This window comes from Aricia agestis, chromosome 11 (assembly GCF_905147365.1).
Source record: "Aricia agestis chromosome 11, ilAriAges1.1, whole genome shotgun sequence".
NCBI lineage: Eukaryota > Metazoa > Arthropoda > Insecta > Lepidoptera > Lycaenidae > Aricia > Aricia agestis.
The window spans coordinates 7,899,968-8,044,146 of NC_056416.1; the positions used below are offsets into that span (position 1 = coordinate 7,899,968).

The 144,179-nt window shown below is 37.9% G+C and overlaps 1 protein-coding gene across 5 annotated transcripts; it reads right to left on the reverse strand.

Annotated features, from left to right (window-relative positions):
- Nucleotides 1-6,406: 6,406 nt before the first annotated feature.
- Nucleotides 6,407-114,109, reverse strand: LOC121731590 (ecdysone-inducible protein E75). Of its 5 annotated transcripts, none has more exons than XM_042121082.1 (5): nt 113,789-114,109; nt 17,544-17,632; nt 12,050-12,194; nt 8,336-8,571; nt 6,407-8,229 (listed from the first exon to the last, which is right to left on the reverse strand). In XM_042121082.1, exons 1-5 carry the CDS (start codon nt 114,036-114,038, stop codon nt 6,739-6,741), a joined length of 2,211 nt encoding a protein of 736 aa, XP_041977016.1. In that variant the 5' UTR covers nt 114,039-114,109; the 3' UTR covers nt 6,407-6,738. The 5 variants fall into 5 exon arrangements, with proteins under 5 accessions (XP_041977016.1, XP_041977018.1, XP_041977019.1 ...); XM_042121084.1 differs by lacking the exon at nt 113,789-114,109 and adding an exon at nt 53,630-53,755; XM_042121085.1 differs by lacking the exon at nt 113,789-114,109 and adding an exon at nt 46,026-46,106.
- Nucleotides 114,110-144,179: the final 30,070 nt, after the last annotated feature.

A 144,179-nucleotide genomic window follows, 5' to 3' on the forward strand; every position in this document is an offset into this window, starting at 1 on the left:
ATGAATCTACTCAAAAAAAAAATGCTTGATAGTAGTAAAAAAAATGTTCTAGGGAACCCGGACTATAACGTATATTCGAATTTCGCCTACCGTGCCCTTTTTAAAATTTCACCCTGCATGAAATGTACCTATTTTATGTATAGACTACATATAAAATACCTTTCATTCTCGATGCGCAAAATTGGTGACATTTACTATTAAATAATAAATTGATGAAATAATGTTGGACTTTTCCGCGGTAGGTGCTAGCTAAATGTGAAAGGTTACAAGGGTCGGTAGTTGCGTCAATCGTACAATATTCTTGAAAGTGTGTGGGCAGTGGGAGCGCTTCCGTTATCCGCCATGCTACGAGTATACACGAGAGATAATTAATAATAATAATAATAATAATAAACATTTATTTAACATGTAAACACATTACACCACATTACAAAACAGAACATAGCAAAACAATCAGACGGACATTATAATACACATTTTTAATATCTATCTGGGTACAAAACACAATGCAGTGTAATGCGAATGCTGCCGAAAAGGACTCAGGTGATGATCGCGGTATATTACCTTTTTCTATATTAATTTTTCTTTGTTTATACTGTTCGCCTAGGATCCCTTCATAGAAGGACCTTCACCGAGCTGCTTAATGGATGAAAAGTATTTTATATTCAACTAGCGACCCGCCCCGGCGTCGCACGGATATAAAATATATAGACACTGAAAAAAATGATTAAAATCGATAGCCTGTCATGATCCTTCACGTGGTCTACTTCTTATCTGTGCCAAATAACATGAAAATTGCTCCAGTAGTTCGCGAGATAAGGCCTTTCAAATAATTTCCCCCGTTTTTTTTTTTTTACATTCTCCTATTAGTCTTAGCGTGATAAAATATAGCCTAAAGCCTTCCTCAATAAATAGCATATCCAACAATGAAAGAAGTTTTCAAATCGGACCAGTAGTTCCTGAGATTAGCAAATCAAGACTTCAAGTGAGCCCTTTCTAATAATTTTCCCCGTTTTTTCCACATTTTCCTCTATTTCTTTGCTCCTATTAGTCTTAGCGTGATAAAATATAGCCTATAGCCTTCCTCGATAAATGGGCTATCTAACACTGAAAGAAAAAATCCGTTGCGTAGTTTTAAAGATTAAAGGGAACAAAGGGATATCAGGGAAAATGATTACGATTGTCAACAAATTTATTGCAAGTGGGTTGTCTAAAAAAATTCAGTCTAGAATAAAAAAAGAAAATTTTTTTGAACATTTCGCTGGTTTGGTTTCGATTGGTATAGACAAATTCTATACCAATCGAAAGTATGGAGCCCGTAAAATATGAAAACGTTAGGTTGTCTATTTTTTTCCTGTCACAACTTTTGGGTAGGCAGGTTAATCGATACTTATAGTACCGGTCTGGTTAATGCTTAATGCATATTCTATGGGCTTTATACTTTCGATTAATATGGAATTTGTCTATTAACCAAACCAGAAAAATGTAAAAATAAAAAAATAAAATATTTTTTATTCTGGACTGAAATTTCTTAGGCAATAAATTTATTGTCATACGTAATTAAATATAAAATACTTTTCATCCATTAACCAGCTCGGTGAAGGTCCTTCTATGACGGGATCCTAGGCCATGTTATTTTCTTATTTCAATATCAACGTTCACAGTTACTAGGAGTTAATTATTATTTAATATTTATTATATATTTTCTTATTATTTCATACGTAATATTACTTTCATCGATTTTGCCTAAAGTTAAATGTATAATAATATTTTCTTTTATAAATACGAAGAATAATAGAGATAACGTTATAACGTAAACGTGATTTTACGAGATGTTCAATATAAGTTACGAGTGATGACTTATACTAAATATTATAAATAACCCTGTTGATTCATTTAAATTAGCCCAAAAGTGTTTGAAAAAATCCCTGTAAAAAAAAACTCGGAAACCAGATACGAGCCTAGCAAAATATGCCTACGTAGCTGCTACGCCTGCGTAGCGCTACGCTCGTAGCCCGCTACGACTCTGCACGTTTGCGTAGACCCAAAAAATATTTTTTATTAATTTTATAGCATTAGAACATGAAAGCTGCTGAAACGAAAGTATTTAAAAGTATGTAATAAAGTTTCTTCGTAATTTTTGATTGCATTTTTAAATAATTTTCGCAAAAACTTTGATCGATTCAATAGCACTTGCATTAATTTATTTTATGCTTAAGCTCATAAATAACGTGTTACATAGTTGAATACTGGGTACATAAACTAATTATTTCAGGCTAAGAACTAAGGCAGACCCGGCACCTCAGTCTTTTCTAACGAAGGATAATGGAAACGAAAGAAGTTTTAAGTGTCAGGAAATTCTTTCGACGCCTGCACAGCTGTTCCTTTTTATTTTGCGCTTGAACCCCGAAGAACCGGGAACAATTCCAATAACCTTTGATCTTCAACCAACTGCGTAATATTTTGACCCTACGTGACATTTGCGGCGGTGGAGCGGGATGACCTTTCGAAGGATATGCGGAGGCTGGTGGGACGGGTGCAGCATAACAGGCGGGGGCGGGGATGGGGGGTGTGCAGGCAGGGGGGGTGTGGGGGCGGGCAATGCACCGGGCGAGGAGTCAAGTGCAGGGCCGCGGCGCAGTGCGCCGGTGCGCCGCTACCGGTCAATAGCCGCTAATGTCAGATGTACACAGCCAACATTACATTTTAAACTATACACAAATAGTTATACCTCATTACAAATATAAACAAAATATTTCCAGAAGATTGTGATGCAACTCTCATGCAATGAAGTTCCTTGTTTGAATCAGTCCTTTCCTACTAAAGTGCAAAAATGTTACTCTCATAAAATGTAACACCAACGATATTGACATTCCATGAGGAAACCATTTTGTAGTTTAATAGATCCAACTAGATCCAACTAATGCTTGCTTATTAACTTGACACTACTCAATCTCGTCCTGTTCCTTACAGTACGCGACGAACTTAAAAAGAGTTGATTGAATGTTTGAGATATACCTATATAATGCCATGCTTCGGCACGAATGGGCCGGCACGACCGGATAAATACCACGTTCTCACAGAAAACCGGCGTGAAACAGTGCTTGCGCTGTGTTTCGCCGAGTGAGTGAGTTTACCGGAGGCCCAATCCCCTACCCTATTCCCTTCCCTACCCTCCCCTATTCCCTTCCCTTCCCATCCCTATCCTCCCCTATTACCCTATTCCCTTGGACACTCGCAGCATCTTCTGATGCTGCGAGTGTCCATGGGCGACGGAAGTTGCTTTCCATCAGGTGACCCGTTTGCTCGTTTGCCCCCATATTTCATTAAAAAAAAAAAAAAATATGTAATTTTCAGCCGCGCACTGTAAAACTCTGAAATGAACTGTCACCAGTAGTATTTCCGAACCAATACGACCTGCAAACCTTCCATATATCCCATATTTTTTGTGATTTACCTCTACAAAAATGCCCAACTATTAGACAGAGTCACAATTAGTTTCTCAGTGACGAGATCACATTCTACTATTTAAAAGGAATTCTAGGCTAATTGTTTTTTAAAATCCAAGGCTGCGAAATATATTTTTATTTGACTTCCACATTCTATGCTAAAATAGCTGTGAGTCGTCGCTAACCGTGTAACCTTCATTAATTCTGAATAGATTTGTATTGGCACACGGAAGGGCGATTGATTTAAAAGTATAAAGACGGACGTATTAAAATAAAAATGGCAAACTTTTGTAAACCGGTAGGTACGCGAAAATGTACGGTAGGTTGAAGAAAAACAAGATACTTTAGTCTATATAATAGGAAGTTCCGTGATTTTTTATTATTTCGTAGCAGTACCCGTATAATATTATGTCTTATCGAGCCAAAAAATCCTTGCAAAATTACTTAAGACTTATTTTTTTTATAAAAAGATAATTATAGGTTTTTTTGCCATTTTTTGCCATTTTTACTTTGTTTCCGTAAATTAAGTATCATTTTATGGCAATAACAACCTTTATTTTACATATTTTAGATATCGGTAGTACTATGTCTGACGAGCGAGTATTCGCAATGCGCAATTAAAAATACCTAAAATAAACAGGAAAAACCTTTTACAGGTCATGCTCACGCCGCTGTTGCGCGAGTTACATGGTACGTCACATATCAGCTAATTGACTATTATGTAATGACCATAAGGATCGACTTATATGCATCCGCGTGAATGAGCGGCTTGGCCGCTAAACCTCGAAATCACAAGCAAGTGTAAATAGCGGCGTGCACGCGGCCAAACCGCTCGTTCGCGCGATACAAATCGAGCCTTAGAGCCTGTTTCACCACTTCCTGATAAAATGCTGGATAGGCTACCCACAATTTATTTGACAGTTTCTCCCTACTTTATCTGTCAAGTTAAGTGGTGGATAATCTATCCGGCACTTATCAGGAAGTGGTGAACAGCCCCTAAGGATTCTATTATCTTCTTTGATTGTATAAAGAGTTTAAGGCCGTGATCAAACATAGACAGACGCTTTTTTACAGCTAACATATAATATGACTGCTGACACGTGTTAGCCATAGGCCGGGTACCATCGAAATTCTCGTACATACGTAATACCAAAATCATTTTCTCATACGAAAATATGTAACATGTTTGATTTAATTTTAGCTTAAAATAGTAATTACCTAGGTTCCTGCGTAAAAAAAAATATATATAAATAAATATTAAAACTACTAAATATTTAAACACTAAATATAGTAAAACACTAAAAATATATAAATAAATAGTAAATTTACTATAAAATATTTAAAGTTTAAAAATTATTTTTTAGTATTTAAATATTTTTTAATAAATTTACTATTTATTTATATATATTTTTGTGTTTTACTATATTTTTTAGTGTTTAAATATTTTGTAGTAAATTTTTACGCAGGAACCTAGGTAATTACTATTTTAAGCTGAAAAATAACTCAAACATGTTAAATATTTTCGTATGAGAAAATAATTTAGGTATTACGTATGTATGAGAATTTCGATGGCACCCGGCCCCTTAAGTACTAGGTATGTTGCATATTATTCTTGCGTTAAAGAAATCGGATGATCTGAAAGCGGTATAATAGAATGATGAGTCAGATTGTTTTATTCCTCCTCCGGCTTCCCACACCGGTTCGTTTGGCTGAAAGCAGTCCAGCCACGGATGACCGATACGCCTGGCAAGAGATCGGGTGCCACCGTGCCCGACTTTTCGAATGTCCATAAGACTCATGAAATTGATAAGACTTATGAGGTTTTTATTGTCTATTAAGAGCTTGAGATCGTATTACCAAATTCAGTTCCCAAGAAACACACGCTAAGATTCATGCCAATGTAGAAATACCCCGAACTAGTATCCATGAACCTCTGTGTGATAGTTTATTGTCTTGTATTCATAAGTCTGATTACTCAACATTTTTGTTGCTCTAAAAGGCCTCTAGAAATTGCCAAATTCGTTCCAAAAACGGATTTAATAACATTGTTTTGATGAATTTAGTGCAGAATGGCCTAGACTCTACAGAACTTAGTATACTGTTTGATATAGAAAAGTGGCAAAAATGCATATATGGTATGCACCATACAATTTTTTTTCCCCTAGTATAATTAAATACTAGTGCTAGTTATTCGTACAGTATATTATAATTGGCATATTAATATTGTTTGATCTACTTCTAATCAAAATAATAATACTTGTACGAGTATATCAGCTTTTTAATGTACTTTTTGTTTGCTTTCTTGTTTTTCTCGTTTCACAAAATTTTATTGGTATTTTTTAAAATATTCATATTTTGTATTTGTAGGCTATGCCAATATGCTATAGAGAGCATAAAAAGGTACTTTTACTTTTGATTAATACTTACACTTTGCATATACTTACGTCCATTGGAAACAGCAACGGAGCAGCTCGCCGAAGGTGTATCGATAATTAATTAAGCGATTTATATTTTATGTGACCAATATGGCCGTCAATGTCTTCCTCATAGGCAAGGAAGTGGCATCTATGCGGAAGGCGGAAATTTTGTAGGGTCAAGTTAGAGTGGTGACCGTCACCGCCGCGGCTGGACAATGACCTCCCTATATTACCTATCGTTTATCATTTACTTGTGCAACAACGAGGCTTTTTATGTACTGTCAGGTTACTGCTGTTTTAGATACGTTTTTGATTACTATTTGCAGTATTTTAGGTAGATATGCCAGGCAGTGTCTTTTTTTGTTTTTAAATTAATTAATATAATTTAATATTCAATATTTTTCTTATAAACCTTTGAGTGTTACTAGCCAAAAAGATAAGCGTCATTAACCTTGTAAGATTTCGTCATGTAATTTGACTGAGCTGCATTTATAGAGTATTTTAAAAGTATTTTTAGGGTGTTCAAATCAAAAATGTTATAATTTTACAACTTTGTTTTATTTTAATTCGACAACCTGTCATTATATTAACAAACAAATGACTGAGCACACTCACATACGTACTTACAATACACACAAAAACACACCGCGACCGGCGCTGCATTGCATTATAAATTATACTTATATAGTCTTAAATTATGTTTCAGTCTATTGCGCTCTCCTCGTCCGGCACCGGCCACGCACGCACACGTCTTAAAAGAATTATCACATATAATATATTAACCGATTTGCGAACGATAATTAACTACAATAGTTTATTCAATTTAAAGTATGTCGGGGCTGGGCGGAGACGGGCGGCTCCGCGGGCCGGCCTCACGCCTCCAGCATGCGCGGCATATAGGCGCGCGGGGCGGGCGGCGGCGGCGAGGGCGACTTCTTGGACAGGTTGAGCGGCGCGTCCGCCACGTCCACCTGCAGCTCCAGCACGGGCTCCGGCGCCGGCGACGCGCCGCGGTACTCCCCGCGCCGCATGTACTGCTGGATCATGTCCGTGCGCTTGAGCTGCTCCGGCGTCATGCGAGGACCCTCCATCAGGCTCTTGGCCAGCACCGAGTGCGTCGACGACAGCGAGGCGCGCGCCGGCCGCGGCGAGTGCGCGAGGTGTGCGGGATGCGCGGGGTGCGCGGGGCTGGCGGGGTGCGGGTGCGGCTGCGGCGACGGCGTCAGCGGCACCGCGCGCGCCTCCGCCTCGCCCGTGTCGCGCCGCATCGCGCGGAACTTCTTGTGCGGCTTGTACGCCTCGTCCATGAGCGACGACGTGTCGTACAGCGGCGGCGCCTCCAGCACCCGCTTTAGCACGGGCATGTCGTCCGCGGGCGCCGGCGGCCGCCGCTCCTCCGTATGCTCCTCCAGCGACGAGCGCGGGCTCGAGCAGCCGGAGCCGGGGCCGACTATCCTCTCGTGCTTCTCGTTGCCGGACTCGATGCCGGAGTCGGTGGGCGAGTCCAGTTTGCGGTACCGGGGCGGCGGCCGCACCGGGGTGACGGTCAGGCCGTTGTGGGCGAGGTGCGCGACACCGAGGGCCTCCTCGTCCACCGAGCCCCGGGAGTCGAGTCGTCTTCTGCCGGCGAGGGTGGCCGCGAGCAGGGGGGTGCCGCAGTCGCCGACGGCCTCGCCGGACTCGCTGCTGGACACGGACCCGATGGGACTCCGCGCCGACTCGTCGGCTCCCGAGTCCGCCCACGGGCATCCCTCCTCGTCCCCCCACATCTGCTGCCGAAGCAGCTCTTTGTGCTCTGTTCGGAACACGACTAGCTTCTCCGTGTGGAGCGTGCTCAGCGTCCGGAGATCGGGCAGGGTGTCTATCAGCTCCCGGAGGAAGCCGGGCCGGTCCGGTCTGTTCTGCGAAATGACCGTCTGCAGGCAGGCCTTCAGCCGCGCGTGCATCCTCTCCACCAGCTCGACGTTGCGGAGGCCGGGACGGTCCGGCGTGATGAGGACTATGGCGCAGAATAGACCGATCTCCGCGTCTGTCAAATTCATGGAGTTCATACGCTCGGCGAACTTGAAAGTCGAGTCCACCAGGAATCTCGCGTTGGCCCCGCTCTGGATGGAGTCCCTCTTCATTAGCTGGCCGTTCAGGCAGATTATACTATTGAGGGGGGCGTCGAACATGCAGATGAGGCGCACGAACAGGGCGTCGAATAGACCGCTCTTTAGCAACGTGAACTTGTCGTCCTGAGTGAGCAACTGGAAGCCGGGGATGAGACCGGCGAAGTCTATGACGCCGCGGATGACGTGCGCGAAGCGCTGGGAGAACTCCTTCTCCGATTGCAGCTCCGGCGCCGGGTTCAGCGGACACGCCTACGACAAAAAAAGAAAGTTGTAAAAAACGTCGATTTCGGTCGAGCGGCGATTTCTCGACGATAAATAAATTTCAAATTGCGGATTCATCGAAAGCGATTCTTACCAAAGTAGGTTGAGAGTAGGTGGGACAGTCACGGGCGCGGGCGCGCATGGCGGCCACGCGGTCGCGGGTGAACTCGCAGGTGTCAAGGTGCGCGCGCACCACCCGCGCCAGCAGCCGCGGGGCATCATCGAGCTCCGCTGCGGCCGCCTGCTCCTGCGCGCGCGACGACGACGACTGCTGCATCGCCGCCAGGATGCGCGCCTTCTCGCGCTTCGGGACGCGCCCGAATCTCACAGCTACAACAAAAGGAGAACCACCGTAAGTAAATTTCGATCAGAACGACATTAAAATAGAATAATTGTTGAGCGAGGTCGCGCACGCACGCGTCGCAGCTGTCGCCGGGCGCCCGCTCGTGCGAGAGCGAGCCATGTGCGAGCGCAGCTGACTGCAGGGGGTGAGAGTTCATCGGCCGGCCGCCGGCGACCCTCGTCTGGCTCGTTTAAAAATATCGGATCCGAACCGACGTCCCATCGAGTGAACTAGTTCTAGAGACGAGTGACAATGCGGGAACCGCGAGGTCGCGCTCGAAAAGTGTTACGACTTTCTCGCGCTAGATGTGTTTCGTTTCGAAAGGTAGTATAGACCGCGCACGAAAGCGTCGCTTATGGCCTCCGTGCGCGCGCGCGGTGAAAGTGTTTGAGCGCGGCGCACGATTGAAAACGAAAGCTGAGAGCGCCCTCTCGCCATTTCTCCCGACTTTCCCTAACTAAAGTAGGGCACACCAGATGGCCTGACCTATTGTTCGTAACGAAAGCCAAATAAATCTTCATCGACGACGGAAACTGTTACTAATGAAAGATTATTCGTAGAAAAATATCAATGCAATGTAGAGTATCTCTACCTCCCCATAATATGCCTAGGACGTATAATATTAACTTGTATGTTGTTGTATGTACCTATTTTTTGTGACATACATTTATTTTATGTTTCTATAAAAATACTAAACTGAAACCTACTAATATGTCTTAATATTAATTCATAATATCAAATTAATTGATAACACGGTAGTAAGTAGACAGTCTTAAGTCAAAGTTATTCGAGAAGCAAAGTTCTTCTTTTACTTTCAGTAAATACGAGTATAAACGAATTGGCAAAATGTAAAGTATTATTGTAACAAGTTGAAAATAAAAAAAAATAAAAAAACTTTCAAGTAATTGATAAACACTGAATAAAGTTATTAATAAAGAGTGTTTATTTTGATAATAATATTTTTATTATATTAATCGATGACCGCTTATCAATCTTCTTGAAGTTGTAAATGAAAAAAAAGTGCATCCGTAATTAAAATATAAATAATTATAACCATAAAAATAATACGTACGAGCATTGTGGTATTTGACAACTCCATTGAGAATTCCTTTTAAAATCGGTAAATCTTCACCCATATCTGAGACCATAATATTTTCACTAATTACAACTAGGGTATTCACAGCCTAGGGCCACTGATAACTAAGTTTTGGTAACTAAAATATTTAATGACTATTCTATAGTGTCACATAGCACGTAGTGTTTGCACCGAAGCACTGAAATCCGAAATCACACTTGAAATCCAATGTTTTGTTTTTATTCGCACGGACACGTTTGACGTTAGCATGGAGAGTCGCTAGCGAGAGTCGAGTTCTCGGGGCGAAGTGAGGCGCGACGCTCTGACATAGCGATATGTAGAGGGCTGACGACCGATGCGCGGGCCGGACTCCCTCGCACTGCGCGGCGGCGCGCGCCGTGCCAACCTTGAACTTGAGGAGGGGGGCGCGCGGTGCGGCGCGCGGGGGGAGGGGGGGAGGGCACCGTCAATAAACTCCGCGCAGGCCCCTGTCCCCGCGGCCGCGGTGTCACTCCGCGCTAACTGTTACCATTCTAAATCGCTCCTGAGGTTGTTCTTAGCGCACCGGGGCCATTTCTAGAGGTTTCGGGAGGGCCGAAGAGGGACAGGAGGCGAAACTTTTCTAATTAACCTCTAATTAAGAACAGTTTTGCGTTTGTGTGTGTTGTTGATAATATACATGGTAAAGACATTTCAAATTGTTGTAAAGTTAAATTTTGGTACTTAAACATTACTTAGTAGTTTGGGCGGCAAAATTGCTTTTGGGTGGATTTAAATTTTTATCTTTAAATAATGAAATATAATGACTTCCTTTTTTAAAGACTGTTGAAAACGTGATTGATTTACATATAATAAAAGTAACACCTAGATATTTAAATGAATTCATTTGCAATTCGCAAAACATTTCATTTGTTAGTAACTTTCCCTTCAACGTGTTTAAGTTATTATGTTTTACAGATAGATGGTTGTAACGAGCCAAATAAATGCAAATATTAAGAAAATTAATTTTGCCTTAAATATACATGTATAAATATATCAAGTTAGTGTGAATTGTTTACGAAGTATAGGTTTCGAAACGAGAGTTAGCTCTATTTTTTTGGAAAATATGATTTATTATGTTTCTAATTAAATTATGTTTTAATTATTTAGTCATCTATAATCATAAAATGGCATATTTAGGCCAAATTATCAAAAAACTAAAGTTATTTAAACGTACATTTTGAATATTTAATTCCATTAGAAGTAGATACATACTCAATATATATTATGTTTTGCAGACCACTTGTATGTTTTTCCACTTTGTTATATTTTTGATAATAATGTTATAATTACAATTATAATTATAAAACATTTAATTTAAAACAAATTGTCTTAATAGGATTATTCAATGAACTCAAGTTGTAGAGTTCAGTGTCCAAAGCGCCATCTACTGGCGAGTAGCCGAACTAGCGCGCGACTCATTCATAGGTAAGACTTCAACGAGAACCTTTTGCGAACTCTAATCAAGCTAGCATAATATATTTTATTTTTATTTATATGAAATAAATTTTAAAATCATTCAATTTTGAAAAATATAGTATAAAAATTTATTTAGAATAAAATTGCATAATAGTCAAAGAGCCTACCATAAATACTTTTATGTCTACAAAATATTTATCAAATATTTTCGGATACTGCTATAATTAATTAATAATAAATGTATTAATTGTTAATGCTTCTCCTATTACAGAAGTTGCGAGAGGGCGTTGCACCGTACGAAAGTGAAAACATAAATTTCACTCTCACACTTACGAAATGCACCTTTCTCCGCTTTCACCGGCCGGAGTCGAAGTATGCATAAGCAAGGTAAAAATGTCGCAACGCGCGGAGCTGAGCGCTACGCGGCGGCCGTCGACCCGCTTAGCGTGCGCTCACCCGCGCTTGCATAACCGACCTCCCGCACCGCCCCCCCGCGCCCCGCGCACCCCGCACGCCGCCCCCGCACGCCCGCGCCGCTCGCGAAATAGGATCTGTCGATTGCGGCGCTCGCACTTCACGTGTCCCACTTGGCGCTCCGCGTGCCGCGCGCCAAGATGACAGAATATCTACGCGAGATTGCGTGAACGACCTTACGCTACTGATTGCGTATATGCAAATTGCAATTATATTTGCCTGCACGTAGCTCTATCTTTGTTTCGAGTAGTATTTAAATTATGAACATTTTCAGAGCTTTAACTGAAAACTACAATTTTATAGCACACATTTACGGTAATAAAATTAGAGAGAATAAATAATAAAATTTGAAAACAAATACAATTTGAAATATTAAACAAATTTTAAAATTTATTCTATTTTCTCAGATTTTTTTATTTATTCTCTTAATTTTTAGCAAAAAAAAAAATTTAACTCACCATCTCTGCTCATTCCGACGGCGATGCACTTTTTCAATCGGCAGTATTGGCACCGATTTCTATTAATCCTTAGGATGGAACACTGTTGGTTCTTGGTGCAGGGCCTGTACTGGATCTTCTGCTGGATGGACCGGCGGAAGAAGCCCTGGGGATCACAGCTGCAGTTAGAGTCGCGCTCGGGGTCGCTCTCGTCGCTGGAGCAGCCCGAGTCCGTGGACTCGCGCCGCGCCTCCAGCATGCTCACGAGCACCGAGTGCCGCTCGCGGAGCTCCGCACCGCACGACATGTCCAGCACCATTCACAGACCGCACGCTAGCACAACCGACACGAGACCCGCTCACTACGCTACTGCACGATATGGAGGTACGCTGCACCGACACGTGCGACAGCCGACGGCGGACTGTGCGGGCGCTGCGGCGCGGCGCAGTTACCCGCGCGACCTACTTGCCGGCCGCCGACCCAACCGAGAAAGTGAGAGTGCCCCGCGCCCCGCCGCCCGCGCCCCGCGCTCCTCCGCGCGCTCCTAACGGTCCGCGCCGCTCTAGAATGTGCCGCTGCCGCTGCCGCTGCACCGGTGCGCCGGATATAGGCCGGGCGCATCCCAGCGGCGTCGCGACGAGAGGGCGTTCACCCCGGGTCGACGGCCACTCGATTGCACAATAACGATGCACCCCTCCCCCGCGTATTCGCACAGCCCGGGAGCTAGGACGCGACCCGCGCGGGGCAACGACCGCCTCTACGCCGGTGACGTCGGCTATGCGTCACGGCCTACCTCAATGCGCGCGCGCTACTCTACTAGGGGTGCATCGATTTAATTATTATCGTTAGTACTACACGAGTAGGTGAAACATGTAAGTTTTGTTTTCAGGACTTCACCTATTACCTAAGTTTTGTAAGTCTGAGATACGGTTACGAAGTAGCAATATAACCGACTTTACCTTTTCTTAAGTATTATCAGGTAAGGTCGATTGATTGCCACAGAATTTAAAGCCTAATTACAACAATAAAGTTATGACTTTTCCATTACTGGTCTACTAATCTGCCCTATACTCGAAAAACAGTGTAATCGTACAATCCTCAAAGTGCATACAGTTACATACAAATACAGTTGTTATGTCATTATTGTACAATAATATTAATTTAATGATAATAATAGATCGAATGGTGCATAGTAAGGAAGGCGCGAGGCTCGAGACGCGGGGCGCGGGGCGCGGGGCGGGCGGCCCAGGTCGGTGGCCCAATTCGCGCTGCCATCGATCCATTGTGCGCTGTACGAGTGGCCCATAATTGGTCGCAGTTCGGGCAGTGACCGGCCGCGCGGTCGTCGACCCCGGTCCGCGAAAACAAAACCTTTTCAAAACGCTCGCACCGCACTATATAACGCTTATATGAATTCTCTCATTATGCGAAGGCGTCATATTGACACAAATACGACGCTTTACTAGCGATTCGTGTTCATTTTAGCTTTAAATGCAAACGTATCAAAATCGTAAATACACAAATATAGCTCCGGCGAGGTGAACGACCTCGAGTGACTGACCTTATTTCGTCGCTATAATGTGTTATACCTTTCTAAAAAATATCATTCGAGAATTCCAATGTTTTAGGATATTTTTGGATATTTTTCTTTTGTCGCCGTTTGTAATATTTTCGATTCATGGTGCGTTAGGGGAGATGGCGAAATATGTTTATGAGATAAAAATGATCATTTCGTAATTGCAATCTAGGCCGGGCCGGCTCTATCTGCGTTTGTAACGTAGCCAGTGTAGCCACCCGCGGTAACCGGATCATTTTTTGTAATCATTACATTGACATACTTTTCCATACATGTGTAACGCGTACATTGTATTTTAATATCCAAATGAACTCTTTAATTTTCTATGTTAGTAATATTAGTTTACACGTCATTAGAATAAAACCCAATTCACGCACGTGCGTGATTACCGCGACGTGTTTGTGTGTTTTCCTCGTAACTCGGTTATCCGGATATTTGTTACCTACAGTGTATTTATTTGTTACAATGGGTGTATTTATTTGGTACGACCGTATTCGCTAGTCCTTATTAGTGTTGTGCTCGGTGAATCTGTGACGGCTGACGGTGTTTCGTGACTTGAGTAACGGTCTGGGGCGATGACTGTTGACGCACGGCTTCCGAGGAAGTGGCCAGCTCTTGCACAGATGTTATAGATAACAAAGCCGCTGACTCACACTGACTCATAGAATTCATATCAGGAGCGTTCGCGAGTCGCGACCTACAAATCGGTCTTAGTCACTTTTATGGGTTTTCTGTTGGTACGCACGATTAAATATAGAAATGTATCCTCAAATAACTCGGTCCCTATTCCTGTCTATAGATGATTCACGTCCGAATTAGATTTTAATTTTTATTATACATAATTTTATCCGCTCTGTAGGACTGGCGATACCAAGTATAAATACGGTACTTAAGAAGATCGACTGATATATATTTTGTAAATATAATTTTTAGAGATATTTTTTTTGTACAATTCACTGAACCCTGGCATTTCTATATCTATACTTTTTATATATGTATTTAGCAACAATTTCGTAGCTTACATACTTACTCGAGACATTTGTTTCCCAATGTGAGATACATTGGGAAACAAATGTCTTGACGTATCAGCTGTAAATGCTACGTGTGGTAACATCTGCAGGAAACCATCAGACGTGGGATGTTCTCGATAAATAATGATCGCGGGATCAACGAACCTAAAGCTGGCAGTTCAAATTGAATGTGGGTTACGTTCATGTTGCGTACATACGTCGGCCGCAGCTACGGCTGGGAGAGGCTGCGCTAGCGGTCACCGACCTCGCGGTGCCGAAAATGAGCGACCCACTACCGGGAAATATGTCGGCCACCGCGAACAAAGAAACCGCTCTGCTACAGATCGTATCGTACCAAAGAGGTTTTATTTTGCAAAAAAGTACCGTTTCGGATTATTTTATATTTCCTTATATGTGGTGATGGATTTATGAATTTGAATGCTTAGCCTCAATTGTGTTCTAGAAAGTATTCAAACGCTGAACGGTATACATAATTTAGTAAATATATGAAAAATATATTTACTAAATTATATTATACATGAAAAGACTTTAATTAAAAAGTAATTAACTTGTAATATACAAGTAAGTATCTGTAGTCGACGATGATAAATGTGAAAAAGCAAAAAAATGCAATAAATTGGCAATCATTATTATTACATAACACTATCTAAGAAAATTTTCATTCTCAGAAATCGTAATCTGTCTAAAATAAATAATTGGGTAATAATTTATTTTATAGTTAATACTAGACGTTATGTATTAAATCGATTTTTTACTTAAATACAAAAAAAATATCTTCATGTAATACTTTTTACCCAAAAGTTAAGTTAGTAACTAGCAATAAATATTCGAACGTATTATTCAACGTTAATCAGGGCACGTGTACACGTGTAAGACCTCATTTACTGTTGGTATATTTAAGTTATAATAATTAGTTAACGTTTTTAAAGATTTGACAGTAAATCAAACTTAAATAAAATTAAATTAAGATCTAAATAAAAAATAATATTATAAAAAACTTGAAGCAATAAACAAGAGGTCGTTGACACCGCTGCGCATACAACCAACGTACACCCCGCGTTCGTAGTGGGCCGTAAAAACCATTCATTCAACATTTTTCGTCGACGCGGTGTAGAGACAAGTGCTAGCATTAGCGCAGCGCCACCTAGCGGCGAATAGCTGAACTACGTCATGAATTTCGTTTTCATGTCGCCAGTTGGCGCTGTTGTCGCGCTGTGATATAAGGTGGTTCGAGTCTAATGACGTCATGTAGAGCGTAGAGTTCGTAGTGACTTTCAAGTTTAGGTACTGAAACTTCGTTTTTTTTTAAATATGTACTTGTCGGAAACAAATATTTTTTTAAACTGTAGGAAAAAGACAAAAATGGAACAATTATACAAAATACTTTTCAGTGCCTTAATATTTTAGAATGTAAGAAATTCAGTAAAATATATTAAGTATTTAGCGTGCTATGTTTCGTTATGAGCGCAAAATGAGCCCACTTTACACATTACTTTTTACGAGATGACTACGTAACAATAATAACTTCAAACAACGATTTAAAGGCGGCGAAAAGAAAGCCCATTTCTCTCAGCTCTTACGTAAGTCTAACGTTCGTTTAGAAAGTTGTTTACATCTGGATATTATAGTCGCAATGTTACAAGATTGATATTGGGTATATTTTTATGTCGCACCATCGTTGGGCACTGGGGTCAAACCATTGGGACCATAAACCCGGATAAGGGAATTATGAAATTCTTCAAATAACTTTGCATTTTTAATTATGTAATTCGTAGAATGCTAAGGCTAAGCATTAAAAATGAGCTTAAGACATGTCACTATTCTGAAATACAAAGATGTATCAGACGGTTGAAGAATGCTTGATGAACTTAATGTGTGTAACTGCAAAGGAAACAACATGCGGGATGTAGTCTGAGAGCCTGAGACCGGCCCGCATGTGACGTCACAGACGGGGAGCCCTGCTCCAATATAGAACTTCGAGACAATTTCTTAAACTCATCGCCTTACAAATTCCACAACAATAAAAAAAAACTCGAGGACGACCCGTTCCCGTGTGAGTTTCGGACAGGTAGAATTGGGGCGCCAGGGTCAAACGCGACAGGTACACGGCACCCCTCGAAATTCGACACCGTTTTAAAATCGATACGTTGGCCCTTATGCCCTTATTATGCACACGCAATTCACGTTACGTCATTTGAGTGGACCTACTGATTTAGTGGAAACAAAATAGTCAGAATGATAAATCGAGGTGACGAATATTTGGACACGAGCACCAGGCCCAGGGCCGCGCTTTGTTATCGAGAGACTGTCTTCCGCGTGCTCGGCCTTGCTCCCCGTCTCCACTACACACTACTTCCAGTTTCTCTATAAATAAGAGGCCAAAACACGAGCATCGAGGTAACGGGTTGCTGTTACTTATCTTTGGTATGAAATTATCTAAATTAAACTCGTAAGTTATATCATACGCGTTGCTCTACTTTATTGGTTTGTACCCTATTCTGAAAAGTTAATCGAGTATGAAAAAATGATTGATATAGAGTATACGCTAATAAATATGTATTACCTAATCGGTGTTGTACAAGGTAGCGTTAAGTGTTAACGCGGAAATCGTCGGCTCTATATTTTATGTTCATCATTGGAGAAATGACCTTAACCTACTACGTTATTGATTTAATATGCATCGGGTATTCACGAAACAAACGATATTTGCGGTTTGTGCTGGACATGGCGCGTATTATGAGCATGCTGTTGCGACGAAAGTACAAAAAAAAACAATTAACATTACTTGACTGATGACTCTACAACTTTACAATTATTTAACACAAATTCCTCGTTAATAATATGTAGTTATATTTAAGATAATATCTTAGTATTTACTTTCAAGCTGTATAGTAATAGTGTTAATTACCTTGCAGCCTTCACAGGAATGGACGCCATAGTGGAACCCGCTGGCCTTATCACCGCAGACGCGGCACAGCACTGTCGTGCCATCGAACTCTGTAACAAAACAAACATATCTTTAAAACCCTTCTTACTGGTACCACATCTTTCTACTTAATAAGTAAATGCCTGAAAATCTAGTTTCATGTAAGTAGTTTCATGTTTCATGTAAAAATATGTTTCGGATCTTTTAGTCATTCTTAATTTTTTTTAAACAAACGAATTATGATATTATAATATCATCATTAGGTTGTTGGTATATTTTATGGTTAGGTGAAGTTGCTGTATTTTTAGTGCTTAAAAAGTTGCGCGAATTGACCAAATGCTAACTTTCGAAACGGGCGCACGGCAGTGCAAGCGCCAAGTCTCAATATTTCAGAGTTGTGTTTACAAACACTAAACATGTTATCGGAATGACTTTTACTATGTTACAATATACACGTGTTTACGTGATTGCTATAAATATCTAATCGACCTTCAGCAACCCCAAAATACGGATTGTAAAGTCTGCAATAATATTTTCATCTTTTGTTGTTTGTATTACAGTTTATATTTCTTATATAACTTGAAGTGTTATGATTAGTAAATGTGTGCATATTTCATTAGTTAGTATGATCAGTCGATAGTAAATCACAATGATGTAAGCGCTTCAGTTGCGTGCTGTTGATATTGAATAGTTATTTTAGAAAGCGTATGTCTCTACACTTAAATAAGTCATTGCCCTGTTAATTGTATTCCAACATTCACATTCAGCTGACACAATGGTCGGGTGTTACCTCGTGGATCAGACGATGTCTATCGAGCGATATAAGGGAAAATCGTATTTCACTCTGTAAGGAGTATCGAATTACATAAAACGCATAATTCGAGCGCGCGTCTATTAAACTCAAGTCGACCGCATTATTTGCAACAAACCTCAAATAAAGTTTTACTACTCGACCAGATACCTAAATACCAGATCAAAAAAACGGAGATGTGATAATGTGTGACCTTAACACTTTTTTACAGTAGGTCAGTGATTAGGTAGTCGTGTGCGTGACGGGATTAGACGGAAAGCGAGGCGAGGGCGGGGCGGGGCGGGGGCGGGAGCGGGGCGCGGGAACAGGTTCGGCCGAGCTCTCCCGTGTGCTCTCACTTTCCCTTTATTGATATTTGTGTATTTCAAGGAGCCCGGCATTTAGGAGGAACTTTCTATTTCTGATTTCTCGGGGTTAACGCACGAAACGATCGCTTTCTATGGCGTTACTTTCTATTTAGAGACCGCTCGGCAGATGGAGATTTAGGGAGACGAGGGTGAACTGGAGCATTAAGATTTAAAATAATCGTATAATTTCTCTCGTTGTGATGCAACAGGCGTTTTTTCTGATCGCGCGTGAGAGTCGCTCGTTACGTCAATTAAGAGCGCGAGGAAAGTGCGAGAAAGTACGTACACGTAACGCAATGGTGGCGTGCCGTGCTGCGCTTCGCAACTATGTCACAGCGACGTTTGTTTATAAATAATTACATGTTCATTATCAAACTATCACGTAGTGTCAGATACTTGAATGAGTTTATCGCATTTTCTAGCATTGGAATTTAAATCATTCTACTTTTGAAGCATACTAGACGTGACTAATATTATTATAAGAGTAGAACTAATATTCATTTCCGAATGATTTACCTGATATGTGTGGAGTACAGATTAAATGATTATTATATTATCACAGCTCCTGTATAGTGTACATAGTATATTGTAGTAGGTTAAAATTTAGTAGAGTACGTTGCGAGTTACGAGTAGTACTAGTGAGCAAGTTAAGAGGAAAGTAAAAGTGGTGTACAGACGGAAGTAGTCGTTTGTTGAACTCAACATAACGACTCCGATGCGCCTTTGTTACATCCACAGAAAATGTTATTAATGATTCGATAACCGTTTTTGACTGTTAACTCTTTTATCGAATTCAATAGAAATTGAAATAATAATCTATAAACGATAAGATCATTAGGAATTGAAAGCAAATATAAGGATCCCCGCAGTTTGTATCGAACCCCATCGATTTGCACGGGAACAAACGACTTACATTATTCGCCTGAGCACTGTATATATTTTGCACAAAGCTAAATTAATTGTTTTCTCCTGGCCCTCGCCGACGATTTCAACAATCGATCAATCATACATTCGTTCTACGAGTATTTTTAGGCTCTGTGAACACACATTAACCCCTTTAATAGGGTAAACAATATAAAGCAGTACGATTCATTTATCAAGATTTTGACCATTAATTTTTTTTAGTTTCACTCAATGTACCATTTTTAACAAGCGTTGAATTTATAGATTTAATATTTGATGCGTGAAAAACTTTAATTTGATTAATTGAATTAGAAAATAACTATTTATATAGTTTCTTAAAGATTTTATCATTTTCTACCTTACAAATTACTGTAGTATTTGTTATATATTATAATACTTATAATATTATTAGGCGTCAGAACTCAGAATATAATATTAAAAATACAATATTTGATGTTTCAACAAGCAAAACAAATTGTCGTGGTTTATTCCAAATCTCTCAACAACGGTGACTTGGCTGTGGTACAACCGTGCTACCAAATTAAATTGTAATTAATAATGATGGTATAATATAATATTATTATTATTAATGTTCAAATTATTAACAGAATAACATATCCTGATTAAAAATAATATGTTGGTGTACTAATAATTTGTCTACCTATATGGAGTTCTGGTTCTCGTTCCTTATGTGCCGAACCCATCATATTGTCTACCGACGGCGGCGCATCGTAACGCCCGTAACTGCTGTCCGGAGACATCACTGACAGTCATATAATACTCCTAAATAACAAAACAACAACAATCGTCTTGTTCACACTGCACAACACGTTAGCCACATCCGAGCCCCTGCTCTGGTACAGGTGTCCCGTGCACTTCTTCACTGTATACAGAATACGAGGGCATAGGCCGAGCCGCGGCCGGCACGTCGCGGAGGATGAAGGTCGCTGTCGCGCAAAACTGTCGCCACACGCGCCGCGTGCGCTTCGCTCGAGCTCGATCGACGAACTGAGCTCGAGCCGCGCGCACTCTTGATCGTGGTCGCGCGAGTCTCCCTATAAGAGTGAAAGTCTGCAAAATGATCGGCGCTCCACGCGATACGATCGCTTCGACGGTGCGTCTAAAGCGCCAGAGGAAACTAGCCTCTATCGACGTTCGCTGCCTTTTCGTTTATGTTTCGAAGCGAGCCTCGCCGCGCTTCGAACTCCGGTCCCCGAGGTCATTGCCGCGTCGTCGGCGGACCAATCGCGAGCGCGCATAGTCGTGCGCGGCCGGCCATTGGAGGGTTCCGGACCTCGCGCCCCGCGTCCCTCCTCGCGCGCCGAGTTCGAAGACCCGAACCTTGCGGGCGCACCGCGGCCAAGGTCGCGCGAGAGTGGCGCGGACGGGGAGCCGGCCGAGCGCTCGAGTGGGAAGCGGCGGCCGGTTGCGTCACACTACTAAAATATTTTTGGTGATGGAACGCGAGTGAACTTGAACACAGACTCGAGCTAATGGATGGCGAGCGCTCAGCGCTGTGTAGGTCGCCGCGTGACGGACTGACCCGCTGCCATTTCGGCCCGCTTGCCTCCTAGCCTAGCCCAAATACAGCCTGAACCCGCCCAGGAATGAGTTCAACGCGCACTCGAGCAATAATTATTTTATGTAATGTTTACTCATGTAGACGCCCGGGATGGCAGATAGCTTTAATGTAATATTGGATATTTCACGTCACACGAAGTATACCATAAGTTCATAACGGATGAACAATTCAACTAATGGTTTTCGGTTACCACTACACGGCAAGAGTCAAGACACAGACTTCAATAATATTATTTATAATATCTATAGATCACTGGTATATAAGCGCTTTGTGTTATGGTATGTTCAATGTTGATCAATGATAAGCTTTTTATTTATGAGAGACAATATGAAATATTGAGAGTCGTTTGTAATATAATATGTAATTATATTTTCCTATCGTATACTGGTCTCATATTATGAGTGTGGTAAAATGTAAGCAAATTCGACATTCTTTTAGAAAACAAATAAAAATAAATAGTTAACACAAAAACAAGTAAAAAGAGGCGAAATTTCTTAATAGGGAGCACTGTATTCCTTGTATCTACTTACCTACGTAATTTAATTTATACAACAACCCTACTTTACGATGTTTACTTTATTTTGAACTCTGCGCGGAGAAGTTAATGTCGAAATTAGCCTAAATGTAGAGTTATTTATTTGAGATAAAGACGCTTATGTGTGGGCTGTGGGTGAACGACCTGGAAATTTTGGCGCAGGCCGGTCAAGGCCACCGCCCGCCGCCCGCGCCCCGCGCCCCGCCCCGCCGCCGCCCGCCGTCGCCGCCCGCGCAGGCGCGCTACGACTGCTACGACATGGCTACGACACACGTAGCCGCCAACTCTACATTACCAGTTACCACTAACTTCGTAATTTAAAAAAAAAACATTTTTTCTCTCCATGGTTCGAATATGTATTTTTTCTTGTACTACAACCCTCAATCAAATCGCTGTGTAAACAAAGTTTTAACTTTTAAGGGTCTCTTGGCAGTTGGCGCTGGTACCCACTTTCTCTCGAAAGGTGCGTCCCTTTCGCTTTTTGTTTTTTATTCAATTGATAAACATTGTATCATATTGAATTGCTTCTATGCACAGTTTTTTTAAATGTACTTATCAAAAGAGGTAAATTATTATGTATTTCAACTTTATTAATTGATGATATTGGTGATAATAATTATTATTAAAACAATTTGAAGTATAACAAATTTAATGTATTTTTAAATATATTTATATACATATTTCTAAATCAATTAATTTAGTAAAATATTTGTAATACATATTTTATTTTAATACTAGCTGTTGCCCGCGACTTCGTCCGCGTTAGTATAGTAGATCACGTCCCAAGTATTATTTATTGTACAAAAATATTCAATGTGCAGCATTGACTTTCCTACGATTTTATTATATATAGATGTTCCGCGTGGCTTGGCTTGCGTAATTTAGGAATTTCACGCGACCGTACATTTTTCCGCTAAAAATTGCCTATGTCTCTTAACGTGGTCTATTCTGCATGTTTGCCAAATAACATAAAAATATAATTTCCCCGTTTTTTCCACATTTTCCTCTATTTCTTCGCTCCTATTAGTCGCAGAATAATAAAATATAGTCTATGGCCTTTCACGATAAATAGGCTATCTAATACTGAAAGAATTTTTCAAATCGGACCAGTAGTTCCTGAGGTAAGCGCGTTCAAAATAAGCCCTTTCATATAATTTCCCCCGTTTTTTCCACATTTTCCTCTATTTCTTAGCTCCTATTAGTCTTAGCGTGATAAAGTATAGCCTTTTATGTAATAATACTCTTTTAAGTATAGCCATTTATTCTGCATTGCCAACCGAGCTGTTTCACGGGCTGCTTCACTTTGCTCTCGTGATTGAGAAGCACGAAGTCGAGCCATACTATTGCGGCGCTGTTCACGTGCAATTTCTTGTTCTTCTTCAGTCCTTTCATTTGCAGTATTTTGTATTCTTCTTGCATTACGGCTTTGTCGGGAAAGATTCGATCGTCTTGGTCGCGGCATTATTAATTAAACTTCACTTCACTTCAATCCACTTGTTAATTATTTATTTAATAGAAATAGTTTTAATATTGATTTCTTACAAATATCAAATTGTCATCCATACGTCATTACATAGCTGTCATTTTACGTCAATTACATAGCTGTCATTTTCGTTTTGTTATTCCAAGTCTGATTCTTTTTTGTTATACCACGTTTTATAGTGACTGACGTTTCATGTCAAGTCACACAGGAACGCTGTCGAACGGGATAAAAAGTATCCTATGTCCGTCTCCTGGCTCTAAGCTACCTCCCTACCAATTTTCAGCCAAATCTGTTCTGCCGTTCTTGAGTTATAAGTGGTGTAACTAACACGACTTTCTTTTATATATATAGATCTTAGCTTGTGATAAACAAAGGACAATGTAATATTATCAAGCCATATGGGGTCAACAATTATATTGCGTGAAAGTGGATGTTATTTTTTTACTTCCTTCCTATACCCTCACTTTTTAATACCGGGCGCGAATATCGAATTACTGCGTAGATTGTTTACCGGCTGCAATGAAAAATGAACTTTATTCTTGACGTGCAAAGTAGAATTCGGCTCGTAATAATTGTGCAAAAAAGTATCCGTAGTCAGTCGGTAGCCACATGTATTATTGGCATTGTTCAAGTGACGTGGCTATTAGGATGGGACTTTTAACCATGTCGATATCGGATGTGTTTTTACGATACACAAAAAGTTTGCGCACCCTGTGAGTTACGGCTTCCGGATTTGAGGATTTAGGTTTTTTGTTTACTGCCATAAAAATTTACGATATTTTATTACATTAATGCAGCTTTGTTCCAGCTTTGATCCAGTCTGTTTTCGATTTAATTAGAGAATTATAATTTCATAATACATGTAATTGAAGAAAGGGATGATAATTTAAAAGAAAAAAAATAGAGATCAATCAAAGAACAAGACGGCATCAATTTTGTATTTTTGTATGAAATACTAGAATCAAGGTAACTCATAAAGTACTTGTTACAAAGTACGACGTGATTTATAACACAAAAACTCGTACACGAGCAAATAACATTCGAATTGTCCATACAAAAAGGACAATGGTCATAGGACGACCTTCCTCGCCAAGGACAGGCCACAATGGGAGCGTGCCCCCACAAACGGGTTACATTATCACCCGTGAGTAATCTCCTGTTTGTGTGCTATTATGCACGAGTTACCCTACTTCGAATATTATGTAATACTTTATAATATCGCGATGATGATCGAAGTATTTGCCGTTTTTCCATATGTCCAACTCTGTGTAGTATGCAAACTTAATAATTAATATAAAGAATATTGCGACCACGATCATAATAGGACAATCATTATTTTTAAAATAATATATCAATTCTGTGAGCAAACAAACATTATCAAGGATCCTAGTTACGCCAATTTATAGTATATACTCGTAATATAATGTTATAAAGACGTGCATAAACAAGTATGATATTGGACACTAGAAGACAATGATGAAAACTTCAGTAATTACCGTTTTTCTTACATGTTTGGTCATATAAATAGAAACACAAACATTGCCAAGTAACATGGTTTTACACTATATGTCTTTAGCTTCTATATACGTATTTATTACGTGCGTAATAAACAAATACGAAAGTGGAAATTCTCTGGAAGTCACGTGGAGGGTGCCGGTAGAACGCGCAAGCGCTGCCCCGGTCAAGGTCTCGCTGAGGCATGCGCGATGTACCATCACCATCCGAACTACCGCGTAATATCTCTCAACGATTCTATTGAAATGTCACGTAATAATCTACTAGTGTTAGGAAGTTAGCAGATTACCAATTTTAAAATGAACACGATGTGACATTGTTTTATAGTTTGTATCAAGTAGTCTTTTGTAAACTTTGTAAGTTTTCTATAGAATGACGTTAGTAAAAAGTTGATGCCAATTAATGATAATGTTAGTAAAGGAATCTTTAGAAGTCGCTGTAAGCAACTTCTTTCTAAAATCATATTATGTTGACTAAGGACCTGTTTTACCACTTTCTGATAAAGTGCCCAATAGGCTATTCACAACTTTTTTGACAAATTCTCCATACTTGATCTGACAAGTTAATTGTTGGATAGCCTATTCGTCACTTATCAGGAAGTGGTGAAACAGGCCCTTTTAGTGTAGCTAATTAAACCTACTGTTTACAATTTGAACCCATATATAAATGTGGCCAGTCCAGCCTTGACTCACGAATAGCACTAATTTAGGGGCCTGTAACTATAACACTCTATTTATAATGTATCTTTAGGGTCATGAACCTAAACATGAAACCGGTATTACGACGTTGGATAGTATTTCATATATTATTTACGTAGTTATAAAACTGCTTACAAAGCTGACTGGAGCGTTAGGAAATGCTGCTCTAGATTTATACTCTACCTATGGTATGTCTGCCGGTAATATGACGACAATGCTTTACATTGACGACGTTTGCTCGACAACGACGTTGATATAAAACTACACAGATGAGCTACTGAAGTTCTAATACCTGTTGCTACCCATACATACCATCGAGGAATTGATTTCCAGGCAGTTAACAGACCAACGTTGGTCGGATTATGTCAATTCAATGATTGTGATCTTTCGGCTGGATTTGACACAAAGCGACTAAACCAGGTAGGCAGATAGGGAATCTGCCTATGAATCAACTTCCTGTTAGTACATATATCATTTATTTTCGGCGTTACCTTACGGCACGCGGCAGCGTGTTCGCACAGTAAAAAAGTTTGAAAAATATGGCGACCAGTAGCGTTCAGTAGTCTGCGCCAAAAACCAATACGTGACATTGACAAGTGATACGTTGTCAGTTTTGAGGGACGCCGACGCGGCGACGCGCACCGAGCGGTGGCGAGTGGTGCCGAAGCGCGCGAGGTCAGCCGGAGTCAATTACCTCGTGGGCTTCTGCGCAGCGATGGTGACATCGTGGCGTTATATACCCACTCGCTAATTTAACCATTTGTCACAGTCGACGATAATACTCTACATTCTAAAAGTTTTACTTCCGAAATTGTCTTTTCTTTTAATATCCAAGGGGCAGTGACTAAAAATCTGCTGCGGCTGCTAATATTTTATTTTGGATCATTATCACTTATTTATTTTGGATCCTAATCAGAAATAGTGGAGCGAATACTCAAGGGCGGTTATGGTTAAACACGTCATATGTTTATAAACTCGGCAACTGCGTAGTTAAGGCAACAATTTCATAACACAGGTATTTAAGTACGGCGTGACGTGGCAGTGTGAATATCGCGAGCGGCGCGGAGGCCGGACGCGCTCAATCGCGGCGACCTCGTGATTCGGCACCACCAAGGCCAAGGTCGCAGCTCGCTACTCCGAGGGGCCCCTGGTCCAAACCCATCAATCAAAAACGCTCGCCGATTGAAAATGCCTTTTCGTAATCTCATTCTCTTTACCGGTCTGTACCTTTTTATGGATAGATAAGCTGTCAAGCTTTTGTTTTTCTTCGAATTTGCCCTCGAAACTGGCCTTTATGTAAATATGGGTCGGCAATATGTGGTTTAGTAAATTAGCGCGAGGAACCGATAGTCGGTGACTTCCTCATGTTTTCCACGTTGAGTGCAATCGGTTACTGTTACAAAATGAAAATAATGCTGAACTTTATCGTCACAGAGAGACAGTATGTGCGCAATATCACGTAACGCATTTCCTTTTTGCAATTTACCCAATCACAACTTTTTATCAAAAGCACTCGCTTTTACCTTAAGATGCAATGCCGAGTGCATTATTTTAACATCCTTATTGGACCCAGGATCGTGGCTAATGTCTGGCTAACCTGCCAACCTATAAATTTGAGTGGGCCAAAAGATTAATAATCGTATAATAATACATTTAAATTACGAATGTTTCGATTAATGTCGTTGTGATTAGACCTTAACACACGCGAACTTCCGCGTATAAACAGCGGATGTGTCAATGTCGAACTGTACCAAATTAACCGCAATGTCAGCAAAGCCAAGGCGAACCCACGAGGAAACAGCATTGAGCCAGACTCTATGTAAATTGTATATAAATGTCTAGAATAGACCTGCTATTGATATTTGATATCTCGCACTGAAACTTTTCCAAGGCAAAGCAAGGAACGTTCGATCTCCTCTCTCTTGCAATTTCAATTCGCACCTAATTCACCTTGATATTTACTCCGCAACGAGACTTCCTGCTCCTGATTGGATCGGTCACACGCGGAAAACTAAGAGATAAATAAAATAAAAGTAATGGCCTCCTAACCGATTTCGTTTAAAGCGACCGGTTTCATCGGAACCAGCTCTGATTTGTTACAATTGAGCGAAATGTAGAGTACTCTTCCTATTCACTTGAAACTTTGTTAGGCAGTAGGCTATTTTATTGGCTCGAGTACTTAATCTGTAAGTCGATCGATGATCACTTTAATAAAACAAATTAATACTACAACAATAAAAGCGTCGGGGCGAAGTAGACCATTTTTAGATCATCGGGAACATGAAAAAGTGGTTACCCAATTCTTTCAACCGATTCGCAGTAGAACGCGATCGGGCTAACTAGAGCATTGAAATTGGCCATTCTAGAATCCAGAGGCGAGTGAATTATACAAACAAAAGCATGCAACGCGGTGTAAGATGGGGCGAGCACGTAATAGCTTCGGCGTTAATGATGCACACGGTTGTATAATGCGGCGGTTTGGTGCAGCATTACTCACAGCTGCGAATCAGGGACGAGAATGAGGAAGTGTGTTCGTTTCCTACTGTTACATTTACTCGCCCTCATTATTTATTGGTGATAATAAATCGCTTTTATTATGTGTCGACAGATATGACACCCACTACGCGTTTCACCTCCGACGAAGATAATAGGGCATAAAAATTGACGAGGAAATCGGACGCGAAAAAACCCGATGTCCTCATTTTGACGTTTTCCTGGAACGAACGTAAAATATTCTACATCGTTCCGAATATTTGGCAAACGCCACGATTCATAATTTCTTATAAACAAAAACACACTTGAACTCGAACCAAATACATTTCGCTCGCGCATTTTGCGCCCAAATCGCGGGTTGTTTTTCTGGAATATTAATGGGGGAATTTTTAAATCGCATTCGTCCGCTTCGTTTTTTATGCTTCACTGGAAATGTAATGGGGCTTTGGCGGGCTGCGAGATATTGCGCAGCGTTCTCTCCTGAAAACGTGTTCGAAGAAAGTTCACGGCCGCGCGTTGACGCCACCACCTGCCGCCCCCGCGCCCCGCCCCGCGCCCGCCGCCCGCGCTTCCGCGAGCCTCCTTCCGCGCTCTCACCTCCCGGAGATATTAGCTCCCCCGTTAACCCGGGAGTCGGGACAAACGTCTTTGAACCTGGCTTATCTACTTTATTTGTTGAAAATTGAAATATTTCAATAAAAATTCAATCGACGACCTCTGTGGCTCAGTTGGTGGGCCGTTAGTAGCTCAAGCCGGGGGTCGCGGGTTCGAATCCCGCCAAAAAGTTTTTCAATGTTCCTGGGTCATGGATGTGTATTAAATATGTGTATGATATAATAAAAATCTCAAATATATGTATAGTACAAGGTATTAAATATATTTCCGTTGTCTGGTACCTGTAACACAAGTCCTTCAGGTACTTAGCACGGGGCCACATTGACGTGGTGTGAAGCGTCCATAGATATTATAATTAAATATTTAAATAATAACAGTTGACAAAAGATTTAATTGTCAAAAAACTCGTGTATTGCTATTGTAAAGAGCATATTTTGAAAATAGTTAATGTACATTGTAGAGTTTCACTCAACATTTGACAATACTAGCTATGAGTACTTTTAGGCGGGCTTTGCGATTTCTAAGACGGACGGAATTAGGTATTGTAAGAGGAGATGGGGCGCGAAAACGGCGAGCACAAGCACACCATGGCCTTGGGTCGTCCGTTCACCGCGCGTCGTCCCGCACTGCGCGTGTAGCCCGCGATAATTTCGGCGAGTGTACTGACCCCGTGTTTGCGACGCAAATGATCCTTGACTTTATTTAAATTCTATGTTTTTTCACAGTATATAACTCAGTACATAGCCGTGCTGCTTCGTTATGTATGCTGGTTCAACTTTGGCTTCAGGAAGGTAATTCAGTTAGCTACTTAAAAGGGTTTTAAAATAATGATTTTTTGTTTCAGGTGCGTACTTTGGTTTACTAAAGGTGTTTTAGGTATATGTATTTAGGTAGAAGATTCAGCGCAGTGTTATTTATTTTGAAATATATTTTAGCCTTAAAATACCTATTAGTAAATATGAAAGTTTAGTACTTTAGGAAATGGATGTGATTTGTGAACAATTCGCAAATGCGTCGCGTATTTGTAGGAGTTAATAGTATAATGTATTAAATTAATGTTCGAGAATTACAGATACTCTTGAATTAAACATTCTCCCTTGAGACGTTATTACAATCATGTAACAAAATGTAAAAATTAAGTTTTTTTTTTGCAAAATAAAAAGTGTGTGGGCGTTGGTAATATTGGGTTTGTATTTTGGCAATCGGTTATTACGAGTCGCGGTCGCTATTGTGTGCACACTTCCTTATTTTCCAGCTGCCGCGAAACTCAACTCCTGTATTATCGGCAAAAGTGAAACTTGACATGTGCCCACTTTTTATGGTTTTTTGGGAAAAGGCGGAAGCGTTTAAACGCACGATGCATGCATTTATCCCCACGTGCCATCCACTGCTGTTCTATGCGCGACACGTGGTTACTGGTTACGTACCGAACAATGCCGTCCTCCGCAGGAGTCATTGCGAGTATTTCAGCTGTCTCTCGGCCGATTTAATATTGATTAGGATTTCATATTTCGTCTAGGAATTGCGGGTCCGCAATAGCTTTCATTTCTCACATATTTTAAACACATACGTAACAGTTTATGTAACTTTTGAGTATTTTCTCTCGAGCGACGCCGGCGGTGGCTCGGTTCGGCGACCGCCGGCTCGAGCACTCAACTCGCCGGGTACATTTAACGGTGCCCAATCTTTATGGTGTATCACTTATGTATAACATAATAAATTATTATGTAAAAATTAGTTTCGTAACGCCAAGTAATGTATCCGTATTAAAACAATAACCGAGTCACGATGAATCGCGTCACCGTTTGCCGAAAGGTTCGGTAATGTTGCATTTCGTTTAATCATCCTGCCGGCCTTCTTTGGTCTGTTTTCGAGACTTGGGTTAAAAGGCTTACACGTAAACCTATTGTGATGCAGGCCATATATTGTATTCGCGTGGGTTAGGGGTAATTAACTAGGTATCGGTCGGCCTGACCCATATTATCGTCGGGAGCAGAGAGCACACAATTTCGTACCATCTGCTGCGCCAACAATAGACTAAAAGGAAACTTCTAACCCTTAGCGACTTCCTTTCAATTTCGCTTTTTAGACCATCTTTTTGTATGTTTCGCAAAAAAAGCAGGTAATGCGCAAAAAATGGAGATGCGAATTAATCGACCTACCCCTTCTTTTCATCTCAGATTTCGAGAACAGGTAAAGTCCAACTTTTTTACCCGAAACTTCACCTTTGTGCGCGTTCGCGATTCAACTCTTCTATGAGGACGGAAAAAATAAATTATTGTTTAAATAAAAATTTTTGGGACAAAAACCGGAGATGGAACTTTTTAGGCCGGGTGCATTTTTTTGATTCCCTTTGTCGGGACAGTCTGCGAGCTCAACCGATATTCCCAGATCGCGAGGTCTTTGTGTCGCAGCTAAACGACGCGGGACGAGGGTCGCGTCTTCGGAATAGTCAAATTATACGAGTGATAATGTTCGCGCACCAGCGGGGCGTCCGGCATATTGACAAACATCGCTGCTGCAATAGCAAAATATATTGCTAATACCATTAAACAGACATGATAGATTACTTTAAAAAATGTTCCTTTCTGATAGTGGTGTTTATAATAATTTAACAGTAATCTTTTTACTTCTGTAATTACGGGTATTGAACTCATTGTTAAGAGTACTAGAAAGTAGTTTTTGAAGTAAAATCATAGCCTTTTGTCGAAACAGAACAATTGGCGAAATTTAACGTTTCGAATAATTGCTATTTGGGGTCCATTTGGACCTCATTTGGTCAGGTTTTTTGACAGGACCACAATGTGCGGCAACAATGAGGCGTGTCGCGTGGTCCGGGAACACAGCGGGTAGTTTCGGACATCATTAGACCATTACTTGCATAATCGATTCGTATTTAGCGTACAATGTACCGTCGTCACCGGGCGGGGTGGTGTGAACCGCGGCCGAGGCATTACGTATGCATTAGAAGTGCGCTTTCCAGCATTAGTAAGCGATTGCACGACAATTGCGATGCGATGACGGCAGTTCGCGAGTGTGGCTATAGGGCGAGACCCGTTACCCGGGGTGACTGACTCCACCACTGCAGCCTGGTGCATTGTGCTCTAACGAGAACGCATTGCGTGCGATCATAACTCGCGCCAGCGCCGCTTTACCGTTTCCCTGAAAACCTCCGCCCGACAGCCCTAGCCTCGCCGATTTTTGCAAAGCTTCGGAGCCAATCACCGAAGTGACTAAATATGGTGTGACTCATGTACCGAAATTAGGAGGACGAGCGTCGAATTTCAATCGCTAGCTTATAATTCGACCGCAATTAGTATTCTAATACGTATTGTTACCATGTCGTGCGACGGTGGGCGCTTCTATATCGGAGGCTTACAGCCGGCTAATCGAAAAACAAATTTATTTGCCGCGCAGGAAATGTATAGGGTCAACGCTCCAAATGGTGTCGTTCACTGTTAAAAGTGGCTACTGAACCTGAACTCGCCGTCCTTGAAGCCGCCACAAATCGCCAATCACGCGTATTAATAAATTTAGAACCAAACCCGATTTGATAAATTGATTAGAAATGGAACGCTCGACTGGTAGTGATAGCAATTTTTGCTCCACTGACATCGTAGGTAGAGTCTGCAATATAAAGTGAAAAAAAGGTATCAATTTTAATAATAAATCTTATTTATTAATATTTTCTCGCCTAAATATATTATATTAAAGGACAATGGTCTACTTTGACCGTGGTATACTAAAATAATTATAGAATGTTTAGTTGCCAAACATAAAGCCACATACGACGAGTAAGCTAGAACCGTTATTCCTTCCTTATCCATGTTTATTTATCCTGAATTTGAGCGCTTACTCACCGCCGAGAACCGTGTGTCATGTATGACGTCACCGTGTTACAGTCATTATCTCATGCAGGTGGATGGCCGAATCGGTTAATACTTTATAGCAGGACGCCAAATTGCAGATAATATAAAGGTACGCTTCTTTTTGTTGCCGAAATAAAATTTTACAAAACACTGAAGCCGCGACGCGAGAGTGATAAAAAATGATATGCTCGCTCGCTCGCGCCCGGGCCAGTGACCGCTGTCGAATCTCAAGGTCTGCACACAGCGCGGTAAACAAGTGCCAACGTCAGCGCTGTTTTTATGTACTCAGATATTATATATTTTCACATGTTTCATGCGAATTTCAGTACTATGGCACCTCACAAGGACCGTAGTACTCAATAATGCATAATTATATCCTTGCTAATGCTAAGTACTCACATACGTTTTTGCATGATAGTTTTACTCGAAATCGAGCAAAAACCACTGTGTGGACCGCAAAACTCACAGCTCCATGTCACTTCCAACAATAGTGTGAAGGCTCGAATCGAGCTGGTTTTACAAATTTTTGACACAGTTACTCTTCCTTAGTTTTTATTACTCGTAGCTAATTTCCTTCGAAATGGAGTAAAACTATCGAGTAATACTGAATGTGTGGACGAAAGCCCGAGCCGTGGTTTTTACTCTACGTGATTGCTCGATCGAGCAAAACCGTATGTGAGTACTTACACAAATATTATATAATATGCGAAAATATATCTATCTGTATGTTATCTTTTCACGTTTAAATCGCTAAATCGATTCAGATGAAATTTCGTATAGAGATACTTTGAGAGATGAGAAAGAACATATGACCGTATTTGTTGTAGAAAAATGTACGTTTTTGCCACGATCGCCGAATTTCGACGCAACATTCTACAGTGGTACTATAAGTTCTAGAGATGAATAATGTAGCATGATGTTTATTTCTTTTAGTTTTTGTGGTACCTGAAATCATGCCACCACCACCTTATACGTCTCGCTATACAATATAAATACGTAATATTAGTTAGTCACTAGTCGACGACTTAATTGAGTAATTATTACAAGTATTGAGTGGATCATTGATACATTCAAAATATTTTGTCATTATATTCTACGAGTCGTCGTCAGTCAATTGCCTTTACTCATAATGGTAAAAGACAGAAAATTACGATGTAGGAGTAAGTACTTCAAAATAGTTAAAAAAGTGGTAAAATTACTTTACAAGAGACCTGTAACAGACCTTGAATAAATACAATCAAATAGTTCACTACACTATGTTAATAAGTAACGATAGACTAAACTAATACAATACATACCTAACTACTTAGTAATCAGTAGTCGAGCTAAAATTCTAGAACAAAAGCGCTAATACTTAGGTATGTAAACGTATACCTCTACGAAAAGTAGTCCTCCTTTATTTTAATATATCATAAACCTAGATAACAATTTAGACAAATAAATAACTTGTGATAGTTTCGAAGGACGTTGACCCCGCGTTAATGCGGTCAAACGAGCAACAAGCACATTTTTTAATAATGAAGTAAAGGCAAATTTCTTTGTAAGATATTCATGACTTTAATGTTTTGATTCTAAGAACTTAATAATTATAAAAAATTGCAAGAAACAATTACAGTTGAGCATTATAAGAAACTGTTGGGTAAAGATTTAAAAGAAGTGCCACATAGGTAATACTATACATAACATCTACGAACATAACATTATTATTTATTCTGAATTGTAGAAAATCGCAGTTTTCGTAGCGAGTTTGCTACGCTCGTGCTACGGCCTACGAGCGTAGCACTAGCTGCGTATGAAAGTCGACCCTATTGCTATTGACTTAAAATGCATTATTAATAACTAGATGATGCCCGCAACTCCGTTTCGCCAAAATTTACTTATCGCGCGGGAACCGTACATATTTCCGGGATAAAAACTATTCTATGTCCTTTCCCGGGACTTAAAGTATAATCGTGCCAAATTTCAGCAACATCGGTTCAGCGGTTTGAGCGTGAATAGGTAACAGACAGACAGACAGACATACTTTCGCATTTATAATATTAGTATGGAAGTATGGATTTTGCAGAGTTTAAACCTAGGATACAAATATTTTTGGTATCAATAAATACATTGTTTGAGAGCTCAATGTGTCACTTCTAACAATAGATAAAACGTTAGCAGCGTGATAGTAAATAGATAGGGGGAAGGGTCAGCGTGGATCACTCTAAAGTCTAAATTGACGTCCCCTACTACTTACCCTAAAACTGTTACGTAATTTGACTTCACTTAAAGATAATCATGATAATTTAAATCTGTCATTTATGGCACCTTCGTTAGAATAGTAGAGACAGATTTTTATTTGCAATTTTTTTAATTTTTATTTTGATCAGTGACTCAATACGTGATCGTCATATGTCGCACAAGTGTAATCGTCTATTTTAAATTTATTGTCGTGCCGTTTCCAATTAAATTTCTCTTTATCAAGTTCAACGACATTTAATCTGTTACCTTGAAATTATCGCGTCTGTAAGTATTGACGTTCACTTGTTTTTGATAATGGAACAAAGAAAGTTTTTGTAAGATTTGACATTTATCTTCCTATGATACTGCTGAGGATTATAGGTCCTTGACAGTTGACTTTCATCGGATTTCGAATATTAATAAGACTATAATGATGTTATCGCTCGTACCTGCGTACGTTTTCTGGCAAGTTCCATTCCTGACACACAAATATATTTCTGTTTCGCGTCCTTCATTTTTTATACACGCATTATGTGCCAAAAGAAGCAATCATACTGTATCTTTCCACGAGGCCCCGTGGACGCCCGCCAAAGTTGTAAGAGTTCGTTTCTTCCGCTTAAAAATTGTATGGGCTACGTTCTCATGAAAACAACTAAAAAAAACGTAGGCACCTATGTAACCTTAGCTCTATCTCTTCCTGGTTCAGAAGCGCCCGCACGCAATCGAGTGTCGTGCGAATTAACTCGATTTTCTATCGAGCGAGCAGCAAAGCACCGCCGCCGAGTCGATGCCCGCTTGAACTTTCCTCTCGGTAAACTTGATTATTGACATATGGCCGGCTAGTAGCGTAGAAAATCTTACGTAATCGACTTGACAAGTTTACGGCCCTAGCTCTCTTACGTGAAGCCCTTTCGAGCGTGATCGCACACCGCTCATAAAAGCCTAGCCGCTTTCATTATAGAAGCCGGCAAAAAGAAAAGTATTGAAGTTTAAAACAATGCAAAAAACTTGAATCCTATTCTATCTTTCATCGGCATTACGCGGCCGACCAGGCTCTATAAAAATATGAGGACCTCATTACGGCGTTGATAGAAAACGCGGTATCTACTCGGCGACGAACAAAAAAGGGGAATGCTTACGCGCATAGATACGTATAGATCGGGTTATACGCATGCGTAGCGCGTAATCGGGCAGGATTCGCACGGTGCGAGCGATGCATCGGGCTGCAGTGTGCGGGTTCAATGGTATTTGATGTAGTGCACCCGAGTTCTTTAACCCCATAGCCTACCTGCAGTTCCTGCGACCGAGGCGGCCGGCCGTTGTCCCTGCTCTATCGGCCACGTCACTTATTAGGTCGTTCTATGTAACGACAGCATCGTACTGATGCAACTGGTTTCTTATATAACATTCCTTTTATTTTTATTCTTTGTTTAAATTTTTACTCGAACGCAATATGTATGTTTGTTTTTTTGCGTGTATGTTTGTTGTTTTGTCAATTTTGCTTATTCAACTTTTAGTTTTCGACAATATCGGATTTATTGGTCCAAAAATTTGTACCAAAACAAACGTGGAATGAAAATCATTTGAAAAGTTTGGGCAAAATGATAGGTAACGTGTATTACAGCCGTCTAAAACTTTTTTTAAATTATCACGTATCTACGACAGCTGTCTGAGTGACAGCGTGAACTGATGACAGGTCAGTCGTGTTTATTAATTTCACATTCGGCCTTGTGCAGCCGAATTAGTTCTCTTCGGTGAGTTTGAAAGAAAATTGTCAGTCCCTGAATTAATTTCGCGAAATTTTTATGTTGACGCATGCGCCGATGATATAACCGGCGTACATTCTGGTCACGTTGGGCCTGACCACTCTGACGCATGTCAACTATAATCTAGGATTTAAAAATTCGCAGCAGGTGTGCGAGGGGGGAGAGAGGGGGCGGTACTGCGCGGGGGGAGGGCTGGACTGGTTTCCGTTGTTTCGCAATAACACGGGTTCAATGACGCCTCCGCAGTAGTAATTGTTGGTGTGTCACGGCATACCTCAGCCCCTTCACTCGGCCGTGTGTACGGGCCTTTATGATCCGCTAGCTTTTATGGTTACCGAGAACGCAAGATTTCGGTAGAGGATAATTGGAGCTTAAGATGATAATATTTTAAATATCGATCATGTAAATATTTTCTTAAAAGGTGTATTTCAATTTTTGTGAATTACCTGCCATGCGGACTTCATGCGATCGAAACATGCGGATTATTAAGAAAGTGCACAGAAGAATAACCGAGAAAGGAAAAAAGTAATCTAAAGCCCAGCAAGGTTTGAATGGACTAATACGCACCATGAATGTTTAATATTACTCTATATATATACGGATATTAAATATTTTTCGTACAAATGTTTGGATTGTTCCAGAACCGGCGATATGACTTGACCCACTAAAGTGATAGCGATGAAAGTAAATGAACTAGCTCCAATAAATAATTCATACCCGAAATAAATGATAATATTGTTTTGATATTGACCTCGATCGTAGTTGGAATATTTCCATTCGCTTATCATAATCTTTTCGTCACCTCATCTTTGGATCTGGTGACAAACAGGAAGGACAATATTTTCTGTACGTACTTGTGAAAAAAGTACTCATGTTGTTTTTTTTGTACTCTATTTAGAAAGTACCATTTAGTGCCTTTTTAAAAATGTAATTACATATTAATGTGGCAGGCCGACAAACCGTCACAGTCAGTTGGCCTATTGTCTACATATTCAAAGTACCTACACACATACCTTTTTTTAAATAGTTACGTATTCACCCAATTTGGTTTCGAATTTAAATATTTTACATATCACGCGCTCTATGCGTGATTGTTTTCTGGACCTGTGGCTCTAAAACTCACTGTAGAGACCTTAGGCCGGTATAAATAGTCAGTACTTAAGATGCGACGATTACGATGATTGGTCCAAATTTGAACAGCCAACCAATCACAGAGCCTTAACCGTATCTTGAGACCGAGATGCATCTTGAGTACTGACTATTTATACCGGCCTTAAAGTATTTTATGTCACCTTTGTATATTATAACAATTACAATATTGTTTAAAATTGGCCATGATTGAAACAGAATATACCGGCTAAGATACTACGAAGTGCCTAAATTACTACATAATATTATTATCTACCATCACCCTCTAAGGATAGAAAAAGAAAAAAGAGATAATAGTTGTGACATACATATATCAACATTTAATACACGTTCACTTAGAACTCCAGAAAAACTTATGGAACTAGAAATAGCAATAAAAGAAATTAAATGGCATATAATAGGAGTGTGTGAGATAAGACGACAAGGAGAAGGAATAGAAGATTATGGAAGTTATATATTATATTATAAAGGAGAAACACCAGGGCAATATGGGGTAGGTTTTTTAATAAAAAAGGAACTTACTGACAGAATAGAAGAAATAAGAGGTATATCGGAAAGATTAGCAATCCTCAATATTAAACTTCCTGTACACAATAGCTATGATGAAGGGTTCAGGTTTATTCACCAACTGAAGCAAACAAAAAAGAAGACAATGAAAAAATAGATACCTTTTATCAACAATTACAGAATACTGTGGACACCGCCCACAAAAATATTATATTAATAGGAGATTTTAATGGACAAGTTGGGAAAAGTAACAAAGATGAAGAGTATACAGTAGGAAAATACGGATTTGGCAGCAGAAGCAAAAACGGAGAAAGATTGGTGAAGTTTTGCATGGAAAATAAACTTACCATACTTAATAATTATTACCAAAAGAAAATTAACAAGAAGTGGACATGGACTTCACCAAGCGGATTATACAGGAATGAAATTGATTTTATTATAACAAACAAACCGAAATATTTAAAAAATTCTCTTACCTACACAATTTAAATTTTAACTCAGACCACAAGATGATTCGCGCAACTATAAAAGGAAAATATAATAGAAAGAGCCGAAGGTAACAAAAAAAATACTGTCCCCATATTGAACGTTACAAATGAAAATGAGATAAGACTGAAGCTGAAAGACTCTCTGGATAGTCAAGGAATAAACGAAAGGGTCTACCCAATTCAAGAGGCTTACAGCATATTTGTGGAAAACTATATCCCATGCACATTCAAACCATAAAGATACACTATCTACCGAAACACTCACTCTACTAAAAGAAAGGAAAATACTTTTACATAAACAGAAAAACAAAAATATTCGCAGAGAGATTGCAGAAATAAGCAAGAAAATCAATAAAAATATAAAAAACGATGGGAAAAAAAGAAGAACAAACACACTTAAATTATATATAGAAAAAACCAGAGGGCTGAAGAAAGCCTTTAAAAAATTAGAAACTAAAAAGAATTGGATGACAAGTATGAAGAACAAACATGGAACATATACAAATAGTAGACACCAAATGTTAAGCATTGCTACAGATTTTTATAAAGAACTGTACAAAAGCAAAACCGATACAGAAAACGAAAATTATAGTGATATTTATGATGTTGATGCTGCGGAACTGGAACCTGTACCACATATATTAAAAGAAGAAACAGAAAGAGCTATAATGTCTCAAAAGTTGAGAAAAGCTCCCGGCCCAGATGGAATACTAATGAGCTTCTTAGAATATCAATGCCAGTCATTACGTCCACACTGACTGAGCTGTTTAATGAAATAGTTGAAAGAGAAGTAATCCCAGAAGATTGGACGACGTCAACAATTATTCTTTTGCACAAAAAAGGAGACAAAGGAGACATTAATAACTACCGGCCAGTTAGTTTGATGTCCAATATATATAAAATATTTTCAAAAATACTTCTAAGTCGTCTTACGAATAGTCTGGACGAAAATCAGCCAAAGGAACAAGCGGGTTTCAGAAGCAACTTTTCGACTACTGATCACATACACGTCCTACGACAAATACTGCAAAAATACGGGGAATATAACAAAACCTACTGGCTGGGCTTTGTGGACTATAATAAAGCATTTGATTCTTTAGAACACCAATACATTTGGAAATCACTTCGGCAACAAGGAGTCCACATAAAATACATTCGTCTATTGAAAATCATTTATAATAGTCCTAAGGCACAAATAAAACTAGATAAAGCTGGAGAGGAGTTTTCAATTGAAAGAAGCGTCCACCAAGGGGATCCTATCTCACCGAAATTATTCTCAGCAGTGCTGGAGACAATCTTCAGAAGACTGGATTGGGATAATTACGGAATTAATGTGAACGGAGAGAAATTAAGTCACTTAAGATTCGCAGACGACCTTGTACTATTCTCAGAATGCCCTAAGACCTTGAAAAAGAAAGAAGTTGTATTAACAACAACTGTCAGACGAAAGCGCGAAGGATGGTCTAACCATGAACTTCGCCAAAACAAAGATAATGAGTAATTCTCCAACAAAAGACGATATCACAATTAATAATCAGCGAGTAGAATACGTAGATGAATATATTTATCTGGGCCAACTAGTATCACCAATAGACAATATGCAGAAGGAAATCGAAAGGCGAAAAACAAATACTTGGAAGAGATTTTGGTCGTTGAGCGAAATAATGAAAAAAAAGGAAGTGCCAATGTCAGACAAACGAAAAGTTTATAATGCTTGTATCCTACTGTGTCTAACATATGGATGTCAGTCTTGGGCCCTAACTGATCAACTGCAAAATAAAGTAAATATTTGCCAGAATGGAATAGAGAGAAGCGTACTGGGTATAAAAAGAAAAGACAGAGAGAAATTAAAGATTATTAAAGAAAAGACAAAGTTTAAAAAAGTACAATCGACATGTAGAGAATTAAAATGGCGTTGGACAGGACACATGCTAAGAGAGAAAAGAGAGAAATGGACAAGAATTGTGACGGAATGGTACCCTAGAGAAAGTACTGGAAGCAGGGGAAGACCGACTAAAAGGTGGGAAGACGACCTGAAAGAAGTAGCTGGACCAGGATGGCTACGCATAGCTAAAAACAGAGAGGAATGGAAAGCCTTAGAGGAGGCCTTTGTCGAAAGACAAGCTGTTGGGAGAAAGAAAAATATTAATTTATAATTTAAAGTATAGTAATAAGTGTATGTTAAAAAATAGTATATAAATGAACTTAGTAAGTATTATATTTTATGTAGTGTAGTTAGTAAACACAGCAATAAAGGCTATTTTTATTTTTTATTTTATTTATTTATTATAATTTTTATAAAATATTTTCGCTAACACTTACCAAACAATAAAACACGCAATTAAAATGCTACGTCGCTATCCAAAATACCGAATAGCCGCGATAAAATTCGCAAAAGTGGTTTTATGGCTAGCGAAATTCGCATAAGTTGTTTACCTCGTAATTAAAATAATTACTTTTCATTTTCATTGGCACATAATTTTTAAATATATTCGAATTACCAAATATTATAGAATGTTTTAGCGGAGCGACCGACTCCGCGTTCCATTTGATGTTAAAACAATTAAACCCCTGAAAATAGGAGGCATTTTGAGCGTTTTGATCTTTTATAACATCAAATGGAACCCCGCGTTCCATTTGTTTTAATAATATCGATGTTCGGTTCTTAATTCAAAATGAAAAATGTAATGAGATTCTTCATTCAAAAATAGAATATGTAATGTAATAGGATAGTTAGTTTCGCGGCGATGACCTCCGTCAGCGAGCGTCGACCCAGCGGCCAGCCTCGCGGCGGCCTCGCCGGGATAGCTATTGGCTATAGCTGTCAACGGCCATGCGACACTCCATACTGGTTACACGACTAGCTAAATCTAAGTCATCTTTTATTACATACAGGCATGATATATCTAGCAAATTATATCATCTTGTGATGTAAGCAAAGATGCAGCTAAATTCCTAGTTCGCTAGTTACTTTCTTGCATTCCCAGCAAAATTCCGAACATCATATTCGAAAGTAATCGAAACCGTATCCTTAGTACCGAATATTAATAATGTATTTCGGTGGCGGAGAGTGCGAAGTGTCGTAAGCAATTTCGTGGTCGTTGACTTCGAACGTTCGAGTACATCTCTCCGCAGTTACGTAACCGCGAGAAAGTTGACATGCTCACCCGCCTTAGAGAATTCTATTGGACTCGTTTACGAGTGGGTGATCTTCTAAATACCTCGGTTTTGTTATCTCATGCTAGTAACTGGGAATATGTCGGTTCTAGTCGTTATACATAAACTGAATTTATCCAGCTTAATTCTACACTAGCTGTTTGACCGAGCTTTGCTCAGCTAGTGTGATAAAACACGAATAAAATCACATTTTATCACTAGTGTGATAAAACACGAATAAAATTACATTTTCTAAAAATGATTCCAAGCTAGATCGATTTATCGCCCCTGAAACCCCCTATATATTAAATTTTGACATAAGGCGATTATGTCACTTCCATACAATTTGGTCGTCGATTCTATAACGAAGCGATAACGAAAAAATCTTGGCTAAATGGCCAGTAGTGTTTACAGCGGCGTAACATATTTCGACGACAAAAAGTAGTCAACAAATGTCATTGTCAGGCTTATCTTCGTTTTTATAATATAATTGTGGGTCAACGTACCGTGAGCTTATCTGAGCCCCACTATCGCGGGCTATGTAGTATGTATGTCACTGATAATGGCACCGAAACTGTCACGTTCGCCTTATTAGTCGCTGAGACGTTGGTTTTGGTTATTTAGGAAACTTTAACCGCGGGTCTACTCAGTAAATAGGTAGAGTTTGTTTTGAACTTACTAGTAAAATAGTTTGAACCATTTAACATAACATTTCAATGAGACTTATACTTTGAAAGAAACTGAAAAAGATTAAACGTGACAATTTTAAGAAACAATTAGCGAAACAAAGGTAACTAGTTAAAAATAAAGTAAACGTGTTATCTTAACCGTCGATCATAAGCCCGATAGGTCGTTAGGGAAGGGCATCGCCCTAGCACGGCCGACATGTGCTGCGTCAAATCACTCCACAGTCCACACCAGCACACACTGTTACACCACACGACTATTACCATACATATTGACTTAATAAGACCTTAACTCACTAAAGGGTCAGCGACACGCGCCTCTTACCTATTATTTGCAGTTTTTCGAGTCAAGGACGCGATTTACGTCAGTGATGGCTGATAAAGCAGTAGCACAGAATTATTACTCCTTTACTGTGAAAAATATGCATATTCAATTCACTCGGCATGCTCGTTCCTAAAATACATTTAAAGTTCGTTCACACCGACATAAAAAGGAAAAATAAAATTATACGTTCGCTTGCACTCTTTGTTGTTTACTCATAACAATCTTATTAACCCACATTAGAACGTAGTTAGAAAAATAATATTTCTTTGAATTTATTTCTTTCAGGTTTCATGTTCAATCCTACTTCTATGAATATTATAATATCAAGTTTTTAAAATGAGTTTCAACTTTTACATTTTGTGTTGTAACTTGTATGTTATTTTTGGTTTTTTTTTTTCATAAGATGTGTTCCATGAAAAATTTGTCCATGATTTAATAAAAAAATATTGGTTTAATTATTTCATTTCATGTGAGCTACTAAAATAATTATTATATATTATAAAAAATTCTAAGAGACAATATTTTACTGACGTATAACCTTCTACCTCGGGATGGTTGGCGCTCATTGGGGGAGGCCTACGTTCAGCAGTGGACGGCAATAGGCTGATGATGATGAACCTTCTACCTCATTGGAATCATCGATATAATGGAGGTAAAGACGGTATAGTCGCGACTTGCAAAGAATGAACGAACTTGCAAAGAATGAATGAACTCTACCTATGTCACTTCATTATCCGGAATGAGTAATAAAGTGAGTTTAATTCGCAGTAGTTTTAGTTGGAGAAGAGAGATTTTAAATCAACTTTCTAAAGACTTTTGAAGTCTATTCTAGTGAAGCTACTGCGAAATGTGAGTCTAGGAAGGCTGAGTTAGGTGGTACGAAAATGCTCATCAATTCAGGACGTGTCGCCCGATCCTATCGCCCGCGCCGCGGCCGCGCGGGGCCCGCACAGGATTGTTCTAGACCAGACCTGTACAGTTAACTAACGGCATTAACCGTTTCCGCGTTCACGCATTCGCCGCGCATTATTATTATTTACTCATATTTGTTTTGATAATCTCATATACCCGCCCGTTATTCCCGTCTCCAACTAAAATAGGATGGCGTGTGCGATATGCGGCGCGGTCGGGGCTGGCAAAGTTGGAGAGTTTCTTCATGACGTAGAAGGATGTCGAGGAAAAAATATGTCGCGGTTGGCAGCCCTAGGCAGGGCGATTTCCGCGGCACAGTTAGCCGATATAGGGGAGTCGCACGCACCGGGGCACGGGCAACGACCGGGGGAACTTGTGCCTACATCCGCGCCCGCCGCCCGCGCCGCCGCCGCCGCGCCGTGCACTAGCGCTGTGAACTCCAGCCACGAGCTCGCGGTATCAATAACCCGATCGTAATTAAGCTTAATTAGAGCATGCTCCCACTAGCTTCAAGAAATCCGAGTGATTAATTAGTTGGCTAGTTAAATTGAGATTTGCTTTTTGTATTAGTCCAACGCTCAGTGCACAAGATTTAAATAATGAAGAGAGTTTTTTAATTTGACTTTTTAAAACATCAAACTTTGCTGCTTAAACTCCTTTATAGTTTGTATGTATGTTTGATAATTTATGGTTTGTTTATATTAAAATAATAAAAAATAGGGGTTGAATTTACTAGCCCTGCGCTTTAAACGAAGTAAAATAATTCATAATTACAGTTATTCAAGTTAGTCATAAGCCACCGTAATTACTTTACAACAACTTGTAAGTTGTAAGCTACGAATAATAAAACTAGTTGTAAGTAACCACTTAATAATCTGACATAATAAAAAAAACGTGGTTTCATAAATTTCAAAGTGAATATCACTTCCAGCTAACAGCGACATAAACCGTCACAGTATCATGACCACGATACTCGAACGAAGATAACATTTCAATTTCCCTTTGCGGCGTGCCCTTTGACGGAAGACGGAGAAAGGGCCGTGGAAATTGTCTGCATTACGACATCGCGATGCACCGAACTGAAATTAGCTGGCGACGATGGAAATGGAAAATCGCGATGCGCTAGGCGGGCGAGCGCGGGGGTGCAGCGCGGCGCGGCGGTGCGGGGAGAGGGGGGCGGCGTGCACTGGCCTATATGCAGTGCGACGACACGCGGCCGGGAGCGATGCACTCTAAGTACATAGTACTAGACGCACACTCGCACACCTATTTTTTGCCGCCGACGTAGAGTCTTTACAATTTCTTTCAAAGGAGCCCTCGTGGAGATTGAAACCGTCCTGTGCAACACGTCGCCTTTATATTTAAGAAATTTACACTTGAAAGCTTAAGACTATGGACCTCACTTTAATGAGCCATCCTCCTGTGCCGTTTACCCGGTACGCGGTTTTTAGAGTTTATCCTAATGAAGACATAGCTGAACATGATATACTTAATTGTTAAGGAATGTGGATCGAGAGCTCGTGAGAGATTTAATAACAATCTAATCCTTTTTAGAATTGCATTATTTGGTCCCATTTTTGTGCCATCAGAATTTTTTTGATAGTTAGATCGATGTACTTAGATAATTTGCCCGGCTTATACGGTTAAGTCCATCGATAGACTATTATGGACAACTTTGACATAACCCTTCCAAGTAACGTAGATCTACAATTGATTTCTCTGGTACATGGTATTGGACGTAAGACGAAATTTCTAGAGGAACACTTCCTAACTATTTCTAAAATACACGACCTAAAACTGTCACAAGTAACTAATGAGTACCTAAGAAACGGTACGCTAAAAACAATACGTACGTAGAAGTTTGCAGTTCGCAGGAAGTATCGCATATCGGGCGGATCATATTCGTAACGATGAACTATATTATGCAGTTCATAGACTCGCGGAGGATATGCATGAAAGTGGAACGGATGTGCAATATGCAATATGCATGGCGGGGTGGCCGCAGGTTAGCACGGCCTTTTCCTTTCCAGCGCTGCCCAAACTCGAAAGTTGTTGCGTAACGCTTGTTAGTCTGAATTGTTGAAAGTTATGTGTGATGTATTTATACATTTTATGGTCGGATTGAAAAACATAATTGATGTAAGAAATAACGCTAGAGAAATTCGGAAATAACCATATACGTTAATAGCCACCGCACTTACTAAAAATATATTCAACGAGCTATTTTTAGTACGCAATCACAAGTTTTAAACTTAAACGACATCCATTCCCACAAACGAGATTCGTAACAAAATCAAATAAACATGCATATAAACTAGTTCTCTCTCTTATCTCATTTATGCAATGTCAAACAAAAACAACAACTGAAGTTACATAACTGAGTGTTTACAAATTTCCGACTTACCTGGTCGGTCAGGTGGTAGCATATCGTAAGCCTGCATGATGACGGTGAATGAATGAGGTTATAACCGGCGCGGGTTGCTGGCGAGGGCGGTTTGGCGCGAAACCGGCCGGCCGGCCCCGCGCGCCTGCGCCGTGCGCCGTGACGTCAGCAACCCCCTACACCTACAATACTCCTACACTAATTAATAATAATGAGTGCACTCCTGTGCCTCTATAAATCTTTATTGCGTTTCCCCGGAATAAGAAGGGTAACTATGTTAAGGGGTTGGAAAGGCCACTGACTCTACAATTTGTAGCGCTTTACACGTAACGTATTATTTCCGAATTGAAAGGGCTTAAAGATTTATATTTCAAATCTGTGGTACTAAAACGATTGTTATTTAAAATTATAGTGCACACGTAATAGAAAATAATACCTACACATGACAGCGCATGGTCTAAACAACACCTATAGCGAATTCAAAAACCGTCCACTCGAGTAACAAAAAATATAAAAATAGCTATTGTGATGATGAGTTATGAGTTATGATGGCATCGTCGTGATAGCAGCGGGTTCGAGCGAGTTCACGGTCACCCGCCCCACCGCCCTCACCGCGCCCCACTCCCCCACTCGCCCCATTCCCCCACTCGCCCCGTCGCCCCACCGCCCCACCGCCCGCTGCTCTATCACGTAATATTGTTAATATTGTTATAAATATTTGATACCATCAATTATTATGTATTGGGATTTTCTATTATCTGTTTTGATTAAATTTTCGCGTACAAAGGATGTCATTGAAATTGGAAATTGCTAGCCTAATTGAAACTGGTATATTGATAAATTGAGAAAATTATAGTTTTTATCGCTGCAAAATGTCAATTCAGCATGGTAGCAAAAAATATTATTATACACATCAAATCGAATCTCCACAGTCCACTTGATAACTCTATATTCTATTGTTATTTAAATAATAAATGTAAATATACTTTTTGACTTTAAATAATAATCGGTTCAGCTGTTTGAATTATAAATTAAACAATTTTTTACTTTAAATCGTCATGATATAAATAATATACAAAGAAAAATGAAAGACTCGAACGATTAGAACCCTGCTCTACAAAGTAACATTGAATAGACCAACTAGTGACATCTATGCTAGGACGGGGACCGCGTCTACTCGACGCTAGATGGCGCTTTAACTGATCTCGCGCTCCAATAAAAATATTCAACTTCTCAATACGAGAAATGATACTAAAATAAATAAAATTTTATTTATATATGAGATAAATATTATAATTATGAATTAATAATCATAATATTTATCTCTGAAAATGTTATTATGTAACAATAAAATATTTAATATCATTGCTTGAACAATGTTAATTCTCTTTGTTGGGAGAACAATAAAAGTTAATTTTAATTTTAATTTTACGACTGGTATTTCATTTATTTCGACTAATATTAGCATAAAATGTTTACGGAGGTCGTTGACTTGTAAGGGGTGAAGCGATAACCGTAATCTTTAAAAGGTGTCCTGAAAGGCTGTGGATGAACAATAAGGCACAGTTGACCCTCCGACCGGGGAGGGCAGGCGAGGGTCGGGGAGGGGAGGGGGGAGGTCTGAGGTCGTCGACCCGCTCCCTAACCTACTGACGATATTTGGAGCACCGCATCTGGGTCACGCTGACTCAAGCACACTCAATCATCAACCTCACTTCGCTGTAATCGTACAAATTACCTACACGTAAAAGCCATTTTATTTTAATTAATCGAATACGTGTCAATTTTTAATGGCAAACGTAACAAAGAAAAATTAACCTTTAGTTAATATAATAATATACGACGAAATCATTATATATAAAGGTATATCACTAATATAAAACAATTAATAAATCTATATAAATACAATTAATAAATTCGAAAAGTGTTCCGTCTGTTATCCCTTCACGCTTAAACGATTTTAGTCAGTATTTAATGCAGGTACCAATATCCCGGGAGAGGACTTTTATTACGAAAAAATGTACGGTTCCCCCTGCAATAACAAATTACTCAGCAATCTAGTATTTAAATACGTAAACAAAATAAAAAGATATGGCTAATTTTAGAACCGTGAATTTGAAAGCGGCTTTGTCACGCGTTGATGTCGTTTCATTGTTGCAACAATTAAAACTTTCTTTCATTTCTACAACTCTAGTACAAAAAAATTTGCTCAAAATATAATGTATTATAAGCGAGTGTATTCTTAACAGTTTCATTCGTTATTTATTATTATCTAGAGTCTAATTTTTTTGTCATTTTATAATCACATAATTTTTGTCTGAATGAAATTATTTGCGACACGAATTTTTAAACTAACGGGCGCAATATTTCTAACAAATCGGAGAAATAATTCGACTACAATAATTATGTATACACCATCGATAATAATGAGAACAAATTCGCGCGTTAGTAGAACGGATTACAAACATGGTTGCATAAAAAATGAGGCAATGGTGATTCTACTCAAAGACGCGCCACTCGGTTGCCTAGGTAACCGGGTTACGAGGAAAATATAGAAATAATAAAGTTACAATTCATCAGATAAGGTCAGTGGGCGAGTGCTAAGTGGATTGGTAACAGTTGGGCCACAAGTCACAACCCTCTTCTAGTAACCGACTTCCAAGAAGGAGGTTATACAACCAGTCCTTGGTTGCACGAGATGTGATATTGTTTTCAACATCTAAAGAACTATCTAAATGAGTTTATGAAATTGTTTATTGGAAGAGTAGTATTATATTATTAAATATTTTTAAAAAATCTGTTAGCATCTGCCTAATTAGTAAAGATAAAATTAATGTGTGATTAAAATTGTGTACTATTCACATAAAAAAATTGAATTATGAATGCAGTCTTGTTCTAAATGATCTAAAAAATAAGCCAATACGTAATTTTTTGTCGGACAGCGTCAAATTAGGGTTTTTCATTGTTGCAGTGCAATAATCATCTATCCTAAGACGTTAAAGTTTTACAAAGCCCTGTCCAATATGCTACGAAAATGACTTGACAACATACAGAATATTCATCTTTTTATTATTTACAAGATAAACGTGTGATATAAATCAGCTTTGTCATTATCAGGCTGATGATGATTGTGGAGGACTCGCGCTACATCCAGGCGCAAGTTATTCATGAAATGTTGAAGTGACGCTGTTGTGTTGCAACTATCAATGGGTTTTTTCCGCTTAGTGTGCCTGGCCGAGAGGTCCGCGCTCTGCACAGTATGACTCGGGTGACTATATGTTATTTTATTTGCGGGACATGTGCAAAAATAATATATTTTTATTATTTTAAATATTATTTCCTTTGTAGGTAGTAACTTATAGTACGTTAGTACGTTTTAAAACTAAGAATTGGACTAAGTTCGTAGAACGATACTAAACTTTTTAAATGTTTTATTATGTATAATTACGTTTTGAAACAATGCATTTGACTAAACTACGAGGGGCGTTCAATGTATTCTCGGTATCAGGGTGATTAAGTAACTATAACATCATCAATATCATCAAGTAATGACATTATTTGAAGGTATAAGTACAAAAATTCGAACATTTATCTTCACTAGTTATTTAGAAATCTCAAGTTTAACACAGCAAGAATGACTGACGCGACAATGTTGACGAAAATCGAGCTCCGCGCAGTGATTAAATTCCTTATAAATCTGGGGAAAAATGAAAAAGTGATTTACGAAGAATTGGTAGCAGTTTACCAAGACTCTGCTCCTTCATTATCTACATTTCAAAAGTAGTCAAGTGAGTTTAAAAAAGGTAGTTAAAGCATTGAAGACGACCCCCGTGTGGGCGGGCCCGTGAGTGCCACTACAGAAGTTACCTTAAAAAAAAAACACCAAAAAAGATCAGAATATAACTGCATCGTCATTAGCGAATATATTTTCACAAGCAATCAAAGAAAAAAGTCACGGGAAATTGAGCGCAGGGGTGTCGCTTCTTCACGAAAACGCACCAGTTCAGACTGCGCGAGTTGCCAAGGCTGCTGTGCGAGCATGCGGGTTCGAAGAAATCAACCATCCTCCCTACAGTCCAGAGCTGGCTTTTAGCAATTATTTTTTGTTTCCAAATTTAAAAAAAGATCTTCGTGAAAAGCGTTTTTCCGATGACGAAGAGCTCAAAGCGCATTTTTCGGACAAGTATAAGAATATTTTATATCCAAAAGTTAATTTATAGAACTAATAAGTGTATTGAGCTTCTGGGTGACTACAGAAAAAAATAAAATTATTTTAGAATTTTCCGCCTTTTCCTTCATACCTATACCGAGAATACATTGAACGCCCCTCGTAAGTTCCTAGCGTTCTAGGACTAAACTTTTTTATGTTTAATTGCATATTTTGGATAGCATTAAAATAAAACCAACGGAATTTTTTGCGCATTCGATAGGTATTTCACGTTAATGAACGAAAAAAAAATACTAACTTATGTGGTCAACACCAATAATTGATAAAATATTGTTTGTATTGATGGTACATAATTCATAAAAAGATTGAGATAAACTGCAATAAGCAGATTGCACATTTTATATTTCATTCTAGTTAACTTCTGACTACAATTTAAGATTCTAAATTGTACAAACGAATCAAGATACTAACAGCCTATACACTAAAGAAACTTGACATGTTGTACAAACAAAATAATAAAAAGACTTGTCCCAATAAGTTTATCAACATGGTCACAGCTCGTATGACGCGAGCGCAAATCGGATTGAGGTCAGGGCGGCGCGGGCGTCGACCTGTGCCGTGTAGCCTCGCGCCCGCTCACTCCGCAACCCCTCTAACCCCTCTACCCCTCCTAACCCCTCGACACCCCTCCTAACTTCTCGTGCTATCCTGCCTAAGGACAATGGGAGAATTACGCTTATAAACATTTGATTAGCATTGTAATGAATAATGATCATTATAATACTTATATAATATTATAATGATATAGTTATGACTTATGACTTTCGTCTTTCGTGCAATTATAATGCAGCTATTGCATAGCAACGATTTTGTTTTAATTGTTTAATTCGTTTTAGTTGGAAATAAAATTACTTATATTTTATAGTGTAAATTTTTTATATTTCATTGAACGAATTTGTATGAAAAACAGCTCAAGATGTCTTCATCAATTTGTTTTGATACTCCATTTGCATACGAGTACAAGACGCCAACCCTTATGCAAAACAACTTTCACTGGGCATCTATTACCTAATATTAGTAATTTCTTTCGGTCGTTGACGTGAGGTACCGAATGCATATGCAGGGTCGGAGTTAGTGCACAGTTAGGCGAGGGGCGCGGGGACGCGGGGCGAGGGGCAGGACGCCGCGTGACCTAATTCCGCGCGGGTTGAACGAACTGGAGGCCTTGATCGCAATACGCCGCCGCCCGCGCTCCCCGCTCGCTCGCCTCGCCAGCTATACGTCACCGCTCGCATTGTTTCACTATTTTTAGGGTTCCGTAGCCAAATGGCAAAAAACGGAACCCTAATAGATTCGTCATGTCTGTCTGTCCGTCCGTATGTCACAGCCACTTTTCTCCGAAACTATAAATGCTACACTATTGAAACTTGGTACGTAGATGTAGTCTGTAAACCGCATTAAGATTTTGATACAAAAATGGAAAAAATATATTTTTTTTTCATCTAACCCATGCGTGTGGTGTGGGGTATCTGTGGATAGGTCTTTAAAAATCATATTGAGGTTACTAGTATCATTTTTTTCTAACGTGCGAGAGATACTCTTCCAAAGTGGTAAAATGTGTGCCCGCCCAACCCAACCCAACCCAACCTTCAAAGTAGGGGCATGATAAGTTTAAAAAAATATGTGACGTACATTACTATAAAAACTGCCAACGAAAATTGGTTTGAACAAGATCTAGCAAGTAGTTTGTTTTTGTACGTCATAAATGGTAAACCTTAATTTAACTTTCATTGAATCAACTGAAATATAAAAATAAATCAAAAACCTTTTAATTTCATTAAAATAAACCATATTGCTGCTACGGAACCCTTCATGGGCGAGTCCAACTCGCACTTGGCCGATTTTTTATATTTATAATAATCCGCGCGTTTGTCTGAAGATACGTAGGTACCTATGTTTTTTATATTGGCCCGATTTTCTTCAAGATTTATTGTTATTTTTCTATATCAAGTAGCCTTTTTATAAACCTGGATATCTTATTTTAAGATAATATAAAATGTATGTTTTTTTAAATTAAGAATATTAGTTTCTTTATTTTAAAATGCGCTCTTAAAAAATGGGTTAGTCTCACTGAACTGCTATGAGAATTGGGCCAACAGAGCAGTTCAAAATGAACAAAGAGAAGGAGAACAAAAATAAGTAATCCTACTTATGCGAGTACGTGATTATAAAATATTTTATAAATACAATTTAGTTAATAAAAAAGGATTAAATTAAATTCATCATCATCATCGTCATTATCAGCCCCAATCAGATACTATTAATTTTAAACAGTGAGTTATTTAGTCGAGAGCGATTAGCGAGTCATGTATAAAATAATAGATGTAATAATTAAATATTATTGTACCAGTTGATATCTTGAACCATATGAGATTCACTCGCAAGATAGAAAGAGACAGTGGCATCTAGTTAGCGGAGTTGCGAAACGAGTGCTGTCGCTATTCGTGCGAACGACGGCTCGGCGAGCGAGAGCGGGACGACAGTACGTCTCAAGGCTCTCGCTAGATTATTATTAGAGTATCGGCGCTAGGTTATTCTGAGGCGACCTAGATAGCGCGCGGGGCCGTTGACCGCGGGCCCTCTGCGCGCGCGGCCTCCAAAATAAAATGGCATTCAGCGATGGGCTCACTTGCGAAACGCGCCCGCGGCTCGACCGTGATGCCGACACCGCAACACCGCAACGACACCTCTCTTTGCGAATAATGCAATCAGAACCGATTGACTAACTTGTTATGTGTTCGTAACACATGCATTTTACGCGCCATCGTGGTAAACTCCTAATGTAACAAAAAATATTCCCTACATTTAACTAAATTCGTTTGTTATAGTCACCTGCATTATTAGGCAACATAATACTCCTGTCCTAAATTGCATACAATAGTCGACGAAAGTATCTCATTTGAATTCCCCTCAAATACAAGGGAGCAGGTGCATTGTGCATGCACAGGTGGCTCCCCGTTGTTGATGTTTGACGTTAAACACGACCAAATGTTTGATGTATTAACATAATAGCCGCGAGCGGCGCGCGGCGGCGGCGATTAGCGAGCGACGTCAAATATAGCCGGGAAGGCCGAGGGCAACGAACTTTGCTTGACCCAGATATGCGGCCTACCCCGCGCGCCCGCGCACCCCCCCGCGCGGCCCCCCCGCGCCCCGCGCCGCCGGCCGACGTCTCGCGCCGGAGGAAAGTGAAAAGACAATTATAAACTATTCGCCGATAATCTATTTCTAATCGGGGGGCACGTAAGCTACTGCTACTCTATAAAATAAACAAATAAATCCGAGCTTAACTGACGGACGACACACGTGGTGCATCGTTATCGGCGAAAAAATTTCGCGCCAAACGGTGGTCGATCAGCTGATCGGTCCAGCCGGTGGAAGCGGTGGTGGGACTCACCTGCCAGCACTCTGCCCAGCAGCACGTCGGAGTCGCTGGGGGTCCGGGGCCGCTCGGGCAGCCGGGGGCACTCGGTCACAGTCATGTCGGGCAGTCGCATGGGCCGCGGCGGGGCGCGTGCGGTCGGCGGCGGCGGCGACGCGAATGGCGGCGCGGCCCGAGCGCGGCAGGGCGCCGCCGCACGACCTAGCGCCGACGGCCGCCCGCCCCTTAGGCTCCCCGTAGCCGATCAACTTGTGCACTATTTTAAGCCCCCGAAGGATGTATCGATAGGTGCCTATCCGTTTTCCGTTGTTATCATTTTCCCGACGTTACGAAAACGGACATGAAAACCACGAGTTGGCCTTTACCCGGATGCAAGATTTTTATTATTGAAGCGCGTTAGCAACAAACGTGCAATAATTATTTCAATACACTTCATGAATTAAAAGAGTCGCTATTTAATTTAAGTTAGAGAGTTAATTTAATATAGAGGTAAGTTAATTATTTTTAACAATATTAAAGTACATAATATTTTATTTATTTCAAATTAGTGATTTTTATACAGTGCATCTGAAAGCACGCACAAATGGTTCAGTATTTGTTATGTTTATACTGAAACGAGCGAAAGGATGAATATTTTATCAAAAAGATAAACATCTTAATATAACATTGATTAGGTCTGATATTAAAATAAATACTTTAGCACTCGAGTCCGGTCCAACCCACTGAACTGAAAACCTAAATCTAAAATTGACGAATCGGTGGGAGAGCACACGTTAATAGGCCAAGGCGACTAACTTAGTGCCGAGAGCCTGCCGTATCTCACATGTACACTCAAATAAAAAATCGGGACCGCTTTTGAACCATATTACCAAGGAATAGGACTGAAAAGTGGTAAGCGATATTTGTCCTCCACCGTACGTTTTCAAATTATGTGATATGAACCGATAAATAGAAATAAATAAAATAGTCCTAGTCTAGTCCTATCTGGGGCAGCGTACTCTGTGAGACTCGTAAGTATGAAACTCTATGTTTTTCCTAGTTCGTCATTCTGATAATACAAGGAAATTTTGTTCAGATATCGAAAATGCTATGCGTCATATAGGGAAATAAAAAACTTATTCGCCACGTTCAGTAAATTAATAATTTTTACCCATTAAAACAAAATTCAGACTTATAAATTCATGAAATATCTGAAATTAAACCCATATATTAAGCTTTGTTTGTTTCATGTTGAGGACTAGTTCATATAATATTATTTTTTTCATGCTAGATCAGATCACAGGTTAGAACACAATGAAATGAGAGGAGACGAAGTGAGATACAAAAATTCATAACGCTATTTATCATTGTTTTCATACATCACCAAGTCGCCGCCTTATTTTGTCTCGTTTTGTTTTAACTAAAAATATGTTTTCACCATCTATATAATGGTACTAGAATGGAATATACAACAAATTCTGTACATCCAATATAAAATAAATATGCCCCAAATACTATCACACTAACTTCGGATACATAAACTTGAACGTTTCAACTTCGCAGAACTTTACGGCCGTAGATATCGGGTCGGGTTTCATGCCACAGATACATATAAAGGCTTTGATTTTTAGGTCATAGTTCGGGTTAAGCTCGCACCAGGCAGCATCAGGTCGCGCTGACGTCATCGCAGGTCGTTGACCTCACCCCAACCCTCGCTCCATATTCATGCCGCAGTCATATACTTTCACTACATGTACAATTAAGTTTCTGGAAAATTCCCGAACGAAGACTTGTCGTGGAGTTTGGGAAATCTTGCGAGTTTGGTGTTGTTTTTTAATATCCGTTTTCTAACGCAAATGGAAAACTAACTTTGCCTATTAATAATTATTATGAATTATTATGGAGCTTTTCTAAATGTTGTTGGCTTAATGGTAAAAGTGTTATCTGCCTGACAAATTCATATAAATGGAAATCATAAAACAAAATACATATTTTATTTATTTTTATTATGTATATGTTCATATAATTTAATTAAAAAAACATAATATACTTCACATGTTTTTATCATTTTAATGGTTTCTAGAGGTAAGACATACCAGAAACAACCGTACCTGTACTATCTAGTATAATTCTGCGCCTGCGAAACTGCCATCAATCTTGGATCGTTAGTAAATAATTCATAGTCGTCAATTAATTCGCTAAGGCATAGACATAACGCGGGGTTTTTGACCCCACGTGGAAAGTGGACCATAATGACACACCACTTTCATTTTCGCGTAACTCTCACCGATGCGAGTCGAGATCGAAAGTGTACCACTTTTGGTGCGTGCGCGCATACCCCTACCACCGTACCACGCTCCCCAGCTGACTTTCCTACGTCGCTTTCTTCTGATACAACTCGTTCTTAATGAAACTCGCTGAATTTGCTTTCTAATTGCACTATAATAACCATTTGTAACAATTGCATTTGTTTATTTAGCACCATTCTACTGAATATGCGAAAGTTTGTGAGTCGTTTGTGACTATTTGAAGCGTAAATAACTGAAGGGTTTTAAATAATAATTGCTACACATGTGGTTTATAGCTAGGATTAGGAGATAGTCTACTCGTTTATTTTATTACAGGAATACTGGCGAGGAGCAACGCTTGTGAAAAATAGTTTATCATATTTTAAAACGATCAAACTTACAAGCATAATATACTTAATAATAATAATTGATCATAAAATGAAAACACACACAAGAAAAAAAAAATATAAATATTTTTATTTTTATTTTAGGAGACAGTAATCGTTTCACTTTTTTCAGCAATATTTAATATAATTGTGTGTGTATGTGCTGTGTGCAATAAAAAAAAAATCACATTATGATTATTTATATAATAAGCTTGTTAGTTTAATCGTTTTGAATGAAAAACTATTTTTCATAAGCTTTGCTCTTTGCCAGTAAGATTAAGTCAACCGTTATCACTTATCAGTTATCACCTAAGCATAATCTAATATTACCGCTTACTATTATAGTATGATCGTATTTAAATAAAGCCTATTAATGTAAGACAAAGCCCAGCCGTTTCCCGCTCATTATCACTTCGTATTACAAAATATATAACGAGGTCGACGACATTAATGCCGCCGTTATATTCTTTATCGATTTATTTGTTTTACGACGAATACAGATCATCATCATTATATCATCATCATCATTATCAGCGTCATTATGACAAAAAGTTATTCTAAAAAGTAGATCTAAGAAGTTGAAGTTGTTCAATTAAAAGTTTATTCTAAACTATAGTTCATAGTTTACATAGTTTACATATTGCAACAAGTGGTCGCTGGAGTATTTTCAAAAGCTTATGTAAGGGGAAGCCCCGTGGTGTTCAAAGAAACTTTATGATTAGGGTTTCGTACCCAAAGGGTAAAAACGGGACCTTATTACTAAGACTTCGATGTCTGTCCGTCTGTCTCCAGGTTGTATCTCAAGAAAGGCTATAGCTAGACTTCTGAAATTTTCACAGATAGTGTATATCTGTTGCCGCTATAATAACAAATACTAAAAACAAAATAAAATAAATATTTAAGGGGGCTCCCTGCATGCAACTAACGTGATTTTTTGCAATTTTTTGCTCGATATCAATAATGGCTATAGCTAGGCACTTGAATTTTTTACAGAATCCTTATTTATGTTTAAACTTTAATAATTGATAATCAAATTAAAATAAAATAAATATTTAAGGGCCCCCCTTAAATATTTATTTTATTTTAATTTGATCCCATACAAACATCACATTTTTTGGGCTATTTTTGGTCTCGGCACAGAACTCTTCGTGCGCGAGTCCGACTCGCACTTGGCCAATTTTTACTAACACAAATGATAAAACGATAGCAAGCAAATAGACTTTCTATGAATTTGCTTGTTACTAGGCACCTTGCCCAGCATAAACACTATCCTTTTCCAAACTTATGATATGGCACCACGGTTGAAAGTTAAATTTTCACATTCAAAAAGTTACACTATTAATATGGCCATGTCCATTATGTCTATGGTTACAGGATGACAATATCATCATCATCATCATCAACACCATGATGATGATGATGATATTGTCATCCTAATAAGAGTTGTGTTTGTTACTTCATTCTAGGTCGATGTGTCCGCAATAAACTAAATGGAATACACGTAACAAACGATGAAGTCTATTTCCACCGCTCGCTTTGTTAAGGATTCAGGGTCGCACAGTGAGCATCGTAAAAGTTTATTGTTGGACAGCCAGGCTACGTTTACGTAATTTACGACCGCGTAAATCAGTGCTTTTCAACCTGTGGGTCGCGAGTCGCGACACATGGGTCGCGAAGCTTTTGTAGGCCATCAGAGGTCGAAAGAACTATTTCAGTAAAAAAAACAATAAAGATTTCAAAAGTTTGATACAGTAAGCAGGACATTTTAAATAATAGGATTCATAAATATACATACTGTCGACCTTTAGGTGTTTTCTTCATATACTTTATATAAAAAGTAAAGGCCGAGAGGGTCTCGAAATATTTTTCATACCGGGAGTCGCATGATAAAAAGGTTGAAAAACACTGTTGTAAATAATCGCCTCGAGATTTATCGACCGTCAATAATTACATACGTCTCTACTTCTCGCTCTGAAATTTTTATTTGAGGCCGAAGCACAGATTAGTTGGACTATTTAGATTTGGGTTAAGTATGTTTACAGAATTCAGTTGGCTTTTAACACTTAAATCGTAAGCGGTACGGCATATTTTTGTGTTTGTCCTGTAGATTTTTTTTCATGAAATAAGGGAGACAATGAGAAAACGGGTCACCTGATGGAAAGGAAACATTTTTGGAAGTCGGTTAAAAATTTGAAACCGAAGATCTCCTATCATTTGCCATATTTGAAAATGTTTTTTTTTTCGATAAGGTTCGTACTCGATTATAGACGCTGGAATCAAATTGTAGAGTCGAGGTACTGCAGATAACTGTATTGTTATCCTGGCCAGATAAGAGTACGTGGGATAAATGTCGATCAATACTCAGCGTCTACGGGGAATACAAACATTAATTTTGCAAACATTTTCCTAAAATCACGAATTTTTTGCACTTTTGGAATATGTCCCTAAGGATCAAACAAGGGTTGGAAATCCTTACGAAACTTGTATACTTAAGTTATAAACATAATAAAAAACCGGCCAAGTGCGTGACGCGCAATATAGGGTTCCGTTCCCTACGAATAATAAAAACTAAGGAATCGTAACTCCCATATCATTACCGTTTTAAATTTGGTTCCTTTTGATCTGTCATGTAACGTCAGCCTACCGCTAAAGGTCACCTAAATATTGCAAATGTATTGAAATGTGTACCTTGGGTACACTTTTTTGACAAGTATTGTGGAGCATGTTTTTTGAGGGAATTACTTTTCCTTAGTTTTTATTATTCGTAGGTTATACCGCAAGTTTTTGAAAATTTGTGTATGGTCAATGAACATACATTTATAACGTGTTTTACACTACTAACAACATCATCTCAGTTACTTGAATTCGAACGAAACGTTCATTTACATTTCGCCGAATACATTTTTTTAGTTGATCGACTAATACTCAATAAATTATGAATTCGTCTTAGCCGTGATAGTTTTCCTTTTAAATTCAGCATATTTCCTACTCCCGGAATTTTTTTCACATTTCACGACACGACACGACAGACACTGGACTCTAACGATTTTTTCAACTTTAAAACTTAATATTTCACAAATGGATCCCTAAATGGGAAAATTACATGAATACTCATAATATTTTTAAAAAACCTATCCAACGACACCCCACATTCCACACGATGGGGTTGACGCAGAAAAAAATATCCCCGCTTGATGTGTAGAGCAGGTACCATAAAAATATTTTTTTATTATTTTATGTACCATTTTGGCGGCATCATTAATATGTGCAGTCATGCCAAATTACAGCTTTGTAGGTCCTATAATAGTCACTGAGCAAACCGCGGACCGACAGACGGACAGACAGACAGACAGACAGACAGACGGACAGACGGACGGACAGACTGAAACTATAATGGTTCCTTGTTGACTACGGAACCCTAAAAAGGTTATGTGTGTGTTATGCTAAGTTAGCATTTTAAAGCTTTAATCTTCTGTCAATATAAAGCTATAATTAACGTCGTAAAGTAGATTTAATTAGCAAAGCTCAGAAACAAGATATGATGCCTAGGCATTTGTATCAATTATACCGTGTGTCTACCCGAGTCCCGACACACTCCCAACTAAGACGGACGAGCTGGCAGGGCGCCACCAAAACGCTTATTTGCCTTGAAATTTATGCAATAATCATCCTTATGCGGTAAGCATAAGGTCCGGTAGGAGGTGAAATAAGTATGAATGACCTACAGTTGACGCGCAAACTGAAACAATCCGCCCGCTTTCACGCTGAATTGAAATGCACTGAAGCTGAAAATAAACTTTACACTTTGACGTGGGAGAGCCATGCTTCGGCACGAATACGCCGGCTCGACCGGAGAGATACCACGTCCTCACAGAAAACCGGCGTGAAACAGCGCTTCCGCTGTGTTTCGCCGAGTAAGTGAGTTTACCGGAGGCCCAATTCCCTACCCTTTTCCTTTCCCTACCCTCCCTTATTTCCTTCCGTACCCTTCCCTATTCCCTTCCGTACCCACCCCTATTCCCTTCCGTACCCTCCCCTATTCCCTTCCCTACCCTCCCCTATTATCCCTTAGAAGGCCGGCAACGCACCTGCAGCTCTTCTGATGCTGCGAGTGTCCATGGGCGACGGAAGTTGCTTACCATCAGGTGACCCGTTTGCTCGTTTGCCCCCTTATTTCATTAAAAAAAAAAACTAATTTTTACACTATAACGCAATTTCATTTCTTTATTTGACCTTCATTCAAGTTAATGTTCAGTATTTAACTATTAATTGTGTAAAACTTAAAGTATTTCCTATTAATTACTTATTCATGAAAAGTTTTCTCGTGTTTTTAAGACAAAGAAAACAATGGAAATGCATTTTTCAAAATAATTAAAACAAAAAGATATTTTTTATAATTATCAAATATTTCTCATTAGTCATTACCTAAATGCAAATACAACACAATTCCAAGTTAAAGCCACCCTTGGCTTTGCGAATGAGTAAATCAGATAAACTAACCATGTCGTTAGACGGGATCTAGGTTTCGAGAACGTAATTTTGTAGGTATGCATAAATGTATGTGTGTCAAAATGTATCGAGGCCAGCGGCGACGGCGCTTCACAATATTTTTTGTCTACACTCTAGTACACAGATGACTAATAGAGTGACTAAAATATTTTGACAAATCTTACGTGTTACTTACGCGCTTATCAGTGTAAAACTAGATAATGGCCGAATAACTCTCAAATTAAAACATTGCAGACCCGTGAGAATCGTTTGAACTTTTCCACGAAATACACGTGACAACAAACAACGTGTAAAGTCAAAGTCACTATCAGTGAACTTCTGTTTCAATGAATTATTTAAATAAAGTGACATTTTATTCAGTTATTTTACAACAATTGACTGAAAAAATACTCATGTTTTTTTACGAAGATAGCGTGCGCACATTTGTTACGGTATGAAGTATGGTAAACCTGAAGAGATGTTTCACTTAAAAAAATCATTCGTATTTTCTTTCAAAATTAGACAAGTAGACCATAGTAATATTGTGTATACATTTTGCAAAATAAGTGTACTTTTACATTAAAAACATATTGTATAATAGGTGTAGCTACCAGGGTGTCATTAATGTGTAAAAGTAAGAAGGTTGGCGGAGCAGCCTTGCGCCGTAAATAAATTGGCAATATCCTGGAGCGCGAGAAGCCGGGCTGGCGAAACCTTGCCGCGTGCAAACTCGGTCGACGACCCGACAAGGCCGGCCGCCGCTTTCTTTGTTCGCTTGTAGAGTGTCGCAACACCAACGGACACCACCCGCCAACCTCGAGCCCATCACCCGATAGCCCCAAGGAAAAGTCCATTTTGAGAAAAATATACGAGTGTCATATAGTTGGAGTTATAGGCAATATGTTAACACATCAGTTTGGCCCCAAAGGACACATTGATAAAAAATTGATACCACAGTTGAGTATTTATATTGTTAACTATAAAATATAAATGCAAGCTTGCTTAACCATCAGATTCCCCAAGGAAATATCTATTGAAAAACACTCAAAAGTCAAATGTGTCGTTGGCATAAATTCAGGCTGTTGAACGCACATTTGAATGCACAATTTTAATGTTTCAATTGTTACACTACTATTGGACAAATTAAACCCATCGAGCCCCATAAGCTCACCGGTGAGCGAGACACAATAGAATAACAATAGATTTCCAAGAATCCACAATCGAAGGATTAAGTAAAGGGAGCTTTTATATTGTAAACTCTATACTTTGTCAAATGTGGCTTTGTTTCCTCGTGATTTGTAACAACACATATTTTTAAATTTCTTAATTTGCTGTCAAAATTATCGAAAGTCATCCAAGTTCTCGCATTTCGTTCCCATATTTTTCGATCTGAATCTCTGAAATCTGAAATATGTGCAATATTGCACATACAGGAACTCCTTCGGCCCAATTTCGTTATAAACATTAATAACAATAGACCGCTTATGTACATCAGTTACATAAATATCAGCTAGTACGTTTGCGTCGGCGTTGCGTAACTTCTATTCAATCATTAACTACCGTCTGCCGGTTATATAAAGAGCAGTCTTACACTATATGTGTCAGTTTTTTGTTCCTCCTGTGTTACATAAACTATTTCAGCTGTTCCAGTACCCTACATACTAATCTAATTAATTTAACCATTCGTTTCAATCTCTTAAGTTGTTATTTTACAAACTCAACATTTCGTTAATCCTTTAAAGCCATAAAAGCTGATATAATAGGGTTCCGTTTAAGGGTACCGTAGTCAACCAAGTTGATTGATTACAGAGCCCTGAAACGGAACCCTAACCAGCTGATTTTTGTATATTGGTAGTTTTTATTTATTATGGTTATATTTATATTGTATAATTTAAGAGTAACATTAATCTGCAAATAGAACAAACCATCAAATCAAAATATAAAATCCTTACTATCTCTGTTGACTACCACTTTCAAGATTTTTTACAAATAAAAATATTGTTTGTCTTATCAAAATGAAGCTACTCACAAAAATTAGCTAGATAGTAATAAAAAAATTGTTCTAGGGCTCCCTGACAAGAAGCTTAAAGCTTATTATTTATCTTATATCTTTAAACGAGCAATCTATACTAATATTATAAATGCGAAAGTATCTCTGTCTGTCTGTCTGTCTGTCTCGCTTTCACGCCAAAACTACTGAACCGATTGTAATGAAATTTTGTACACAAATAGTCTAAAGCCTGAGAAGGACATAGGCTACTTTTTACTGGAAAAAGGGGTTGTAAGGGGGTGTTTATGCGTAAATTTGTTCAAAGTAAGTTAGTTCCAAAAACTGGAACAGATGGCGCCAAGAGCCGCCTAGATCGCGCTATCGCTTGCTCATATGTATTTCTATAAGAGGTGGTACCATCTTGAGTTAATATTTCGATTGTTATACATGTTATTAATAAACTCACGTACCAACATAGATATCAGAAACAACAGTCTACCAATAATAAATACTAAATAGTTTATGGGTATTGGGCAAAGCTAAAGTTGTGTAACGCTAAATAAGCTTTAGGTATAAAAAAGTTTAATTAAAAAAAAACATATTATGTGCACACTACACGGCTTTAAGGGTTACCAGGGTTTTAAAAAGCTTTTGACACCAATTTTATTGACACCGCGCGCTATAAACTGAAGTCCACGCGGACGAAGTCGCGGGCAACATCTAGTTCTTGTATATATATATTTGGAATCTCGGAATCGGCTCCAACGATTTTCATGAAATTTAGTTTAAAGGGGGTTTCGGGGGCCATAAATCGATCTAGCTAGGAATCATTTTTAGGAGATGTCATTTCCATCGGATACCGAACAAAGCTCGGTCAAACAGCTAGTATTAATTATTGTGGGATCAAAGTAAACTTTTTAAATAGAGCAAGTATATTATTATCACTGCATAGCTAATTAATTATGGTTAGAAACTAATTCATTATTATCAGCTTTTAAAATTTAAATTCTAATTAAAATATTAGAATAAAACTTAAATAGTTGAATACACTTTTGTATCAGCTGCTTCTGATATTTTATCATATCTATTATATCCTCGACAAAATACAATTTTTTCTCGGTATTTTGAATAGCATTGGGGCTGATATGATATGCAATAAAAACACATTAGCAGTGGAGCAGTTTCGCAGTACGTTATAAGAGCCATGGCCAAGTTGCAAAAAGCAGGCGCGTGCGCAGGTAAGTCGCTGACGCGCTCGCCTACGGGGGGCGCGGAGGGGCACTTTCACCTGACGAGGCTGCGCGGGCGTCGACCCCCGGTGCCCTACTCCGCTGACCTACTCCGGCCCGAACGAAACTACACTTTCGTTTTTTATCCGTCATTAGGTCCGAGGATGCATCTCACGGGGCCCGCGACCGTCTCTCGCCATGATCTATCCGGGGGCTCGGAGATAGCGGGGAGAGAGCGACGGCCCCTTGCGTAACGCCGAGAGTGAAAGTGCTGCACGCTGTCTCCATACTAACGAGCGCGAAACGGGCGCGCCGCACCTCCGCCGGAATCCACAACACTGGGTTAAAGTGTCACACCACTTTCTTGCGGGTTACATCATTGTCTTACCGGAGATGCTTCAACAGCTCTTCTTCAAAACGACATCAATCAATTGATTCGAAAATTAAAGTAAAAAAAAATACTCGGCTACTAAAAAAAACCTACGAATACAAAGCTTTTTTATAATATAACAAATTCTAGTAAGATTACATTTTGCATATATTATGTAAGTATCGAGAAGCAATTCAATTAACATTTAAAACCTAATTTTTGTAACCTTATTTTGTCATTCCTAGACTGTCGACACATACTAGTGGAACGTTAAGCTGGCTTTTGTCATGAAATGTTAAGCTTAAACCTTGATTACTTATTTTATCTCAATCATTTATGGTGTTTTTTTATTAACTTTTTTCCTAACTCAGTTTAGTTTTTTTTAAGAACAATACCTATACCCGTTCGTTTTATAAAAAACAAAACTATTCTGCTTATCCTGGCTATAGCAAATAAATCGAGTGACACCAAAGCAATTATATTAAATGTCGGTTCAACTGCTAACTAGGTTGAGCAGTTATTTGGTATTTTCGAAAGGGAGCCAACAGGAGTCGTGTCTAATAGATCCTTCACAAAACTGCAAACTTCTGACAAAATTCTTCGCATCGGCTTTTATTAGACAATGTGATAACTTGGATGTCATTAAATAATTATTAATTAATATTTTATAAATGAGCTAATTAAAATCGAAAATGAAGTTTTGCCACTTAAAGATTTACATCGACACCGAAAAATAATCACGTCCGGACGATGTTTCCTATATTTCATCATAATGCTTTTAAGTGGGACGTTGGCTCGTATATTCTGTTTATTTTACCCCAGTTTTTCTGCATTAGTTAGGTAAGCGTAAGTTTTAAATGAGAATGAATAACTTTTATCAAGTTCTAATGTAGAGCGAGGCCATCCGTGTACAACAATAAGCTCTTTTAGACCAATACACTCATTGGAATTGAAAGCTCAAGAGCGTTGTTAAATAAGCTTAATTGCGGCAAGAAATAATCCAATTAGGTTAAGCTAATCTGGCCATTGGATATGTGGGGTAAGTGTCTGTGAAAGATTGCAATGTTTATAGCAATGGTATTGTACAAGAGGCTCGGTAGTAAACGAATACTCTTAGAGTCTGGATATCTCGATGTATTTGATTCAAGAGGAACATTCCAGGCTCTCGGCTGAGGCTATTGTGCCACGGGAACAATATGCAACCTGTGCACAATCGAAATATGTATTGGAATGACGCTGACAAGTCAATCAGCGATTTCCGCTGGCATTCGTGCGCTCGGGCCGAGCTGGCGCGACCTCGGCGCGCGGGGCAACGCTCGCTGACTAGGCCGAACGTATTACAAAGTCCAAGTCGACCGCTCCCTGCCTCTGAGATCCTAGTACCTCTTACTGAGCCGATATCTAAAGCCTGCTAACTCATACCATCAAGGTGAAGCCGAGCTTTGCGATACAGTGCCGGGGGCCGCTTACCCGCGCGCCGTAGCATTGACAGCTGCTGCCTCAATGCGAAACTTTCAATGCAAAATGCAAAGTGATCGCGCTAAATTCCTTTGTATTTATGGTTGGATTTGTTCCAATGAGAGCAAACGACTTCGGTTACTATATAATTTTTTAAACTTTCTGATAAGTAACGAGAATTTAGGATTATTAACATACGCGGTTCGACCGATGATCGAGTTTTTGATCCAATGATAATTAACTTTAATTACGCATTAAAGCCTTATTAGGTATTTGTTTTCGTGTGATAGCTATAATGGGTACGCGGTTCGTCATTTGCGGTAACCTTAGTCACCACAATACACTTTTCATTGGACACACTGGGTTTCCCATATTTTATTAATAAACACTAGGTTCATTACGCAAAATAAATAATCTGATTTTTTTTTTTTTTTTTTTTTTTTTATTATAAAATTGGGGCCGTCTATAGACTGTTCGTCCATATCCTTTTTTTGTTATTTTATTATTTAGATTTTTCTAGAAAAAAAAATCTAAAAAAAAAAATAATCTGAAATTCCGAGAATAGCTTATTACTGAACAAAGCATGTCCTTATTTAGTATTATGCCATCGAGTTATCCCTGTCAGTCACATTGCATTATTATTCAATGGACATAATATTTAAGATGTTATTAGGTAAGACTAAATTTCATAGAATAATGATAAATGACGTTTTTTCTGAACGCGAAAAAATTGTAGCGAGATTTTTTCTGTATGATTATTCTGTTAGACATATTTCCGTATTTAAACATAGCATGAACCGATTGATGATTTTGTTAACTTTTAAGTAGTAACAAAATAAAAAGTTAACTTCTGAGTTTTGCCAGCATTAGAATGCGAATTTGCGCGCGGCTCACGTTCGCAAGATAAGTCAGTCAGGGTCGGCGCGGTGCCGACGGCCGGCCGTGCACCCGCCTTGCGACACCCGCCCCGCGCCTCGTCTCACCCCCCCCTCGCCTCGCCTCGCCCCCGGCCCCCCGCGCTCCGTCCCGCACCGCCCGGTGCAGAGCTGCAGCCAGCCATGGGCAAAACTGCACCAACCTCCAGAATCCATTAACTATGTACCCTTCACCTGCTGTCCCTATGATTAGACTTCTACGAAACGTAATCAAAAGATCGGCTACAACCTTAATTTTTGATGTTCGAGCTAATTTAAAATTGACTAACGAGCGACGACTACACTAAAAATAATAAATGTTAACAGAAAATATACTTAAATAAACAAATGAACAAGTATAATAAATAAATATATTGTACACAAAACTCCCTATTATAATTATTTCCATTAAATAATCTACAAAAAAGAACGATAACAACTCCAACTTTTGTAAAACTCTTTAAAAGAGGAATTATTTTCGTAGGCGCGTAGCCGCGTAGCTTCGTAGAGGCTTCGTAGCGCGTCGTAGACGCTATCATATAAGAGAGACAAAATCGCTACAAAAATTTCCACCAACACAAAGAACTTTGTTTTTCCCAGACCGAGTTTTATTTATTGATTTTATGTCAGAACGTAACCGTTACTACCTTGAGTTACTCAGTATGAATAATATATAGATTAGCATCGACCATAGAAACATGGAAGCGTAATATAGTCTTTGTTGTAAAGTCTTTATAGGGCCTTCTATCGAGAATATAATACATAAATCAATCGCAACATAAACGAGCAAAAATAAGTTTTTATATATTTTAACAATAATAAATTAATAATATTTTAACAATAATATTGTTACTAATCATAATTATTTTGCTTCATCCTTACTTAAAATTAATTATAAATGTGAAAACATGGATGTTTGTTACGCTTTCACGCAAAAAACTACTTGACGAATCATCGTGAAACTTTGTACACATACTCTTGGAGGTATCAGAAGTAACATAGGATACTTTTTATTTACAAAAGAATATTTTTTACGACGAATAATAAAAAAAATTGACATGAACGTGGACGAAGTCGCGGGCAACAGCCATTATATAATAATGACTTTATTTCTCACTTGAGAGCATTCGAAAAAGGTTTTAAATAATGTGCGTATTTGAATTTAATTCGTTCTTTTACTACTGGCTGCGCTATACACTTGGCAACTTGGTTTGGCGCCAATTCTAAAACTTTCTATTGTAGTCAATTGACTGTGAGCCGATAAACCGAAATGAATTAATTGTAAGCTGATAAACTAATGGAGTAACAAATTGTAACCTTTGTTTATTAACGTGTTTCAGCGGTCACGTTAACGCGTCATTATTTTCATTAACGAGTATTTTAGACGTTTTTTATAGTTTTATTTTTTCTTTTACAGTTTAAGAAATAGGTGTTTTTTTTTACAGTTTTAGATGTAGATGTTTACTACGTATTGCTTGCAACTTTGTTAAGAGGGCTACTAACGCAAAAAATCAAACATCGTCCTTCTCTCTTCACACTCACACCCGTCTTTCATGTGCCAGGTGAAAAAGAACGACGCGGATTCATCGCCAAATTAGTTTTTTCTCAATAACTCGATAAATATTATTCAACATTTTTAAAATCCGCCAGGTCAGTGTCTCAATGATAGAATTTTATACAATGTGTTAAAATATTAACTTAGTTTAATACACGGTTATAGCAATATATAAAAAATTCGTGAAAATTAGATGCAGCTTTGTGATTTTTTTCTATAAAGAAAATTTTATGATATCGTGTTTTCGCTAGACCTAGAACCTCGGAAACATAATGTAGTATCTATGTTTAGAAAATAAAACAATTCGGGGCTTATTTTCAAGTATAACAATGAATTATAAAATCGACAATTTAGGGTTAGTCGCCCCCTTAAGTTGAATATGTTTATCGTGGTCCAACCGTACATTTGTCAGACATACTCTCGTGTCCTTTCCCGAAACTGGAAACAAGAAACAAACACATCTCCGTGTTAAATTCATCATAAATATACAGGGTGTAACAAAAATAAGTGATAATACTTTAGGGTGTGTACGTGTTCCTTGTAAAGAGTTCACTGTAAAAGTAGCAGCTCTGAAAGACGACAAAAATTTTTCACTTTTGTATGGGCAAGGGCCCGAGCGTCACGAGTTTCCCCATGCAAAAGTAAAAAAAAAATTTGGTCTTTCAGCGCTGCTACTTTCACAGTGAACTCTCTACAAGGAACACGTACACACCCTAAAGTATTATCACTCATTTTTGTTACACTCTGTATATTCAGTGCTTTAAATGTAAGGACGAACATTTTCAAATTTTTAATGTCATTATAATATGGAGTTCAACACCAGTTTCGACGACCTCTGTGGCTCAGTGGTGAGCGCGTCGGTAGCTCAAGCCGGGGGTCGCGGGTTCGAATCCCGCCGACGGAACAAAAAAGTTTTCAATGTTCCCGGGTCTGGATGTGTATTAAATATGTGTATGGTATAATAAAAATCTTAAATATATGTATAGTATAAAAGTATTAAATATATTTCCGTTGTCTGGTACCTGTAACACAAGTCCTTTAGGTACTTAGCACGGGGCCAGACTGGCGTGGTGTGAATCGTCCATAGATATTATTATATTATTATTATATAGTTTTGGCGGCAACATGTCTTCATAAGTATTAAGCTACTTTTCAATAAGTCCTTATAATGAATTCTTTGAGTGAATCATACTTTAACCACATTTATAACATCCTTATAAGTTTTACCACAGGATAGAACCCGCAACATTCGAGTACCGTCAACATCTGATTCATATTTTGAAATCCTGCTAATTGCTATGGAATCAAATTTTCACATATTTATACCACCTCTAGATGACGCGGGCAACTCTGTTGCGCCAAAATTCGTTTATTGCCCGGCAACCGTACATTTTCCTGGGTCTCAAAGTATACCCATAAAAATTTCAGCAAAATGTGAAGAGGTAACAGACAGACAGACACGCTTTCGTATTTATTAGTATGGATATATATGATACAGTAGGGTGCGGGTGGCTCAGGGAGGGACCTACTTGGAGTTCGTCGACCGCGGTATATTTAGCCCGGCTCTCCCGTCGTTCATATATTTTTCAATTCTTCGTTATCGCGATGCACACACATAATTGAAGACGTAAGTGGGTGAAGTGGGAAATTAATAATTTGAAAATTGACGTTTTTTCCATAAATGGAAGCTTTAGGCCAGGGAAATTATTTGAAATCTTTTTATAGATTCTAGTTATAGCTAAATGATTAAGTTAGTTAGAAGGTTTGTTCAAATTATGAAGGAAAAAATGAGTAAAGTAAAAAAAATGAGAAAAAATTAGTGATTGCTCGTATGTTATAAAATGTTAGTTACCTACTTTATTCACTCATACCTTCTATTGCATTTCACAATAATCTCCCAAACAATGATCTCGGATTCGAAAATTGGCGGTAACTAGGCCAAGAATTCTCGACACCATTTCCAAATTGACGGTTGTGTGTTACATCTTAAATTAGTCGGCACTCTTCGACGACTTCAGTTTGCTTACCCACATTGTACGCCGCGGCAACCGCTACTAAGAAATATTTACCTGAAACAAAAGATAGAATTACATTAATTAAATGCAATTACCATAGTATATTATGTTCACGGACTATACGCTACGGCTTGCTGAAATAATATTGTAGTAAGTCTAATCTACCTTGTTCTTGTACGGTATTTTTTAAGACTACGATGAAATAAAAATTATTCTTTGTTTCATATTTCAATCATAAATAATTGGCTATCCCTCTGATACCCATCTAATTTAAATAACAGGTTATAAAAATATTGCTAAGATAATGTTTAAAAGTCTTAAATTAGTTTTTGAAAAGTTACATTTCTTAAGATCTTATTTGATCGTCTACCTTATAAAGATTTATCATTTTATCTACATAATATAAATACTCAGGCTGGAGGCATTGAAAAAATAATATACAATATCAATATTCTAGTCTTAAACACTGTGCTAGCGCTGTACTGACGAAGTCAGCGTATTTGCCTAATTGATCAAATATATGTAGTTCAGGCCGACGCTCTAACGCACAATGAATCATATTGCCATCGGTGCAGAGCTTAAAATTGTGTAATGCGAAGTGGCACTGGTGTCGTTACGTTGTCATCGTCCTAATTTTGCAGTGTCCTCGTTTTTGAGGTCAGCCTGTATCGGAGCAACGAACTCGTGCCCTTATCGCGGGGCGGGAGGGGAGGGGCGGAGGATATGGCGCGCGGTTAAAAGTTTCTTACCATGAGCGCTTAGTATGACTATTCTACGATAGATGGCGCTTTCGCAATTTTCAACTTTATTCAATTATTTTGTTTTATTTCTGTCACAATGTTTGTTCAACAGTCCCAGTAATAGTACAATAAAATTCTAAAATGGTCTTTGCTAAGTTTTTTAAGAATGTTACATTTTTAAGAATAAGAATAAGAAACGTTTATTTTACACATCACACAACACAATATTTAACGGACGAAAGAACAAGGAGTTAGTTGTTATCTAAATTTAAATTTTTAAAAACGTAGGTATCTAAAGTTTATTGTGCGAGTTTAATGTCCAATTTTGAATCAAATACTAGTTACATGTCACATTATAGCTAACCTCTACATTAAATTACTTTTTATAAATTACATTTTTCAAAATAAAATTTTAAACTTAAATGAATTATGTACCTAAAAATTATAAAACAATCCATAAATATCCCTACTTTCTCTACAAATCAGCTTTCAATTAAGCACTTGACACAATACGATTGACAAGTGACATAAGCCACCCTCAACAATAGGTTTATCAGTTGGCGAGCAGTGAGCGGGCGGACGAGCGGGCTGGCGAGCGGGCGGGCGAGCGCGCACACGTACGCGGCGCGCGGGTGAACGAACCTCAACCGGGGCAGCCTTGCTCTGTCCTCCGCGCCCTATTTCTGTCGCCTCGCTCTCCCCTCCGCCCTCCCAACCCTCTTTAAATTACCTCCAGAAAATGCACTCACCTTTTGTGCTTACGAAAATTTAAAACAAAAAATGAAAAGCCAGCCAATTTGTTTTTGTTTGTATAAGAAAAATAAACAAGAAAAGGGATTTTTCCTCCCAATAATTTGTTTAGGTATTTCTCTGAAACAATCATTGTTACTGAGGCTTGTTAATCACGATGCTTTTGTTTTCGTCTAAGCGTAACGTAATAGTTAAATGTTACTAACCGATAAAGTTGTTTGGACAAAACAACCTTTACGAAATAAACAAAGTTTTAACATAAAAACAACTCGATTTGACAATTGACTTAAGTATCAAGAAAACTATTAATAAGGATTATTTTTCGTAGTTGGTTGTATAAAATGATAATATGAGAGTTAGCCGAATCCGCAGTTAATCATTTAATGATAAATGTTAACGTGCTAATTATGATTAAATGTGAATAATGATAGATACGAATAATGATAGAGATGAGATGAGGCGATGGCCATGTGGTATAGAGGCTGGACATTATCTCGAAACGGAAGGTCGGCAAATAACAGCCAGTCAATAACTTCAAGGCATTGCATTGGCGTTTAAAAGCAAACTGTTATTTAAAAATCAATAAGTTTTTCAGACATTACTCTACCTGTATGCGATTGATATTGAAAGTAAAGTTTGATAATTAATTCCCCTCTCATTCATGGGCGTACCCAAAAAAAAAAAAGTAGGGACAGGGGAGGGTTACCTACTCTGCGCAAAATTAAGTGTTGGAAACAAAATATATTTTCAGTCAGATTAATAAAAGTTAATTTTAATGATTTTTTGTTTCAATATATTACACCGATCATCTTCTCGAAACAGGTATGCTGTCGTCGTCGTCGTCCCTAGCTAAAATCCTGGGTACGCCCATGCTCACCATGCATGCCATGATTTTGATTTTTATTTTGACTTAACAGAAAATCACTACAAATATTATGTACAGCTTTTCTTTTCGTTCCGTTACGTGTTGTACAAGCTTATTTTACTAATTACTAATTATAATATTACTAAATAAATGTGAAATCAAATTTTAAGATCAAATTATTACATTTCTTTGATTCACGTGTAGTGTGCGCTTCTTTTAAAAAGGACACACTTATTCAAAACTATTGACCTGAAAAGTGTGACTTAACGAAAGCTATTACAAATTCGTCGTAATAGTTAAAATATGTAAATACAGACGAACCTATTGTTACTATTCACCGTTCAGGGCTAAAAGTTAAAATTTTAAAATTCATTATTATGGGCTCGCTTCACAAACAACATGAAGCGCTTAATTTTAATGAAAATAATATGTTAATATGATGTTTTCGACCTCTTTTCACTGAAGTGGGATATCGGGAGGAAACTTGTTGACTGTTTGTAGAGGGTGAACTTCGGTTATTACTTTCTTTGTCAAAGTTTTATGTCTTAACAAAAATTTTCCTTAAAAAGGCTCTTTCATTTTATTTCTCATAAAATATTAATTAAAAATATGAATGTAGACTTCATGCTAGAAGTTTAAAGATTTATTATGATGAGAATACTGGCAGCGATCGTATATCAAACGTGCGTAGACCATAAATTGACGGCGCATAGCTAAACATTGACTTTTATTAGTTTCATTGATTTGCAAAGGTTCGCGAGTTCCCGCGCCCTCATGAATTATTGCGAGCCGGAGCAGAGCCTAAATACTTTCTAACGTATGCTAATATACTCGTAACTGCCTATATTATTACTATTGAATAATACGTTTGATTGTAATCGAGTGTCGTCAATGCACGACACGTCTGCGTATGTAACGCGACGTACACGTAGCCGCCTGTGTGTGTGTGTGTGAGCGATGCTATAACGACCGCGGAGTGACGCTCCGCGCCCGCGCCTGTTGCGTCAACTTTTACTCGCACTTTCTCATGCGCTTGCGCAACCATCTCCGGCGCAATACTGGTTCGCCGCTCGCTGCGGTGACAGCATTTCCCCGACAGCTCCGGTACGGAGCCCCCGGTGATGTCACGGACTAGTCTTCGAAGCTTTATTATACTGTCGCATATAATGACCACAATACTACTAGGTCTCCTACTATATAGTATGATGTGATGCTTAGACTTACGTAAGCTCTAAAAAGTTTTTAATGGCGGAATACGTTTCGAGCGAAACGTTTCTATCGTAAAAAGATGATTACGGCTTTTATTATCGTAGTACGAGATAATTTGTGAGTAATAGTAGCATTTCAATGAAAGCTAGTGGCTGTAACGGGACGGGCGAGGGGCGGCGCGGGGCGCGGCGGGGGGCGGGGGCTGCGCAGGTGCGGGGCGCCGAGGTACGTGCCCCAGTTCCGCGCGGGTGCATGAACTCTAATGAGGTAAGGCCACCGACCGCCGCCGCCTTCACTCGAAACTAAACCTTATCACGATAGAACATACTTTGAAATCGCCTGCAGCGCCGCTGACCAGTATATCGTCACCGAATAGCTATTGATATCTCAGGAGTTGGGCGTGTAAGGCTGAATCCGCTGCGACCTTCACAATTTCTGACATCGTGAAACACGACTTTATCGTTGCCTCACTATATTAGCCCAATTAAAATCAATTGTTTTTGTAATAAAGTCCTCCAGATATGCAAGCACATTAAGAGGCTGATAATGATCATTCCAGTGTGTACAATGTACATCATACAAAATAGGTGAAATAATGACGAGAAAAGAAATAAAAGTAAACAGTATCAATAACAATCAAAACATTCCATTAAACACGTACGCAAAAATTTGCTATTGTGTTACGAGAATTTACATTAACAAAAGTGGAGCTTAATTCGAAATCAAATATTTAAATTAATTCGTTATTTATTGAGTGCGATTTAAAATTATATAACGCTTGAAATTCATTCAAGAATGTTTATTTATAACGAACCCTGACCCAAATCATTAAATACGCAAAAACAAAAGTAACATGTTCTAAATAATTAAAAAGATTAGGGATAAAATGTAGGAGCTTGTTAATTGCACGTGACGGTATTTATTACTTTAAAAACATTTTCATTTAAATAATATGTTTTTAATGTTATCTACTAAAAAACTTTAATGAAATAGACAAAACATTTTGCGTTTATTGGTAAAAAATAAATCTGTTTTGTAATGTTACTAAAAAAACTTTAATGTAATAGACAAATATGTTAGTAAATTGGTAAGGCAGACAAATTACTACACCAGCTGAAAAACGTATTTACGTAAAATCTTTTCACCATATTTCTGGCCGCTTGTAAAGCAAGCTCTATTAACGAAGCTAAATTTTACTTGCAATGAAACAAAAGAAGCTGCACTGTAAGCGAAACAACAAGACCGAGGTAGCTAAAGAACCAAAATAATATATTCAGTTTCTAAATTAGAAATTCGTATATTTACCTACTTATATATATACATATTTAATATTTCTGCGGGGCTAAAATGGTCACATTTAGCAATTCCTTTCAATCAATTCAGCAAATGAATTGTCAAAACTGTCAAACTGACAAATGTCAAATTACTACGAATTACTAGACATAAATTGCAAGCAGAATTGCATATTGCGATTTAAAAAAAAATCATATCATGATTCATATTATGATTCTCCAAAGAGACCATTTTAACCCCGCTGTTCTTTTCCAGAGAATAGAGCAGATGAAAATGTTTTTAAAGTAATAAAGACCAGTCTATTAGAAGCGATAAATATGTTGGTACAATCTTAAGAAATCGACGATGATAGATTGGCGTAATTTGAATTCGACCAGGAGGTGATTACTCGACTGTCAATATAAGATTCAATACAACTAAAAATATACGAATCTAAAAGAAACATCATAATAAGATATTAAACTATATTATGAAATCTAGCAAAGACGTTTTACGTATTTACGTGGTAAATACATAAAGTAAGTAAATATTCTTATAAGTTATAAATAACGTGCTCTGTGTCGTATTTGTCAATAAAATCAAAATGGCTGCCAATCTTAAACTGTAACGTCTTTAAATAGACGAGATGAGCATTGAGCACGTCCACCGTATGAAAGTGAAGCTGTCCCGACTCCGGCCCATTCAGATGAAATAAGACAGAAGACAAGTGCGTCGTTATATCATTTAGCCGGCTAGACTTCATATGAGGAAACCTGAAGAGTTACTCCATATCCAGGATCATCCTTCTGGCCAAATTCTTGAACGCTCCTTTACTCTACTTAAGGATTTAGCTGGTTAGCATTTTGAAATTCTAAAAGCATACCGTAGATGACTCGATTTATATATCAGAACTTTACACAATTATATTAAAATTTTATGAAGAGACTTGCAGTCGTATCAAAACCGAAAAATCTCTAATCAGCTATGATTAGAGATTTTTTTGGTAAAAGGCTACTTTCAGATTTCATTCAGGTATTTGCTGTAGGTTGAGCTAGTACTGCATATGACTTTAGACCAAATTCAAGGAAATGTAGATATGTTGTAAAACAATAATTCTAAAGATGGTTTTTAATCTGTTTACCAAAGTTCATAAATTGAAAGTAAGTACCTTTTTGATACAAATACATAACTTAGCTACAGATTTCAATACATTTTAAGCTACTTTCGAGCGATTTTTCAAGCAAAAGTGCACACATAACGTATAAAATCGTTCGGCGAGTAATTCGCTGGCTCTCGTTACATGCACGCCCGAGCACCCGTAGCTAGTAAACAACCTATAACTAGAGCAACAGACTGCATCAAGAACACTCGATATTAGATTGTTAAATGAGCTATCTTATTATGTCTAAAAGACGCGCGGCAATATACGCATCATGAGCAGCAACAGTGTTTTAATAGGAAAATATAAAAGTTATTGATGGATTTGTAAATTATATTATACAGTAGGTAGTTATAGGCTAATAATTAATTTAATAAATACTATAAAATTGTAAAATACCTAGTTTTAAAGAAAACAGTATCTACTGTTTGCACTGAATGCTACTCTACCATAAACTTGGCTTAGTAAAAATGGAAAAAATTATTATAAGAATTATAAATTATATTTTAATCTTAATTATATTATACTTTCAATTTGAATAGCGCTTTGAATCCGTTTTATTTCTTCCTTTGTTGTTAAATAGTATTATCTTATTTTTTCGTTTCAGTAAAATTTAAACTTATTTACAAAAGTGAACTTTTAGACGTCGAGAAATTTCGTTCAAATCAAATTAGGCGAAACAAACAAGTTTATGCTTACTTATCGGTATCAAGATATGCAAATATTCGACCTATGCAAATATTCGACCTATTCATATGCAGTTAGCAGAGTTAGTGCTAATTCATCGGGCCACAGTGCTGAGAATTGCAGAAGCACGTCACTGGAGGTTATAGGGTAGGGTTGGCGCGTTCAACACTCATTTAACTGCTACATAAGCGTGATTGTGTGTGCGAAATTCGCTTCGTGCCAGCCCTGCCCCTCCCCCCGCGTCCCCCCGCGCCGCCCCGCGCCGGAGCAACAAACTCCACAAGGTTGCATCGCGACTATCGTTAGCTACAGTTACGATATCGCTCGCCCTTCTCCGACAAACCGTTTTATTTTATTGCTATCGTATTGATATTGTGCTCAAAGGTCATTTGGATTATTAAGCGGTTGTTGCTACAAATATTTTTTCAATTAAAAAGAAGAAGCAGATATTGGCTATCTATCTTCGCGTAGGAGCTCTGACGACTGAGGCTGACAGGACAATGGGTTCAACTCTAGCAAATTCTACTAGTCCTTATTCTTTGAAGCTCACATGTAGAGTATCCTATCTTATTTCTTTAAAACTTTAGTGAGAATCTTTTTTTCATTTTCAAAATAAAATCAATGTCTCTATAAAATGTTCATTATAAAATCAGATTAATATTTTTTTAGCAAGAATATATCATAACTCATCATAACGGACATAGTCAGTCTATTCTGACAAAAAAATCTAGACTAATAATATTCAGATCCCTGAAAATAATTTTCATTTTTATCTTTAACTCCATTTTACTACATTGAAGTTTGCAAACTCAAAGTACATCGTACTTCGCGATCAGTAGCGCCATCTATCAACGAATAGCAGAACTATGCCATTTTACTTTATTGTTATAAATATTTATTTCATTCAAATTCATAAATGTCTTACAATTTTTTCTTTTAATATTATGTTTACAAGAAGATAATGAAATTTGAAAAAATTGATAATTTACTCAAATTAATGTTGTTTTAAGGCGCGCGCAAACATAAAACATACGATGTTTATTTAAATAAACAAATAAACAACTGGATCATTTCGTTTTCTTAAATAATTTTAAGACAAAGATAATATCATGTAATTTAGTATAAAAATAAAATATTTGCTTTTATTTACTGAAATATTTTAAGTTATTGTTGTTAATGGTAAATCGGGTTACGAGTTCATAATGTATTGGCACTAATAAACAATCGGCAGCTTGCGCAAGGCTGCGGGGGAAAAACGTAAACAAGTGCATATTTCTGTTGCGGTCTGCGGAGGACCGCGGCCGACGAACTCGCGTGGCCTCGTGCGTCACACTTCTTAAAACTGAGCTAATCTCATACGATTAGAATTCCTTAGAATTGCCAATAAACTAGTCCTTTGTTGTTTGTGTAGGATTATTGTACTGTGAATCCCAGTCTATGGGCTAGGATAGATATTTTACAATAAATCAAAAGAATCAAAATAAATTTGCAGTCTGACATAATTGTAGTACTTACCTAATAGGATTTCAAATTAAATCATTTAAGTATAATGTAGTACAGCTGGATTAAATTATATTTATCATAATATTATACTGACACGGCATAAAATACATATTATACCTACTTAATATTATGTCAAAACAGTAAAAACTAAATTTTTAGTTTTACGAAAAATCAATTTAAGTACCTAATATAGTAGCCGTGGAAAACAAATAAAAACTTATTACATTTTTCTAATATCAATACACTGATTCTGAATATTTAAAGAAAATATTTAACATAAAACTAATCCCAAAACTTGCTGTAATGAGGATTCAAAGAGAATATAAGACGTACTTATACTATGTGAGGATTAACTACACGGCGACATTAAAACATACGCTATAACTTATATCAAAGTTTTTGGACTTCGATGTGTCATGGTAATTGGTATTAATCTCCTACTGAATAAATCAATCCTTATTGTTTTTTTTTACAAAAAGGCTTTGGCTTGGCGTCAGTTCACAGTTGGCACTTGGCGTCAAAGCAACTTTCGTTAAATTTCAAAATACCTACAATATCAATTTAAATTTTTATTTACTTACATTTACATTATTTACACCGCATACCTAGCTCGATTGAAACGAAAGATTTCCTGAATGTCAAAGAAACTAACAAAGTATTGAAAACTGAAAAGATCGCCAATCACACAAAGTCGCAATTCCCGGCTAGAGCTTTTTTTAATAAGAAAACTATACCGCTACCCTACGAATAATAAATAGTTTTTATTATTCGTAGGTGCAACATAATACTTTTGCCTACTTATTCAATAAATGATTCGTAATGCCTTTCAGTATTTTTAGGGTTCCGTAGCCAAATGGCAAAAATCGTAACCCTTATTGATTTGTTATATTATTATCATCAGACAGGCGCGGTCGCAGCCTGAAATTACTATTATTACTACTACTAGTCACTACATTAATATATAATTTTTTTTATTTGCGCCCGCGGACGATTCTGGGTTGACAGATTATATTTAAGTTACTCTATGGTTGACAGCTGTCTAAGGTCGGAGTGGTGGTTAGGGGATAGCTAGAAATTGGCAAGATTTTGAGATTTTTCAATTTGGCCTTAGAATTGTTGGGCGTCATGTTATGTAATTATTAAAAATTTTAGGGCTGACTAGACTAGGGACAACTGAAGCAAAAAAAAACATCTAACCTATGTGTGTGGGCCGTGGGGTATCTATGGACAGCTGTCTTCTAAAATCAAATTGAGGTTTCTAATATCATTTTTTTTCTAACCTGAATAGTTTGCGAGAGAGACTCTTCCATAGTGGTGAAATGTGCCCCCCTCCCCACCTCTAACTTCTAAAGTAAGGGCATGATCAGTCTAAAAATTATGTGAGGAGGAGATCATAAGGAGATCTAGGAAGTAGTTTTTTTTATAAGTACGTCATAATTGGTACAACTGAAATATAAAAATAAATCAAAAACCTTTTAATTTCATAAAAATAAACCTTATTGCTGCTGCGGAACCCTTCATGGGCGAGTCCAACTCACACTTGGCTGATTTTTCACTTTTCCTGTAGTTTTTGTAATTAAAAAAGCGCGACACCGGGGTTAAATGTCAAAATGATATCAATAACAGCTTAAAATTAAAACTGTTTATCAGCGCCATCTAGTGTGGAAAGCTAGTAGTAATATCTTGAAAAGACTTCGCAACGCCATCTTGCGAAAATTACGCGAACAAAGACACCCTATGAAAAGGTCGTAGCGAAACGAAGACGAAGTCCACCCAACTTTTCATAGAGGGCGTTTTTTGCAATATGCAATAATTGAAAAATAAACTTAAAAAATAGGCCAAGTGCGAGTCGGACACGAGCACGAAGGGTTCCGTACCATTATAGAGCGAAAGTAGGCAAAACTTGTGTTTTTTTGTATAGAAGCCCCCCTTAAATATTTTATTTTATTTTTAGTACCTATTTGTTATTATAGCGGCAATAGAAATACCATAAAATTAATATACTAGGTATATTAAACTTTATGAGAAATACACGATCTGTGAAAATTTCAGAAATCTTGCTATAGCGGTTATTGAGATACAGCCTGGAGAAAGGTTCGCGTTTTTACCCTTTGGGTACGGAACCCTAAAAAGGTTTCCAAACCTTTTTAGGGTTCTGTACCCATATTTTATCATATCATATTATTTGTATTTTAATTATTTTTGATTTCGATATACCTAAGTAAGTTCAAAAATATTTTTACTAGATTCATTTATTTATTTTTATATTTTTTTCTTACTTTCTCCCCATAATTGCTTTATTGTTTCGGAGACTTACTTTTTTTCTAGCATTTACTTATTTACTTAATTTTTTGCTAAAAGTACCGAAAACTTAGATTCCGTTACACAGGCCGTAACAAACCAAAGTGTATATTATGTACTTTAGGGTGTGTATGAATCCCCTGTAATCTGTATAGTCTATAGCTACGTATAGAGTTTGTTTTGTTACAATAATAATTTTCCGGCAAAAGCACTGATAGAACAAAACAATTATAGATAATATTAGAGTTAGCTAATGATAACAACACACACAAGATTATAGAGTAGTTAGCGTCCTTGCACTTTACTTTTGGCAGGGGTGCAAGGACACATGCCCTTCAAAGGGGTTAGGCATATAAGTTTAGAATATTTGAAATTAGAAACAATAAATTATTATAAATTATTCACTACGGCCATACGTTAGCCATTAAAATGTGGGGAAAACTGCGGAGCCCAGGAAGTTCGGGTGAGTTTGAATCCTGAGATGCCTGAATGGAACCTCCATTCAGGCATCTTGAGCGATGCACTGCTTAAACTGAAAACACTTCGGAGTTTGTAGAAGAATTTCCATTTTGGTGCGGTTGACCGCACTATAAATTACATATATACAGATTTTTTTAGAATAAAACACGCGATAAGGGTTTTAGCCATGTCATGAGATAGGTTTAAAAAAAAACAAACGAGCCATCCATTGTCTGTTTGCTTGTTTATATTTTTAAGTACCTAGTTCCCCCTTGGTTCCCCCTTTTAAATAAGCCACGTCCCTACAAAGTTAACACAGCTATTTCTTTTGGAAAAAGCACGTAATATATTTAACATCCAAGTTTTCTTTCGGTACAAATACTATCTATGAAGTCTCGCAGCTCACATGATACCAGACCATTGTACTATTATCTATTCTGTGCCATAATATTATTAAGATTTTATGTTTTAATCAAAATGATATTCGTTTATGTGTAACAATCTGCATTATGATGGTGGCAAATTGTAGAAAAGGCCTCTACTTTTCATCATTGGTCTCTACCTACCCGGCTCTCAGACTGGTATGTAAATATTGCCGAAACACAAATAGCCGGATGATGTACTACCTGATGTACCGGCCATAAATACATTCCGTAACCTCCAGTCGACTTTCTGACTATCGTCCGGAACAAACACACGACTGACCTACAAACAGTCGCGTACACAGAAAGAATTTGCTTCGTCCTTGTCGCGCGTACGCGGCGCCGCGGTGTGCGACAGAGACGCCGAATCTCGTTACGATGACGAGCCTCTGCTCTCAATGTCAAGTTCACCTATTATTATTAGTTCTCAATGCCACTAAACATACTCAATTATACGGCGCTGGTCACGCAAACGTTCGTACTTCGTATTTAAATGATCTCGGTGACGCAACGCTCATTAAACTGTGCAATATATTACAGGGAATTCGGTAATTAAACGTAAATTAAATAAATGAAACGGTTAATCCAAATTTTATTGCGTCTTAAACAAAATAAACGTAAGCGCATTTATACGAGTACTGCGTTAGATGTTTGTTTACACAAATATTGTATGCATAACATAATAACATGATCAATATTGTTTGAAAAATCAGTCATGTATTATTATCATCACTTTCCTTTATGAAACTCTAGTCTCTACCTCACTATAAAGAAACATAAGATTTTGTTATAATTTTATACAAACTCTATTTTCCTCTCTTTTAAAGGACTTAGTGAGGTGAGGTTTAAAGGTGAGGCGCTAGGAATAGAACAGAAAATTGAATTACTTGGGGTCCTCACAATCTATGTATTTGATGATAAAACTAGCTGTTCCCCGCCCCGTCAGCGTAGACTTCAGTTTATAGCGTGCGGTGGTTCCCGTATCCGTGGAAATGCCGCGGCCGGGATAATAATATAGCCTACATTACTGCAAAGTTTCCTCAAAATCCATCTAATAAACAAAATTGGTGCCAAACAAAGCTTCATAAAACCAGCATAATATGTAAGTGGCGTGAAAGACAGACAGACAGAGATACTTTCGCGTATAATTTTTTGTACTAAGTATATTTATTAGTACGCATTTGTATTTATTGTACTAAGATAAACTGAAATTTGCATAATATTTTGTCTACACTACTAAACTTACAATATTAGGAAAGAACAGTTTTTCAATTGTTTTCATTAAATAATGTTAAATTTTCATCCATATTGGTTTTGCAACTTGAGTGTGCACCAATAGGTCAGCCTTTCCCAAAGTGGGCGATAATGCCCCCTTGTGGGCGCTAAAGGACTAAAGGGGGGCGGTGTGGAACCCAGAAAAAAATGGTGGCGTTCTGTAGAGGCTTGGGGGGGGGGGGGGGGTATTGGTATTTTCATTTTACCCGGATGCATTTTAAATTGGGGGGCGTTAAAAAATATTTTTTCTTAAGGTGGGCAGTAGACAAAATAAGTTTGGGAACCCCTGGTATAGATAGACGAACTCATTTAATTATAAGTAATTTAATGTTAAACATATAAAAAGAAGTAGTGAGGAATAACAAAGTTTATGTTCTCAAAAGTTAAGTTTACTCCTTGCAGTAAAGTATACCAAACTTTTATCAACTGTTTCCACAAACGGGCTTTTTGTTTCGTTCTTAAATTCAATTTGTATTAACACCTCCATCGTGGGTATCGCAGACACCATAGATTTTCAATTGTTATGCGGCAGCCGGCTGTCGCTTGGGGATTGATGGGTTAAAACAAAAGAAAGCTTATTTAACATTCAAAATATTAATATATGTACTTATTGATACTAGAGATCACCCAATGGTCGAAATTCGACCTTAGTTTCAACGACATTAGGACTACCTATATTGTGTAAAAAAATATTGACTTTATCATATTTTATTCAACTCTTGTCTTTGGGACTCAGCTGATCTCAGACTCGCCGTGTAAGCATTGTCTAATAGCATCTAAGATTCAACTATAATCCATTTTCAATTTGTCACCTTGTTGTCAATAGACTTCAACCATAAATAAAAGAGTAAGTACAATTCGTATGTATAGGCTTGTCACTCAAAAGTCTGTCATTTTTCCTTGTGTGTTTGTAGTGTGTGTAATGTTTTATTTATTAAAAAAATGTATGATAAAAGCATAATTTCAAAATAATATTAGCTCGATGCACTCCTTCACCATATAAACTATAACTGTGCAAAATTTCATTCACCTACGTTTCCCCATTTTTCGTCAAAATGGATACAAAGTTTTTGGCTCACGTATTAATATATAGATTTCAAATGTACGTATATTCCGAAAATGCAAGCCAAATATGTTCGGAATCAAAATTCCTTTTATGAGTTTTCACCCCTCGCTACGCCATCCCGTCCTGAGGAATTCTTTGCTTGCTTTAAATATTTAATATAATCTTACGACTACTTGCATATAAAAACTAACACAAGCAAAACGTCTTGCATTGCATAAAAGTTAAACTAATACGATTTACCATGAAAGTTTCTTTGGAAAAGCTTACAGAGAGCAAAAAAATCGTAGTTCGAGAAAATGCATTGTTCAAATGAGTTTATTAGCAGAAATTGTATTTTCTATTGATTTAAAAAATAACGCTTTAGAAATTTGTGAATTCTGTATTGTACCTAGTTCGTCTACGAATTCGGTTAAAAAGTAGTGAAAAGTTCATACGTCTATTACGGGTCATTCTACGATACGTAGTTCGTAGCTACGGCGGCGCAGCGTAGAGGTTTACGCTACGAATAATAAAAACGATTTTTTATTCGTAGGGTTAACGTAATATTAATCTACGGTTTAGAATAGTTTATGTATAATTTGTTAACGTAAAATTATAATTTAATATTAATTATTGGTTAATAATAGAAATTTGAGGGTTGTAAATTAAATTATGAAGGCGCAATTTTACAGCCTGAAATCATATTTTATGCATATTTTAGCAGTTTTAACTATGAAAACGTGACAGTCAAACGTGAATACACATTTTGGCAATTAAATAATATATTAGCGTGGATACCTTTTTAACTTTTAAGGACTTCAAGCTACGAATAAGGGTCAATTCAGACCGCAACGCGACGCGTAGATGCATTTCTGAATTTGTATTGAATTGACAGATTTCGTGAGCGTGAGACGTCTCGCAAATCTGTCAAATCCATACAAATTTAGAAATGCATCTACGCGTCGCGTTGCCAATTCAGACCGCAACGTGATGAGGTGAGGCGAGGCACGGCGTGGCATAAATTTGTATAGATTTGACAGATTTCAATTGCGTGAGACGTATAATTGCGAATCTGTCAATTCCATATAAATTTAGAAATGCATCTACGATGCGTAGATTTCTAAATTGCGTTGCGGTCTGAATCAACTCTAATAAAAACTAAGGAAACGTAACTCCCATACTTCAACCATTTTGAAGTTTCCTTTTGGCACACTAAAATATGACAATAGCTACGAAACACTAACACTCAAATATACGAAATAAAGCCGTTGACAATAATTGTCACTTCTTTAATTACACAAAATTCTTGCATGTATTGGGGTCTTTTTTTGTAGCTCGCGGAACGAATTTTTTGCACAGTTACTCTTCCTTAGTTTTTATTATTCGTAGACTTCAAGCCCAAAGCATACTAAAGTACTTACAAACTTATACGAGAGTAGCAGGCCGATGCCCGTTTAAAAAATACTAAAAATTTGAGAGGGACACCCGAATGGAATGAAGTTATTTCTTATGTTCAAAAAACCTGTATACATAAACACTCAAAAAATATTTAAAAAACGCCATCTAGTTGACGCACAGGAATGATATCAACGCCCTCTGCCCCTACCATGCAGGTACTAAAAAAAAGTGTCGAAGTCAAATATCGTTCTGTCTAGCCTATCTAGCCTTTACGCTGAACACGCGATAAGGAACTTCGTTCCAAAACTAGTCTACTAAAGCAGTCAGTACAAACAATATTAGCAGCAGACGTAGGTTTATTCAGTGCAGCCACGAAATCTAGTTAGGGGTCAATTCAGACCGCAACACAACGTGTAGTTGCATTTTTAAATTTTTGTGGATTTGACAGACTTCAATTGCGTGAGACGTCTTGCAAATCTGTCAAATCCATACACGTTTAGAAATGTATCTACGCGTCGCGTAGCGGTCTGAATGGACCCTTACGGGGTAATACAGGGGCAGTGGAGACAGTGTCAGTGCCGGAGCGGGCGGCGGGCGAGTAGGCGCGAGCACGCACTGCAGTATTGATCGTGGCAGTGACTCACGCCGCCCTTGCCCGACATTCAACTCCGTGACCCCCCGACATCCCCACGCACCCCCCGACACCCCCCACACGGGAGGGCAACCCCCGGTGCACGCGCTATCATTCCGTCTGCAAGGAGTTGAGGTGTGGTCCCTGTTACGACGTTGTAAGCTTGATTGGAATTAATTTTGGTTATTTACGAAATTAATAAAATAACAAACCTTATTTTCTGCAAAATATAATAATATGTAAACTTATTTTTTATGTATGCTTATGTAATTTTAAAAATCGTTATTAATCTCAATTATATTACATATTATGTTATCCACAACCCTTAGCTTAGCTTCATTTATAATAATAATAATAATAAGCTTTATTTGCCACTACAAAACACGGTACATATTTACTATTATAATATTATATAAGCAATTCAAAAGAGTAGTTGCAAATTGGCCCACACTCGGCATCAATCAATACAACCATATACAACCATACTGCACAAACTACAGGAATTTATGACTTATTGAATTCAATACAAAATAAACGTATTGCTTTCGTTACAATTAGTAAAAAATGTAGAGGAGGGGGAGGGTGCTATTTTTGTAGTCACTCGAGCGTTATGGAGACCTAGTAGGTTTTGTACATTAGGTAAAGCTGATAAAAAAATAAGCATTTTTTATTTTAGCGGTGGGTTCAGAAACTGTAGCCATTTTAAAGTTTTGAAAAAGAAAATATATTCAGAAAATTGCTTATTTAGGTAAATTATAAATATATTTTAGACAACAAGGACTAAATCATTTAGTTCAGAGTAAAAAATAAAATATCTGCGAAGCTTAGTTAAGAAAATATGAAGCTTTATTTTTTTATATTTTAAAATGTCCCTACAGGCTTACCTAACCTTTGAATCGTCAGTGCTTTATATGGAAGCTTCTTTGGGGTATACTAAACACCCCTATCTTAATCTGACAGATCCGACGACATTTCAATATTTAAAAAAAAAATTTTTACCCAACACCTGAGAAATCTGATTTCTGTATCCATGATAACTAGACACATGTCGGAAGCCTATGCAAGGTTAATCTGACACGCTCGAGCTACTCCCAAAATCCTCTCTTCCCCTCCCCAACTATTATACATTTACCTCATACATTAATATTTTCAAAATACAAACTTTCTGTAATCCTTTTTAGGGTTCCGTACCCAAAGGGTAAAAATGGGACCCTATTACTAAGACTTCGTTGTCTGTCCGTCTGTCTGTCTCCAGGCTGTATCTCAAGAACCGCTATAGCTAAACTTCTGATATTTTCACAGATTGTGCATATCTGTTGCCGCTATAACAACAAATACTCAAAACAAAGTCAAATTAATATTTAGGGGGGAGATCCTATACAACAAACGTAATTTTTTCGGCATTTTTCACTCTATATCAATAATGGCAAGAGGTAGGCGCTTGAATTTTTCACACATTCTTTTGTTATATGTGTACTTTAAAAAAATATATTTAAGGGGGGCTCCCATACAAAATACACAATTTTTAGCCTATTTTTGCTCTGTATCGGTACGGAACACTTCGTGCGCGAGTCCGACTCGCAATTTTTTCTTTTACTGTAAAGTTCGCTCGCACTAAGGACCCACCTTTATCCTGTTGCGCAATAAAAAGTAATATCCTTTTATAATAATTGGCATAAAACAGTGGAGATGCTGTATCATCAGTGTCGCAATCTGTTACCGGAAGGTACCTTTATCATTTCAATGTCAGACATTTATATTACCACGACATTATGCAACTTAGCTGAAACGCTTCCTTAGTGTATGATGAAAACTGCCTTCAATTTACAATGGCTAGATGTTTCCCGGAACTTAATTGAGTAGTATTTATTTTTTCGAATTTTTGGGTATAAAAAGGAACAGTTTAAAACGGGAAGGGTAGGAGGGGAGAAATTTAAAAAATATTATACGTCATTTGGTTGGCTAATGTCAATTCAATGTTAGTTGTGATCATTCGATGGGTTTGACATAACTCGACCAAATTACTTAGGTCCGCCATCTGCATAGGAATCAACTTCCCTGATCGTACATAAGGCCTATATCATAAAAGTTTCAGTGTAAATCAGTTTAGCATTTAGAGTTTTATACTAATTATTGAAAATATTAAAAATTCGTTGACCAGAAATATTAACGACTAGCTGTCCCGGTGAACTTCGTGTCACTTTAAAACCTTCCCTGGACTTCTACGAATATTTTAAGACTAAAATCAGCCCAATCCGTTCAGCCGTTTTCGAGTTTAAGCGCGACTAACACATTTGAAAATCCATTTTTATATATTATAAGATATAGATTGTCAACTTATTATTTGTAATCAGTAATCTCTAACAACAAAAACACTAATTCGATTTGTATCATATTTGGTGTTTGGCAAGATATTTTAATTCCCGGATTTCGTTACAATAAATTAATGTACGGTAACAAAATCGTAACTACTATCGTTTATATAAGAAATATCTTAACGTTATCAAGTTATCCGGTCGGTCAATAAACACGGCTCAGTCCCGGCAGTCGGCAGTCGGCACCCACTGACTTTAATTTCGTTACCGGGGGAAGAGTACGCCCCAGGCTACATCCTATTTTATATTTATTTTCTAGAACGTTTATTGGGTTTGTTGAAAAAAAAACAGAAAACGACCGTAATTATACAGTAGTCTTATTAACATTAATATACTGTACTCGGCGAAACATGGCGGTAGCGGTCATTGTCTCCCTGTCAAAAACTTGACATTTTCTATACAAAGCCGCGATTGACAACATCTGACACTTTTTATGTGTGGCAACAACATTGTCAATCGCGGTTTATATATAGAAAATGACAAGTTTTTGACAGGGAGGCAATGACCGCTACCGCCATGTTTCGCAGCTTTTAAGGCAAAGAATGTGTAAATAAGAAAAAATGTGGTTGAACTGTTACAAATTTGCATATTGCATAAAGGTTATATTATTATCATAGCGAAAAAGATTTATTTTATCTGGATATAGACGTGACTCAGAACTTGATCTTGTTTTGTATCAAATTAAAACTTGATTGAAACAAGCTATAATCTAAAGTGCTTTAATTTGACTCATAAAAATATTATTTACCTTATAAAACCATGACGTGGCTGCATAATATTTTTCTGAACGTCAATTAAAATAATATTCATAATTTTGTTCAAAAACGAGATTCAAACATATTTTGCCCTTTACCGGTTGTTTCCTGCTTTATATTTGTATTAACGTGTATCGAAATATTTATATTAAGTAATAAGTTTAAAGGGGATGACAGACGTGCGAGTAAGTACGCGGACTTATGGCTCGACGATCTAAATCGCCTGTGTGTCAGAAAGAGCCGATAGACTAACCCAACCTTTAATATTTTTATTAAAAAAACGAATTAAATAAAAAACGACATACATAGAATATGGGCGAAAAGCCCTTATGCGACTCAAATCACTTAAAAAAACATTTATATTAGCTAGTCGGCGATATGTCAGAACTCAGTCTTCGGAGCTCGCGGCGTACACTTTCTCGTTAAGCGAGGGTATGGCCGTCGCGATCGATGCCGCCCCACGTTCACGGTCAACGCCCTCTCCCGCCCGCCCTGCGCTTCCGCGTGCCCCCTCCCGCCCCCCGCCCCGCCGCCTAAGCCAAATATACATCTGCTACGACCCTTCAGACTGTTATGAAACGTAATTAGCCCAGCTATTTTCAGCAGTTCGTTGGCAAGAACTAAGCTATACTGCTTTAGTCATTATGACCATAATAACCTGTAACACGTTAATTCATTTTCGAGCCATTTAGACGACATGGATGACGGAACTAAATATAGTGAGAAATTGCTTTTAGGAACTAATGTTAACAAAATTATGTCCATCGTGTTATCAAGGAATGGTCACGATAATAATACTAATTATTATCTCGGAAGATTAGATTCAGGAATATGATCTATAAGTAATATAATTTAAATAAAAACTATCAAATCTTATTTGGTTATTATATTTTTAATTATTACGGAATAAACCAATAAATTAGAGAAGATATTTAAAGTGATATATTACGAGTATAATGTTGTGCTCGGTAACATCGTTTGTATCGCCCGCCGTAGCTACTCGTAATATTATAAGCATTATTTCATGTTTTACGCACATAATTTTATACACACTGCAGCTATACTGTATTACCACCGCTGCTGCTGAAGTATACTCCAACAACGCAAAGGTTTATCATGTTTGTTTTAACACAATAATTAGGAAACCTACAAAATGTATACTAATTTGAATCAAGCTATTTAAAGTGTCTCTTTCTATAGAACAATAACGCTACGTGAAAATTGCCCATTGTTGGCCTATGTTCCTATTTGTGAGTGCCCGTAAACGTGCAACATGAGTCTATCCGCTGGAAGGCTCGCCTTTGTTAGGTTCATAGAATCGCATGTCATTGTAACTAGAAAACTAAAGACCTAAGTGTTCGATAAACTAGTTTCTATTGTCTTTGGCTTCGTGTCACGTGATTAGGAGAATATTCGGTATTTATAGTTGATCTCCTACAACATTTCGCCACCGTTCCACGAGAAAGATTATGATTTATAATCCTTATCACCTCGAAGAGCGGCAGTCTTCCACCGTGCGCTCTACCCTTAGCTTTTTGTCGTGTAAGGTAAAATTGTTTAAGGTGACGTGTTGGATAATATGTTTTAGATTGCTTATTTTCTATAAGGGCCGGTTCACACCGGAATGGCAGCGGCGAGGCGAGCACTTTCAGCGTCATATGATTTTAAACTTCATCTTCATTATTGTAATACATAGTATCGCTTCACGCTTGAGGGCGCGAGCGGCCACGGGTGGCCGTAGACTTCTCAAGCGATACTATGTATTACAATAATGAAGATAAAGTTTCAAATCATATGACGCTCAAAGTGCTCGCCTCGCCGCTGCCATTCCGGTGTGAATCGGCCCTAAGCAATGGAAAAATGAAAAGGGCGTAAGCGACAAAATGGTTTTTGTCGCGTTATTTAAAAACCATAAATACATTTCATATAATAAAGCTATGGGCAAATTAAAGTGTATGCTTGAAGCTTAAAATTTGTACATAGATCTCTTTTTTACAGGCGCCTTAATGTACTGTCGCCAGTTTATTTCAAATTTATTATTATCTTTAAGCATTATATTGCCTTTTAAAAAGCTGGCATCACAATTGTAACTAATCTGATGTTGCTATGTATGGCGGTCGCTTTTAATCAGATTATTGTTTGCTCATTTGCCCCATAGCCCCATTAGAAGAAACACAAAAATTTGTATTAAAAACAATATCTAGTAGCATATTTTGCTATATCGCTCAAGCATAAGTCCCTAGTTGGAAAGGGTAACCTCCAATAAAGTACACACTGGTATTCAGCATTGCAGTATTCTTTAATGACAACGTTCTTCCGCTCCGAGCATCCTGCGATTAGACACGTGCATTATGAAACTGAAAAACAGCCGGCTCTCGGCAACCCTTTTCTTATATATAGCCAATGTATCTTTGTGCCGCTGAGCAAATATTTCCCGTCTGTCTTTTTGTCCCACCCCCGGATCTATTGCGACGAGAGTTTTCATTTCGCCGTGAATGTGGGAGCCACGCAAAGAAAAAATAATACAAAACTGGCGTCTGATGCGACGAGGGTCCTCAGACGCGTACCTACCCCGTACTCACCGTACTGTACGTATAGTATACAGTGTTGCGGAGTGGGTGACTGCAGCTAAAGCCGGCTGAATCCCGGAAAACTACCGACCCAGTCTAGACAGGGGGGCACTTCCCCCCGCCCCTCCGCCCGCGCCCCGCGCCGCACCCCCGCACACACCGTCGCGCTTTCACCGACGACTTGCAGACGCAAAAACAAAATGCATCGACGCCTTTATTTGGAGCGGCGTAATTTGAACAAAAGCTTTCATGAAAAATTCAGTGACCAGACTGGTTTTTGTGTGCGAAATGCGAATGCGGGCTTTGAAAAAATATATCTATTTTAATGATATTATTTTTGTCTCTACCTGCAGAGGTACATTAAATATTTTCATTTTAATTATCTCAAAGGCACTTTGTATTTAACATTGAAACAAAATTTTTGCTGTTTTCAGACAGTGGAGAACATAAGACTTTTGATTTGCTTTTGATTAGCCAAATATCGTTATAAGATCGAGAGACTTGTTTAGCCTTTATCCTTCTTAAATTACTCATAAAATAACTGGACCGAATTTATTGAATTTGCACTCTACTATCAAGTGAACCATGAAACTAATATGTGAGTTTAGAGAGAGGCATGATTTCTCCTTTGCATATTCCCTATCATTCTACTGTATTCACCCTTAAATTTATCATCTTTTAGAAGCACTCGTTTCCTGATCTAATGATTTGTCTTGCATTGAATTAGGCAGCGATATTATGCATGATCGAGTGCGCTGCTGCAGTGGGTTAGTGAGAGTGAATTACAGGGGTGCAGGCAGGGCGGCGGGAGCAGACGGGCCGGTCGTGGGGTGAGGCCAGACGGGAGAGCGCACTTCCGCACGACATACATACACCTGATTACTACTTACGATGTCTGCACCGCATTACAAAGCCCGAGAGCCTATTGCGACGGAACTTTTAAGATGACGCTTGTAGTTTTTGTAGCGTATACTTTGTAACAAAGTACGATGTAGCAATGTGTAGTAATTTTCGTGAAAACGTCTAACTCATCCTCTAAATCTTTGTTGGTCACGTCTGGTATTATTTTCTGAGCGTTTTAGGTACTCGTGTTAATTCACAGTAACACACATCATCATATTTTATTTACGTACGTCTGCATAAAAATCTTACACAATAGATTGCATAGTTACATAAGTCTGAAAAATTGCTTGAAAAACAAAATTTACATATAGGCTCTACAGCTAGGAGCATAAATTGAGATAGCTAATGTCCAAACGGAAAGGACCATAAAGATAAGAAAGTACATTCTCAATACTGTCGTGTAATTAACGAGATAAGTTGAATTCGAGGCGAAGTGGCCGAGTAATTGTTATTGAGTTAGATAGCGCGTCCCTGACCGCGCGGGCCTTGGCGGAGGCCAAAGACTCCGCGCCCGTGCTGCTACCCTAGTACGCTCCTCGAATACACGATCACTTTATAATATTAAACGGAAATAAAATATCGTTTTTTTTCTCGACTGTATAGATTGTTTAAAATATTACAAGATTGAGAATCAACAACAACAATGCTTTCAACTAGCTTTGACGTGATCATTACCCAAAGAAAGTTTTCGGTCCATCAGAGATTTGCTTTTAGGACTCCTGTTTGTCAGACAGACAGAGAGTATCGAGATCGATAGCATAGAAATTTTCTAGAAATTATTGGAAGATTATGAAACATGTTACAAACAAACAGTTAAAGCAAACAATGTACTACGAATTACGATAATATTCGCCAGTAACTTTTAAAGTAAGATGGATGACTAACTACGAGTCTATTCACAATTTAAAATGGGTGTGTACATTGAGATTTATTTATAAAAACTATTCATGTCTTAAACGGGTCTTCGTTTTTAAGGTACCATTTAACGCTATGAATTTTCTTTGGTAGTTAAAATAACATTCGACGCCATTGTTTAATTCATGTTTTATTAGAAAATGGAATAATTTCATTTTCTACATTTCGTAATCGTTATTAAAATAAATTAACTCCTTTTCGGGTGTTATACAAAAAGCTCCTAGTGATTTTCCGCCTTAAATATTACTTAAGAAATTCAAGTACATTTTCGGGAATTAAAGGGCTGAAATTGACCATGATCGTGGGCATTTTCCGATGGCGGCAGGGCAGGCCGGCTCGTGTACCAGGGGCGCAGAGCTCGGGGAGCGTCAGGTCAACCGCCGCGCGGGCAGGGCGGGTCGTCGCCCGCCGCGCTGTCATTTCGTATGCGAGCGCCGCCCGTAACCCCAACGTGAATATCTCGCGAGCAATCATCTCGATTCAATTGAATTTTGGGGATTCGAGTTAAGAATGTTGAGACACGTGTATAGTTTAAATAAAATTGAAACGATTGTGTTCGGCAGAATTCTAAAATATTTTTCCTTTTTTCACTAAAAAAAATGTGCTACGAAAGATCTACATCGCTATTATCTAAAACGTTTAATGCGAAACGTATTTACAAGTATTCTATGAAACAAACAAAACAATAAATTTCGAGGGAGAAATTAATTATCCCTTGTGTAGCTTCCGCGAAAATCAATCGGGTACTTAAGAGGATACACCAGGGGCTAGAGAAATGAAAAAAAAGTACGTGAAATATCTATAGCTGTCTCCCTTACCTCAAGCCTATACCGCAGAACGCGATAGAGACAACTGCAGAAAATCCAGAAAATCAACGATTCGTTGTCCCCTGATTCCTTCTCCAAAACTTAACCGATTTAAGTACTTTTTTCATTAAAGATTAAAAAGAGGCTTGAGCTGTGTTCCTATGTTTGCTTTTTTTGTATAATCTAGCCAAATCTGTTTTCTGGACGTTTGAACATAGCGGAAAATCTGGCAATTTTTTTGGGTTTTTGAACGTTCATATCTTTTTCAATAATTAAATTATGAAAAAAAAGAAAACATAGGGACATTGTATTAGTGGCCGTAGATATTCAGGAAAAAAATTATAACTCTACTAGCATTATCCAGGGAGGAAACAGGGGACAACGTTTGTATGGGAAAAAGGGCGGTGTGGACTCCTCTTAACAGCTCTATAATTTGAACAGTTAACGCCTGCTACTAGTAAGTAACACTGAACACTCCAATGCGTATTTTCACTTGCACTTCCCCTTCATTAGAAAATATGGCCGGCCGAGAGCTTGATAGTTTAACGACACGTGATTTCTAAACGTGGAGGCTGAAGTATTTTATTGCGTAATACTGTCAAGCTCGTCTAACGTGTCAGACAAGGGCAAATATTGTATAACTTTAGCATCGTATAACCGTAACGATAGGCAGTGTAAAACTCTTAATTAGCACGGGGGTAAACGAAACTATAAATTTTAATGGAATCAGGCGTTACTTTGCGGAAATCCATAGCTTAAAATTTAGTTTGTTATTATTTTTAGCAATATTCCGCGAAATAATCCTCCATTTATTTCGCGGAATATTGCTGAAAATAATAACAAACTAAATTTTGAACTTATATTTACTTAGTTAACTTAAAATGAAATATTATTCCTACTGCAACAATTAGAATACTTGGTAATAATAATAACTTGACCAGCCCGTCGTGGGTCAACTGCACCAAATCCCAAATCGGGCGAAATCAGCCGCAAACATGCGTGATGCGACCGTTTACGTAAAAGGTTTTATTTATTCGCACTCGGACCCGAATTCGTTTAAGTTCATGATTCGTGCTCGACTTTTTTTTAAATATTTATTGACATCGGGCGCGCGCGGTCATCGCATTACAAGCGACGGATTTTGCATATTATGTTAAAATAATCTCACGAATACGGTTACAAAAAAGTAATTTATTTCCAACGTTTAAGATCTCTGAGTTTACGACGTTCCAGCATTATATTAGCCTTCAGCAGTATTGTAATAAAAATTTTACGTTCTATCGCGGTTTACTTTGTAGTTCTAAGACCTCGATTTCCTACGAGCGACGTTTTAAATTCTTAACACTGAGTGTCAAGAAGTAAGACGTACAAAAATATTCATTTTTTTATTCTTATAAAATTACGTAGACAAACTCGTCGAAAATGAATTATGTACACTGTATTAATTTAATTTGTTTCTTTTTCACGAGCGTAGAAGTATGTCGGATTTGGTACTTCAAGGGTGAGTCACAAGCAATAAGGAGATGCTCGTACAATAATATAATACGGGTAGGCCTAGGGAGTCATAGCGAGATGACTCATTCAAGTTTCGGGATTCTCCAAAGGTATTTCCGATAGTATCGATCTGGTACACCTCATGCGCTCTTTGTCAGGAACTCAGGAAGCTATTTATATCGACAGGACTACTATCGATTGCTTTATTACTTTAGAAGTAGGCGCACTTAACACTGACTCGATAGTAACATTAATGTATGTAGGCAACGAAGATAATGAATGAAAATATGCCTCATTATCTGTATCTTTAGTCTTTACACTTGTTGGTTAATAAACTTTTCAAATATATTTTTTTAATATTTTTTTTGCGTAAAATAAAATTATATTGCAATGATGACACAAAAGTATATAATTTTCAACTTCTCTGCCAACATCGAGTAGTCTGTCGTTTCGCACGCGACGCGGTGCGGCGCTGCGCTCGTAGGCCGTCGTAGCGGCGCTACGCGAGTGCAGCGCAGGTCAGTGCCACCGGCCGCGCGCCGGCCACTGCACCCGACTAGCTTAGATATTTCTAACATTGTAGTTTTTTTTCTATCGCCAACATTCTCAGCCTAGGCGAGTTCAAGACCCTCGGGGCCGAGTAATTGCATATAAAGAGTCCGCATAAGGCTTTACGCGAGGAAAATGTGTCGGTCCCTGATAAAAAGATGTTTATCGTCGCTCGCTCCTTCCACACGTCGAAATGTTTTCATTTCATTTGTCATCCATATTTAGATCGATTAATAGTAGCAATTAGAGGAAACGGAGAGGTGGAATGTGATATCTTCCAGCATTGTTATTTCGAGACAGGATGGGCAGTGGGCATTAAACGCATGTTTATTTTGTTTGTACAAACATCGCCTACGGTATTTTTGTTTTTATCTAATTAAAAAAAATACCATTTGGGCATTATTCTATTCTGTGAATTGTAATTGGTATTCAGATTATTTTAAAAATTTTCAAGAACGACTCAACCGCCCTGTAAACGATCAAATTGATTGTCTACGTGTTTGTCAAACAAATTTGATCGTTTACAGGGCGCTTTAAAGTAGTATCCAAAAAATTTTCTAGTCTCCACCTATCTGTATGCAGTAGGAGGAGGAGTCCTATGAATAATATATTATGTGTAGTAAAGTCAGTGAACGCTCTAGTGCGGCGGCTGCGACCCCGCGTTTAACATTGAGCTAGTGAATCACTTTCGCATCGTGCGCGCGCGCATACAATTCGGCGCGGTGCAACGGCCCGGTGAACTTCGCTCCACATTGTCAGCGGCTCGGTTTATGCAAGACCGTGCTCATTACTGCCGTCTGCCCTATTGGCCGCTCATCCTGAGTCCTGTAGCTCTACCATAAGTTTAAAGCTATAGTATTTATCGATACTCGATACGAAGTAAATATTTAGTATGGCGATTTTAGTTCCAGAAGTAACCGCTAGAGGCGCTGTAAAATTTGTCATACTAAAAATTTACGGTAGTCAGTATCGAGTATCGATAAATACTATAGCTTTAAACTCATGGTAGAGCTACTGCTCATATATGCTACTGCTCATATACGAATAAGGGCCGAATCACAAAAAGTGAAAACATCTTTCAGAGAATAATTTGGCTATGGAGAACCTATTGAATTCGTGACACTGTCCTTACTACTACTATAAATACGAAAGTGTGTCTATATGTCAATACTTTATACTACTTATTTTAGAAAAATGTACGGTTCCCTTGCGAGAAACTAGTTTCTGGGCAACAGAGTTGTCGATGAAGTATTGAAAAGCTAAGTTTTTGTACATTAATTAGCGATTAAGTAAAGTTTGAATTAAGCTCATTAATATCTGTTCCCAGGAGTTATTGCTTATAGAAATTCACATTTATTGTGAGAGTTTTTTCTCACAGTACCAGTCGGTTAATGGGAGTCGATGGAACGACTAGTATCTAAGCGAGTGAGTTCTGAAATAGTCAAGACGGGATCTATTTCCCGGCAGCTGGGCGCGTTCGTTGCCCCTCCGTAGGGCATTAGATGTACACTCCACGACAAACACGAGAAAAAAACGTAAATAGAAAACTCACCACACTGGACCATAATCAAAATGGCGAAGAGCAGAATTTCATTTTTCTAAGTGTCTAAACACACTATGCCGAATTTCCGCGGCGGAAGTTCGGATTGATTCCGCCTGCAATGTATTTTAAAATTACCGATGACACACTATGCCGAAATTCCGTCGCGTTAAATATTGTATGCGTTTGACATTGCTGGCGTAATCATGCGGAATTTCCGCCGCGGAACTTCGGCATGGTGTGTTTAGACACTAACATTTTATAGAAAGTTTTGTGCCTCGGCTCGCCTTTTGAACTTTAGCTAGACTGATTTGATTTTATAAATTCGAAAAACTTACAATATCTTTAATGCGTTTTAACAGAAGCCATTAGTAAAATCATAGTAGGTACCTGATACCTTATACATAAATAAGTAGGAAAGTCAAGGCTAGCTTAAAGTTACTTTTTTCTATAGGGTGTAACAAAAATAAGTGAAAATACTTTAGGGTGTGTACGTGTTCCATGTAGAGAGTTCACTGTGAAAGTAGCAGTGCTGAAAGACGAACATTTTTTTTCACTTTTGTATGGGGAAACGCTCGGGCCCTTGCCCATACAAAAGTGAAAAAAAATTTTTTTCGTCTTTCAGTGCTGCTACTTAATATAAGTGATAATACTTTAGGGTGTGTACATGTTCCTTGTAGAGAGTTCACTGTGAAAGTAGCAGCTCTGAAAAAGAGATATTTTTTTTCACTTTTGTATGGGCAAGGGCCCGAGCGTCACGCGTTTCCCCATACAAAAGTGAAAAAAAATTTTGGTCTTTCAGCGCTGCTACTTTCACAGTGAACTCTCTAAGAGGAACATGTACACACCCTAAAGTATTATCACTAATTTTTGTTATGCCCTGTATAATTGACTTTATAAAAAACATTTTATTAATTAATCATAAACATGTTTATATTTTTTAGGTTTGTAGTACAAAACTTAATGCAACATTGTCGACTATGCCTGAGGTCGAAGATGAATTTGACGCCAGATATATTTGTATAAGTCTACCAGGATCTGATGGCAAATTTAGATGGCGGATTTCCAAAAAGTATCCTGGACCATTGGATATTTTTTTATATATTTTGCATGTTTCAAACACAGAATCAGCCACTATAAGGAAAAAAGGATCAAAATATTTTATTCCAATTACCCCGGTATTGCTAGAGTAAATTTCTTTTCTCACTTTTTGCCATCAGATCCTGGTAGACCTATAATTCAGTAGATATCCAACAGAGCTTTTCATTAGCTAACGTCAAACGCTATATCGTGTAAATCCAATGTCAAATTCAGTTCAGATTCTAATGTCAAATTCCTCTCAATAATTCTCCTCATAACCCAGGCATCGGTGGTCGAGTGTACTCGTGGACAATTATCGTGAACCCTGGCGCAGTAAACTTGAACTGGGAGCGACGTGCGTGCAGCGCTCACCTCGAGAAAGCAACATCTATTGCATCTAACGCACACCACGTAACCGCTGCGTGCTGTAACCGAGTAAAAGCGAAACCAGCCGACTGTGATAGCGGCCAATTAAAGATTTCATTTCTTTAATCACACGTTAATCTATACGACCCTCGTTTGTGATCATATTTTGCTGATCCATAGCCTAGTTTTTTTTTCAATGTAAGTATAATAATATTTTTATAGCTTTATGGTTGTACACATATTGTAAGTGTTACATTGTACCTAAGTACTTGCGAACAAAAAAGGGTATAATTAATATAAAATAATGAAGATTATATTAATAAAGGGTCTATAAGTGAGTGCAGATTAATGTAAGAATACTAATAATATCACAAGTTTTCAGTTTTGATACATTACACTTATAATATTACAATTTACACACAACTGCATAAACACTGAAAGTGCACAAACACACCGTGATTCTCATGTCGCCCTGGTACCTCGATGCACTCTGTTGCATTGAACATCGACGATACTTGTGCGCGTGCGCACGTTAAATTAAGGATTCATGATTTAAATTTTAATCTTGAGTAAAATTAAAGGTGATATTCCCCGCGTTCCAGATGACGTTAGAAACGCTCACGCTCAAGACCGTAGTTTTTCCCGTTCCACTAGCTTGTGAGCGTCAGTGATACAAACCCAAGTGGAACGGATTATGGATCGTTTTGAGCGTTTTGAGAAAAGTTTAAAAAAAGAACTATATTTTTTTTATACATAGGTACATTGAACCGAACTTTGATATTACGATCCTTTTCTTCAAGTCGTAAATAAAAGTAATTTTATTGTTTATAGTTACATTTATTTTAATAAAATATGTAGGTACATAATATTATATTTGTTTCGTTTTTAGTATTACATTTTTTTACTTAAATAATCATATTTTAATATAGTTAAACTTTTATTATATATTTTGAGTTTTCACATTGAAATTTTAATAACAAAACCACATATTTTGAATATTGACTATTGTCACAATATACATATAAACGTTAGGTAACAATACCGCTTAATGCTTAGTCAAGTACGAGTAAGTCAACAGAATAGGAGAGATGAGATGTTATTTAATTTATTTAATTAAAATATTATTTGTAATGAAATAATATAAAGTTTTTGTCTCTACTCTCTCCTGAAAACTTTCCAAACATGGCTTTCGCGATATAGTTACGTTAAAATTAAAAAAAAACTAGAACGCCCACTTTGACCCATCTTCGTCAAGGGTCGTTTTGAGCGAAAATGATGACGTCATGAGTGACGTCATAGCCGCTATCAAAACGACCCCGGTCGCCAAAGGGAACGGCAGAAGGGGACGTTTTGAGCGTTTTGGTCAAAATTAACGTCATCTGGAACGCAGCCATTATGGAATGACGTCAATGCCAAATAGTACTTTTATAAATCTTAGTTAAAAATGTAGGTTTAACAGTTACTAGAGTGTTATTAAAATTATACAAATTTTTATGAGCACGATTAATATACAATTTTACGATTTTTCGAGATTGTTCGAAAAAATAATTGAAAATGTTAATAATCGAGGTACCTATTTATTGTAATCAAGACATGTGGTAAGAGATTCCATGTGTTTTGTTTACTTTCGAGTCATAATTGGTACGTTTTCGAAACACGCACGACGTCATTTTCAATTTATTTAGGTAAGACAAGACGCGGCACGTTCGTGACTGCGCTCGATGCAGACTAAACAACAGACGGCCCAATTGGGCCGTATTTGAAGCTTCACAACGCGCGCGGTGGTAACATATCGGGTTTGAGTATTTCATCAGTGCTTATAATGTAGTATTCGATATGCTGTATGGTGAGATGCGTCAGTCAAATAACATCCATTAACTGTGCTTTATGCTGTATGCAGCGCCAGTTTCACTGCATTTCTACCAGGGTAACTGAACTAACGAAGAGATATTACCCTGAATGCACATAAGTGCATACGAATGCATTTTAGTACAACAACACTCCGTAAATTACATGTAAAAGACATAGCATGAAGATGTGTTTGCTTCTAGACTCTAAAGGTGACGTAGATCATATTGCATGAGTATTTACTATTTAAGTTATGCGTTTTCCATTCGTAGCATGCGACTCACTTTCATTACAAGTTGTAATGATGTTGTTGTAATTTACAACAACATCTTGTTATTCTGCACTCCTCTGCACATAATTCAAATTTGGAACATTTTTTTCTTAATTTTGACTTTTGACAATACTGATGACAGCTTAATATAAGTATAAAAAAGTTAACATAATTTTTAATTGTTAATAACTATGTCAATACATTAATTAATCTATTTTATTAAGGGCATGTTATCCCGCCGCGCAAGTGTTTGATGGACACTGATGAGACGTGGCGTCAGGCGTGATTCGCGCAATACCGTATTTTGCGTTGATATTGAATCGAAAAATATTATAACTAAACAGGTATCCAATGAACACCCTAAAATTTTAATAGTAATCGAACTGTCAAAATTAGTCCTACAAACAACAAATGTTTTTCAAATCGACGTTGTATTTTTCTTTCTGTTTTTTTTTTCATTGAGTGAAATTATTTGTATTGTGTTTCTAACTAAAAAGTCACTAGTCAAAAGATTTATTTTTGATGTATCGGTTTTTTTTAATGACGCTTTCTTTAAAAATTACTTATTCTAGAAACGTGAGTTTCAAATAACCTTAAATAACCGGGCTTCAGGGCTCCAGTACTGTAACGTGTTGAGGGCGCGTGCCGCGTGGTTTTGGTGTCAGTCGGATTTTATTTCGGTGTCACGGTCCATCAGCGAGTGGGTCAACGCACGCGCGGGTAAAAATAGACCACCCTGTACATAAACATTCGATAACGCAGGAACTGCAATCATACACTTTAATGACGTTTGTTAATTGCTCCAAAATATTAGCTTTATGTCCCCAGATGTTCGGTGCACGTGCCAAAATTTATTTTTGACGTGTAATAATATCTAATATTATGTCTAATTAAATTCAGATATTTTCATTTCTCAAATAAAAATGACGCTAATTTTTCCCCCTATCATCCTACCAACTTCCTATCCGTGTTCGCAACCATCAAATCAACAATATATCAGAGGCGCATACAGTAAAATAATAAATAATAGGGAAGCGTTAATATCAATGTCAGGCTGACCTAAGATAATAAATTGGAAGCTCCTTGCGGGCGGGGGGGTGTGCGAGGGAGTGAGGGGAGCGAGGCGGGGGGCAGGGGGGAGCGCGATCGATCGGCCGTGACCATGGTAACGCGCATGCAGTGCGTGGGTCAGGGGCGGGATTCGCCGCGACCGCGTAATACAGGAACACTCTGTAGAGTCTAGATCAATCTATCCAACATCACCATCAGCTTGATACAGTTAGAAGTTATCTATTGTTATGTACAGTTTAAACTGCATTTATTTAGTTAACTAATTCTTTGAATTTAAACAAGCTATCTTATAATAATTATGAACGAATCGTGTTCATTTTAACACCGAGACTTATATACAGGGAAGGCCGAAGGCCCAGAATTAAGATTGTTTATTGCAATGTTTCTTTTTTGTCCTAAGTCCTAAATCCAATTCTAGCTATCGTAATAAAGCAAATTTAATTGCCCTAAAAACAAATAGCATAACAGTAGATTTTTATTGCATATTGCGTACGAGAAGTAGAAATGTAAAACACGAGATTTCTTATCAATAACCTTCAAGTACAACGTATAACGACAGAAATAAGTGTGCAAATAAAAATACTTGATATTTTTATAGCCATATTTTGTTTTCAGGAGAGTGACTGATTTTGTTTATGTCATGTTTATACGGGCTGAAAAACGGTGTCAACGTCCTTTAGTCAATAACATATTTTCAGTGTAGAAAGAACATTTGTTTGTCCCACAAAATGTTTGTCATTTGACAAACATTTTTGTGTTCAGACTTCAGAAACTAAAGTTCAAACGACGAATTTAGCCACAAAACTTCATATATACAGGAAAAATTGTATGAAATGATGTTTCTTGTTATTCTAATTACATTATAAACTCGTTTTATAACTTTAAACGATTACTTTTTTAAACAAAACGATAGTATAGATAAGAACGAAATAATACAGTTTATTAAAAATATAATATATTACAAGCCCCACAAGTTGGATCTCTATTTCTTACAGGCCATTAGATATGTCGTGATAACTCTCAATGGATGTTAAAATGGCGATGGAGACCATAAACTAGGTGTTTAATTAAATTGTGTGTAGTAAATTGTAATACCTCGAAAGAACCGGTCCATTTACAGGCTCTTTGCATATCTTACACATCTCTCTACAAATCATATCGATGTGTGAAGTTTGTTTATTACTGAGACTGTTTCAATTAATAGTAATGATTTCTGATAGGATAATGAATGGCATTTCTTTTTTTTCTTTCTTTAAAGATAGTGGATTAGATACAAGAAAGCACATAACATTATATAAGTAACGCAAGATTGTGTTATTGCGAATTTCTCTAAATATGTAGATACATATCTACCGATACCCGTTTTCAGCAGTAGCCTATAATATTCTACTTGTAAACTATTCTATCTATTCCATATTAAAACAGGTCAGTAGCTACCGTGCATATTCGATACTTGCGAACAAATCCTTTTTGTGTATAACAGAAACCAAAAGAAAAAGCGCGGGGATTATCCTTCGTTTGGATTTTTTATATCATCTGGGATGTAAATTGTAATACATTGAATGTAAGGAAACACAATAATTAACCTTCATTAGCCCGGGGCGTTTAGTACAACAAGACGTTAATCGATAACGACCAAATAAAGGAAAGTTAAGGTGACCCTTCAGCGTTTTTCCTTGTTTTCTAAAAATAAACGAATGTCGCGCGCCCACCGCTCCCTGACTCTGACATTGACCGTGTGTAGCCTCGCAGAGCTTTGTTTTTTTTATGAAATAAGGGGGCAAACGAGCAAACGGGTCACCTGATGGAAAGCAACTTCCGTCGCCCATGGACACTCGCAGCATCAGAAGAGCTGCAGGTGCGTTGGCGGCCTTTTAAGAGGGAATAGGGTAACAGGGGAGGGTAGGGATGGAAAGGGAAGGGAAGAGAATAGGGGAGGGTAGGGAAGGAAATAGGGTAGGGGATTGGGCATCCGGTAAACTCACTCACTCGGCGTGAAACAGCGCAAGCGATGTTTCACGCCGGTTTTCTGTGAGAACGTGGTATTTCTCCGGTCGAGCCAGCCCATTCGTGCCGAAGCATGGCTCTCCCACGTATAAAATTGTGAGCTGCTTTAGAAGATACTTTGTTACAACAGGGATTCCCGAACACGGTTCCAGTCTTTCAGGGTTTTAGTCTTATTTTATTTTAGTACTGCTACATTATATCATCATGATATCTTCATCTTCAGCTGTGTTTTAGTTCGATGAAACTAGTTATTAACTTAGTCAGGGGGTAGGTCCCTGTGCCCCTAAAGATATCAAATAAAAGGTGAGCGCGGTGACACTGGCGCCCAACGTGAGGCCTAATGCTGCGGTAAAGAGCGGTAAAACGGCGCTGGCCATTTTAAGTTATTAAAAGTTATTGAAGTTTTAATAACTTAAAATGGCCTAGGACCTAAAGGTTATTTAATTTTATATTTTTTAGTTGCGTAATTATAGAATATTAATAATAAGTAAGTACATAATTATAGGATTATTTTGTAAAAAATTCAATTTGTAAATATTTTAATATATTAAAATATAACCTCCTCCTTTTTGGAAGTCGGTTAAAAAGTAGCCTAAGTTATAAGAATAAGAATATGTATATAAGTTAACCCTTCCTACATCCCGGCAAAATAGCTCCAGCCGTTTCAGATATTAGCCGGAACAAACAGACAGACAGACAGACATACAGACAAAAATTGTAAAAAATATTGTTTTGGTGTACGTACCCTACATACATTCATATGCATGTAGTAAAAAACGGTTCTTTCAATATTACAAACAGACACTCCAATTTTATTTATATGTATAGATGTATAGATAGATGTTCCGCGCGGCTTCCCTTGCGTAATTTAGGAATTTCATGCGACCGTACATTTTATAATATGGACCATGTCCGAAATAAACAATTTGAATTTGAATTTTTCCGCAAAAAAAATAGGCTATGTCCCTTAACGTGGTCTATTCTTCATGTTTGCCAAGTAACATAAAATTGCTCCAGTAGTTCTTAAGAATCTTAAGATAATAATCATATAATTTCCCCCGTTTTTTCCACATTTTCCTCTATTTCTTCGCTCCTATTAGTCGTTGAATAATAAAATATAGTTTATGGCCTTCCTCGATAAATGGGCTATCTAACACTGAAAGAATTTTTCAAATCGGACCAGTAGTTCCTGAGATTAGCGCGTTCAAATAAGCCCTTTCAAAAAATTTCTCCCCGTTTTTTCCACATTTTCCTCTATTTCTTCGTTCCTATTAGTCTTAGCGTGATAAATATAGCCTATAGCCTTCTTCGATAACTGGGCTATCTAACACTGAAAGAATTTTTCAAATCGGACCAGTAGTTCCTGAGATTAGCGCGTTCAAACAAACAAACAAACAAACTAACTAACAAACTCTGCAGAATTATAATATTAGTATAGATATTATTTTATTATCTTAAAAGTTTAGAAACTCCTGGACTAGAATGTTCCAGGATTTCTAGGAAGTAGTATTAATTTATCTGTTTGTTATATGGTGTGAGCTGTTGTAACTTTGTAAGCAATGGATATACAACAAATATTTAAATAAGAAGGCGTCTTTTGTAATATCACGAAATGTAAGTAATATGTCTTTTGTTTTATATGACATGCTAGAAATACGCAGCGAGGGTAAGGATTTTTTGTGTAAATCTTTAACCAAAAGTAGAGCTTTCTTTCCCTTTCGCTCGTAATTTCATAAAAATTCCATTAGCGTCCTTAATTTAAATACAAATATAAAATTGAGCAAGGTTAAGTATATAGACGGCCGTGACCCCTTGCTCGGTCATATTAATGAGGGGTGGGTGGGGGTCACACGGGTGTCTGGGGGTGCCGGGGGGTCGAAGGGGTCTGGTACACGATTCCGCTTAATTTCTCCTAATTCGCACCGATTAATGGACATTTGAGTGTATCAAATTGTTGTTTGTTTGCTTCCGTTTAATCTATAGTGATTAGTGTGTTCGCGTTAGGATTTAAGGGTGTTTAGGGACTAAAGTCGAATCGAATGGTACTTTCTTAAGCAATTGACTTACCATTTCGATTGAAATTTGTTGCCCACTGTGAGTGCGAACAAAGTATTTGTTATTGTACTTATCATCTTTGAGTACTCCTTACTGTAATTATACCTTACAATTATGTCAATATATCAAGTACTAGATTTTACATCACAACATGTATACGGAAGAAACCTGTATTTACCGTACAATAACAATAAAATATAAGCCGTCTGTTTGCTGCGAAACAATTATTTATGTATCGAAGTGCGAGTGACGTCGCGACCTCCGACAAGGTTGCCGGCCCACTTCCCTATGTATATCTGCTTGATTATATAAATGTGATGCTGAGCGATACATCCGCGCTGCTCTGCCACTATAATGCGAGCCTTTTCTAGCCTTCCAGTGGTACCAACTAAATTTACTAAAAGGTGCCGTTTGAGATTTTTTGCGAATCGTGATTTGTTAATTACCAGGATGTTCATTATATAGTTCTTAAATATTATTAGCAATTATCATTATCATTGTTAGAACACCACGGCTATTAGGAATTTAACTTTTTAGATTAGGTCGTAAATATTTTTCGTACTATGTGTAATGTAAAAATTTACCCGATCATAACTTTGAGTCCATTTATTTGCTATATAAGCTATCACAATATCCCGAGACTCAATGTATTTTCATTCCAAATTTTATCAATGGCTTTAACGTGAAAAGCACACGGACAAACACGTACACATTGCATTCAAAATATAAACGTATGGATGATTTATTAAACCTGTATCATATCATGCATTTTATTTTTTAAACATTATCGATAATATTGTTATTAAAAATAGAGCTATCGCAGTAACCCTTTAAGCTATATTGATTAAACATGACTGTTTTTACATTTCAAGGGTATGTTGGCGGACCAATTAATTTTAAAATCAACTCAGTAATTGCAGGCTCGACTTTATCAAACGAAAACATATTTTGGAATCGTCAAAACATTCGACGACAATTTCGTATCACCGTATCACTAGGAAGTAATTTGCTCTTGCAGAAGGCTACAGTGATAACGCACTACTACATGTGCAATCTCGCTCTGTTGACAATGTGTGCGAACTGTTTGCCTACTACTATCAATGTAAATCCTTTCCAGAATGTCTTAGGCCTAGCCACATAAGCTTAAAAACAAGGTCGGCTATTGACATTTCCGGTGTTTTCACAATTTGCAAGAAAATGTAGCGCGGGCTCTACATTTGCCAAAACACGTAATTTGCCTTTGAAACGACTGAAACAAAAACGATTGGTCCGTAATAAATGATGCTATTTATACCAATGACAAACAGTCTCGTCGATGATCGAGCAGATGGAAACCTTCCAGTCAACTTGTAAATTGGTTATTAGTGTATGTTTTCCAATTATTGTAGAGCATAATGCGACTCCATGCCGCACAATGCCGAGGTGTGCTAATGCTTAATTGGAACGTGATTAGTTTGACAGTGCTTGATTGTGCGTAACGTTACTGTAGTTGAAACATTCATCGTTGAGCATTATACCGAATAGTGCGCATTAGGGCCCTTCCACACGACGTTTTTTTACGCTTGTTTGTATCGATACAAAAGCAAGTTGAACGCTCAGCAAACGCAAGGAAACCAACACGTTTTAACCTTTACATATGATCCTATATTTTTTGTATCGATACAAACGCCACGATTTTCGAGCGCAACTAGGACGTGCTGCGCGCTTGTATCGTGTCTGTATCGCGTTTATATCGAGTTCGTGTCGCGTTGTGTATATGACCACAGTACAGCGCGTTTCAACTTGCGTCTGTATCGATACAAACGCGTGTTATAATAGCGCTTCATAAGCGTTTATCTTGCGTTTGTATCGATACAAACGCGCATTTCCTTTGCGTCAAAAACGTGTAATATCTGCCAAAACAAAACGCGATGAAAACGCGCAGATGACGAGCGCATCAGAAACGACGTGGAAGGGCCCTTAGAGCTGCAATTAGAAAGCACAATGTGTTAATCTGTCGGACGGTGTAGTCGCTCCAAGGGTGTAGGGTGATAGGGTCGCGGGCACCTGCGTCTGCTTTGACATTGGCAGATAAGATACGACTATTATTTTGTCACTATCGGCCCAATGTCACAGTGACCTCAATGACACGAGTGACGCGGCGTCACCGCGTTCGTCGCTCTGACCTTGCCGTATTTATCTAATCTTCGCAAAAATAATATTAGCACGTTTATGTACATTTTACACAAACGTGCACACAGAACAATGGTCAAGTACGGGCAACAACATGTTTAGGTGTTATGTCATTTTGTCATTCGGGCTAAATGTTGTATCTTAATTTTATAACAAGTAGCAGAATTTATAGGATATGCAGTATGAATTTTATTCAAAGTTTTCAAATTACATATTTATGTTACTGATACCATTAAGCGTATCAAATTTCGGTGAATATTTAACCGTTATAAATATATTTTACTCTTTCTTAGCGGTCAGCTCAATCATTATGCGGCATACTGAAAGCTGCAAAAAGAACAAAAACCTATATATACGTAGGTGAAGTGGCATTTACTTGATAAAAATAGTAAAAATACACGTGAGGAAAACAAAATATTCACTGACGTCATGTAACAGAAATGTATATCATGGAACTTTACACTTTAACTCCAAAAGAAGTTTTTCATCTTTATTACTTTATTATACTTCTTTAAAGAGATTTTATGTTTATTTTTATAATTACTATTAAATAGACTTAATATGAATTTACTAAATTAAGGGTTACTTTATATTGCAGCAAAATAACTACTCGCGTTCCTTGCGAGTGGAGCGAAAAAAAATCATTTCAACAATTTTAGCGCGAAGTCGAGGTAGCAGACCATTTATAATCCATACTTCCATACTAATATTATAAATGCGAAAGTGTGTCTGTCCGTCTGTCTGTCTGTTACCTCTTCACGCCCAAACAGCTGAACCGAGTTTGCTGAAATTTTGAATAGAGATACTTTGAGTCCCGGTAAACGACATAGGATACTTTTTATCCCGGAAAAATGTAAAGTTCCCGCGCGATAAACGAATTTTGGCGCAACGGAGTTGCGGGCGTCATCTAGTATTATAAGTATAAAAGGCATTTTTCTTTAAGTTCTCATACCGAAACATCACTAGAGGGAGTTAGGTTTATAATAATAGCTCCCACACCGGTTTCGGTGACGGTGGCCGGTTTCATTGAAACCAGGCCAGCTACGCAGGAGTAATTTTTATAGTGCCCAAGTGTGTACTGTAAGTGTGTGCGCAGTACACAAGAGCACTCTCTATTCCTTAACTCTCATAACCCACGACACGACTGGCGAGAGATCAGGCGCAGGACTGACTTTTTACATGCCCATCCGACGCACGGATCATCTTACTTGTCAGACAATCAGGTGATCAGCCTGCATTATCCTAACCAAACTTGGAAATAACATGTTTCCAACGAATCGAACCCACGACCTTCGAGTCAAGAGCCGAGCTCTGAACCACTGGACCACGGAGGCGTTAGGTATATAACAAGTATATTATAAGTGTTATGTTATATAATAGTATGCTGTATAATAGTTCAGTAAGACACATATAATTTACGTGAGGACTGCACAGTACGCAGAGGTCATCTATTGTAACATCTAAGGACGAACATACAAAGTTAAAAAGACGTTTTTTGTCCGTTTGTTGACGCATTTGTTAAATGAATCCGTCTGCCACCTACACGATCTTTATCTTGCGAATCACGGTAAAACATTTTGAGAAGGATCGTAATTTAAATAAATGTTAAAGGGATAAGAAGTAAACTAAATTAAAGTTAAGTAGATGATTAATCATAATAATACTAGATAAGTGCGGTGATTAGTATTTTTTAACCATTTAGCTAATTTAAGATAATTTTATTTTCATTAAACTGCTGCTTCTTGAACATACAACTAATTGCAAAACACCGTTTATCTAAGCTAAGAGAACCTGCTCTACTTTAGGAACTCTACCTAAGCTTGTATGTTTTTTTGTAATAAAAAAAACAAGCCTATTTTAGTTATTTATACATGATCAAACGAACTTCCAAGTGAATGTCGATCAGTATTATATAAGTCCCTTTAATTATTTTTCTTTTATCTGTTTATTGTGTTGATAACGCTATAATTCGATAACGGCTGGACCGATTTGGCTAATTTTAGTCTTAAAATGATTGTGGAAGTCCAGGGAAGGTTTAAGTGATACGAAGTTCGCCGGGACATCTAGTTAATTATCAAAAATGTACTTATTTTTTAACTCTTAACCCTAAAATGCTTCTTGAAAAAGTTTTATTTTTATTTTTTCTAATGTATCTGAAGTAGTTTTTTTATACTTTATATACGTAAGTGTATATGCATGTATCGCAATGATAACTAGCTCGTGTTGCGACCTTCATCATCGTCATCACCCGGAAGGTATAACCGTTACAATTTTCCGAACTAGGAAGTATATCTATGGTCAGGGTCACAATATTGTTAACGATTGTACAATAATGGCGGCTATGCCACGTATTGTATCACGAAGGACATCGCTAATGATTCGATGTTTATCGCCGATTCGCTAATTAGACTGAATTCTTCCCCGAAACGTCATAAAACATGAAGCCTACTCAGGGTCGCAACACGCAGCCAATATGTGAAGGTTAATGTTTGTCATTGAAACCTCGGACACTAATAAATAACGGCATATATTGTTATCTCGTATAATTTGTTGGTTATTAAAATCCCCCTTGGTAATAAGATTTTCAACCGATTTCCAAAAAGGAGGAGGTTATACGTTCGGCTGTGGTTTTTTTATGTATGTTCAACGATTACTCCGCCGTTTGTGAACCGATTTTCAACATTTTTCTTTTGTTATACATGGCATTGTTCCGTGTTGGTACCATGTTCACAAAAGTGGTGCTCTGATGATGGGAACCATGAATAATCGAGGGGACTCCTTGAAATTCAAATGGGAACATTTAAATATAGTTATTTTAATGTTATGTGATGTTTAATTCGTTGATCATATGCTACCAAAAAGTAAGATTTTGCACCATGGTATACCACGGTTCTGAAGGTGCTGAACAGAACTCCTGATTCCTTATAGATACGTGCTTGAGAGTTTCGGCGTTATTTAAAGAACATCATCATCATCACTACACCATGCATCATCACATTATGAGTTATGACCCTATTATTGGTACTTTTCGTAGTCTTATGGATCGAGACTGATGTTTTTGATCATTATTCTGCAGTTTGTCTATTAATTTAAAACACCAAAAGTGTATAGAAAACCTTAAGGATAACTAAAAAGAGTAAAAATATTTTTTTAAACAAAAAATTAAAACCGACTTCCAATGTAAAGACAATAGTAATTCTTAAATGAACTAAAAAGTATTAAATGTGTAACTCTTATTCTGTACTCTGTCTTTCTGTTCTCAATCTACATAATTTTGAAGTCGGTACCAGTCGTATAAGTTGCGGTCATATTTTGTCATAGAACTGGCCATTAGGTTAGCTGGTAGTGCTGGTATATTTTTATGCTTTATTATACATACCGTATAACAAAGCACAAAAAATAAAGCTCATATAAAATACTTGTATTCATTAAGTATTTTGTATGAGCATTCAATATAATATACAGATGTGTTGTTACTTGTTATACAAGAATATACACACCTTCGTAAGTATAATCTTATCTGACATCAATTTGTATATGATTAGTAATGACCCAGTGTAGGTCATCTGTAATTTCCTCATAACATTGTACAATATTATTATCTTATCTATTGTTACGTTTCATTGTCAAAACAATTTTTGCGGAACCTCCTTCACGACAAAAAAAAATCCTGTTTGGATTTTTTTTGTTACTTTTTTTTCTCCTGCCGTTATTTTTTTTTAAAACGGATTTGTCTCCCCTGTAAACGAAACGTCTTTGCCTTCTCAAAAAAATAATTCCTTCGACATGAAAAGAAATATATTAACAATTTTTCCCCTTGCGACAGCTTTGCGATAACATCATCTTAGTAGAATGTTTATAAAGGGTATGTTCATCCCTCCTAAATTTAAGTTGCAAAGGGATACTTTAAGTATCGACCCTCCTTCCTATGTGCATTGGATGCTTGCTTATTTTTGCATCTAAGATAATAAATAAACAAGATTTCTGGATGTAAGCGACTCCTGAAATCGTCTGTGGTACCCAAAATTCTTTCGTCGTGTGCTCTGAGGCCAACCTTGTTTGTCCTCGTAGAAATAAATCGTTACATTTTATTTAAAATATTAAATCTACAGTACCTCAAAATCATTTAAGGACCTCTTTAGTTATTCATGAAAAACCGGTCTACCACGGTCTACCATAATATACTTATTTCTCGATATTAAAAGACCTTCGTTCCATGGTATAGCTCATATCTATACAATTATTATAGAGGTTTTACGACTGATTCATAGATTAACGACTGTTTATGACACATATTTCTTGTCGCCAAGGTCGTTCCTTTGTTGATCAATTGCTATTTTTATTTCATCATCACATACTTCTGGAGAGCAAATCTTTTACATAAAGATGTCGATAAGTATCAGTGCAGTCTGTGCAGAATTTTAGAATGCGATTTAAAATAATCGAAGATTCCCATTATGAAGTAAAATATAATACAGTATACTATAATTTATACCAAAAGTATATTTTTAAAAAATATACTAAGTATTATTGTGCCATCATAAGAATCATAATAATCAAAAGTAAATACAGTTTACAGTGTTTATGGTTCTGTAAAATTCGAAACCGCTCTTCTTTCGGATATAGTGAGTGTATAATATTTCGGAGCGAGTTGTCTCAACCTTGCGAGGAGCCGCCGGCCTTGACATTGGCCATGATCTTGCGGCTATTATTAAATACTGGATCATCCGCGCCCAATAACAAAAAAATTAAATGTCTAAATCTACATAATTTTTATTGCTATTAAATTGTATAATAAATGTAAATAAACAATTCCAGCTCCCACGTTCCAACCGAACAGCAAATAAGCTTTACTATTAAGATCAGTAATGTTATCTCAATTTATATTTTGGGAATAATTTAAACTTAAGTAACACCGGAACATGCTTTGGACGAACACCGGAATAACCTTTAGTGCCTACCGTGCATTGCTATTTGGTCACGAGCAGCTGCCATAAAATTTCACTCACCTAGATCGGGGATGGAGCTGGAGGGCTCCTCGAAGGTCGGAGGCTTGTGCAGGCGCGGCGGAGGCGGCGGGGGCGGGGGCGGGCGCATGCACTGGATGACGGAGTGCGGCGGCGGCGGCGGCAGCAGGCCCGGAGCCCGGAACTCCTTGCCCGGGGGTGCCGGCAGCTCCAACCGCCTCGCGCTCATCATCTCCATCTCGTAGTGCTCCGGCGGCTCCCGCTTCGGCGACAGCTTCGGGTAGCACTGCATCTTCACTCGAGTTCGATAAAAAAGTTTTCACAAATAATATATCAGTATCAAAGTCACAAGCGCAAAAGTGCACGGCAGCGTAGTACGCGGGAGTATAGTACGCGATGTACGAGCGGCAGCGCGCCGCCACACTCGCGGATCGTTCGCTCGCCGCGGCCAACTTTCTCCTACTGGCGCGCCGACGGCCGCGGCCGGACGAAAGTGAATCTGCAGCGGCCCCCGCCCCCGCCCCAGGTATGCACCGCCCGCCCAGGGCCCGCCGCCCGCCGCCCGCTGCACAAACACGTTAACTTTAACCTTAAATTCTGACCTATCGAGTGCAATGCTCCGCATGAACTTGTTAAATTATTACACTTTATTAAAGTTATCATTTTTTCATTATCAATATATAAAGAGTATCATTTTCATATCTCAAATGAAAACATAATTAATAGAAATATAACCCGTCGATCGTGGGAAAACGAGACCATCACACGATAGATATTCTATTGTGTCTCGTTCACCGGTGAGCGTATGGGGCTTGCCGCTTGATAAATTAATCCTGCTACGACTTGCGGGGCTCGGTATATTTTTGTGTGTACCACAGACCAGTTATTATTTTCTCTATGCGAGTACATCATAATATAGTGGTTCTAGAAAAATCACTTCATCGTAGATACTTAGCTATTACGTGTAATTGTTACATGTTTATAACATAGTCAGTAGTCACATTGTACTGAAGGATGGCCTTGGGAAAGGAAGCCAGTATGTCATAGTTCTACGTGAGGCGGCTTGGCTCGTCAGCACAATAATTGTATCAGTGCGAATTTTATTCGCGTAACCTTCGCGCCCGCACCGAGCTCTTCCGTGATTGATTCACACAATATTATACTCGTTACATTGTTACGAATAATAAAATAAAATAAATTTACGAATACGAATAAATGTATAAAATATGCTACTTGTATTATTTGTTGAGAATTTCAAACAATTCTAAATTCTTAATCTATCTATATAATATATATAAAACTCAAAGGTGACTGACTGACATGGTGATCTATCAACGCACAGCCCAAACCACTGGACCGATCGGGCTGAAATTTGGCATGCAGGTAGATATTATGATGTAGGCATCCGCTAAGAAAGGATTTTGATCAATTCCACCTCAGGGGTTAAAATAGGGTATGAAAGTTTGTATATGTTACGCTCAAAGACCGAAATCGCTCAATGAGCGAAAAAATGGCTCACAACGCGTTGTGGTCACAGTGAAACAGCCACGACGCGAAATTCGTGTTGTGGCTCTAATGAAAACGGCCACGACGCGTTCTGGAAATCACAAAAAGACCATAACGCGAAATTCGTGTCGTGGCTGATATGCTATTCGTTTTTCTTGATTTGTTCTTGATTGATTAATCGTCCATAGCTATTTATATATTTCTTTTACTAAATAGTATATTATAAAGTACTCTGTGTACTAAATCACTGCATAACGTGTTTTTCATTATTATTTGAAAATATCCATAGTTCCATAATATCCGTGCTAATATTATTACTGTCTGTCTGGCGCAACGTGTTATTGTTTGTTGTTTTTTTTTTTAATATAAGGTAATCTGATCTTAATAAATTATAAAAATTTAGCATTATTTTTATTTATATAATTTAAATATATACTACTAATGTACTAGTTGATGCCCGCAACTACGTTGCGCCTGACATACAGTAATAATATTAGTACGTGTAGTATGGAATTATGGATATTTTATAAATAATAATGATAAACACGTTATGCAGTGATCTAGTAAAAGAAAAAATATTTTGTAGTACGCTTGGTAATTCAAATATGATCTTCCATACCTATGGACGATTAATCAATCAAGAACAAATCAAGAAAAACGAGTAGCATATCAGCCACGACACGAATTTCGCGTTATGGTCTTTTTGTGATTGCCAGAACGCGTCGTGGCCGTTTTCATTAGAGCCACGACGCGAATTTCGCGTCGTGAATGTTTCACTGTGACCACAACGCGTTGTGAGCCATTTTTCGCTCATTGAGCGATTTCGGTCTTTGAGCGTAACATATATATTATATATGTTACGCTTATTATATAATAATACTTCTTAACGCGAGCGAAGCCGCGGGCAAAAGCTCGTTAAATAATAAAGTTTAGGTAGAACACTATCCTATTTAACGATTTCATAAAATGGTAAAAATAATATTTTCTGCTATTATTATTGCCCAAATATGTCTGTTATTACTTATTATATTGATTTTGAAACATATAAGCATTGAATTTACTTTAATGAAGAATTATCGGGGAAATATTATCCCACTTACAATGATTCAAAATTCATTACATAAAAACATAATATCAAGTTATGGAGTGAAAATATTACCTACATAAAAAAGGCTAAAATCATAAAATTATAATGAACATGACAGTATGTTTGTGACGCAGCTACGTGATATTGTCACGCAACAATCAGATTCATATTCAGTCAGCAGTTCATTTTATCAGTTTTAAGCCGTGATTTACGTAGCAACTAGTAAGTACTCGCATTTGAAATAACAATAATTAGTTATACCCGTACCAATAATAAATATGTATGTCTATATATTCACCTCCTAAAAACTGTTTACATGTGACTTAGCCCTCATCTTGGCGTTCATTGAGAGAGGCCTATGTCCAGCAGTGGACGACTATAGGCTGCTATGATGATGATGATGATGAAAAACTGTTTTGATGAAATTGGATATGCGCCATGACTTATGACTATGAGTTATAAGTCTCTAAGTAATGAAGGGTAAAGACATAGGCGTAAAGTTTCGGTAAAACTAAGATAACGGCAATATTGAAAAAAAGCTTGTTATCCTTAAGTTTATTTTCATATACATGTTGAGTCATGCCTGCCTAGCATACGCCAACGGGATATCTCACTCTACATTTCTCGTTGTTTTCTCGATGTTTGATAGGTTGTCTCTTCATCTCTATTGACCCTAGCATGACAAACATTTTTTTCTCGCGTAGATCTATCATCGAAATAACACATTTTAATAGAGTTTTGTCGAGATAATGTCGAGATTTTGACATTATGAGACAAGTAGTTTTTAATTATCTCGAGAGCGAGATATCTCGTTGGCGTATGCTAGGCAGGCTGGTCTGTTGAGAGTTGAGAGTTGAGACCCACATATCAGTACATAAGTGAAATATTGATTTCACTGTCATTGGCCGACGCGACGCTACAATGTCGCACGCCCGTGGATTCTACATAGCGCTTATTACGATGGATTCCACGCTACTGTGGGAGTAAAATAGTCTGAGCCCTTAGCCATGATGAATTCGTTCATTTCGACTTGACATTTAAGATACCACTAAGCCACATGAAATTTTTTATACCGTATTGCATGCGACCACACAATAACTTTATAAAAAAAATCTTGACTAAAGATCTTACTATTATTTAAATACAGTGACAATAGTGTACTTACAACACATAGTAAAATATAAAACATTACGTAATTACATATCTATTTGCATACTAACAGTTTAATTCATACATTGTTATCTCTTCCGCGTCAAAGTGCGAGCGCCGACCGCCTTGTGCCGAGGCACGCTCGACAGATAACCATCTCGATAGCAGATACGACATGAACTACAATTCTATATCACACGGAGATAGTACACGCAGCTAATAGCTATCGCGATACCCCGATTCCGCTAACATGCATAGCTTAGGGCCTAGAGCCTGTCCACAACTCCACCTCACGACGTCGTCAACTTGGAACGGTGCGATAACGTGGCAAGATACGTTGACGTAACGTACAAATTTACGTTAGCGTTACGTAAAATGCACATCACGATATAGCATTGTACGTCGCCATGTCTTGTAAAACTGCTACATTCTTCACTACTAATCTAGATTTGGACCGCATATACAAAACGTATTCTGCTTTTGCTATTGTTAAAAACGGAGAAAGAGAAGAAAAAGACGTGCATTCAGACGTAAATTGACACGTCACCTCAACGTATCCTGCCACGTTACCGCTCCGTTCCACGTTGACGACGTCGTATCGTAGAGATACGACGCACTCAGAGACGAATATTAAGGGGGCGACTAATCCTAAAATGTCGACTTTATAACTCATTTTTATACTTGAAAATAAGCCCCGAATTGTTTCATTTTCTAAAATTAGATACTACATTATATTTCCGAGAATTCGATCTGAGCAAAAACACGATATCTTAAAATTTTCTCGATAGAAAAAAATCATAAAGATGCATGTAATTTTCACGAATTTTTCATTTATTGCCATAAGCGTGCATTGAACTAAGTTAATATTTTAACACATTGTATAAAATTCTATCATGGAGAGATCGAGATTTTTAAAATGTTGTATATTTATCGAGTTATTGAGACAAAACTAATTTGGCGATGAATCCGCGTCGTTCTTTTTCACCTGGCATATGGAAGACGGGCGTGAATGTGAAGAGAGAAGGACGATGTTTGATTTTTGGGGTTAGTCGCTTTCTTAACTGTAAACAATTAATGAAGATTATGACACAAGCCCCGAAAATTATCTGTCAAACTCTTAATTACAATATGTCTCTGAGTGCGACCGTCAGACCCGGTTTAGATATTGTGGTCTCCGTGTAATAATAAAAATATATTATAGCTTTGATTCGATTTTAATTTAATCTCGGAGTGATAAAATTTTCTTTCAGTTTCACAGTCTAGGTGTAAAAACAAAATTGTAGTCTCATACAATGACAAACCGACATCAAACGCATTCTGATTTGTAAAAACTACAAAACTCAGTCTTTTGACGTGTCTTTAATAATAACTAGCTATTTGACCGAGCTTTGCTCGGTATTCGATAAAACACGAATAAAATGACATTTTCTAAAAATGATTCCTAGCTAGATCAATTTATCGCTCGAAGAATTGCTCGTTTAAAGATATAAGATAAAGAAAACACTATATTTTAGCTGTTTCATAGAATCGAAGTTGTATAAATTCGGATTAAATTAGCAGAATTAGGTTACTGACTAATTCTAATCAGAATATAGAATATGCAAATGTATAAAATATCGATCGTGTTCGTGCGTAATGAAGTTATAATCTAGGCGATAATCATGTAATCGCTAAGTAGTCTCTATGATAGACTCTGCAATTAATTGCAAAGGTGTTCGACACGTAATTGACGCCTGGAGAAAAATGTGAGATTATCGTGGATCAATCTTACTATCGCTATACGATCGAGGACATTTTGATTATTAAAAAAAATGTCCTAGACACTGCCCGCAACTTCGTTCGCTGTAATTAGTTAACCGCGTGAGAACTGTTGTAAAATCGACAGTTCTTGATGTCTTTTTCTGGGACTATATTTATATCCAATTTCATCAAAATAGGTTCAGTATTCAGACAAATGAACACACTCTACATCATAAAATATATTTTCATCATGCGACTATGATTCTCACGCTTCACTAATGACGATAATTGCAGTATAATTTAAAAAGATAGCCTACTGATACATAACTTACGTTTTTTGCACATGCTCGTATTACACTGCGTATACAAAATGTGCAGCCAAAATAGATTTTCACGGCTGCTTGCATTATCGGCGTCTGGGGTGGGCGGGGGCGGCAGCGGGTCACTGCCACCGACTCACGGCCGCCCCCGCCCTACCCCGCCCGTCATTATTTTGGTGACACTCAATGAAGCCTTTGAATTTTCTATTTTTATAGGCATAATGTGCGGTTTATAAAAGGTTAATAACATAACTGAATAAGGTTATTAATATTTTTTGATATTGGAGCATTCCATAGCAACATAGTCTATTTTTTCTGTGAGTTGATTTTCTCCGTAAAAACATACAATTAAAATACTCAGCACACGCATAGGGTGCATAGGGTAAGTTAAAAAGAACAATTAAGAAAATTATAATCATTTAAATGCGAGCTAATCAACATTTTTGGGTGGTGACGGCGCAGTGGCAGTCGGAAATGCGTTAAGGGGTGGATTGCGTGTGCATTAGCAGTTTGCAGTCACGTCGGGCTGAGTGAAAGTCCCGGTGTCCCGCCGTCCCGCCGTCGGGTCCCGCAGCCGAGGGTACTGGGACAGGGGTGTCCGCAAGCCGCATGCGCGAACCATGCACATTTATGCGTTAACCAAACTTTTTACACCGCAGAAGGATCATATCATAAGTTCAAGGATCACATTTCAAAATTAACAGGAAACACCTACAAGTTATGAGCCCTAACCTGCTCTCCTGTAATCTGCTACTCTTGATTGTGTAACAAGCATTTGACAAACGCAATGGAACCTTCACTTTAGCAAGACAAGCTCTTCTCAAAAGTTATATTATAGAGAATCGTAGTATTATTATAGATAATCTGTTCTATGAATTTATACCAGGATACTTAAGACGATTAGATTTCATGTAGGACCAATTGTTTCATTCAAGTCATTTTTCTTTGAACTCAAGATATTTTTTATCAGCAACTGTACAAGTTGCTAATGCTTCGCTTTGATGCTGCCTTGAAAATACAATGTCTGTCAGTAACATCTCTAATCGGCGGTCTAGCCAGACGACTATAATTTGAAATCACGAGTAGCCAATAAAAGTTTATCGTCATTATCGTGCAGTTTCGGTGTGAGAGTGTGCCGTCGCGACCTCGGCCGATCAATATGCACCGGCTAGACGTGTATTTCTTCCCCAGGATGCAAGGATTATATCCCACCATAACTTTTTAATGGGTATAAAAATATGTTACGGTAAAAGTGTGGAAGTGGTATTTTTTTAATGCCCATAATAAATAATCAATACAAGATAATATTTACAGTCAATTAATAATAACTACATTGTATGCATATTTCCGTACATTTTTTGGGTAAAGTAAGACCGCTGAAAATTTAAATACGATGTACTTACAACAGAAATAAGTTTCAAAATATTAAAAGTAACACAATTATTGTCCTTTGCGAGCTTTCGTAGTAGGGCAAGAATTAAGTTACTTGTAAAATGTAATCGAGGAGTTTAGAATTCACCTGTATCAACAAGTACATAAAAAACCTTGTACTTATCATATTAGCACTCAAAAGAGTATTAGCATTTATAATTAAGTGTCATCTTCCCTCGGCCCGCCTAAGCAGCAACCTACCACCTGTATTTATATAACCTGTCCAGCGTAAACAGACTAATTATATTATGTTCTAGTATTCTATGTTCAATGTTCACGTTTTGATATCGCGTGTACTAAAAATTAACCTATGAAATTATTAAATTTACAGGTAGGTCAACTTAAAAATTAAATATAGTGTAAGTACTTTGAAACAGTGCAGGTAGATAGTAATATTCAGTTAAGTAAATAAAAGTTGATTTTCAGAAATTAACGTCCCTGTAACAAAGATCTACTAAGCGTTTTAGTACACTGTAGATAACAGAGCCGCACATCAAATTAAGCATCGTTCAATTAAAACCTACACTAATAAGATGGTAGCGCGACCGTTTAATTTAGATAATCGGCGCACGTCTGCGCGGAATATAGATCGCGGTTGAGTCTCGACTCTCGACCCTCCGAGCCTTGAGCACTGCAGCAGTGGAATGCCCTTGCAAGGGTATCTCAATGTCGGACTTTAGGTGCCAGTCGTCGCCCTCGTTCCCTATCCCCCCCCCCCTCGCCTACCCCCGCCTGGCCCCCTCCCCGCCTCACCACCGCGCACACCATTTAAACACAATTCTTTTAACCGAATGCATCTGACTAAATATATTATAACAATACCATAGTATTAAATGTTGATTCTATCTGCTCCGAAACTACTTAGGGCCATTTATATTCAAAGCCTTTAAAAAAAGCTTTATTGCTTTTTAATAGGTGTAGTGTGGCAAAAGGCTAAGCTTACTTAATCGATAACCGTTATTAAAAGCTCGGACCACTTAATATGCTCGTTTAAATGACACCTGTGTTATTATCCCATTATAGCAGCAAGAAAAAAAGGCAAAAACACAGCAAGACTAACAATAAATAATAATAAGTAAATAATGAAAACACACTGATTCGCAATATAACACAAAAGGAAATCCTTGGCAATCATTTGTACGGATTCGTTGTCCTTGGCGATCCCTTTTGATCGAGGACGAAGTTTGGCGAAAATTGAAGGTTATAGGGCCGAAGGGAGGCGTGCACGCGCGGGCTGTCGTTGACACGGCGAAGGACGACACCAAGGTCGGCCCTAAACCTTGATCGTGTTTCGCCCACTTTGCCAATTGCCACTTCGCCCAGCATCTCAAAAGGTATTGATTGACTGTTACCCGAGGTTTATTGACAGGAGTTAAATCACTTTTATTTTGATTCGCTGAAAATACCTCAGATACTAAGCTACTTGCTAGTAGCTTTTGTTGTAATATGTATTTTGTAATATTTTTTCAGAGCTTACACGATACAATGCTATGCTTGCTTGTAGACGTGTCTATTATTCATAGACATGGTAATCGCGGAAAAGCGAGTCCAAAAAATGGGGCGTCTTTAGTAATTTTCTGGGGCATTTCGATTGGGCCATTTTAACATTTAAAGCATGACATGGACCTTAATGAAGTTATTATTTTTGTATGAAGATTTCGTCTAAATATCAAATACGTGGTAATATTATAAGTATATCCTGACCATCGAGATCTTCAACTGCTTCTTCAAAAAGAGAAACTATCTTGAAATTATTATTAATAGCTCTTTAATAAGCTTTATGATACAAAAATAAAATAAAATATTTTTTTCATGTCTTCAGAGTTGAGATATAATGTAGTTCGCTACAGTATGATAAGTTCACGACCTTTGAGTGTAGGGCTAGGTGAGTCGAATAGTTCAATGCACCCTCTATACAATCGATTGTTTAAAAGTCAAATATAGTTTTACTAGAAGTTATTAACCTTAAATTATTATTAAATAATAATAATAATAATAATAATAATATCTATGAACGCTTCACACCACGTCAGTCTGGCCCCGTGCTAAGTACCTAAAGGACTTGTGTTACAGGTACCAGACAACGGAAATATATTTAATACTTTTATACTATGCTTATATTTAAGATTTTTATTATATGATACACATATTTAATACACATCCAGACCCGGGAACATTGAAAACTTTTTGTTCCGCCGGCGGGATTCGAACCCGCGACCCCCGGCTTGAGCTGCCACACACTCAACCAATTGAGCCACAGAGGTCGTCAAATTCAATCAATTAAAGATATAATATATGTAACACGGATGTAATCAATATGTAGTACGTGGGAGAGCCATGCTTCGGCACGAATGGGCCGACTCGATCGGAGAAATACCACGTTCTCACAGAAAACCGGCGTGAAACAGCGCTTGCTCTATGTTTCGCCGAGTGAGTGGGTTTACCGGAGGCCCAATCCGCTACCCAATTCCCTTCCCTACCCTCCCCTATTCCCTTCCCTACCCTCCATTATTAGCCTATTCCATTCTTCTGATGCTGCGAGTGTCCATGGGCGACGGAAGTTGCTTTCTATCAGGTGACCTGCTTGCTCGTTTGCCCCCTTATTTCATAAAAAAATGTAACCCAAATAAATAGTAATTAATTTGTGGGTAAGTATTTTTTTTCCTAAAAATGGGATATAAGCACATAATAAAAAAGTTACTGTTTAAATATAGGCTCAAGAAGAAACGGTAGGTACTCGTAGAAAAAAAACGTGGAAATGCATTTTTGGAAAAAGATGATATATGATATAGTATGATAATACTAGCTGTCCCGGCAAAAATTGTTTTGCCATCTAAATTATTAGTATTTCGCTCAGTGATATTTTATTCTAAAAAAATCTTTGACTTCACCCATATTATTTTATTGAAATGACTGAATAAGTATGTCAGCATGACAACGTCCATCGCTATCCCGTCGCACAAACAATGGTCGCCGTCAGCCTCGAGTTGTAATAATTTACTATCATTTATTCAACAAATGCACTTATCAATATAAAAAGTACCCCGTAGCCGATTCTCAGACCCACTGAATATGCATATAAAATTTGGTAAAAATCAGTAAAGCCGTTTCGGAGGAGTACGCGGCCTAACATTGTGACACGAGAATTTTATATATAAGATAATTTACGTACACACTCGTACATCTTTATTCTTCACCATCATAATGTATAGCCATGAATGATGAATCAAAGTATCGGTTACTCATTTTCGTATTCCACGCGTATCATAATATATCTTTGATAACATAACACAGTGATCAACTGATAAACTGAGTTATGGATGTATACGTGTTTTGTGTGTAGTCTACCTATCTCACCCCTAAGGAATATCACGTACCGCGTACGACAGAAGTACGTACACTCACTAAACAATCGCTATAATTATAAACGTACCACTTATGTTTCAATTAATTAAGTATTATAAATAGATCAAACATGTAAGTAGTATTTCGTTTAAAAAATTTGAACAGCGACCATATTAAGCCGTCTTACGTAAATGTATGTATAAATTCTTCCATTTAAAATCCTTTAATAGATTCACACGATAAGTACATTATGAAATGTTCATATTTAATGTACAAATAACCTAATAACTTTGTTTTTTAAACAGGCATGGCAGTATGCGTCATTTGTACAGTATGATATTATAATCCACCATTTATTTGTATAAGCCAGCTCAATGCAAAAACACGCGAGCGCTAAACATGTGAAAAATGGGGGTCAAAGAAATGATCGTCCTGTTTGACCCACAGAGCTTCGTCACCAGACCTTGGCAATGTCAGTACACTGGGCCGAGCTCACTCTCATTGTTATCACTGATGGTATTACCACAGTATAAGTGACACACAGTAGTCCGCTTAGCTAATTGCCGATCTAAAGTTTATTTGAAAAAAAAAAATTTCTTTATTTGACATATAATAATAGGTTTGAAATACTGCTGACTGTGTACCGAAAACATTTGTGTTAAAGGTACACAAAAATCCGTTTTTGGGTGGGCCAAGGGATACTCTGTGCCAGACACTGTAGTGGACCATCTTCATGCTTACGCACTCTAAGATTTTAGTTAAATTGAAGACGCAAAATAATGCAGTGTTAAACCGCACGTGTGTACAGTGTAATCATTAATGATCTTAAAATTAAACATTTTATTGTACATTCTCCCATTCGAGTTGCGTGTGACGTCAAGCAAGTTTGATTTAATGGACACGCCTGATTTAGTTTACTGTATGATATTACTCATTGGGTTGGTAGGTAAAGAAATATGTACCACCTAAAGAAACCTGAATGAATAAAATGAGTAAGTGATAAATATGTTGCAATTGCATAAATTATTACATTAGGTCGTTTCAACAGTAGATGTGTTTATTTGTTTTGGGTTTTCATAATTTTATGACTTACGTAACTGTAATTGCAATTTTACTGTTTTTGTATTCATATAAAGTAGCTTCAACGATCAACGTGTTTTTGAGTTTTGAGAATCGTAATAATTATCGAAGATGATTTGTATCAAAAATGTTATTGTCCTACACATTAGATATTCGATAACTGAATGCCACTTGTCTAAGCACCCTGCTTATTCCTGTCTTATCAATTATCATGATTAAAAATAATATAACTTAATTTCACTTTTGATAAATTCCACTCGGAGTCATTGGCTGGACTCGCGAAACTAGAGGTTATGTGGAGTCAAAGGCTATTCTGGACCGGCGCAGTAGGGTGGTGGAGGGTTACGGTGCATCGTACTGAAGGGCAACTGCAGATAACGCAGCCGGGAGCCAGACAGTCAACGTCCCGGTGCACCGCCCCCCCGGACCCCGCACCGCTCCCCGCCGCTCCTCACCGCCCCCCACCGCCCCGCCCCACAACCCGTATTGCGAATTGCGATTCGCGCTTTTTAGCGCCTTAATTTTCGCTCATTTCTTCTGTAATGACACTTGAGTATAGCTATCGACCACAATAAGAAGTACCATCGAGGTTGAATTTGATTCCTATGCAATTGACAGACCAACGTTATTTGGTCGAATATGTCAATTCAATGTTAATTGTGATCTGACCAGCTGGGTTTGACGTAACGCAACCAAACTACTTAGGTCTCCGATTTGCATAGGAATCAACTTCTCTGATAGTACATAATATGTATTTAATTATTGGAGCTAAGCAAAAATGCCGTATATTTTTGTCACACTATTCATTAAGTACAAGTTATTATTAAAAAGTGAAGAGAAAGAAAAGTCTTTTGATTGCGGCCATTAACACGTATGTCACTCTCTACACTCTAATGTGAAACAACCATTTTCACTTTACCCACGTTTAGTTAATTTTAAAACCTATAATATTAATTTAATTAATAATCGTCTGAACTCATTAATTTTAAACCACGGACAAAAAAGAGGGGCATTATTAAGTTAAGTCTGAGTGTGTCAGTCTGTCCGTGGAATCGTAGAACAGAGTAGGACTAGAGAGTTACTACTCTCTAGTCTCTACTGTGTTCTACGATTCCAAGGGTTACTAGTTACTACACTTAGGGTGGGTTGCACCAGAGGCATGGTTAAAGTTAAAGTTAAGGTTAAAGTTATGGTTATAGTAAAGACTTAAGGCTAAATTTAGCTTTAACTTTAACCTTAACTTTGACAGGAGAAATTGACAGATGACAGCTGGTCCAACAAGGTTATAAATGAACGTGGGCGGGGGCGCTGCTGGTAAAGGAGAACTGTCAGAAATGGCGTTTTTGTATGATGATAGCGTTAGTTCCTTTTTTCGCCACGTGTATTTAAAACCTTGTCGAGCTCTATGTTTAAATATGGCGTCTTGATGCCGTCCATTTTTAACTTTAACCAATATAATGTACCTATCTATATTATTGAGAATACTTCAAATGAATTTCCTACAGGTGGTATTATAGGATTAATTAGTGTTCTCTATTAAGGAATATTCCAGTTCACGGTTTCATCCTTATTAGCGACTGAGCTAATTAATTACGGATTTAAAAAATATCAGACAGTGGTGGGATTTTTATCTAAAATCTAATTTAAGTACCAAGGACACACTCGTAGTCCTTCTGCTAATTAAGTCTACTTCAAAAATTTTAAATAATAATAATTAATTATTAGGTATTATGATAATAATCATTATTAAACATCACTCATCCAAAAATTAAATGCTTATTTTAGTAGATATTAAATTTAATATTATTAAAGATGAAATATGTATATCTAATACATAAAATTCTCGTGTCACAGTTTTCGTTGCCATACTCCTCCGAAACGGCTTGACCGATTCTCATGAAATTTTGTGAGCATATTAAGTAGGTCTGAGAATCGACCAACATCTATTTTTCATACCAAAAATTATTTATATGGCAAAACAACGTTTGCCGGGACAGCTAGTCTTCTATAAATAGGCACAACACCTGTATTGTGAATTGTGACTTACGCTTACTGCCTTAGAAAATAAATAGATCTCATGAACAAATAACACATATTTTATGCAAAAACAAGATCCCTTCTACGGTGCAAGTTATTTTTAATACAGGTACTTAAGTACATACAACAAAAAAGTGAAGTGTGAACTGTGAGCTACACGAGACGGTTCCCTAACCGCTAGGGCTTCATAAGCGGTGCGTCGCGACGCCCTTGGGATTCACATTTGCTATTGCTGCACTTTCAGGGGGTAGAGGGTAATAATAGAAGGTTCTTTATGTTTATATGCCTGAACCAATTTTCATTTTGGAGTAACGAAGCTCCGGAAAGATATTCTAGCCTAACTGACACTTTCACTAAACCAGCATGTAGGAATTTATTTACACCAAGATTTGTTGATCACGGTGTATAGGTAAGTGGTAGAGTTTTTGAGACATACAAACTATAAAATTCGCAAAATAAAATAGCCTAGCTGGTTAACAGATTTTTATTATAATAATAATTGTTCCAGTTCCTTGTGTTAATACTGCCTAGTTTGTGGATCAGCCAGTGACTCTTCCACTGATAGTTTACTTTTGATTATGACTATAGGCTATAGCACGTTGCTCTAATCTCTATCTAAATATTGTTACATCTGCCTTTGTATATAATATTAGCTAGCTGCAATCCATACTGTATTAAGTACACGCTAGTTGAGAAATCTGAAATTAAAAAACATCATGTAGTAGGTAGTCATTAAGAACTAGAAAGATTAATTATTTTCCAGGCAGATAATTAATTATTAAACACAAACACACCATAATAATTTACAAGTCTAAGGTGGAGAATTCATTGGAGAAGGTCTCTGAATGGGGTAGACGTAACTTGGTCCAATTCAACCCCGCCAAGACACAAGTCTGCGCGTTCACCACTAAAAAGTCACCAATGGTGGTATATCCTCGTTTCGAGGGCACATCTTTAACCATCTCCCCTAGCATTGAGATACTTGGCGTCAACATATCGAGCGAAGTCCAGTTCCGATATCATCTTGAGGGTAAGGCCAAATTAGCCTCGAAGAAGCTTGGCGTTCTTAACAGAGCGAGACAGTACTTCAGTCCGGACTAACGCCTACAACTCTACAAGGCGCAGGTTCGGCCTCATATGGAATATTGTTCTCATCTCTGGGCAGGGGCGCCAAAATACCAACTGCTCCCTCTGAATCGTATCCAACGAAGGGCCGCTCGAATTGTTGACTGCCATAGTGTTTCAAACAGCTTGGACCCCTTGGAATTACGCCGAGATGTAGCTTCACTCTGCATCCTCTATCGGTTGTATCACGGGGAGTGCTCTGAGGAATTGTTCGGAATCATACCACCTGCAACCCCCCACATTGCCCCCTTATTTAATAAAAAAGAAATATATAAACATGAAGGAGATAATGTATATTTGTAAAGTGGAAAGATTTCATCTCCAACACACAACGGATATTGTATGTTTTTATACATTTTTAGAACATAATGCAGTCTGCAGCCATCTAGTTAAGTGTCACCTCTATAGTTTAAAACGGGTGTAGTTTCCAGATATAATATCACAAAATTAAATGAAATTATGATACTAATACAAACCGATTGCGAATACTTTATCCAAAACCCATTATGTGAACACCGTACTTGCAGCTCTTCTAATGTTGCGAGTATCCATGGGCGACAGTATAGTTGCTTTCCATCAGGTGACCCGTTTGCTCGTTTGCCCCCTTATTTTGTAAAAAAAACGATCATATAACCGATATCGTGTACTTAATAATCCTAAAAAAAACAGTACATATTGTATACAGATTATTTTCTATACCAAACTAACTGTCAGATAAAAAAGTGATAAATATTTAAACATTAAATTCATGAATACATAATCGGTACCAGCTAATTTTATCTTGAGTTCAGTCAATGTCAGAATATCTAGGAAGCTTTTGGGACTGGTACCGACTTCAAAGTAATGAAGACTGTAGTATGTACAGAAATAATTGAGATTTAGACGAATTCTGAAAAAGGCACTATTATAGAGTAAGAGTTATTTAATAATTTTTAGTTCATATTATTATTGTTTTTACCTTGGAAGTCGGTTTAAATTTTTTTGTAAAAAAAAAATAATTTCTTAAAAAAATAAGTTATCTACAAGATAAGGCTTTATGCATAAATAACCACTACGAATGTTAACTATTCACATTATGTTACTGTAAGCGAAATTGTGGTAAATGCTTGCAGTTACCTAAGCGATGCCGCAATTTAAAAACTTTTATCTTTTAAGGTTCAGGAGTTCTGTTCAGTGTCTTTGGACCAAGAGACACGTTCTATGAACTTTCTCTTATTCGTAACATGTTTAAGTTACTAAAAACAACATTTTAAGCACTATGAGTCTTTTGATAAATTTCAAGGATTTCCCTCGATTGCTCATAGATCCCATCATCAGCTCACCACTTTCGTAAATATTATACAAACCCTATACAATAACACAATAATTTTGAAAATCGGTCCACAAACAGCGAAATAATCATCAAAAACATCTGCTTCGATGCAAAATATCACGAAAAGCATCAATAATTGGGTCATAATGTGATGACCCATGGCTTAGTTATGATTTTGATGATGATGATCAAATAAATTAATGTGTTGTTTTTTTTTTCAGTTGTTTAAACAACGCCGAAATCCCCGAACCTGTATCTATAAGGATTCAAAAGTTCTGTTGGGTACCTTCGGATCCAGGGTATAACCTGGTGCGAAATCTTATTTTTTGGTAGCATTTACCTTGAATGCTTCAGAAAAAATTGAAATCACTATATATTTCCATACAAATTTTAAGGAGTCCCCTCGATTCCTCCAGGATCCCATCATCAGATCACCATTTTTGTGAATATGGTACCAAATTCGAGTTAAATCCTATATAACACAAAAAGAATTTTGAAAATCGGATCACAAACGGCTGAGTAATCGTTGAACATACAAAAAAAAAAAAGATACACAGCCGAACGTATAACCTCCTCCTTTTTGGAAGTCGGTAAAAATTAAAACTTTTTAATGATAAGAAAACCAGCCAGATACAAATGGTATAGCCAAAGAGATTTTATTACAAGTTCATACATACCATAATAATATGCAAAACGCATTTTCCCCAACCTATTATTATTTCGATACTTTTCAACTCTTTGTCAACAGTGATATATACAACCTTAATATTTATAGTGCTGAAAATAGCTGAAAATTAAAGTAGATAATCAAGAATGACTGATGAGTGATGACTGCTCGATGCGGATACCCACGGCCAGGGTGGGGGGTTGGAGTGGGGGCAGTGGGGGTGACCAAACCGCACCGACATCGGACATGACGCATCTCATGTACACCACCGTAACATTATGCTACCAGTGTTTTCTGGATTAAGAATGTACCGAAAAAAAATTTTAAAAATATCATTTTTCTTTTATATTTTACCAAGGATTTAGAAGTTCCAACTTCCAAGGCTAGATGCAATACACTGTACAATGAAAATCAAAAAAATTAAATATATACTGTGTACACTGTACAAGTATATAATAGCTGTATTGTAATTTTCATATGCAACCGACCGACATCTATTTTTCATACCAAAAATTATTTATATGGCAAAACAACGTTTGCCGGGACAGCTAGTCTTCTATAAATAGGCACAACACCTGTATTGTGAATTGTGACTTACGCTTACTGCCTTAGAAAATAAATAGATCTCATGAACAAATAACACATATTTTATGCAAAAACAAGATCCCTTCTACGGTGCAAGTTATTTTTAATACAGGTACTTAAGTACATACAACAAAAAAGTGAAGTGTGAACTGTGAGCTACACGAGACGGTTCCCTAACCGCTAGGGCTTCATAAGCGGTGCGTCGCGACGCCCTTGGGATTCACATTTGCTATTGCTGCACTTTCAGGGGGTAGAGGGTAATAATAGAAGGTTCTTTATGTTTATATGCCTGAACCAATTTTCATTTTGGAGTAACGAAGCTCCGGAAAGATATTCTAGCCTAACTGACACTTTCACTAAACCAGCATGTAGGAATTTATTTACACCAAGATTTGTTGATCACGGTGTATAGGTAAGTGGTAGAGTTTTTGAGACATACAAACTATAAAATTCGCAAAATAAAATAGCCTAGCTGGTTAACAGATTTTTATTATAATAATAATTGTTCCAGTTCCTTGTGTTAATACTGCCTAGTTTGTGGATCAGCCAGTGACTCTTCCACTGATAGTTTACTTTTGATTATGACTATAGGCTATAGCACGTTGCTCTAATCTCTATCTAAATATTGTTACATCTGCCTTTGTATATAATATTAGCTAGCTGCAATCCATACTGTATTAAGTACACGCTAGTTGAGAAATCTGAAATTAAAAAACATCATGTAGTAGGTAGTCATTAAGAACTAGAAAGATTAATTATTTTCCAGGCAGATAATTAATTATTAAACACAAACACACCATAATAATTTACAAGTCTAAGGTGGAGAATTCATTGGAGAAGGTCTCTGAATGGGGTAGACGTAACTTGGTCCAATTCAACCCCGCCAAGACACAAGTCTGCGCGTTCACCACTAAAAAGTCACCAATGGTGGTATATCCTCGTTTCGAGGGCACATCTTTAACCATCTCCCCTAGCATTGAGATACTTGGCGTCAACATATCGAGCGAAGTCCAGTTCCGATATCATCTTGAGGGTAAGGCCAAATTAGCCTCGAAGAAGCTTGGCGTTCTTAACAGAGCGAGACAGTACTTCAGTCCGGACTAACGCCTACAACTCTACAAGGCGCAGGTTCGGCCTCATATGGAATATTGTTCTCATCTCTGGGCAGGGGCGCCAAAATACCAACTGCTCCCTCTGAATCGTATCCAACGAAGGGCCGCTCGAATTGTTGACTGCCATAGTGTTTCAAACAGCTTGGACCCCTTGGAATTACGCCGAGATGTAGCTTCACTCTGCATCCTCTATCGGTTGTATCACGGGGAGTGCTCTGAGGAATTGTTCGGAATCATACCACCTGCAACCCCCCACATTGCCCCCTTATTTAATAAAAAAGAAATATATAAACATGAAGGAGATAATGTATATTTGTAAAGTGGAAAGATTTCATCTCCAACACACAACGGATATTGTATGTTTTTATACATTTTTAGAACATAATGCAGTCTGCAGCCATCTAGTTAAGTGTCACCTCTATAGTTTAAAACGGGTGTAGTTTCCAGATATAATATCACAAAATTAAATGAAATTATGATACTAATACAAACCGATTGCGAATACTTTATCCAAAACCCATTATTAGCAGCGCCACATACGCCTGATGCAGCTAGACGCAAGCTAGACGTCGACAATATACGAGGAGAGGCGAGGCGCGTCACGGCATTACGCGTCGCGCCTCGCCTCGCCTCGTCACGTTGCGTTCTGAATCAACCCTTAAACTGGCAATATGGGTTACATATTTAGCCATCTCTACATATTTTACCCCGACGAATAGTTTATGAAAAGCATAATAATATTAGGTTGGTGAAAAAGTTTCTTCGCATATTATTTAAAAAGTAAAAACGTAAAAGGTTTTTTTATAAACTGCCATTTTGTTTGATAACATTTTTCCGTCTTGTAGGTAGGGACGTGATCCCATTGCTATAAAAATGCTGGAACTTCTGATCAAAAAACTGCGACAAGTAGTTTTGACAGTCCTCTCGTTATGTCAAACCTAACAGTGTCTTAAGCAGCCTCTACACGTTGGCCGTGTTTGCCGAACAGAAGGGGACGGCGCTATACCAGAAAGAAAGACGCAAATAATTCAATCTCTTTTTTTAGTATAGCGCCGTCCTCTTCTGTTCGGCAAACACGGCCAACGTGTAGAGGCTGCTTAAGAAATTCTGCAGACGGATGCAATAACATCTCCCAGCCAATCTCTTATTTTTGCTGAGTGGCTAACGATGTGTGAGTGTAGCGTTATCATGGTAAAAAACCACACCCCTTCTGTTGATTATTTTCGGCCGCTTTCTCTTAACTTTTTGCTAATCTTATCAGTTGTTCGCAGTACACAGTATCGATGAAGAACAGTTCAGAAACGATGGTCCTGCCCGGCGGTAACAGCTCATAATGAATTCTTCCAATTCCACCATACACACAGCATTACCTTGTCGTGAGACCGCGCGAGTTTTGCCAAAATCTGTGAAGCTTGAACGACCTTTGTCCACTGAAAATGGCATCAATGTTTGTCCTTAATAGGGCGATCAAAGCAACGTGCAACTTTGACATCAAAAGGACAATGCCCAAAAAAAACCCATAGTCGATTAAAATAATTTATGTACAGCAAAGTAGAGCATAAATAGTAGATTGAAAATATGCAATTCATTTTTTTCTAAACCATAACCGAAACCGATAATTAGAAAAAATAAATCTGAGATACACAGTATGGTATCTACTTCGAATCAACTAGTTATTTCTTTTGTTTTTGTGATTTTTCTCGTGAAAGCGATGTTGATAGACAATAATGTACAATTAAATAGAAAAAAAATCGGCCAAGTGCGAGTCGGACGAAGGGTTCCGTACCGTTATAGAGCGAAAGTAGGGAAAAATTGTTTTTTGTATGGGATTCCTTCCCTCATTATTCATTATTTATTTTATTTTAATTTTGCGATTAAATATTAAAGTACACACATAATTGAGGATTTCGTAAAAAATCATGTGTCTACATAATATAGTCATTATAGATTAGGAGCCAAAAAGGGCAAAAAATCACGTTTTTTGTATGAGAGCCTCCCTTGAATCTTAATTTTATTTAGTTTTTAGTATCTGTTGTTACAGTAGCATCAGATATACACAGTCTGTGAAGATTTCAGAAGTCTAGCTATAGCGGTTCTTGAGTAAGAGCCTGGAGACAGACAGACGGACAGACATCGAAGTCTCAGTAATAGTGTCCCGTTTTTACCCTTTGGGTACGGAACCCTAAAAAAGTATGTCAAATATAATATATTTTAAGAATAAACTAAATCACAAGTGGCTTCACTCTACATCCTCTATCGGTTGTATCACGGGGAGTGTTCTAAGAATTTGTTCGGAATCATACCACCTGCAACTTTTCGCCATCGCTCCACGCAAAAAATATACCATCCTCATCACTTTGATGAGTGGCAGTCTTCCACCGTGCGTTTTTTGCGTAACTTTCTGCTGCGCACTGTAGAACTCTGAAATAAACTGTCACTATATTTTCAATACGACCTGCAAACCTTCAAAGGCCGGCAAGTGGCAACGTACTTGCAGCTCTTCTAATGTTGCGAGTATCCATGGGCGACAGTATAGTTGCTTTCCATCAGGTGACCCGTTTGCTCGTTTGCCCCCTTATTTTGTAAAAAAAACGATCATATAACCGATATCGTGTACTTAATAATCCTAAAAAAAACAGTACATATTGTATACAGATTATTTTCTATACCAAACTAACTGTCAGATAAAAAAGTGATAAATATTTAAACATTAAATTCATGAATACATAATCGGTACCAGCTAATTTTATCTTGAGTTCAGTCAATGTCAGAATATCTAGGAAGCTTTTGGGACTGGTACCGACTTCAAAGTAATGAAGACTGTAGTATGTACAGAAATAATTGAGATTTAGACGAATTCTGAAAAAGGCACTATTATAGAGTAAGAGTTATTTAATAATTTTTAGTTCATATTATTATTGTTTTTACCTTGGAAGTCGGTTTAAATTTTTTTGTAAAAAAAAAATAATTTCTTAAAAAAATAAGTTATCTACAAGATAAGGCTTTATGCATAAATAACCACTACGAATGTTAACTATTCACATTATGTTACTGTAAGCGAAATTGTGGTAAATGCTTGCAGTTACCTAAGCGATGCCGCAATTTAAAAACTTTTATCTTTTAAGGTTCAGGAGTTCTGTTCAGTGTCTTTGGACCAAGAGACACGTTCTATGAACTTTCTCTTATTCGTAACATGTTTAAGTTACTAAAAACAACATTTTAAGCACTATGAGTCTTTTGATAAATTTCAAGGATTTCCCTCGATTGCTCATAGATCCCATCATCAGCTCACCACTTTCGTAAATATTATACAAACCCTATACAATAACACAATAATTTTGAAAATCGGTCCACAAACAGCGAAATAATCATCAAAAACATCTGCTTCGATGCAAAATATCACGAAAAGCATCAATAATTGGGTCATAATGTGATGACCCATGGCTTAGTTATGATTTTGATGATGATGATCAAATAAATTAATGTGTTGTTTTTTTTTTCAGTTGTTTAAACAACGCCGAAATCCCCGAACCTGTATCTATAAGGATTCAAAAGTTCTGTTGGGTACCTTCGGATCCAGGGTATAACCTGGTGCGAAATCTTATTTTTTGGTAGCATTTACCTTGAATGCTTCAGAAAAAATTGAAATCACTATATATTTCCATACAAATTTTAAGGAGTCCCCTCGATTCCTCCAGGATCCCATCATCAGATCACCATTTTTGTGAATATGGTACCAAATTCGAGTTAAATCCTATATAACACAAAAAGAATTTTGAAAATCGGATCACAAACGGCTGAGTAATCGTTGAACATACAAAAAAAAAAAAGATACACAGCCGAACGTATAACCTCCTCCTTTTTGGAAGTCGGTAAAAATTAAAACTTTTTAATGATAAGAAAACCAGCCAGATACAAATGGTATAGCCAAAGAGATTTTATTACAAGTTCATACATACCATAATAATATGCAAAACGCATTTTCCCCAACCTATTATTATTTCGATACTTTTCAACTCTTTGTCAACAGTGATATATACAACCTTAATATTTATAGTGCTGAAAATAGCTGAAAATTAAAGTAGATAATCAAGAATGACTGATGAGTGATGACTGCTCGATGCGGATACCCACGGCCAGGGTGGGGGGTTGGAGTGGGGGCAGTGGGGGTGACCAAACCGCACCGACATCGGACATGACGCATCTCATGTACACCACCGTAACATTATGCTACCAGTGTTTTCTGGATTAAGAATGTACCGAAAAAAAATTTTAAAAATATCATTTTTCTTTTATATTTTACCAAGGATTTAGAAGTTCCAACTTCCAAGGCTAGATGCAATACACTGTACAATGAAAATCAAAAAAATTAAATATATACTGTGTACACTGTACAAGTATATAATAGCTGTATTGTAATTTTCATATGCAACGTAAATTCCATGTATTATAAATGAAAAGAGAAAGTTATTAAGGTATCATCATATAAATGTAAGCTTTTAATTATTTGTTCCGGAAACACTTAAATCTGAGTAACATTATGACAAAAAACAGAGGTCCAAAACATTTTTTCTTGAATGTAGAGCGCTGTTTTATGTAAATAAAATAAACGAATTAATTGTTATTTGTTACATAACCTGTAATTGTTACATAAGCCCGCGGCCCAGGCTTTGCTCTGAGCTGTGAATGTCAGGGCCGCGGCCTCGGCCGTGACCGCCCTCCCCCGCCCCTACTGCGCCTCACCCCACCTCCTCGCTTCTCACGCACCTCCAGCACATTTGTTTTGATCTCGATTTTCCAAGGAAATTGCTTAGATGTAGGTCTAAAAGTAAAGAGGAGCATTGTTGGTTTCGAAGCTAGCATGTAAGCAAAGAAAAAAAACGGCCAAGTGCGTGTCGGGCCACGCGCAAAATAGGGTTCCGTAGTACCGCGTTTTTGATAATTTTTAGGGTTCCGTCCCCAAACGGTAAAAACGGGACCCTATTACTAAGACTTCGTTGTCTGTCCGTCCGCGTCTGTCCGTTTATCCGTCTGTCCGTCTGTCTGTTCCTAGGCTGTATCTCAAGAACCGCTATAGCTAGACTTCTGACATTTTCACAGGTGGGGTATATCTGTTGCCGCTATAACAATAAATACTAAAAACAAAATAAAATTAATATTTAAGGGAGGCTCCCATACAACGAACGTGGCCTTTTTTACTCGGCAACAATAATGGCATCTTTAATAATGAATAATTAATACTTAATAATATTTAAATTAAAAAAACACAATTTTTGGCCTATTTTTGCTCTATAACGGTACGGACTACTGAGTACCCTTCGTGTGCGAGTCCAACTCGCACTTGGCCGATTATTGTATGGTCAATGAATGTACTTTTATAACGTGTTTTACACTACTAACAACATCATCTCAGTAATAATTACGTTCAAAGGAATTTGAACGAAAAGTTCCGACTTCCTTTATACTTCGCCGAATACATTTTTTTTAGTTGATCGACTATTACTCAATAACTTATGAAGCTGCCTTCTGAGCCGTGATAGATAGTTTTCCTTTTAAATTCAGCATAATATTATTTCGTACTCCCGTACATTTTTTCACATTTCCAGAAGCAACCGTTTAGCTGGCCTGGTAGAAGGGGTGGACACTGAACTCTAACGAGTTCTTCCACTTTAAAAATTTCACATTTGTGATGACAACGGGGATGATATTTTTTCTGACATCCACCCGACCGTGTGGGGTATCGTTGGATAGGTTTTTAGAGTTCCGTAGTCAACAAGGAACCCTTATAATTTCGGTCTGTCCGTCCGTCTGTCTGCCTGTCTGTCTGTCTGTCTGTCCGCGGTTTTGCTCAGAGAGTATAGGACCTACAAAGCTGTAATTTGGCATGAATGCACATATTAATGATGCCGACATAATGGTACATGAAATAAAAAATATATTTTTATGGTACCTTCCCTACACATCAAACGAGGATAATTTTTTTTTCGCGTCCACCCTATCGTGTGGGGTGTCATTGGAAAGGTTTTTAAAAAATATTATGAGTACTCATAGATCATTTTCCGATTTAGGGATCCGTTTGTGAAATATTAAGTTTTAAAGTGGAAAAAATCGTTAGAGTCCAGTGCCGCCCCCCCCCCCCCCCCTCCCTTCTACCAGCCAAACGGTGGCTTCTGGGAATGTGAAAAAATTCACCGTCCTTTGTAGGAAACATGCTGAATTTAAAAGGAAAACTATCACAGCTAAGAATACTTCATAAGTTATTGAGTAATAGTCGATCAACTAAAAAAATGTATTCGGCGAAGTATAAAGGAACTTTTCGTTCAAATTCCTTTGAACGTAACTGAGATGATGTTGTTAGTAGTGTAAAACACGTTATAAATGTACATTCATTGACCATACAAAAATTTAAAAAACTAGCGGTACCTACTGCTGAACCCTATATTGCGCGTGGCCCGACACGCACTTAAAATACATTACGAGTATTCATAGATCATTGAGGGATCTATATCCCCCAATCGGAAAATGATCCATGAATACTCGTCATATTTTTTAAAAACCTTGATGTGTAGAGGAGGTCTACCATGAAAAATATTTTTTATTAATTTATATACCATTTTGTCAGCATCATTAATATTTGCATTCATGCCGAATTACAGCTTTGTAGGTCCTATAGTGTTTGAGCAAAACCGCGGACAGACAAACGGACAGTCGGACAGACGGACGGACAGACCGTAACTATAAGGATTCCTTGTTGACTACGGAACCCTAAAAAGAGGAAAAATCTTAGGTACCTCATTCCTGCATTGGATTAAGTGGATGTTCCATGTGAACTTCCAGTAGTTATCTTGAGAGATTTTCAATTACAATAACATCCTCAAAGTAATTTGAAACTTTAAAGGTCAACATTCGTAGGTATACTAGGTTGATTTTGGTTATACATATTTTGTCTACTTCCTGACCTTAACCTTAAACGTGGTAACAAGCTATTTTTGTTTACCACTTGCCATATTTGGCTTTTGTCTCTGCTACTATTAACAGTGATATCGTCTATCGAATAGCATGGCCAATAGATAGATGGCTGCCCAAAAACTAATTAGACAACATAATAATATAGCGAAGCGCTCTGGTGTTAGTGACAGTTATCCCATGGCAATACAACGTTTCCATTGTATACTCTTATTTTACTTCGGTGTCTACGACAATGGTCCTTATTTCCTCGGCATAAGATCCTGTTGGAGGTAAAATAATTGTGTAAACTGTAGGACGGGAGCGGGTCGGGAGATGGGAGAGAGTTCAATACTGTTGCCGCCCACGCAGTTTCCACGTGTAACGCGGCTCGGTCACCGCGGTGAAGGTCATATATCCCAATTTGTACCGAACCAACTTACCCTGTAATACGAGCGGGTCGTCGAACTCAATGAAAATCTTCCAGGGTATCCGACCTTGACCTTTGCCCGCGCACGCGCCCTGCGCCCGATCTGACCTTGTATACAGCCTATGTGCCACATTAAGCTTTATGTACAAACAACAATGTAATGAAATCGTAAATCAACACTGTTTTTCGGGAATAATAACACTTGGTACTGGGATTACGTTTCAATGAACATACCTAGTAATAGGTACTAGGGTGTATACTGTATATACAGTGTGTAACAAAAATAAGTGATAATACTTTAGGATGAGTACGTGTTCCTTGTAGAGAGTTCACTGTGAAAGTAGCAGCGCTGAAAGATGAAAAAATTTGTTCACTCTGGTATGGGCAAGGGCCCGAGCGTCACGAGTTTCCCCATACAAAAGTGAAAAAAATTTTGGCCTTTCAGCGCTGCTACTTTCACAGTGAACTCTCTACAAGGAACACGTACACACCCTAAAGTATTATCACTTATTTTTGTTACATCCTGTATATTGTATAATGCTACTTGGAAGTATTTTTTTTAATGAAATAAGGGGCAAACGAGCAAACGGGTCACCTGATGGAAAGCACCTGATGAAAATGGACACCCGCAACATCAGAAGAGCTGCAGGTGCGTTGCCGGCCTTTTAAGAGGGATTTAAAGAGGGACTTAGAGCGGAATATATCAGTATTGACAGTAAGCGCGAAATCTTCTGTTACTTATATAAACTTTCACGTGTTTCCTTCGATTTTTAGGGTTCCGTAGTCAACAAGGAACCCTTATAGTTTCGGTCTGTCCGTCATTCTGTCCGTCTGTCCGTCTGTCTGTCTGTCTGTCTGTCTATCTGTCTGTCTGTCTATCTGTCTATCCGCGGTTTTGCTCAGAGACTATAGGACCTACAAAGCTGTAATTTGGCATAAATACACATTACACATATTAATGATGCCGACAAAACGGTACATAAACTCGTACAAACTTTTTTTATGGTACACATCAAGCGGGGATGATTTTTTTTTTGCGCCCACCCCATCGTGTGGGGTGTCGTTGGATAGGTTTTTTAAAAATACTAGAGATCGCCCAATGGTCGAAATTCGACCTTAGTTTCAACGACATTAGGACTACCTATATTTTGTAAAAAAATATTGACTTTATCTTTTTTTTTACAACTCTCGTCTCTGGGACTCAGCTGATCTCAGACTGGCCGTGTAAGCATTGTCTAATAGTATCTCAGATTCAATAAAAAAACTGTAATCCATTTTCAATTCGTCAACTTGTTGTCAACAGACTTCAACCATAAATAAAAGAGTATAATTCGTATGTATAGGTTTGTCACTCAAAAATCTGTCATCTTCTTGAGTGTGCGTATTGTAGTGTGTGTAATGTTTTATTTGTTAAAAAAATGTGTGATAAAAGCATAATTTTCGTATTTCGTAGATGTTCGGATGTGTCATGTAATAACATGCAACCACGGACTTAAAAAAAATATTTTTTTTATGTCCGTGCATGCAACATAGGGTAACTATTGATAATTTGTATCTAAAGATTGTGAATATTCTATCAGAGGCGGCAAGACTGTCGTACGAAGATAGATCTAATAGCAATGATATTCTATGTTACTAACGTAACTAGATTGGAAGTTTACGGTAGCAACGCGTTGCCACTTCGAAGATGCCTACAGGCATATCACACATACATAATGACATAACGAATATATGACTTGACATTGTCTTTTGAACAAAAAAGTGGTTACGCATTTCTGAGAATCTTTTGTAAGACATTGCTACTCTAGTATTTTAGAAACTCATTGTCTAATAGCATTAGAAATAAAAATAGAAAATTTTATATTACCGGATAGAATAGGCATGTAAAAGAAACTCATAGGGAGGCTCGACTGTATTTTCTCCAATGGGTAGAATTTGGTAAACCGGCATATGGCCCAATTTATGAAAGAATGCGGGAGTCTAGAGCTAGATTTAAATTAAAGCTTAAATGGTGTCAGAATAACCAGACACAAATAAAAATGGACATTTTGGCTACAGAGCATAGATCGAAAAATTTTAGTAAGTTTTGGAAGGAAACTAATAAATTAAATAAGCAGCCGAGCGTCCCAATGAGTGTTGAGGGTAGGTGTGAGCCTGAGGACATTGCAAACCTATTCAGGGAGCATTTTTAAGTCCAGAGCTCACCAGTGTCTGCGAACACTGTGAACGGGAGTGAGATGATTTCGGGGAATAAAATTGTAATCATATCGCCCAAGGTGGTTGCGAGAACGGTGAAAAGCATGAAGCGCGAAAAATCCCCGGGACATGATTCACTCAGCATTGAACATTTACAGTATGCTGGAGTTCATTTGCCCCGGGTCCTAGCCATGCTCTTCACCTTCTGTATAGGCCACTCGTACTTGCCCGAGGAGTTGATGAGGACCCATAGTTAAGAACAAAACGGGAGACGTGTCTAGTCTGGGTAACTACAGGCCTATATCACTTGCGACGGTTATAGCCAGAGTATTGGACAGTGTGCTTGATAGTCATTTGGAATCTACCGTTCACCTACACGACGCACAGTTCGGTTTTAGACCGGAGCTGTCTACGGAGTCCGCGATACTAATTGTCAAGCACACTGTCCATTACTACACCAGTAGAAACACGCCTATTTATGCGTGTTTCTTGGACCTTTCCAAAGCTTTCGAACTTGTACAGTACGATAAGCTGTGGCAAAAAATGTCAAATAAAACTAATATTCTCCCCGAGATCATCTCAATTCTTAAGTTTTGGTATAACAACCAAACCAATTATGTACGTTGGCCCGGGGCACTCTCTGAGGTGTATAGGTTGAAGAGTGGAGTTCGACAGGGTGGACGAACCTCTCCTCGGCTCTTTAACCTATACATGGATTCTTTGATCAGAGAGCTCAGCAGTACCGGGGTGGGGTGCTCTATTGATGGTAAATGCATCAATAGTATAAGTTACGCTGATGACATGGTACTGCTGAGCCCACCTGTCAGTGCCCTTAGGCGCCTAATAAGAATTTGCGAGCGTTAAGCGGAGGCGCATGGGCTCAGGTACAATACTGACAAGAGCAAGATACTCGTGTTTAAGGCGGGAACCAAGAGTTACTCTATGCCGAGCGTAACACTGAACAACGAGCCGCTCAGAAGAGTCGAGCGCGTAAAGTACCTGGGCCACTGGGTCACCGAGTCGCTGGCAGATGACCTGGACATGTCAAGGGAACGCAGGGCACTGTCAGTCAGGGCGAATATGTTGGCTCGTAGATTTGCTAAATGCACTGCAGAGGTGAAGATTACTTTGTTTCGTGCCTACTGTCAGGCTTTCTATACGTGCAGTCTATGGGTCAAACATACGCTAGCAGCTTATAGTGCCCTGCGGGTCCAATACAATAATGGGTTCCGGGCACTGATGGGGCTGCCGCGATTCTGTAGCGCGTCAGGGATGTTCGCAGACGCCGGAGTGGACGGCTTTGCAGCAGTAATGCGAAAAAGATCTGCATCCCTGATGAGAAGAGTACGCGGCAGCTCCAACAGTTACCTGCAACTCATTGCGAGTCGAATGGACACTGAGTGTCCATTCATGATAAAATGGACTCTAATGCATGCACAGTCACACAGTATCACGTGATTATTTAATGTTGTGCAGTTATTGTTATAATATTATGTAATTTTTAAATTTATAATATGGACCATGTCTGAAATAAACAATTTGAATTTGAATAATTTCAAAATAATATTAGCTCGATGCACTCCTTCTACTATATAAACTATAACTGTGCAAAATTTCATTCACCAGCGTTTCCGCATTTTTCGTCAAAAGGGATACAAAGTTTTTCGCTTGCGTATTAATATATTATATTATATATAGATTATGAGTATTCATAGATCATTTTCCGATTTAGGGATCCATTTGCGAAATATTAAGTTTTAAAGTAGAAAAAATCGTTAGAGTCCAGTGTCCCGCCCTTCTATCAGCTAAACGGTTGCTTCTGGAAATGTGAAAAAATTCACGGGAGTAGGAAATATGCTAACTTTAAAAGGAAAACTATCATGGCTAAGGAGACTTCGTAATGTTACGGTATATGGTATACGGACACGTGGTGCGCAAGTACATACTCGAACCTTCTGGGAAGGTCCAGTGTTTGTTTACGTGTTTACCCTTTATTTGTTAGCGTGTTTGAATTTAGACCTTATGACTGAGTACATAAGGTCTAAATTAAATTCAACTTACTGCACTTATCGCAGGGACGGCAGTTTTATTGTGGTACATTCCCGGGCCTCCTAGAAATTTCCCACGGTTGTTTACTTGTTTGCGTGAATCGGGAAATTTCTGGAATTCGTCTCGCCATATAAAAAGAGCCGCAGGCGCGCCCGGCTATTCAGTTCGGTTCGAGCGATCATCAAGGCGATTTCGGAGTGAACACAAGTGATCAATAGTGAGTGAACCAGTGAAACCTGCGACTTGGCTACGACCTAGGACAGTGATAGTGCTTAGTGATTGGACCTAGTGATTAGTGTTTGGACTTAGTGCTAAGT

Bases quoted from the DNA above. Each gene is read 5' to 3' on its own strand.
- LOC121731590 (XM_042121082.1), bottom strand. From the start codon at position 114,038: ATGCAGTGCTACCCGAAGCTGTCGCCGAAGCGGGAGCCGCCGGAGCAC. The intron at 12,195-17,543 runs GTAATTAACACT...TGTGATCCCCAG, and splicing joins ATTCCTGTGAAGGCTGCAAG to GGCTTCTTCCGCCGGTCCAT. The intron at 8,230-8,335 runs GTAAGAATCGCT...TTTTTGTCGTAG, and splicing joins CCTACTCTCAACCTACTTTG to GCGTGTCCGCTGAACCCGGC.